Below are 144,179 nucleotides of genomic sequence, written 5' to 3' on the forward strand. Positions count from 1 at the left end.
AAGACAGGAGACAGGGAAATACCTAGCAGAAGAGGGCTACAAGGCTTGTATACTACAAAGCTATAGTAACCAAAACAGCATGGTACTGGCACCAAAACAGATATATAGACCGATGGAACAGAACAGAGGCCTCAGAAACAACACCATATGTCTACAAACATCAGATCTTTGACAAACCTGACAAAAACACGCAATGGGGAAAGGATTCCCTGTTTAATAAATGGTGCTGGGAAAACTGGCTAGCCATATGCAGAAAACTGACCCTGGACCCCTTCCTTACACCTTATACAAAAATTAACTCAAGATAGATTAAAGACTTAAATGGAAAACCTAAAACCATAAAAACCCTAGAAGAAAACCTAGGCAATACCATTCAGGACATAGGCATGGGCAAAGACTTCATGACTAAAACACCAAAGCAATGGCAACAAAAGCCAAAATTGACAAATGGGATCTAATTAAACTAAAGAGCTTCTGCACACCGAAAGAAACTAATATCAGAGTGAACAGGCAACCTACAGAATGGTAGAAAATTTTTGCAATCTATCCATCTGACAAAGGTCTAATATCCAGAATCTACAAGGAACTTAAACAAATTTAAAAGAAAAGAAAAAACAACCCCATCAAAAAGTGGGCAAAGGATATGAACAGATACTTCTCAAAAAAAGACATTTATGTGGTCAACAAACATATGAAAAAAAGTTCATCATCACTGGTCATTAGAGAAAAGCAAGTCAAAACCACAATGAGATACCATCTCACGCCAGTTAGAATGGTGACCATTAAAAAGTCAGGAAACAACAGATGCTGGACAGGATGTGGAGAAATAGGAACACTTTTACACTGTTGGTGGGAGTGTAAATTAGTTCAACCACTGTGGAAGACAGTGTGGCGACTCCTCAAGGATCTAGAACAAGAAATACCACTTGACCCAGCAATCCCATTACTGGGTATATACCCAAAGGATTATAAATCATTCTACTATAAAGACACATGCATACGTATGTTTACTGCAGCACTATTCACAATAGCAAAGGCTTGGAACCAACCCAAATGCCCATCAATGATAGACTGGATAATGAAAATGTAGCACATATACACCATGGAATACTATACAGCCATGAAAATGAATGAGTTCATGTCCTTTGCAGGGACATGGATGAAGCTGGAAACCATCATTCTCAGCAAACTAACATAGGAACAGAAAACCAAACACCGCATGTTCTCACTCATAAGTGGGAGTTGAACAATGAAAACACATGGACACAGGGAGGGGATCATCACACACCAGGGCCTGTTGAGGTGGGGGACTAGGGGAGGGAAAGCATTAGGACAAATACCTAATGCATGTGGGGCTTAAAACCTAGATGATGGGTTGATGGGTGCAGCAAACCACCATGGCACATGTATACCTATGTAACAAATGTGTTCCAGAACTTAAAGTATAATTTTAAAAAATGGTTAAGATGGAAAACTTAATGTTATGTGTTTTTTACAATATGAATAAATAAATAACTCATTTCAAGCAATCTTATTCTGATTTGGCCCTGATTCGTAAATCAATATCTACTACAGTTCTGCAGTTTTCATTTTTACACTACTCAACCTTTTTTCTAAATCAAGAAACTGAAAATTCCTCATTTCTGAGCTTCTGTGTCACCAAAGTTAGTTGACATTTTTGGTATCGTTGGGTTTTTCAAAATCTACATTTTACTGGAGCTCAGAGAAATTATCCTTTTGGAATCTAAACCACTTTCTTGTATACAGTTTCCCAGATATCTCCATCTTATTAATGAAGAGGGCAGGGCATTGAATTTTTAGCATTTATTAACTTCTATCTCTAAAAGAAATCCAAATTTGGAACTTTCTGGAATTTCTTAGAGACATGTTTTCCCAAGCCATAAATATTTTCTAAATCCTCTACTAGTTTCCTAATGCATTTGGCGGGTATCACAAAAATGTCAGATTCTAGTTTAATCTGCAAATGTTTTCCAAATGACTGCTCATTGAGTCTATCAGGAGGTATGCCTGGGAAATGCCCACTTAGCAGTGGGGCTGGGAGAGCTGGGTCAGGACCCTCTATCTCATTCTGAGGATTCTTCTAGAACAAAGATACCTAAGGCTGAAAATACACTCCAAGCAAGTGCATCTCCTGAGTAAAGGCGAAGGGTGCAGCGACAGCCAAGAGGTCCAGAAACCTCCCCCAACCACTGAGGCTGGCCAGCCAAGGGGGCCGAGAAGGAGCCAGGGGAGGAGTTCTCAACTCTCACTGGACAGCTGTGCCTCTGAATCACCTGAGAGCTTCTAAGAAAGAGATGCCTGAGCCCACTGGTCAACACCTTGTCAACTGGAACTGAGGTGTGTCCCTGTGTATTCAGAAAGCACACGGGGTGATTCTGATGCACAGAGTTAGCTGCACTAGGGCCTGTGGTCCTCTGTGGCACTTTTTGTAAAGGGATAAGGCAACATCCCAGCCTGCACTTCATGTCTGCCTAGGAAATCTACAAAAGTGTGGTTCTCCTCCATCAGCAGCACCACCACTGCCTGGGAGCATCACCACCACCCAGGAACACCACCACCCAGGAGCACCACCACCACCCAGGAGCACCACCACCACCCAGGACCACCACCACTACCAGAGAGCATCACCACCTCCCCAGAGCACCACGACCACCAAAGAGCACCACCACCACCCAGGTGCACCACCACCACCCAGGAACACCACCACCCGGGAGCACCACCACCTAGGAACACCACTGCCCAGGAGCACCACCACCACCTGGGAGCACCACCACCACCTGGGAGCACCACCACCACCCAGGAGCATCACCACCACCCAGTAACACCACCACCTGGGAGCACCACCACCACCAGGGAGCATCACCACCGCCCAGGAGCATCACCAGCACCAGGGAGTGTCACCACAGCCCAGGAGCACCACCACCACCACCTGGGAGCACCACCACCACCAAAGAGCACCACCACCACCTGGGAGCATCACCACCACCCAGGAACAGCACCGCCTGGGAGCACCACCACCACCACCCACGGAGCAACAACACCACCAGGGAGCATCACCATTGCCTGGGAGCACCACCACCACCAGAGAGCATCACCATCACCTGGGAGCACCACCACCACCAGGGAGCATCACCACCACCTGGGAGCACCACCACCACCAAAGAGCACCACCACCACCCGGGAGCACCCCCACCACCACCTGGGAGCATCACCACTGCCCAAGAGCACTACTGTGACCCAGGAGCTGGGTGGAAATGCAGAATCTTAGGCTCCAGCCACATCTTTTCAAGCTGCTTGGGTGATTCTTGTGAATGTTGAACCTTGAGAAGTGCTGAACTATGCCATTTTAATGTTATTTTTGTACTAGGAGTTCCTTTATTTGAAGCTTTCTAAAAATAAAGGACACTATTTGAAATATGTTTGCCTAATTTAGCTATGTTGGTCAAGGGATGCCACTCCCAGAAAAAAAGTAGTTTCCATCCGCATTTTCTGTTGCCAAACTGATAAAATACTGAAGTCAGGGAAAACTGTTTTCTCTAAACTTAAGTTTGTCCCTTGGCCCTGATGATCCTGGAGACTTCTAAGTTATTGCTAAAAAAAAAAAAAAAAAAAAAACCATAGAAACCCCACCCTAATACTGTCCCAAAAGCCAAGAAGATAGTTATTTGTACATGGGAATGTTGAAAGCATTACCCCGCCTCCTTAAAAATTTTATTTTCCTTTCACTTCCAGATATAGCCCAGGAAATAATTCATTTTGAAGTTTTTCAAAAGTTTCCAATTAAAAAATCTTGGAAAGTAGTTGACCTATATTTACTGTAACCATATTTTCCAAATAAAATTCCAGACACATGGTCTGATAAGTATGTGTGTACTTACCACACTGTTTAAAGTGCATTGCTTTTTTTCCTTCTTGAAAATGTAATCCATGTTCATTTTAGAGACTTTAAAAAGGTCAAAGAAGAAACTAAAAACATCTGCAGTCCCACTACCCAGAAATAACCATTATTAATATTTTCATTCATATTTCTTTTCCGTCTTTATCAGTAATAGAGGATAATTTTTATCCACTTGAGTATCACACTGTATATATAATTTTTCATCCCAAACTTTCCAATTAAAGCTATGTTACAAGGATTTTATCACATCATTAAATATTCTTTGTAGAGTTTCTTTTTAATGGCTGCATAATATTCTATCTCTGCATATACAGCAGAGATAGAATATATAATTATTTTTACCCACTACACATATCATCAAACGTGTAGTTACCATCTTTTTCTTACTATTATTAAAAATACTGTGGCAAACATTGTTATATATACATCTTTGTTCACAGTTTTGGAAATTTCCACAGTATGATCAAGAAGCAGAAATACTGCATAATAGGATAAAAACATTTTAAATCTCTTGATATGCATCACCAACTTAAAAAATAGAAATGTACTAATTTGTACTTCACACCTGTTTCTCAAGAAAATATTTTAGATTAGTACTGTTCCAGAAAATTTGGAAGGTTTAAAATATATATTCATAGAGTAATTATTACGTGCCAGCCACTGTGCTAAGTGCTTAATATGTATTGTGTCATTTACTCCTTACAAAACTGCCATGAGTAGGGACGAGGTGCTATTATAATTCCCATTTTAAACACAAAAAGTTAAGCAACAAGCCCAAGGTTGTACAGCCAATTCACTGTGAAGCTAAAAGCTGATGGCAGAGTGGATTCAGTGTAGGTCTTGTTTTTTCTGACTCCAATAGTTATGCTCTGCTCCGTCCACTCTGGATGGCTTCTGCAACAAGGGTCCCAGCTCAGAGTCTGCCACAAGGGTCAGGAACCCTCATGACAGAGCCTGTGCTGCCCGTCATGCCCCAGGACAGACAGTTGACCCTGGGGGCAGGAGCTCTGCACAAGAACCTAGAGGCACCCCTGGTTGATGACATGCTCTCAGTGATGCTGGCAAGCTTTGGAAGTGGCAAAGAAAAACGATGCCCTCGGGAGCCAGCAGGATCACTGTGGTCACTTGCAAACATGTGAGGTGCTGGGAGCCCTTTGTATAGAAGCAAGGGACTGTGTGGAAGCAGTGGGAGGTGGTGGGGATTCAGAAATGGAACTTGTGTGCTCAGAGGCTGTCGGCAATCCCACTGAAGCCAAAGCCACCGTGGCCTAGGGAAAAGTGACTTCCATCTTTCCTTTTTAGGTAAATTGATGTGGGGCTACTCAGGGCACCCCTGCCTCCAATTCCACACATTGTGTAGGCTGCTTATGGCCTCAGGCATGGATGGGGCTTACAGCCCAGCCCAAGCATTATTCGCCAAGCAGGGTGTCCGCAGAGCTGTCTCCACCTCCCATTGGGCCTTTGACCTCATACCCTCCCCTCCCTACCTGCTCCTGCAGCTCCAGCCACGCTGGCCCCCTTGCTACTCCTCCAACGATGAGGCTTACCCTGGATGCAGGGCCATTGCTCTGGCTCTTCTCTCTGCCTGGAAAGCTTGTTCCTATCTCCCAGGTCAAGTCCTTTTCCAATGCCTCCTTCTATAGATCATCCTGTGAACAATTACAATCCCAATCCTCCCACCCACTCCCCTTAGGGGAACAGTGATCTGTGTTTATTAATCTGTTCCAAGTACCTAGAACATTCCTGGAAAATAGTAGCTCTCAGTAAATGTGTTGCATTGAGAAAAATCACTAAATGGGTGAACAGTGGATTCAGTTTTACAATGGAAGAACCAAAGCTTGTGAGGCAAAGTGACTTTGGCCAAGATCACTTACAGATTTTCTTTCCCCTAAGTGCCCTAACTTCCATAGCTAGCCTTGAAGTCCTTCAGTTCAGCCCAAACAAAACTCTCCCCCAATAATGCTAATCTCAGATAGGTACAGATCTGGTAAAGCAACTGGAAAAAGGTAGGAATCACAAATAAGCATAACCCAGGGAGTAAGTTTTAGACACATGCAATGCAAGAGAAATAAAACAATCTCTTCTGAGCAGCATGCAGATTCATATACCTTCTCTTTCCCACCCTCCCAAGAACAACTATGCAAAAACAACAAAGCCACCAGGAGGCCAAGTCCCCAGAAACCACACGATTTAATAGCTCAGATCCATCTCTAACCCATCCCCTCCTCTCTGTAAACGGCCCCACACTGGCAGAGATCATTCCAAGCGATGAGACGAAGTGAGCTGCCCCAGGGAATGTTCGAAACCACAGCTTGTTAGGAATACCCAATATAGTAAACACCTCTCTGAAATATTTCCCTCCTTCACCAAGCATTTGCAGAGAACAAACAGACAATACATAATTTTGGAGCAGATTTATTTTTTCCATGATCTTTGCTCTCTTTTAACAAGCAATCTGTTGTGTATGTTAGCTTACAATAAAATCAAATCCTGGCAATGATTATCAAAATCTAGAACCCTAAGTATAAAAGCTATCTCTCAGTAAGCAGTATTCTGGGATTTCAAATACAAGGTCCATAGATCCTCAAGGGATCCTTGCATGGAATTCAGCGGTCTGTGGACCCTCTAAAATTGTATACAAACTTTTCTGGCTATATGAATATCCACACAGTTTTTGAAATTCAAAATTAGGTAGCACATTTTAATACCTTATCAAAATTTTTGATACCAAAACCTAATTTACAACATATGAAATTTTCTTTTATGGGGTGCTATTATCAAGACACAATATCCTAGCTAAATAAATATTTAGTTTGGTTAACCACAAACAGGGCATCATAAATTAATTTCCCAATTGCTATTCCATGCTGTTGACAAAATTATCAGTTTGGTCTTTAACTCTCTCTCTCTCTCCATCAGTTAGCCTTGTGCAAAACACTATTTTGCAAAGTGGATATTTTTAACCACACTTTGCAGATATGAAACCTGAGACCCAGAGAGGTAGTAACTTATTGGGGCCCTCCGCTGGTAAATAGAGGGACCAAGATCCTAAAACCAGCCTATTGGGTCCTGAAGCCTGTCTATTCAGTGAGGCAAAACACTATCTGCTGAAATTTATAGTTTGTTTCCTGAAATCAAGGATTTCAGTGCAAGATTTTCCTTTAGTGGTGGGATGGTTAAACAAGTATATTTCACACCAGCAATTACATTCGTGAAATATTTTTAAATGTTGGTGGTTCTGACATGGTAAAAGTCATTATAATGTATTTTTTCTAATTTTAGCTCTGAACAATCAATTAATGGCAGCCTAAAATGAGGCTGTAACCCAGTTTAGAACTTTCCAAGAATCCTCCCATTGGAGCCAGATGAAGCAGCCTAATGTAGCAAATGAGAACTTCTGAGTCCAGAGCGGGGCAAGCTCCCATCTGCCAAAAGCCTTGCCAAGAGAGCTGGAGGAAGTGGGGGAGTCATGTAACCGCCTACCTCCACTTTCCCAAAACAGGAGCTACATACTAACCTCTCAGCAGGGTGGGTTGGGGCCCCAAGACTTGGGGCCTACCTCTCCTCGGTGGCCAATGACATTTAAAGAAAACAGCTGACTGCATCTGTGAAGATGTCATAATGTGGAGATTCCCTGGGAGAAAATAATTTGGGAAGGGAGGGGGACATTATTGATATCTTTAAAACAGAGAGTGTTCAAAATGAGAGAACCACGTGCTTGTCTCCATACCACTGAGGTGGTTTTGGTGCCCGTCTTTGAGAACCACGTGCTTGTCTCCATACCACTGAGGTGGTTTTGGTGCCCCTCTTTGGTGTGCATTGTGGGTCTTTGGAGGCCTGTGGTAACAACTCATGATTCATCAACTACAACTTACCATCACAATTTCCAAGTCATTGGGAAGTATTTCATCCCCCAGAGCGGCAATTTTCTCCATCAGCAAGAGAATCAAAAGGAAGTGGGAACATCTGGCTCCATATGAAAGCCTGAGAGTCCCCCGACATACGCAGGCTCCGGAGAAGTCGGCCCTTGCAGATATTGGAAAGCAAAGCTCAGTCTACCTTCGCCAGCCACAGTTTCCAGCATCGCTTCCAAAAATCAATCTTGTATATTTTCTGGCAGATGCACTTCTAGGTGATTGGATTCTAGCACACTCCAATCAAGCATCAGCTTTGGTTCTTACGACGCAGTCACTAACATCACACAGGACCAAAACAGCAGGGCGCTCTCTCAAGTGTCCTCTTACTGTGCCATCCTGGGGAACAGTCTCATGTGAGTGCCGGCTTCCCTTAGCTGGGAAGGGAGGGAGATATTATTCATATCCCCTCCACAGTGCGCTCGCTTCTTCGTGCTCATGTAGAAATACAGACATGTGCCTGTGGCTAGAACTCTTATCCAGGTTGATTTAACCTAGAGAAATGACGCTTTAACGTCACCATCAAAAAGCTAACCAATAGTTCTTAATGGAGGGATACTGCCCCCTAGAGAGCATTTTGGAAATGTGTAGGGGCTTTATTTTACTTTATTTATTTATGTATTTATTTGAGAGGGAGTTTTGCTCTTTCGTCCAGGCTGGAGTGCAGTGGCGCGATCACGACTCACTGCAACCTCCGCCTTACGGTTTCAGGTGATTCTCCTGCCTCAGTCTCCCGAGTAGCTGGGATTACAGGCTTCCACCACCACCCCTGGCTAATTTTTGTATTTTCGGTAGAGACAGGGTTTCACCATGTTGGCCAGGCTGGTCTCGAACTCCTGACCTCGTGATCCACCCACTTCGGCCTCCCAAAGTGCTGGGATTACAGGCGTGAGCCACCGCACCTGGCCCTATTTTACTTTATTGATAGTCATGAAGATGGGGTGTCACCTCATTTAGTGGGTGGAGGCCTGGAATACTAGAGGTCCCACAATGCAGAAGACGATCTTGTGGAACTTTTCAATGTCCCACCAGACAGTTATGCAGGTGACAAACTTGTTTATAATTTTCTGAGCCTGGAACCCAACTCCACTTTTACATATAACTACAACGTATTTACAGTTAGGATCGAGAATCACTCTTCTAGCACATAATTAGGAGTTCTAGGAATGTCTGGTGTCAGCCAGGAAAGGGTACAAGCTCTGAAACGAAATCATCAGGCTTTGAAATTGGGCTCTTCCATTTACCCATCTGTGCCTCAGTTTCCTCCTCTATCAAATGGGGCTCACAACAGCACCTGCTTCATGAGATGTGAGAATTAAATTAATGCATATTAAGCCCTTAGAACAGTGCCAGTTGTTTCTCGCCTTGTGACAATGAAAGAAATATTAGAAAAATATTCAGTATAATCCCATTCCTCTGAAACAGCATTCAAATGTCACCTGTTAGTAACATTTCTAAGATGAGAGAATGTTCTCATTTAACACTGCTATTTTCCTTCAAGGTGGCAAACAATAAGCATTCACATTTTTACATCTTTTAGTAGAGTTCTTGATTTAGTAAAAATCAGACTTACTTAGGTCAAGTTTGACATTACTAAACTGCTGGCCACACTGCAAGGCCAGGTTAGAGCCGGAGTCAGTCTCAGAGAGAGACTGGAAGAAGAAAGTATCCCACACTCATTTTTAAGTAAATAAAAAGATTCTCAAGTATATTTCTCCATCTTTCAATATTTTGAGCATTTTTCCGACACTTAGAGAGTAGGAGCAAGAATATTTAATCTTTGTGTTAACAGAGGGGTTTAAAAACAATAAGATACTGCAGCAATCTGAGGACTGAGGGGCTTCAGGATGACTTTAAGAAGAGACTTCTGCAGAGCTCAGATGCTTGATACACAAAGGAAATCTGTCGGAGCGGCGTCCAGCTAGCTCCATGCGTGCACAGACACTTGAGCATTATTTTCCTGGCACTCAGCAATTCATTCCCCAGACCTGAGAACATCATCTAAATCTTAATTGATGCCGTAGCTGCACTTGACTGGGAGAGGAAGACGAGTCCAGGCTCCATATGTGTTTAAATCACATATTATAATTGGATCTGTAATTCTCATTCCCTTATTCACTTTTCCTAATTTAATTCACAATAATATATAGATATAAGGTATAGGTTATTGTAAATTAAATTAGATATATAATATGTGTGTTTAGATATAGAGAGACAGAGACAGTGTGTACCATTTTATAATCTGAGAGCTCTGCATCTTCTAAGACCTGAAGAAGGTCGTCCCAGCTTTCTGTCAGGAAAGGAAACAGCACTTCTCAAAAAATAGAAAGGTAATATGTTCACCCAGTGCTCCAGCACCTCATCCATTCTGGGGATGCTGTAGCTGCCATTTTTTTTTTTTATAATTGACCTCCCCCTATACTCAGTTATTTCTAGAATGGGACTCAGCAAACCCTTCCTTAGAAAGAGAGAAATAGTAAATATTTTAGGCTTTGTGGACTGTCTCTGTGTCTCTGTTTTCTTTCCTTTTTTTTTTTTTTTTTTTTTGAGATGGAGTCTCACTCTGTCGCCCAGGTTGGAGTGCAGTGGCGCGATCTCTGCTCACTGCAAGCTCCACCTGGCGGGTTCACGCTATTTTCCTGCCTCAGCCTCCCGAGTAGCTGGGACTACAGGTGCCTGTCACTACGCCTGGCTAATTTTTTTTTTTTTTTTTTGTATTTTTAGTAGAGACGGGGTTTCACCATCTTAGTCAGGATGGTCTCGATCTCCTGACCTCGTCATCCGCCCGCCTTGGCCTCCCAAAGTGCTGGAATTACAGATGTGAGCCACTGTGCCCGGCCTTTTTTTTTTTTTTTTTTTTTTTGCAGAGTCTTGCTCTGTCACCCAGGCTGGAGTGCAGTGGCACGATCTCGGCTCACTGCAACCCCCGCCTCCTGGGTTCAAGTGATTCTCCTGCCTCAGCCTCCTGAGTAGCTGGGATTACAGGTACACACCACCACACCCTGCTAAGTTTTGTATTTTTAATGGAGACTAGGTTTCACCTTGTTGGCCGGGGTGGTCTCAAACTCCTGACCACAAATGATCTGCCCGCCTTGGCCTCCCAAAGTGCTGGGAATACAGGTGTGAGCCACCGTGCCCGGCTTCTTCTTCTTCTTTTTTTTTTTTTTTTTTTTACAACCATTAAATTTTAAAAAATCATTTCTGCTAGATGTAGCTTGTGACATAGTTTAGCAACCCCAGCTTTAGAATGGGCCTAACAGTAGTGCCCAGGATGGACTCTGCTCATGCGAAGGCTTGCATTCTTTGGCAGAGCATGATATGGAGCTGGAGAGGAGGGGAGAGGAGAACAGAAGGCAAGATGGGAAAGGACACCTGGCAGAGACAACATCCGGATCCTGAACCTGGAGGAGAAATCCACTTATATCTCACTTTAGATTTGCCAGCTGCTTTTATTTTTATTTGGACTTACAGAAAGGTGAGGCTGTGGTGGCTCATGCCTGTAATCCCAGCACTTTGGGAGGTCGAGGCAGGTGGATCACGAGGTCAGGAGATGGAGACCATCCTGGCCTACATGGTGAAACCCCGTCTGTACTAAAATACAAAAAAAAATTAGCTGGGAGTGGTGGTGCACACCTGTAGTCCCAGCTACTTGGGAGGCTGAGGCAGGGGAATCACTTGAACTGGGAGGCAGAGATTGTAGTGAGCTGAGATCACGCCACTACACTCCAGCCTGGGCAACAGTGAGACTCTGTCTCAAAAAAAAAAAAAAAATAAATAAAAATAAAAATAAAAATAAAAGAAAGGAAGAAAGGTGAGAGGCAAGAGGATTGGAGAAGAATTCTCCATGTATAGTGACCAGCCTTGAAAGAAAGAATTAATACCTGCTGTTGGAGAAAAGGGCAGGCAAACTTACTGCCCATCATAAAAGATTTGGGTTCTCTGCGCTCAGGAATCTCCTCCTATAATGCAAGTCACTATGTGAATAAGTGTCATCTGGCCTTCTTCACACGCCCTACGGAAACTGGGGCTCAGGACAGGTATGAACAACTGCTGATAACTCTGCCTACTGCTATTGCTGTGAGTAGTAAAGTCTTACGTTTCTGACCCAGGCATCTCATGTCTGTCTACACCTGTGCCTTGAACAGAAAGAGTCTACAGAGAAAGGAACTAGGAGTCAAGGAAGCATCCCCCAAAACATTCTGTGCCATCTTCGGATTATTTTATGTTGATGAAACAATTTTATATAATTCTCAGGTTTTCCTCTTGAAACGATTCAGAAGGCTGTGAGACATTTGAGTGCAATGACTATATTTTGTTTACCTCTGAGTCTGGCTTGGAATCTAAAACAATACCTAGCATAATATGGATATTTAGTAAAGAAAGAGAGGAAAGAAGGAAGGAAAAAGAGAAAGGAAGGAAGGAGAGAAGGAGGGAAAAAGGAAGGAATGAAACGGGGAGGGAGGGAAGGAGGAAGGATATGGAGAGAGAGGGCGAAGAAAGGACAGAGGAAGTGCTTTCTTATGTAAATACTGTTATAAGAATTTTCTATGACTATTCAATTTTTCAAAACACAGAGAAAAATCAGATATTTATAGCTCTGTCACTTTAAAGCAGCAGATGAATTTATCTATGTATTTCTTTACCCACAGGTTGAGAAGAAAATCTGGGAGTGAACTATAGCAATAGAGGGTTTGTGGGTAATTTTAGTATTTTAATGTGGCTTCTAAAATGTGTACTACATGACTTAGGAAGGAATATTTAAGGAGCCCAACTGCACTAACATGGGTTGCTATTGTGTTATTACTAAAATAGTGAGAGAGACTCTCTGTGCAGTCACCCTAAGTGAGTTATTTTGAGTGAGATGCTATGGTGGTATGAGCTGTATGTATGACTAAACATATAAAAGAGCCAAAGGGGCCAGAAATGAAGTGTCAGCTATGAAGATGCTAGTGATAAAAGCCTACCCCAAAGCAATGACAGATACTTTGAAAATACTTTGGGCGAAGAAAGCACTCTTAGGGAACACAGGGTTTGAAGTAGGACTGTGTTGTTATTATTTAGTTATTTTCCAATAATTTTCAAGAGTCTGTCACAGCTTTGAGGCCAGTCTTTTATATCATTGCCCAGGCAGGGGCTCCATAGCTCAGGGGTTAGAGCACTGCTGTTGTAATATCATTGCCCTACACAAGTGAATTTGGGTAAAAGGGAAAACAGAAGGAACTTTAACAGGCAAGTATGGAGACTGAAGTTCCACAGTAGCCCCTAGCACCAAATAAAAGTACAACAGGTCTCAGTCATCACTTCCAGGCATTGAGAGAAGAAGTGCGATTTTTGAGTCTTGACTTTTGGAATCTGCAAGAGTAAGTAAATGGCTCTCTGTGTCTGTCTGGTGCCTAGGGCCAGCTCTCTCCTCTGACACTGTCCTCATTAGCATGCTAGGTGAACATGACAACTCCGCTAGTCAGATATCGCTACATCCTCAACTTCACAGAGGTGGTCTCTCATCTACCATATTTTCTGAACACCAATTCACAGTGCAGTACTGCGCAAGCTACATAAAAATTTCCTGCGAAGTTTGTAACATTTTTTTAAAGCTAAAAATTAGAGATTCTCATTCTGGCCTGAAACTTGGGAATGTGTATTTTTTAAAAGTTTCCCTAGTGATTTTCATGGGGAATTAGTTTAAAAAACACTGGTATAGACTTTCCACTTTGAAATTTAATCAGGTTGTGTTTTTTTAAATTTCACCTATTGCTGTGTTGGGGCTACTTATCAAGATGTGAGGGCTATATGACCCCACCACTATCAACAGCACTCCAAATACTGACCAATGAATGAATGAATGAATGAATGAATGAGGTTGCATTCGGAGTCAGAGGACCAAAAGGAAGAATGTCTTCTTCATGGTATGGTCCCCACATTACTTGGAAAAGAATTATAAATCCCTCTTTCTAAGGAAAGAAAAAAAGAGAAAGGCAGGCAGGCAGGCAAAAAGGAGCGAAGGAAGAAAGGGAGGGAGGGAGGGAAGAGAGAGAGAGGCAGGAGGGAAAGGAAAGAAGGACGAATTTCATGAATATTTACATAAAATCATCTTTGTTCCTGGGAGCTGAGCCATAAATCTCTGAAGAGACCACTGGATCAGTAAGGCCTGGGAGCTGTGAGTACAGTGATAGCTGTTAGCTCTGGCCCACTCTTGAGTGAGCTGAACATTTGAGCTATGAGGGCATCCTTCCCCCACAAAATTTCCCCAGTGAGGAGCTCGTGCACCCCATCTGTGCATCAGCCCCACTGACAAGCTTTCCTGTCCCCCATCCCTGGTCCATATGGCTCAACTGGGACTCCTCTCCTGGAAGTCACCATAGTACCCCCTTAAAAGTTTGAAGGCAGCTCAGATTCCATCTATCATGGTGAAAACTCTGTGTCTTGCTCAGGAATATCCTTCCTCATCAGCTGTAAGAAAAGAAACAAAAATTAATATTTAGGTCTACATGCTGTTTCTTTCCATCCACCCCCACCCTGAGTCACCTTTGGGCTTGACCTGCTGTGTGTGGAGTCGATGACTCTGCTATAAGCAGCCCTGCTCCCAGAGTGTGGCCCCTACCCAGCCTCTCCCCTGTAAGCACCAGTGCCCCATGCTCTGTGTGTCATACAGAAGTCTATCCCTGCTACCTAGCCACAGCATACTGGATCAGGAGTTAGTACCTGGGCAGAAAGTAGCTCATCTGGTCTTATGCTTGGGCAGCCAACCACCACCAAGGCAGCTTGGACCCAACTTTCTCCCCAAATGCTGGTTCTAAACTGACAGCAGCAAGTCAACCTGAAAGAGGGGGCTACCTGTAAGTTTTGCTTGAGAGAAAGAAAGAGATGAGGGAAGAGGAAGGGAGGGAAGAGGAATGGAAGCACTTCCACAGCAGAAGGGCTGGGCCCTGATAAATAAGTGTCTTTTCCTTTGGAATCATATGCGTTGCTGAGGCAGGCCCCCTGCCTCCATCCACACTGACAGTGTCTGTAAAGCCAGAGGCCCATATATACTGTATTAGTCCATTCTTGCATTGCTATAAAGAACTATCTCAGACTGAGTAATTTATAAAGAGAAGAGGTTTAACTGGCTCACAGTTCCACAGGCTCTACAGGAAGCATGGCTGGGGAGGCTTCAGGAAACTTACAATCACGGCAGAAGGTAAAGGAGAAGCAGGCATATCTTACATGGCCAGAGTAGGAGAAAGAAAGATGGTGGGAGGTGCCACCTACTTTTAAACAACCAGATCTCATAAGAATTCACTTGCTATACAGTACCAAGGAAGGATGGTGCTAAACCATTCATGAGAACTCCTTTCCATGACCTAATCACCTTCTACCAGGCCCCACCTCCAACAGTGGGGATTACAACTGAACATGAGATTTGGGTGGGGACACAGATCCAAACCATATCATTCGGCCCCTGGCCGCTCCCAAATTTCATGTCTTTCTCACATTTCAAAATACAATCATGCCTTCCCAGCAGTCCCTGAAAGCCTTAACTCATTCCAATATTAACTCAAAAGCCCACAGTCCAAAGTCATCTGAGACACAGCTAGTCTCTTCAACCTATCAGCCTGTAAAATAAAAAAACAGTTAGTTACTTCCAAGATACAATGATGTATAGGCATTGGGTAAATACTCCTATTCCAAAAGGGAGAAATGAGCCAAAAGAAAGGGGCTGCAGGCCCCACACAAGTCTGAAACCCAGCAGGGTAAGCATTAAATCTTAAAGCTCCAAAATAATCTCCTTTGACTCCATGTCTCACATCCAGGGCACACTAGTACAAGCAGTGGGCTCGCAAAACATTGAGCAGCACCACCCCTGTGGCTCTGCAAGGCTCAGCCACTGTGGATGCTCTCCAAGGACTGGTGTTGAATGCCTGCAGCTTTTACAGGTGCAGGGTGCAAACTGCTGGTGGATCTGCCATTTTGGGGTCTGAATGACAGTGGCCCTCTTCTCACACCTCCATTAGACAGTGCCCCAGTGGGGACTCCATGTGGGGACTCCAACCCCACATTTCCCCTTTGCACTACCATAAGAGCAGTTCTCCATAAGGGCTCTGCCCCTGAAGGAAGCTTCTGCCTTGACATCTAGGTATTTGCATACATCCTCTGAAATCCAGATGGAGGCTCCCAAGCCCCAACTCTTGCACTCTGTGCACCCAGAGGCTTAACACTACCTGGAAACTGCCAAGGCTTATGGTTTTCACCCTCTGAAACAGTGACCTCAGCTCTACCTGGGCCCCTTTGTGCCATGGCTGGAGCTGGAGCTGGAGCAACCAGAATGTGGGGACCAGTGTCCTGCAGCAGTGCAGGGCAGTGGGGCCCTAAGCCTGGCCCAAGAAACCACTCTTTCCTCCTAGGCCTTCGGGCCTGTGATGAGAGGGGCTGCCTTGGAGGTCTCTGAAATGCCTTTAAGGCCTTTCCCCATTGTCTTGGCTATTAGCATTTGCCATTCTTTTAGTTATGCAATTTTCTGCAGACTTTGAATTTCTCTCCTGAAAATGGGTTTTTCTTTTCTACCAATGGCCGGGCTTCAAATTTTCCAAAGTTTTATGTTCTGCTTCCTTTTTGAATATAAAGAACTGGTTCCTTTTTAAATGACCTGGAACTGGTTCCAGGTCATTTCTTTCCATGTGAATATAAGCCCAGGCTTTTAGAAGCAACCAGACAACATCTTGAATGCTTTGCTGCTTAGAGATTTCTTCTGCCAGACACCCTAAATCATCATTCTCAAGGTCAAAGTTCCAAAAGATCCAAAGATCCAAAAGGTCCAAAGTTCCAAAAAATCTTTAGTTCCAAAGATTCAAAGATCCTTAGAGCAGGGGCACAATGCTGCCAGTCTCTTTGCCAAAGCATAGCAAGAGTCACCTTTACTCCAGTTCCCAATAAGTTCCTCATCTCCATCTGAGACCTCCTCAGCCTGGACTTCATTGTCCATATCACTATCCACATTTTGGTCACGACCATTCAACAAATCTCTAGGAAGTTCCAAATTTTCCCTTATCTTCCTGTTTTCTTCTGAGCCCTTCAAACAGTTCCAATATCTGCCAGTTACCCAGTTCCAAAGCTGCTTCCACATTTTTCAGTATCTTTATAGCAATGTCCCACCCCTTGGTACCAATTTTCTGTATTAGTCCACTCTCACATTGCTATAAAGAACTATCTGAGACTGGATAATTTACAAAGAAAAGAGGTTTACTTGGCTCACAGTTCCACAGGCTGTACAGGAAGCATGACTGGTGAGGCCTCAGGAAACTTACAATCATTGTGGAAGACAAAAGGGAAGCAGGCACGTCTTACATGGCTGGATCAGGAGGAAGAGAGAGTGGGGGAAGGCGTCACACACATTTAAACAACTAGATCTCATGAGAATTAACTCACTATATAGTACCAAGGGGGGATGGTGCTAAACCATTCATGAGAACTCCACCCCCATGATCCAATCTTCTTCCATCAGGCTCCACCTCCAACACTGGGGATTATAATTGAACATGAGATTTGTGTGGGGACCCAGATCCAAATCATATCATGTACTTGGTGCATATGGCTATTTGTTGGTTTAGTTTAGTTTGTGAGAACACGAAGGAGGTGGGTTTTGTGCCAGATTCAATTCTGTGCAGATTAGAGATTGTTTGAGAGGAAACTGAGCCCCCTTGGGGATTCATAGGAAACTCAGGAGGGCTGGGAGATTCCAAAACCATGAGAGTTGAGGGTTGCAATCACTTCTACCAAGATCTACAGGAAGAGCAAGGCCACAGCCGACATCTGTATTTGTATACACATATTCATGTACTCACCCAAGTCTAGCAAGCAACAACAGGGAGGATTTCTGGATACAGAAAGATTGGCTGAAAACATTCTGCAGAAAGTGAATTTTGTAGGAGAGGATGAACATCACTGCTTAAAGAGTAGGAGTATTTCAAGATGGTAAGTGATATCTGTAAAGGCTCAGAGTCTGAAGCAGGAATGATGGATGAGGGCTAAAGCATAGCAGGTGTGACCAGCATTGCCACTGAAGGAGGATTCTCCTTGCTGCTTTAAGCAACAGGTACCTATTGTTTGTCAAGCACCCCCATTCTCCTAGGGAGTGTTTCCAACCACCCCACCTCCATCTCCAGGCTTTCCATGGATGACTGTTTTCCATGACCTACCCCTCTCCTGGTGCTGCAGTGGTTGAATGTGGAGTTCATGGTTCCTATGATGCAGATTCAGAGGCCCTGGCTTGCTGAGCACAGGAGAATGTTGCATGATGAGCAGGAAGGAGGAAGAGATTTTTTTTTGGTGGCTTCTAAGTTTCTGGGTTCCAGTTAGTTCTGAGATTCAGCCATTTTCCTGTTCTTAGGTTTTAGATAACCCACTTTCCTAAGTTAACCATTACTTGCAGCTAAGGAGTTCTATAAAGAACAGTCCATATGAGGCCCTGGAAAGGGAAGATGAAAGAGCCCAGGGGTGACAGGAAGCCTGACCAGGAAGGTCATATGAGTGGTCCAGGCTTGAGGAGACTGGAATCTTGGCCATAGCTGTGACAATGGGAATAAGCAGACCCAAATGGTGTTGGAGAGGACCAAGCTGTCGGAAGTGATGATGGAGTGGAGGGTTTCCCAGCATTTGGAGTGGCCACCACAGTTACATTTCCTTGTGACACCTTATTGGCTGCAGTGCTTTTATAGTAATGATGTATGGTATAACAGCCCAGTAGCTCCTGGGATGGGACCCAACAAGGAAACATGTCAGCCAAGGGCGTTAATTGAGACCCAGGGGGTCTAAAACTTTACCCAAAGAAGAGACCTTACCCAGCCTTTCCAAAAGGGAAATTAAGCAATTCAACTATCAATTCACCAGTAAGTCCTATTCTCTCCAAATGCAAATGCAGCTGCAAACCTCCACAAGAAGCACCGAGGGCAGCTCCCTAGTGGCCCTGGGCTTGAGTTGAAGCATATGGCATCCAGGGAAAGCTGATCAACTGGGAGCTAAGTCCTGGAGGAGCGCCATGACAATAGGAGCCAAGAATGTGTCCAAGTCAGAGAAACATTACCGCTCATTAGACAAGAGCCTGTGTTTTCTAACCACCTATACAAATACTTGTGGCTCCTTCCCATGTGATCTAGGCTGCTGGTAAGCTTTTGGGAAATTTATAAAGTAGTGATCTGGACAAAACTTTTCCTTGCACAGATCTTTCCTTTGACTAAGATCCCTGACATTAGTTATTACAAATGTAAGCAGGAGTTTCTCGGAACAATGATTCCCTCAGAGCCTTTCTTTAGATTAAGGAAAAGTTTATACAGAACTTTATCCTTCCTTATATTAGGGAATATAGTTTAATGATCCATCAGCAACTCCAATACCTCCAAAGAAAATGTCAGTGCCTAAGAAAAAAGAAAAATAATTAAATCGGCAAAAGAAGTAAATAAGTTAGTTCTTTGGCCTCCCAGCAATCGATTTCAAAGTATAGACATTGAAGTTCTTGCATCGTCAGGATGAGCAGCTATGTTATGCTGCAGTAACAAAAGACCCCCAAAACCTTAGTGGCTTACACAAAGGTTATTTCCCTGTTCGTGCTCCACATCTAATGCAGATCATCAAGGGGCTCCACTCACCATTGTCACTCAGTGACCTAGGCCAACAGAGCATCTCCAATTGGTTGCAGTGCCAGAGAAAAGAAGTGTGGTAACTCACATGGTCTCTTCCTTCCACCCAGAAATTACACATGTCAATTCCACTCACATTGCATGGTCAAAGCAATTCACAAGGCCACACCTCACTCCAGTGGGCAGTGGAGTGAAATCCCACCATGTGCCTGAGAATGAGTGAGAACCAGGAATTCTAGTTGAAAAGCACTAATGACTGTCACAGTATCTATCTTTAGAGACATCTAAACACTGAACCATGAGGTCCTAGCTATAAATGAAAAGAGAGTTTAGCAAAGAGCCTGAGATCATTGGGAAGATTTCATAGAAAAGCTAGATCAATGCTGTCCTTCAGGAAAGGGCAAGAATTAATCAGGCTGTGAGGAAGACATGAGTTACAAAATGGGGATGGCCTGGACAAAAACTCAGAGATGGACCTGAACATGGCATTGCAGAAGATAACGAAGAAACTGGCCCAGTGTGTTCATGCAACCAGGACTGTCAGCCCCTAGACATCTATTGGGTAGCCTTGGCATCCCTGCGGTACATAGTAATGTAAACAATATGATTGAATCTGACTTATAGAACACTAGAAAAATATTTCATTATGCTTCTCTGCATAATAAAAATGGGGAGGATGACTTTCAACATACATGGAACTCTGAACACGTTCCAACTTCCTCCCAGTTCTGCTCCATCACAGCAACGTATTATAAGTTGTTAGGACCCACAGTAGTCAGAACATTTATCAGGAGAACATTTATCATCTCCTTTAGGCCTTGCATAGAATAATGCAGTTTGCAGTTAGACAATCCTGGATGAACACCTCTAGAATGGTTAGAATCCCTGGGATTCCCTTTGGTAAGGGAATAGATTTAGGTGCCATAATTATTTCTAAGATTTTTACCAAAACCCAGCATAGACTCATCAAATAAATTAAAGTAGCAAATAGAAGAAAGACAAAGAATCCCATCTATAACTCTCTCCCTGTACCCTAATCATAACATGAAGCTACAGAGAGAAAATGGAGAAAATCACCAGAAGCCCCTATTTTTATTACAAGAAACAGCAAACTGTTGAAGAAGCTCTTATAAATCATTAAGGCTTTAACCTGGAGGAAAATATACAGTACAGAGGCAGAGGAGGATTTGAGATTAAGAAACTTTACCCCTTAAGTTGAGTGCTTAGTGTAGCTCATCCAAATTCTGTGTGAATGTCTACATTTTGGTCTTCCCAGTTTAGCACACAAAGTGCAGGTTTAAGAATAATAGAAAATGGCCAGGTGCAGTGGGTGGCTCACGCCTGTAATCCCGACACTTCGGGAGGCCAAGGCAGGCGGATCACCTGAAGTCAGGAGTTTGAGGCCAGCCTGGCCAACATGGTGAAACCCTGTCTCTACTAAAAATACAAAATTTGGCCAGGCATGGTGGTGTACGCCTGGAATCCCAGTTACTTGGGAGGCAGGAGAATCGCTTGAACCTGGGAGGCAGAGGTTGCAGTGAGCCGTGATCAGGCCACTGCACTCCAACATGGGTGACAAGAGTGAGACTCCATTGCAAAAAAATAATAATAATAAAATTATATATATATAAATATAAAGTAAGGTTAGATAAATAAGATGGGCCAGATTATGGCAATTCCCCAACATCTGACAAAAGAGTAGATGCTATATGAGAGGCAATAAAGAGCCAAGATAGATTTGGGAGCAGAAGAATGATGTAATGAAAATCCTGGTTTGAGAATGTTAATTTGAAAGCAACATGCAAGTCAATTGGAAAGGCAAGACCTGGAGTTAGAGAAGCCTTATAGAAAGATTCCATGTTTATCTGTAAATGAGCAATGGCTGGAGACCACAAATCAGAGATCCTCTTGTAAAGAAGTCTTGATAAAATAACAGATTTAGAGAATAAAAGCAAGTGAAAAATTACTCAAGGCTTCCCAACCCGAGAAGTTGGAAAGAAAAAACCATCAACAGAAATTATGACTATTATGGACTGAATGTTTGTGTCTCCCCAAAATGTATATGTTCAAATCCTAACTCCCAGTGTGACGGTAAGGAGGTGGGGCCTTTGGGGGGTAATTAGGTCATGAGAGTGGAGTCCTCAGGAACAGGATTAGTGTCCTTATCAAAGACACTCCAGAGAGCTCCGTTGCCTTCTTTCTGCCACGTGAAGACAAAAGGAGATGTCGGCAGCCTGCAACCTGGAAAAGCCCTGTCACCAGGACCCAGCCATACTGGCCTCTGATCTGGGAGTTCCAGCCTCCGTAACTGTGAGAAACAAATGTTTGTTTTTTAAACCACCCAGTTTATGGTGCTTCGTTACAGCCACCTGAGCTAAGACAGGTACTTAGTAAAGGGAGTAATCCAGGTAGGAGAATGTCTAAGGTCAAGTCCCAGATTTACATCTTCAGTTGCCCTGAGATCTATGGGAGTGTGTATGTTCCTAATCCAGGACAGCATATGACATTGAATAACGGTATTAACCCATCATTGACCAAAAGCATATTTCTTTAATTCTCTAGTACTGAGATATTAACATAAGAGCAGAGATTGAGCATTTCAATCAAGAAGAGAGACAGACCAAGTAAGCAGAGCACTCAGGCAGTTGTCAGATTCTACGCAGTCATCATGTGTAGTAGAAACTCAGAGGTGCTCCCTTCAACTAGTGATATCTTAATAACTATTCAAGACTCAATTCTAGCATTAGATCTTCCATGAAATGTTCTCTGACCCAAGTCTTAACTAAGCGCTTTTTCCTCTGTGCTTCCACCGCACACTATGTACTTAATTCTCTTATGGTTTTCCCATTGTATTGTTTGTATTTGTTTATGGGTCTGAAGTAGATGGTAGTTCTTAGTAACCAAAGACTTTGTTTTATCATCTTTATATCTATAATGGGAGTAAACACACATAGTAAACATATAATATGAATGAATGAATGATTGAATGAATGAATGAATGAAGAAAGACTCAGTTAACAAGATTCCTGACTCTGATTATGATTAACTAACTTGTAACAGACCAATCCCACCAATTATGGCTAGAAAGCTGAATAAGATATGATACAATGAAAACTCCAAGAAAAAGCATCTAGTTAAAGGCATTGGGGAAGCTACCAAGGCAGCCAGGACCTAGGGAACTAAGATGCTGGAGAGAAAAAAAAGAAAAAACTCACACTGATGAGGCTGACAGTCTGCACCACTTTTCCTTTGAAGAACTTGCTAATTTATAAACAATGTTGGCCAAATGTCTGAAAAAACAAAGAGAGAGGGAATGAGAAGGTGAGCAGATCTTATGGCTGTCTCACAAAACTGTAAAGCTAAAAATTAGAATCCAGGGTTGCCAAGGCACCTAGCACTTGAGGGGCCAGGGTCCCAGAGAGAAGGGGTATACAGAGAAGTAAATCTGATATTTGCCAAGTGTTTTCCTAAATCTTTTACAGATTTGTAATCAGTTCCCAAGAGACTGAAAAGTTACGTGCATCTTTCAGTGGTCTTATGGTGTTATGGAGATAAAAGTCAAGGCCCACCCAGGTTTTCCACTGGGACACCTAAACTGCTAAACTCTGGGATATGGGTCACCTGCAAATACACTAAGCCTCATGAAGACTGAAGCCAGTTTCTAATCAGTTCAATCCCAGACTAGAACTATTTTTAAATAATTTTATATAAATCATGTGAAGTCACATGGCTTTAGGTGACCTGCCCCTACTTTAACTGGTTGCCAAATACAAAAATTACTTCTCTCTGAAGGCAGATAACATTACCCAGAACCTCTGTAATTTTTCATAAATAATCATGGCATCTGATCAAAAATTATGATCCTAGAAAGGAAGATCAAGTGACTACAAATTAAGAGAAAAAATAGACTACAGAATGACACCCATAGGCAACCCAATATTGAAATTATCAGATATGTAATTTAGGATAACTCTGATTGGTATGTTAAGAAAATAGGTGACAAGATGGAAAATTTAACTAGAGAAGTTAAATCTGTTTTTTAAAAATAGAAATTCTACAACTGAAATATAGTAACGGAAATTAAATACTTATGACTTTAATGGCAAATTAGATCCAGGAGAAGAGAGGATTTGTGGACTGGAAGATAGTTCAGCAGAAAATATCCAGAGAAAAAAGAATGGAAAAAATACAGAAAAGGCCACAAGTTAATTGGGACATGGTGAAAAGAGCTAACATACGTGAGATTGGAGTCCTAAAAGGGAAAGAGAAAAAAATGAGGCCACAGCAATATCTGAAGATTTAGTGGCAAAGAATTTTCCAAAATTGATGCGAAAAACTTCAATCTCATATTCAGAAACCGAACAATTACAAAGTAGGATAAATTTGAAATGTCACACCATGCAAAACTCTTGAAAACAAATTAGTTGGTTGCCAAGTTGACAAATTTCATTCTTACAGTAGGCTTCTACTAAGTGAAGTTGAAAGCAATCTTCTAAAAATGAACCTTCTTAATTTTACCCTACCAAAATATGACTGACTAAAAATTTTTCAAATTTGCTCCTAAAAAAAAACCTCAAAATTTCTTGTTACATCAGAGCGTATGTTTTAAACACATGGATCACATCCAGCTTCACTCATCATTCATACTCAATCTTTTCCATTCATACCTCTGCAGCAACAGAAGGTCTATAAAATATTCAGCAGAGCACACAGTTGCTAAGTGAACATAATTTAAACAAGAGAACAAAAACGTAGGCTTTGAACATTTCCCAAGGTTGACCCAACAAGGTGAGATATATATACCTGCAAGAGAAGATGAAATGGCTAAAAGAGAGTTGAAAGTTGGTCTTGGAATATGTGTATGTTACACATACAATGAAACAGATACATACAATAAAATTGTATGCATTATATACATACAATAATAATTTTTTTGAGACAAAGTCTTGTTATATTGCCCAGGCTGGACTCTTAACTCCTGGGCTCAAGCAATCCTCCTGCCTCAGCCTCGTCTGTAGCTGGGACTACAGACTCATGCCCCTGCCCAGCTTACAGTAATAATTTAAAAAATAATAATAACAATAATTTAGTTCCAGGAGCATCAGCGCTAGAATTTAGGAAAAATGAAGATTTTTAAATAATTTTATATAAATCATCTGAAGTCACATAGCTTTAAAGGAAATGCAAAAAATTATTTCCATTTTAAACTAATCTAATGAATTGTTACCCCATCATTAGCTCTTATAAAGCAATTAATCATAAGAACTGAATTTTTGCTTCTCTAAGGCATCTATATTTTAGGTTTTGTTAAAAGAGCATTGATTCTGTTCCTCTACAATTTCATTATAGCTCTTCACTTTTATTCTTTTCAATCAAAAATGATAAACATAAATAAACCTGAGAGCTGACACGATATTACAGGTTTTCAAAATAGCTAGGCTTAATCCCCTCATCACGTCAGATCAGTAATTTAGAAGAGCACCATGACTACAGAGAAGACTGCTATGAAGGTGTGTGCATATACACAATTTTAAGTAATGTGACAGCTTTGTCACAAAATGTGTTTTTCTTGAGAAGATGAATAGAAATCTATGTTCTCATCTGCTCCAAAAAATGGGCCAGTTTGTACACGCAGTTGCCAATTAAATCTTAAGACTCTTTCAATTTTAGAGAAAAATAGAATGTTATAACTTAACCCTTTCCTTTTTCATCCCAAAAGAGAACATTCAGAAAGTACCAATGCTGAGTATTGCATGTTTTTGATATAATTTATCACGGTTCATAACACACGTCTTTTTTCCAGAAAATGAATTACTTCACCTATCCCCTATGAAAAGAAATTATGACTAATATGCTGAATACTTTCTCGAGCACATCAGTTACATTTATGGAATGTGAGAGCCAAAATAGAGTGACACAGAATGGAATGGGGCTTCAGGGCATGGGGACAGCAGAGGGCCCGCCACCCTTTTGACTGTAATGCTGAGAAAATATTCATCCCTAATCATGATCACAAGCCATGCAGGGGTGTTTCGTGAGCTCCCTCAGGAGGCTTGGCCTCCGACTAAGTACCTGGGTTTGCATCTCACAGAGCATGGAGTCCCTGCACTCAAGGACTCTACAGACGAGAAGAGAGAAAAGCCACAGAATATTAAATGTGAGACACAGAGCTATTTCTACTCCATCCACTCTGCACCGTGGGCAGACCCAGGTCTCTATGTGTGTCAGCCTCCTGTTGCAGGTCCATCTTCCTGAGGCCAGCTCTGCCTCTGACTTGCTATGTAATTGACTATAAAGTAATAAAACAAAAAAGGGACAGTGCTTGTATATCCAAACGCATCAAAGCCATCCAGTTGGGACGCTTCATGAAGCTGTGTACTTAGGATAGCGAGACTGGCGTCCCCGAAAGAGTCCAGCCATGGTGGTGGCCACAATGATGGCCTCAATGGTTACCACGATACACTGACACTTGCCCATGTGGGGTGGGCTTGCTGGGAGGGGAGGAAGCCCAGAGGGGTCAGTTCTGAGGCTACAGGAGAGACGGGGAATAGTGGAACAGAGTAGGGGGCAGCCCGCACCATGGGTGCCCAGGGCATGGGGAGCACAGGCCTACTGTCTCCTGTTTTGCCTCCTGGGTTCTTTCTCATCTTGTTAAAGAGTGGCGGGATTTATTGTTCCTCCCTAACTTTCACAGGCAATCTTCTACTCAGGTGTTTTTTTTTCTCCCTCTCTCTCTAAGACTCTTTTTTCAGGTAGTTCTGAAACTTTGCAAAAAGTGCCTACATGTGGGCTTTTTTTTTTTTTTTTTTTTTTTTTTTTGGTCATCATGCTGGATGACCAGAATACACTTTTTTTTCTAGCTGGTCACATTCAGTTCTGGAAATGTGTTCTTAATTTTTTAAATTTTTCAAAATTTGATTTGTTTCTCCCTTCCATTCCATCTTTCCTCTTTCTGAAATGTCTACAGTTTGGATGTTCTGATGTGATCCTTTATTTATCTCTCTTCTTCCCCCACTCACTTTTCCTCTCCTTGTCCTTCCATTTTTCTTTCTGGATATGTGTCAACTTCATCAGCTAATTTTTTTTTATTTTTGGCTTTCATATATTGGGATGTGTAAATCCCTTTTCTTGTTATGTTTGATTATTTTCTATAGCATCCTATATTTTTTCCCCATAGGTAGTATCTTCTCTTATCTCTCTGAAGTCATTTGTTACATTTATTTTCTTAATTTCATTTTGTACCTATGTTGTCTGTTTCCTGCGGTGTTTTTTTTTCTGTTCAAATCTCTGTTACTCAGTTAAAGGCTTTATATAGATGCATGGTTAGTCTTGGCTGTCTGTTCACATTTACAAATGAGACCCTGAGAAGAACATTGGATCCATTATAAGAGCAGGGCTTAGAGCCAGACACAGTGGTACATGCCTGTGGTCCCACCTCAGGAAGCTGAGGCAGGAAAATTGCTTGAGCCCAGGAGTTTGAGGCTGTAGTGCACTATGATGGCACTACACTCCAGCCTGGACAACATACCGAGAATCCAGCTCAAAAAAATAAAAATTAAAATTAAAATTAAAAAATAAAATAAAAAAGAAAAGAAAAGCAGGGCTTACAGACATGGCTTTACTATAGAATGATTTTCACTGAAGCCCTAAATGCCAGTATTGAAAATATTTCATCTTGGGCCAGTGTTCTGAAAGAGGAGTCTTTTGATCTCATATTTGGGGTTGTAAGCCCAACTATCAGTCTTGGGAGTTGAGGCGAACTGCAGATTCTATAATTTGGGATGTTTATTTCCACTTTATCCCTATTTTTCAGTATTAATTCCATATCCACACCCCTCAACTACACTTGATGTCTCCAAATCCAGAGCTTATTCAGTTCAAAGTGCCCAAAAAGTAAACCTCTCACCTTGTCTCAGAATGAGAAGTATGTGATTGTTTTGTTATATGAGGTGGAAGAAGCAATCTGAAGCCCCAATTCTCCAGAAAAACTTGCCCTCAATAGTTCTGTTTTCAACCCACCTACATCCTAACACAACCCTCTAATTCCTGAGTTTTTCCAGAATTCTATGACAAGAAAATTGTGTTTTCTACCCCGTCTCCCACCCCTCTCAACCTTCCATCTAGAGCTTAGGTAGCAGTCATTTCTGGGATTTAAGCCATTTATTTTTCTTCATTTTTCTTTCCAATTTTCGAAGTACTGACTTCTAGCTGCAGAAATTTTCCTCTTTTTCTTTTAATTATTGTGGGTTTGTGTTATTCCTTCACTATCATTTTAATGGGGCTTCAGAGGGGAGATAAAATAAATAGTGTGTTCAAACCTGGTTAACTGGAAGTCTGTTCTCACTTATTTTTAATATGCATTATATTAGGTAACAACTATATCTGGAACAAAGTGAAAAGAGAGAGAGAGAACAGGTGACAAGGGACAAAGAAGAGAGAAAATAGGGGGGAAAGGGAGGACAGGGGAAAGCATAAAAATAGACACAAAAATGGCTACAGGCCTGGCCAGGTCGGCATTGGCATTTACGGAAGACCAGGGTGGTGAGCAGGACCAGCACGGTGAGTGCAGCTGGCCACATCTCACTCACTGCTTTTGTGCTTAAAATAAATAGGACGTCTCATCCTAGATTGGTGGATTAGAAATCTAATTTTCAGTGTTAACATTCTGTAGTTAGTTCCAAAATGGAATATTTTTGAATTAAAACAGTTTGACCCCAGGGCAGTTGAAAATCTGCTCTAGAAGGCAGTAGGCACAAGATGAAGCACACACAGTGCCATACTATTTCTGGGCTGGGCTCACTGAAAGCTTTTCAAGTATTACTCTGTGACATTTACAGAGAAGTTTCAAGAATGCTTGATAGAACAGGCTTTCAAAGTGTCTTTCTTTTCTCATCTACATTTATGTATAACCAGGGTAGAATTATAGTTCACTACTGACCCAAAAAACATGACACTGGGGGTGAACTTACTCTATGGGCTCAACCAGGCTGAGCTACCCAGGGAAACAGTATTGGAAGACAGTAGGAGACAGGGAGGGCTGCATCAACAGCACTAAGAAGACCTCTCCCTCTACACAGCTAGATCCTGCTAAAATGCCTTTATTCTATTTTTAAAATATGGCTGAAAGGAAGTCTCTAAAAACAAAATGTTGTTTTAAAAAAGTCTTTGAGCTGAAATCCGAACAGGAAACCATGAGCTTTAAACAAAGGCATCAGCCATACTAATCTCTGGAGTAACATCCCCAGTTGAGTCTCTCAGGATTCCCACATATGAACTGCAAAAAAAAAATGAGCTCACAATCAAAGATTTAATTCACAAAGAAAAAATTACCATGATTATGTGTTTAAAGAGAGAAAAACAACATGAGAACTCCCCCATACAAGGTCTTCAGATATTAAAATCATCAGACAGATAACTCTGTAGAAAAATATTTGAAGGCATGAAATATAGAATCATAAACATTTAAAAATTCATCAAAAGACTGTTTAAAATGATGACAGATATTTTAGAAATGAAAAATATATTTGTTGTAAATAAGAAATTGTTAGAGTCCTCACAAAAATAACCAGGAAACCTGGTGTCAACAAAGCAAACTGAGTTTACTCACATTCTTTCCAGTAAGGAAGGATAAGTTCTCAAAAACAGCTTGAGAAACAAAGTCAAAGGGGAATTCTTACAGCACTGGGCCTGTGTTTAAGGTTAGAACTCAGGTGATTTGGGGGCAGGTTTTCAAAAGGAGATAAATAAATATTGGGTGCAACAGTCAAGTGGCAGTGACTTTTAGGTGTTCAGGAGCACAGAGAAGGGTCTTCCCAGCAAGTTGTTTAGTGGAGCATCCTATTGTCCTATCATTCCAGAGCAGGGTGTGGCTGTGGAGCTGCTTTGTAAATTTCCACTTCTTGGTTAATTCAATTCTTTTTTCTCAAACTCCTCATGGATTCTTCAGAAGACTGGACGAAGCTAAAATCAGAATTAATTAATTTAAAGATAAATTAAAAAAAACAACCTAGTCAGAATGCAATAAAGAGAGTCAAGGACAGAAAATATGAAAGGATGGAAGTGATGTTAGGAGACTTGCCAGACACCTAACCAGAATCCCAGGTGAGAAGACAGGGAATCCATGGCCAGGCAAGGTGGCTTAATCCTGTAATCCCAGCATTTTAGGTGGCTGAGACAGGAAGATTCCTTGAGCCCGGGAGTTCAAGACAAGCTTGGGCAACATGATGAGATGCCATCTCTACAAAAAATTTAAAAATTAGCCAGGTGTGGTGGTGCATGCCTATAGTCCCAGCTACTCAGGAGACTGAGGTGGGAGGATCATTTGAGCCCAGGAGGTGGAGGTTGCAGTGAGCCAAGATCACACTACTGCACTCCAGGCTTGATGACAGAGTGAGACCCTGTCTCAAAAAAAAAAAGACAGGGAATACAGATGAGGCAAAATCTGAAGATATGGCTGAGTTTTCCAGAACTGATACAGGACACAAACCCTAAGATGTAGGAGGCACAATTAACATAGCAAGATATATAATAAAAATTTCACACATAAACACCATGCAAGGAATGAGCCAAAGCAACAGTGAACAGAGATCAACAACAAAGAAAAGCAACTGGGCCGACAGACAACCCTTTAGCAGGAGTAATGGAAGCCTAAGGACAGTCAAAGATAGCTTCAGAGTAATGAAAAAATAAATTCACTCTCAATCTTGAATTAAATATTCAGCAAAATTACCTTTTAGGGACAAAGAAAAAATCAAAATGTATTCAGATAATTAAGGAGTTTGTATTCAACTCCTTATTTACTGCCAGCAAAACTTCACCAAAGTAGCTTCAAAAGTACATAGATCAGGACAAAGGAAGGTAACACCAGAAGAAAGGTCAGAGCAAAAAAGCCATTGAGCAAAACAATTATAAAACATGAGATAAAAGAACATCCAGGAAAGACATTTCATTCTGTTTCTTGTTTTCTTGAATGTTTATTTATTTATCTATTTTTTTCATTTTATTTTTTTTGAGATGAAGTCTTGCTCTGTCACCCAGGCTGGATTGCAGTGGTGTGATCTTGGCTCACTGCAAGCTCCGCCTCCCAGGTTCATGCCATTCTCCTGCCTCAGCCTCCTGAGTAGCTGGGACTACAGGTGGCCACCACCACGTCTGGCTAATTTTTTTTTTTTTTTTTTGTAATTTTAGTAGAGACGGGGTTTCACCATGTTAGCCAGGATGGTCTCGATCTCCTGACCTCGTGATCTGCCCACATCAGCCTTGAATGTTTATTTTAAATCAGTGTTACATTGTTATTAACAATGTTTCTGCATTTATTTAAATGATCTCTCTCCCTCCTCTCCTTTCTCTTACCATTGATATTTTGAACAAATAAATAATGGTCTTAATAAATAATGGTAATGCTTAAATTATGCAAAAAAATAGAACTCAAATAACGGGCAATAGCAGCATGCAAATTAGGAAGGGAAATTGGTTTTAAAGTCTTTGTATTGTTCAGCATGGTGGTTGCAAAAGTTTAAGATATTAATAAATTTTAAAATTTGTTAAGTATGCATGGCAAAAGTTCAAGGTTAACCACTAACAGAAAAATAAAACAGTTTATAACTTCCAAATAAGAGAGAAAAGACAGAATGAGGAAACAACAAACTCAATATATTCAAACAAAGGCAAGAAAAGATAAAAAAAATAAGAGAAGAAAATAAGAAAATATATAGACAATTTAAACAACACTATTAAAAGCTTTATTTAAAAGGCATATGTAGAACCCTATTATCAAAAATTAAAGAATAAGAAAAGAAGTGATTGAAGTGATGGATATCTCACTTCCCCTGATTTGACAATTATACATGTATCATGTCAAAATGTCATATGTAACCCAAAAATATATACAACTATAATATATCAGCCCTTTAAAAAATATTTTTTGTAACAATTAAAGAATGAATATGCATCCTTCTTAAGCACACACGGAATATTTTTTAAATTCCACATATTAATCTATAATGCAATCATCAGGAAAATTCAAAGAATTGGTAAAAATACAGACCATATTTTCTTACCATGTTGGAATTAAGTTAGAAGTCAATAATTTAAAAATAAATATTTTAAATCTCCAAACATTTGGAAATTTTGAAATATCTTCTAAATAAATCATAGTTCAAAAAAGTTATAATAAAAATTTTTCATATTTTTAACTAAATAATAATAAAAACACTATATATTGAGACTTGAGAGATATAGCAAAATTAGTGTTCTCAAGAAAAAGTATAGCTGTAATGTATATATTTGAAAATAAGGAAAATCAAAAATTAATAAACTAAGCATCCAACTAAAGGAGTTAATAAAGAATAATAGAATAAACCCAAAGAAAGTAAAAGGAAGGATACACCAAAAAAAATGACAAAATAAGGAAGCCAATGGAAAACAAATACACAATAGAGAAAATCAACAAAACCAGAGACTATTTTTTTAAAAGAATAATAAAATATACAAACTTCATAGGTGATGAATATGTCAATTAGCTTGATTTAATCATTTCAGATTGTACTCAGATATTATAACATTACATTGTACTCCATAAATATATACAATTATACTTTTTCAATAAATTTCTGAAAAGGAAAGAATGCACAAATAAGCAATTTAGGAATAAAAATGGAAATAAAGCTTTAGATTCAAGACAGAGTTAAAAGATAATAAGACACTTTTAAAAACTACTCCATGCCAATACGTTTGAAAACTTAGACAAAATTGACAAATTCCTAGAGAAACAAAACTTTTCAAAGCTGACTTGAGAGTAAGTGGAAGATCCATAGTCCTATACCCATTACAAAAATGGAATCTTCAGTTAAAAAAAAAATCTAACCCCCAATAAGATAACAGATCCAGAGAACTTATATCCATATTCTGCCAAGTCAAAGAATAAATCATTCCTGTTTTTGCTATTTCAGAGAAAGGAAACAGTAGTAATATTTCTCAATGCATTCTATGAACACAGGACATCTTGATACCAAAAGCAAATTAGGACAGGGCAAGAAAGAGAAAGGCCAGTGTTGCTCATTGTGTAGATATAAAAATCCTGGACAAAAAATAAGCAAATGAAATCCAACCATGTATAAGTAAGATTAAGACATCATGGGTTTTTCTCAGGAAATGAAGATGTGACTCAACACTAAAAACTCTGTAATTGACCACATTAAAATATCAATGGTAAGAGAAAGGAGAGGAGGGAGAGAAAGATCATCTAAATAAATGCAGAAACATTGTTGATAACAATGTAACACTGATTTAAAATAAACATTCAAGAAAACAAGAAATAGAATGGAACTTCTTTCCTGGATGTCTACTCCAAACCTATTATAGGAAACATAATTCTGAACAATGAAACATTCGAAGCATTCCCTTTAAACTCAGATACAAGACAAAGTGGCCACTATCATCACTTTAATGAATAAATATTGGAGATCCTAGCCAGTAAGAGAAGAAAAAGTGATGCCAGGTGTGTAAGCATTGGGAGTTATTTACTTCCACTGCACACCATATACTGTAGACTCTTGCCTAGTCATAGTCATGAGTCTAGTCATTCATACATTAGACTCTTGCCCAGTCTTCAAATATACCACATATTATCATAGCTCCACACTTTCATTTATTCTGCTTCCCCTGGCTGGGATGCCTTTCTTCTGTTCCTTCAAGATGTAGCCTAAATGTCAGCTCCTCTGTGAATCCTACTCCATCAAGGCAGAATAAACCAATCTCTTGTTAAAAATCTTCACAAAGATGATGGCGTAGGAGAGGCCTGGGATTCTCCCCAATAGATTGGTGGGCTTGGGGTTCATCTCATTGTCACCATCACCACTTCCACCTTCACTAATTGTTCTGGCCAAAATTTGCTCATCTCTGAAACTTTAAGTCTCTGCTACAAAAATGAGCTATGTAGCATCCTAATATGTAATATGCCCTTCAACCCAGTGTCAGCTGGACATCTGGGGCAGAGGACACATGGAAGTGCCCAGGCAATGTGACATGGGGTGCAAGTCCCAAGATTTGAATCAGTGTGGTCCCTGCTGAGAGTTGAGCAGGTGTTCCTCCCCTAGATTGCTTCACCAGCCACAGGGCTCGGGTTAGGGGACAAGATTGCACCAAATGTTGGCATTAAAAGTTTCCCTTCATCTCCCCTTTTCCTGAAGCTTATCATGACACACATGTTGAAGCCTGTAAGAGAGAGAAGCTTTGATGTATTGAGATGCAGACACAAACAGATCTCCCCGGAGGGGATTTATGACATAGGCAACTCGAACATGTCTCATAGTGGGGAGGGTTTTCATTCCCACATCTCTCTTCTGTTCCCACAGTGCTTTCCCACCTGTGAAACAAGGGCCTGGACGACCAGAGGTTGGTTTCCTCCTAGAAAGTTTACCTCTGAAAATTGGTCAGCTAGGTGGATGGGGAAAAAGGGAGTAGGTTCAATCATCAGTTTGCATTCCATTTTCCTGCACTAGAGCCCTGAGAAATGATGGTGGATCTTCACATAGAAAAGCTGACACCTTCAGGGAAAGTGTTCACCTGTAGCCTTAATGGCCTCTTGCCCACAAATCCAGCAGCCAGCTTCCTACATTGTCTTGGGGTCTCCATGTTCCAATTCTGGGAGAGGGAAAGCAATAAGAAGATGTCATTTATCCAAAATAATTTGTAGGGGACTTTTTTTTCCATCTAGCCATCAATGAAAATTATTGACAACCTACTTGTAACTGGCATTGTCCTGGACATCATGAAAAAGTTCAAAGAAGGGCACGGCCCTTCCCTTAGTAGGCTCAAGGACTATCTGGGAGGGTTGGCTGGTATATCAATCAAGGTTCAATCAGGAAAACACCATGTTTTAGGGATAAGGGATTTCACTAGAATTAAACCTCACATAAATGTGGAAGAAGCTAAAGAAGTGAAGACTTGGAAGGCAAAGTTGGAGGATCTAAGAAGAGTCACCAACTAGACCTCCTCATGCACTGGCACAGTAGAAAATATGAGCTTGCAGGGAAATCTGAGAAACCAAGGGCAGGCAGCCTCCCCTTGAGACCACAAACGGGGGCTTTTGGAGAGGGGTCAGAGAAGCTGTGCCTCAGTCACATCCACCTCTGTGGGTCCCCACTCTGGTGCTGGGCTTCGAACTGCTATTGGTTAGCAGGCCAGCGGTTTGGAAGAAAGGAATGAAAGCTAGCATACCTGGGAGGCCCAGGCAGCTCTGCATCTGTCACCAGACATGGTCACAATGGACTTCTGAGAGTAATGGTCACCACTTTAGCCCTGCCTTCCAAATTTCACATAGATCTCTGTTAGCCAAATCTAACCTGGGGAAGGGGATTCAAGGAATGGCGCAGCTCCCCAGTTTGACCAAGTTGAGCCAGAACAATCTCGCACTTTGACCCAGAAAAATCTTAAACAGCTGGCAATGGAGAACAGTTATTGAGTGAAGAGCAAGGCTTGAAGAACCCAGGAGAGAAGGCAGACAAGGTTCATGGAAGCTTCGTGAAGGAGATGCAGCTTTAACTGGGCCTCAGAGAAAGAATATGATTTAGGTCAATGGGGAGAGGAGAGAATGTGCAAGTATCTCCTGCTTAAACATGCTTCTTCCTGTACTTTGGTTTTGGTTTAGAAATGTATAAACCTTTCACAGGACACTAACAGGAACCAGGAGACCCTGAATCTGGGACAGAGACAAATGAAGAGGCTTCATCTCCTAGGTTTTGACTCTGTCCTTGGGAAAGACTGACCCCATCTCCTGCTGCTCAGACACATGGACTCACCCCAAGTGGAGCAACAGGTTTGTCCAACGGCCAAAGCTTTGCACGCCCGTTTGTTTCTGTGTATCCTCGGAGACTGTTTGGCATGCCTGCTCAAGAACAAAAGTCCACTTTAAGAAGAATGAATCCCGTCTGGTTGCTTCTTAAGGACAAATTTTAAAATCAAGACAGCTTTTAAAAGCAAGTAGAGCTTTGTTCTTCACTGACCTCAACATGATGTCTGTCAACACCTTTGCGTGGTTGCCTGGCTTAGCAGGTCTGATTAACAGTGGCACCTCACACAGAGAGATAAGTGTGGGGAAGGGACGTGGAACTGGTGAGCTTTTGTTGCGATAGGAGGAAAAGGGCCACCACCCAAGACATTCCAGCCAGGATCAGGGGCTGGGGTGGTGGCCATGTACCTGCCAGGAGGAGGAGCTGCATAAAGGAGGTTGGTGCTCAGAGGGAGCGGAGGTCAGAAAGGGAGGAAGTGGCAGCTGGTGAAGAAATGGACTCTCCAAAGGTGAACTACAACCCTTGACAAATAAAGTCAGCACTGTTGGGAAGTATCCCAATGCCTCGGGAGCCTTCAGGTTAGAAAGCTCTTCCAGGCATCTGTGTGGCTTAGGAGTATAGAAGAGCTTCCTCTTGTTCCTGTCTCCTTCTAAATTGCATCTCCTCATTCGTGGGAAAGTGAGGAGTTTCCCACAGGCGCAAAGAAACATCACAAGATTTCCTCTAAGCTATCTTTTTATTATTTTTAGGTCCTCTCCTGTAGATGGTCAATGTTTCAATAGCTGTGGAACACGAAACTAAGAGGAGAGGTTTCCCTTTGCTGACCCCACAGATCTTTACCTTGCAAAAGGCATTATATTTTAAGCTTGGTGCTATGTTGCTAACTAAAATGAGAAAATCAATGTTATCATGCTTTTTGAATGGTGCCATGGAATATTGAGGTGTTTTGTGTCCCATTAGGCCACTAACATCTGATTCATTTCCAGTTTCAGAGAGAGCCTCACCCCAGTTGCATCCTTGGAAAATCAGTCTTTCCTCCTGATGTCAATGATTTTGGACAAGCTTTCTCATTTTCTTCTTTTTTTAAAGGAAAATTGGGTTTTCATCAAATGGTTCTCCTGTTTTTTCATAAACAAGCAGTCTAAGTTGACTGTCAGACTAGCTGGCACATGGCTCTTTGGAGACACACATGGGTCCCCCCTACCGCGGGAGAAACGCAACCCCACAGAGTTCTGTATCTTGCCATTGGCAATGTTGGACCAGGGGCCAGTGTGAGAACCCCACAGATTCCAGCCTCTGGGATGGGGGCTTGTTTTAGTGCCAGGGTACATGCCCACACTGCCCCTGAGGACCCAGCCCATGTCATGTCTGCCTGGGGACCTGTCCTACGCCTGTGACCCCTGCTGCATCCAGGACCCACCTCACTCACAGGCAGAGTCCCTGCCTCAAATGTCATTTGAATTGTTAGAGGAATGAGAATGTGTCAATTTACATCTACTCGTTGAGTTCGCTCCTTCACCCACTACTGAAGTAAAGAAAAACACTCCTTGGAAAAGTAATTTGCTGAGGTCCTCTTCCAGAATGACTGACAGGCGGGCAGCCTGGGAGCATGGTGAGCACATGGGAGGGCACCGTGTCTGCTTCGTTCTATTCTCAACATCCACTTGGTTCCTCACCAGTCCCAGGCCATTCTCCATAAAGCAGCCAGAATTGTCTTTTGAAAATTCAAGTAGAGGCCAAGCACAGTGGCTTACGCCTGTAATCCCAGCAGTTTGGGAGGCTGAGGAGGGAGGATCAATTGAGGCCAAGAGTTAGAGGCTGCTATGAGCTGGCATCATGCCACTGCACTCCAGCCTGGGAAACAGAGTGAGACCTGGATTCAACAAAAAGAAAACTGTAAGCAGGATTATGTTATTCTCCTGCTAAAACCATCCTGTGATTTCCCTGTCCTTGGCATAAAAGAAGAGCTTGTTCCCAGGGCCCTCACGTGGCTATACGCCCCGGCCCCCAAGCCCACTACCAACCCCAGTCTCCCCCCATCACCTGCCACTGGAGCCTCCTTAACTTCCTTGGGTTCCTCCACCCCATCAAGGCATTTCTCCAGTCGGGCCTCACACATTCTGTCCCCTGCTGGGACCCACCCCTTCCCTTCTCCTGCCATTCTGGCTAATGCCACAGCCTTAGAGAGGCACCGCCTGACCCCTGAGCTTTCACCCCTGCCATCGCCAGTGGGGATGACCCCTGATCCCTTCCTATTCTCGCCCGTGGTGTTTCTTGCCTCTTTTTCATGGAATTTATGGCAACGCTCCATGACATTGGTCTGTGTTTGCCTAGGTATCCAGGCTCTGTCTCTCTCAGTAGAATGGAAGCTTCAAGTGACTAGACATTGTGTCTGTTTTGTCCACCAGGGTGACCTAGTGCCTAGTACAGCACCTGCCACCTAGGAAGTGCTCGGTAATTCTTCGTGGAGTGAATGAATAAAGGAAAGGACAAGGGGTACAGCCTGGATTCCAGCATCCTACTCCACCCATGCCATGAGGTGCCCTTGAAGGCCACACTCTTGGCATCTCCTTCCCAGACTCAGGCCTGGGGTGTGTGGTGATGTCAGCTTCTGTCTACCAGGCCAGAAACCTGCCCTCACCTCCCCCCACAAGGAGAAAGTGCAAGAAATCTGAACGTTTTGGAACAAGAAACTCCAACTTTATAAGAGAGCCGTATGTCATGCAGCCGAGGTGTTCTGGTGAGAACCACTGACATCGGGCCTGGAGGCCCCAGCAGCGTCTCCTCACCCACATCCCTACTGAGCGACCCAGGGATCCTCGGAAGCAAAAAGACCCTCACGGTCACGTGAAGATCACTGACAGTCCATTCTAGACTCCCAGGCTCCAGACCCCTGGAACTGTACACTCTGGGCAAGCTTCTCCGTCCCTCTCAGTCAGTCCCTCCCGTCCTGTTATTTGGGTCAGTGCTTCTGATCCCAGGAGAGATGTTATTTTTATTTTCCAAGCCATTATTCACAGTAAGCCCTGACTTCAGAATGACTTTTGAGACATAACAATTTAAGATTTAGAGCAATATTGATAGAGTCTATACAATGATTTTTCCAGGTCCCATTGTGGAAACAATGTTTCCACCATTTCCACTCTAAATATTTCATTTTTGGAACACCACTCCAACAAGAAAACATTAGGCTAGTTGTGTGAATAGGTGCGCCTGAACACACTTGGACGATCTGAGTATCTCTCCTCAGGGACTCCACAGGTCAACAGGGTGTGATTTGGGAAAGAAAGTCTCAAAGACCACTGAAAATAAATCAATGATTTGGCAGCTACAAAAGAAATGAGTAGAATTTTCTAGCAACAAGAGGTAAAATAAGGCAAACGAATTAATTTGTAAAATATGCATGGAAAAGGTGATTAGGACCCATTTTTAATAATAATATTGTTCAGAAACAAAAAGTATCTCACACAAGCAGACTAAAATATTTTCATATGCAAGAGCAAAAATGGAGATTATTGGCCCCTGGAGCTCCTTGGGGATTATTTCAGAGCAGCCTATGAAGAAACCTTTGGAACCGAGTCCAGCTAACAGAAAACATCTGTTTGGGCATCTCTCAATTATAATATATCACAGGGGGAAAACCTGGGATTTAGGAATACCAATTGACATGAAAACTGACCATTTCTGATTTAAACATTTTGTAGACTTCTTTGGCAAAAACAGCTATGACGATCCTTTAAATTTATCTCTTTGCCTAAAAATATTTGTCTCTTCATCTCCTTATGTGGTAAATAAAGTAACTAGACACATAAAGAAAGAATAATAGTGAGGCCAGGTTCAAAAACATGTCCGTATTAATATGGAATGAAAGGAGGAAATTGAGTGACCTGAACTGACATTGTTGGAAAATCTTAGTCATATAATGAGAGTCACTGACTAATTTTTCAGGTGGAAGAAGCAAGGAGGGAGCCAGGAAGTTGCATCTTCTCTCCTTTAGAACAACCTGAAATCCCACGTTGCCTTCCATTTGCCACACTCTGCCCTTCCTCCCAACACAGCTCAGCCCTCCTCCCAAGCACCCTAGCCCCCAGAGCTCCCTTTACGCACAGTCCATTGAAACTGGGCTATTTCTGATGTCACCAATGATGACCTGATTGCCAAATACAGTGCACATCACACCTCCCGCTATGACCTTCATACCGTTTGGAATTCCCTCCTTCTTAACAGGTGTTCCATCTTCTTCCCCCAAACCCCATTGCAGTTGGTCCTTCGACCTTTGCCCCATAAATAGTGGTGCTTTCCAGAGCTCAGCCATTTGCCCTCAGCTCCCTACCCACTCCATTCCTGATGTCATTGCCTTGGTTCAGGCCCTGATCCTTCTCACCTGGATGGCTGCAGCTGTCTCCCCACTGCCCTTCCCTACCCCACCTCATCTCCTAATTCTTCCCCAGATTGAAGCCAGGGCAATCATCCTAAAGGATAATTCTGTTGTGCCACCTCCTCTCCCCTACCTTACCACCTCCAGTGGTCCCCTTGGCTCTCAATGTAAAGCTCAAATTCCTCAGCCTACCCTCCCTGAACTGGACCCTGCTGGCCAACCCAGCCTCCCATCCTGCCATCCCCTACAGAGGCGATGCCCTTTACTACAGCAATTCTGGCAGTGAACAGACCCTGCCCTCAGCGCTGTCCCGGGTACGCGCTGCTGTCTGCCTGGGATGGCCCTTTCCCTTCATCACCCCCTAGCTCGCTCTTATTTAAACCACGTTGGATCTGTCCCCTTTGTTCATTCTCAAGACTGGGTATTTGTGCCTTCTTTCCGTTTTTATTCATCAGTTTTACCAATGATTTCTCTATTTTAGTTAGCTTCCCAAAAAACAATGTTTGGCTGTATTCTATGTGTGTTTTATTTCATTATTTTCTGACTTTGTTTTTATTATTTCCTTCCTTCTAATTTATTTGCATTTATTTTGGTGTTCTCTTTCTAGTTACTAAAAGATGCATACTTATTTCATTCAGTGTTTTTTTAATCCCAGATACTTTGAAAATATACATATATTTTCAAATATATATATAACATGTATATAATATAAAATTATATTTTAGAAATATGTATTTATAGAGATTTATATAGAGATAATGTATATATTAGAAAGTATATATATTTATATAGTTTTTTCTTTTTTTTTTTTTTTAGTTTTTAAACCTAGGGGGATTTTCCAGTTATATTTTTGTTATTGAACAGTGGTCACATCACATATGCTATTTTTAATCTTTTAAAATTGTTGAGACTTGCTTTGTAGCCCACTATATGGTAAATTTTTATGGCTTTTCACTGTATACTTGAAAAGTAAGTATATTTTCTTATTTTTTCTTGCTGTGTTTTATTTATAGGCATACGGCCAGTCCTCTATATTCTTGGGTTCCACATATGCAGATTCAACCAACTGCAAGTTGAAAATACTCAGAGATAAAAATTCCAAAGACCTTTTCTGATTAAAAAAAAATTTCACAAAGTTCCAAAAAGCAAAATTTGAGTCCATGCAGATGGAGTGATGTGTGGGCATTATATTATTTATTATAAGTAATCTAAAGGTGATTTAAAATATACAAGAGGATGTGCATAGGTTCTATGCAAATACTATGCCATTTTATATGAGACTTCAGCATTTTCAGATTTGGATGTAAGCAGGGGTTCTGGAACCAATCTTTCACAGATACCCAGGGAAAACTGTACATCCATTAGATCAGGAGGTTTTAAGTCATGTTTTTCAAATATTTTATAGGGTTACAGAATTTTTTTGTTGTCTGCTCATTTTATTATTGAGAGAGGGCCATTGCAAAATTCTAGCACAATTGTGAATTCATCCACATGTCCTTCCTATTCCATCATTCTTTCTTTAAATATTTTGTGGTCATAGTATTAGCTGCATACAAACTTTAAATTATTGTAGCACCTTGATGGGCTGAATTTATAATCAGCAAGAAGTGACTCTATCTCTGGTAATTTATTTTGCCTTAAGATCAATTTTCTCTGATGTTAATATAGCTTTACCAGTTTTCTTTTGGCTACTGGTTGTATAATTTTTCATAATTTTTTATTTTCAAACATTTTTAGTCTTACATTTTAATTTGTGTCTTGAAAACAGAATATCATTTGGTTTTATTTTTAATCAAGTCCAAACACTTTTGTTTTTTAATTAGAGCATTTAGTCTATTTATACTGATATAACTGCTGATATATTTGGCCATAAATGTACTATTTTATAATATGCTTTCTCTTTATTCTACCTGCTTGGTGTTCTTTTTCTCTCTTTTCTTGCCTTCTTTTGAACTGCTTACTTTTTTATCATTCCATTTTTCCTCTATCTTTATGTGGAAATGTTATATCTTTATTATGCTTTTAGTGGTTACTTTGGAAATTACAACATAATTCCTTCACTTATCAAAGTCTAGTAATAATGGGTACTTTTACCCTCTTCTTTGACAATACAAAGACCTTAGAATACTTAAAATCCTTTTGGCCTCCTCCCAACTTAAAGGATTTTGTTGTCATATGTCAAAAGATAAATAGAAAATAGCATGCAGACACACATCCCACAAGACAATAATTATTATTGTTTTATAAACTTGATGTTCAATGTGGCCAACAAGCATAAGAAAACATGTTCAATATCAATAATTGGTAGATAAATGAAAATCGAAACCACAGTAAGATACCATCTATCACCAGTCAGAATAGCTATTATTAAAAAGTCAAAAAGTAACAGATGCTGGCAAGGTTGCTGAGGAAAGGGAGTGCTTATACACTGCTGGTGGAAATGTAAATTAGTTCAGACATGTGGAAAGCAGTCTGGATATTTCTCAAAGGACTTAAAGTAGAACTACCATTCAATCCAGCAATCCCATTGCTGGGTACATACCCAAAGGAATAAAAATCAATCTATCATAAAGACACATGCACATGTATGTTCATCTCAGCACTATTCACAATAGCAAAGACATGGAATCAATCTAGATGCCCATCAACAGTGGACTTGAAAAAGAAAATGTGGTACATATATACTGTGGAATACTACCCAGCCATAAAAAAGAACAAAATCATGTCTTTTGCAACAACATGGCTGGAGCTACAGGCCATTATCCTCAGAGAATTAATGCAGGAACAGAAAACCAAATACTGCATGTCCTCACTTACAAGTGGAAGCTAAACACTGAGTACACGTGGACACAAAGAAGGGAACAATAGACACCAGAGCCTACTTGAGGGTGGAGAGTGAGAGGAGGGTGAGGACTGAAAAACTACCTATTGGGTACTATGCTGATTAAATGGGTGACAACATTATTTATATACCAAACCCCCACAACACACAACTTACCCATGTAACAAACCTGCACATGTATCCCCTAAACCTAAAATAAAAGTTGGAAAGGGAAAAATGTCAATAAATAAATAAACTCAATGTTCATTTAGATTTACTCATAGATTTATCCTTTTTTTGCCCTTCATTTCTTCTGCATCCCTAACCTTCCATCTTGGATTATTTTCTATCTGCTTGAAGACCTCACTTTAATATTTCCTTTACAGCAGGTCTGCTGGTAACAAACTTTCTCTGTTTTTGTTAGTCTGAAAATGTTTTTATTTCATCTTCATACTTGAAGGATATTTTTACTGGGAATGATGGCCTATGTTAGTTATTTTCTTTCAGTATATTGAAGAGATTCTACTATCTTCTGATTTTTATTATTACTCTTTATAACTCAGCTATCAGTATAATTATTATGCCTTTTTAAAGTAATCTTTCTTTCTCTCTCTCTGGTGTCTTTAAGGGTTTAATTGTCTACAATTTCACTATAATATATAGTTTTTATTTATCCTGACTAGAATTCCTTGGGCTTTTTAAATATAGAAATTGATGTTTTTTAGAAAATTTCTCAGACATTATTTTTATCACATATTGCTTATGCAACTCTTAGACTCAGCTCCTCCATAGCATTCAGTTGGACATATATTTAAAGCTTTTAATTACATCTTCTATGTGTCTTAGGTTTTCTTATTACCTTTTGCTTTTATATGTGTCATTTTTATATTTTCCTCCCAACAGTCTTCCAGTTTACTAATATTCTCTTCAACTATATCTAATCTACCATTTAATCTATACATTGAATTATTAATTGAGTTGTTATATTTTTAAATTCTAGAGTGCTCCTTGGTTCTTACTTAAGTCTACTATGTCACTTTTTGTAGTTTCCAATCTTCTGCCAAAAATTTCAAGCTTACTTTTTTTCTGCTTTAAAATAGTAAGTGCAATTGCTTTACCATCTCTTTCTGATAATTCCTATATTTGGTATACTTCTGATTGTGTTTCTGTTTTTTTTTCCCTTGGGTCTTTCTCAGGTACACCTTCATGTGTCTAATTTTATTTTGTTTTATTCTACTGTGTGCTTGACATTATATATTTTAAATTATTTGTTGAAGTAATTTACTTGTGGAAGCCTCAGATGATGTTATTTTCTCCAGATTTAATTTTCATTTGCTTCTACCAGGTCCTGAAGGCACTATCAATTCATTATTGTTTATTCCAGTTTCATTACTTGAGATATTCTTCATCACCCAGATGATATATAGCTGGGCCACACACAATTCATGGAAGACCTGTTTTATTTCCATTTCACCCTTATCTATAGGGTGCAGCTTTGCTTAATCTCAGATGAAAACATGGGAAGGTTATCTTGGTGAGTCCTGTGTTCCAACTTCATTTCTTTCCTATTTCAGAGGGCTAAAGAAAGTGCTGCTTACTCTCTTAACCATGTCTTTCAGATTTTCACTTTCCTTGTGGTTAAAAGCAATCCCAAATACCAAGGCCATCTCAGGACTTTTTGTTTGTTTGTTTGTTTTGAAACAGGGTCTCACTCTGTCCACCCAGGCTGGAGTGCAGTGATGAGTGGTATGATCATGGCTCACTGCAGCCTCAATATCCCAGGCTCAAGCGATCCTCCCACCTCAGCTTCTCAAGTAGCTGGAACCACAGGCATGTGCTATCACACCTGGCTAATTTTTTGTATCTTATATAGAGACGAGTTTTCATTATGTTGCCCCTGCTGATCTTGAACTCCTGGGCTCAAGCAATCTGCCCACCTCAGCCTTCCAAAATGCTGGGATTACAGATGTGAGCCACTGCTCCTGGCCAGGATTTTCATGTTCTGAATTTTAACCCAATAATTCCTCATCATCTTATTAGCTCTGCTACTCTTGAGGAATTTTTTAAGAGTTATTCAAATTTGGGATGGTTGTTTTCAATGGAATGAATGGTCTGAATTACCCAACCACCATTACCAAAAGAAAAATCTCTTTGACATTTTCAAGCAATATTCTTCATTTTTATATTATTGCTATTGCTATAAAGTAATAAGTACTGTGCTGGTCTGATGTATTGAAAGACTGTGGCAACATGGTGAGCTAAATGCAATAATTTGTTCAATATTGGATAAAAGTCTAGCAAAGGAAAAACATTCAGCTTCTGCCGATCAATTTGTGTCCCTCTCTCCTGGGTCTCATTTCCTTTTCTGTATCACTTGGCCCCTCATCAATGACGGATGAGCCACCCCTCACATTCCCTTTGCTCCCTTTTCTCTCTCCCCAGGGCTCCTCTAGTTATCCATGCCCTTAGAAAACCAATTCATCTTATAAATTGTTTTCAAAGCCAGTCTCATTTTTTCATGTTTTCCATCTTAAAAAGTCAAAAGTTGTTCTTTTCCTGTATGAATTCATATGACTCTTAATTTCTTTTCTCTCTCAAAAAATTAGCCCCTTTGCATTAAATCAGGAGAGACTTTGTAAAACAACATAAAATGAGTGATTCATCATGCTGATATTAACTGGGAGAACCTCTAAAGCACACAAAAGAGTAAATACCACTTAGAAAGATAATTTTTTATGTTTAAAGTCATAATAATCACATACTCAAGTACTATTTGTTGAGGCTTAAAGTGCCAGGCTGAAAGTATTAAGCTTTACACTGTTTATAATATGGGAATTTGTTCAGAACACTGCCATTTTTTGACTTTGCTTTGCTTTTGTGATTCTACAACCAGGACTGGTTCCATCATGTGAGAGGTGACGCTGCCTTGCAAGCATCTCCATCCCTCACCTCCTCACAGGCTCAGCCTCCCTCCTAGAGGAGCACCTATAAACATCATACTCAGAAAAGATTCCCATTTCAGAAAAACCCAGAGCCAAAGCCTGCAACATTGAGCTTACTACACTAAAGCTCAAAACAATCTCTACATTCCCCTTTTTAGGTATCTCCAAAAGCACCAACAGCCTTAAAGCCACAGACTACCACAATATTTCCTTTCCAATGAGAGCAACCATGCTTTAACTGATAAATCTTAGAGTCCATAGCAAGCAAGATGTCAGATTACTTCTTTGCAAAATAATAAAATACTTGTAAATGATGAGACAAAGCAATAAATTTCAAGAGACATTAATGCTCCTCCCCAGAAATTCCACCAGCATACCCCCCACCACCCACCACCCCACTTCACACTGCCTCCCCCAGCCAATAAACAACTTAAGTAAAACTAGATGTTTGTTTTGGAAATACAGCACACACACACACAGACACACACACACACACACACACACACACACACGGGGACAGAGAAAGAAAGAAAACAAATGTGGCAAAATGTTAACATTTAGGGGATCTAAGTAAAGGGTATATGGAAATTCTTTGTACTATTCTTGCAACTTTTCTGTAAATCTGAAAATCATTTCAAAATAAAAAAGTAAAAACAAAACCAAAGCAACACTGAAAAATCTTGAGGCTTCCATCTCTACTTCATATGCTATTAAATAAACACAAATGTCCATACTGTTCTACTCCTTTTTAAATAAATCACCACTAACAACATCATTTTCTGATAGGCAAGTTACAAAACCATCACCTGTGTTATCACCTTCTTTTAGGTCAACATTCGCAACCTGTCTTCCTGAAGCCATGTCTTGTTACAACGAGCAAACTTATGTGTTTTCCAAGTCTCTGTTGGTGATACATTAACAAATCACTTCTTTAGGTAGGAACCTTCTGCAGATGTCTAAGTTCATTCATTATGTTGACTTTTCTTAGTGACTTTTAGAGAATGACCTTCTGACTTTGTCTAAAATTTGAGAATCATCTCAGAGTAGGACCACATTATATGCTGACAATGCAGGCCTGAAAGTTTGAATGTCTTCTCTAAATTGAACAAAAACCCATAAATTACCAGATCCCAAAACACCACCTACATCAAGCTTTTACTTACAGGTGGTACAACCAAAGGAATGATTATTGATATCTCCTGCATGACACATACAACTTGTTGAAAGAATTTCTGGGAAGAAAGGATGATGCCTTAGAGATAAAAAATATATACATATGCTCTAGAAGATCAGCTCACAGAGCAACCAAATGCATCTGTGGTCCCTGCTTCCCACTTCTCTGCAGACCCATCAAGAACACAGCAACTTCTAAATTCTTCCAACAGAAGCAATAGTTCATATTTATGTAGATTTTAGAAGACAAAACTCTTTCAAACACATTATTAACTCTGTGATTGTCTGAACAGCTCTGTGTGTTGCTTTCTCCATTTGAAAAGTGGGTTCACATCTGCTCTTCATACAGTCCCAGAATACTAGGAAGATGAACACAACACTTGGAGGTGGGGTAAATTTAAAAATTGGGTTGGGGGAGACAGAGCAAACTTTGCATGTTTTCTCAAGTGCTTAAGACTTCAAGAAGCCCATAAAACCCCCACAAAAAGTATGAAAGATTTGTCAGTGTCAATCCCCAAATCTCAACCAAAAAGAAGAAAAAGTTGAGACCTAAGGACTGGAGGAAGTTATTTTGTAAGTGAGAAACCAAATCTAGTGATAGCCATTAGATGACAAAGTATGTGTTAGCCTCTAATTAATGTGTAGTGGACACAGGCCACAGGATTAAAAAAAACAAATGAAACACAGTTGCATACCAAAAATTACACAAAGCATACAGATACATCCATAGTGTGGTTTGGACACTGCCACCTCTGGCCTGATCTTGCTCAAGGTCGGGACCTTCTACCAAACTCCACATCCTGATTCTGTCTGTCCACGCTGGCCTGCTCACTTCCTGGCATCAGACCTCCCATCCCAACTTCAGACAGAGCTCAATTTCTTTATCTACAAATTCTCACCTTTCAGTCTTGAAACACAAAAATCTCTCGGCCTCAAGTACACAGTCTTCATCAACTTCCTTTTGCTCAAGTACTTTCTACTGTAAAAATGTATCAACTGCAAGAATTGCTGGAGGTGGAACCCTTTCCAGGTCAAACACACTCAGCAGAATGCCAGATGCTCACTAAGGCCTCTAGAGCTACGGATGGAGGGTTTAACTCTTCCTGGGTTTGGATAGGGAAAGTCGAGTCCTTCATGCTGAGGCTGGATGAAGTCCCTAATCCTCACCCTTCTTTTCCCCAGGTCCCATCCTGTCTTTCCTATGTCTGGGATTAAAACCCATCCACTTAGGCTGGGCGCAGTGGCTCATGCCTGTAATCCCAGCACTTTGAGAGACAAAGGCTGGCTGATCATCCAACGTCAAGAGTTTGAGACCAGCCTGGCCAACATGGCAAAACCTTGTCTCTACTAAAAATACAAAAAAAATTAGCCAGGCACATGCCTGGGCCCTCAGTGAGCTTGCCTTGTTGGACTCCAGACCTAGGCAGACATCGCCTCCTGAGCGAAACAGTCCAGGCTGAAAGCCCCCACATGGAACCCACACACAATGGTTTATGCCAGTGCCCTTGGCTGGAAGCTGCAGGGTCCACCTTAGAGCAATGGGAACAGAACACCAGGGCACCACATATGAGAGTGTCAGGGCAAAGACCCCCTCAGCCAGATGGAAGTCATGTTCCTGCCAGAGAATCCATAGCCCGGATTATTCGCTGGAAGACAGTGTCGCAGCCAAAACTGAACACCAAGCTTGTCTCCCACTGTGTCAGGGCCTGGGTGTGCGCTCCCCCAGCCAGCTCAGAGCTCTGCGAATGAGAAGTGAGGTGAGCAAATGAGTGGAGACTTCGAAGCTTTCATCCTGTAACAAAGGGCAACCGCCTCCCCGTCCGTGACGCAGGTGGCAGGAGACCCGGGATGGGTGAAGGTGCAGGATGACGGCAGGATAGAGTCTGCTTGAGGCAGCCCCTGATCCCTGCCTGGGTTGATGAGGCAGGCTGAGCTGCCTACAGTCCTCTCTTAGGGGACCTCCTTGGCCCCAGGCTGGAGAAGAGGGCGCACAGCCAGAGTTCCCAGTCAGAACGGGGCCTGTTAGAGACGTTCAGGAGGGCGCCAGGCTCGTTAGCATGATTCTTTTTCCTTTAGAAAAACAGACTCTCCTGGAACAACTAGGCCAACTCCAGCTCCTGCCCCACCCACCCGAGTCTGGCCAGGCAGCCCAAGCCCAGCGCCCAGAGCTCTCCTTGACAATGACCTCATCCCCAAACCCTTCAGTCTGGGTCCCTGCCCTCCACTGCATGAGGCAGGGACAGAAAGGAGAAGGGAAGGTCCCAGTTCAAATATCAGGGTGCCTGTCCTCTCCCCAAGACAACCTCCTTGTGCCACCCCTAGGGAGGGTCTCCCATGTCATGGACAACCACACAGCTCTGCTGAGCTGCCCCCCCACAGCAGTGGGCCCAGCCCTGGGCCTGGGGGAATTTTTCATAATACAGATGCCCAGCTATCCTGCCCCCACCTTGGGAATCCTCACCTCCAATTGGAGGGGAGGTGAAGCAGAAGGTACGGATCTTTTCAGAAGCTCCTTAGGTGGCTTTTAAAAGCTCCTGCATCTTTGTCGTCAGGGGCCTCTGCACTCTGCTGTATAAATTATGGGGACAGGGAAGACACGCCCCTGCCCTTACTGAACTCCCAGCCACTCTGGTGGCTCCTGTTCACACAGCCTCACATATATGAGGCCTCCTCAGAAGGCTCTAGGGCAATGAGGAAGATGGGGCTGGGGGTCAGCTCTGGTGAAGGGGTAGAGGGTGACCCAGGCTGGGTGTGCTCTGGAACTGATGGCCAAAAAGTTATAACCCTTGAGGTCAATTTTGCTGTGGGGGACTGTGCACCTCCCTGAGGCTTCTTTCAGGTTGGAACAGGGACCTAGAGGCCTCTGAGGAGTCAGGCTTCTGCTCCCCAGAGAAAGCCAACAGCTCTCCAGGATGTCAGGGCCCTAACCAGCCATCCACAGGTAAGTGAGGTCTCATTTTCAGTGAGGGCAGCAGGGAGCCTTGGAGAATGGGGACAATGTGCCAGGAGCTGCGAAAGGCTGCAGTGTGTCATGTTCGCCCTGGTCTGCAGCCAGGCCTCAGAGTGGAGGATCACCCACTCCACCTGGCCCAGCCGTGCTTCTCGCTCCCTGCTACCTCCCCCTGCCTCCACCTTCCAGGACTGGGCACTGTGGACACTGCCAATCACAGCCATGCCTCCTTTCCACCTCAGCAGTTAGAAGTTTGTGGAACTTAAAGTGGAAGAAGGGACTGCTGGGTGCTGCCTTTCCTTGGAACCATCTTCCTGCCCCTTCTTGTCATTATTAAAAGGCAAATCCAGGGCTGGGCGCAGTGGCTCAAGCCTGTAATCCCAGCACTTTGGGAGGCCGAGGCGGGTGGATCACGAGGTCAGGAGATCGAGACCATCCTAGCTAACACGGTGAAACCCCATCTCTACTAAAAAATACAAAAAATTAGCCGGGCATTGTGGTGGGCGCCTGTAATCCCAGCTACTTGGGAGGCTGAGGCAGGAGAATAGCGTGAACCCAGGAGGTGGAGCAGTCTGAGTCTTGGTTGTAACAATGCCTATAAAGTTCCACCTCTGATAACTGTTCTACTCTTTGCTTCTATGAGATCAATTTTTTTAGCCTCCACATATAAGTGAGAAGATATGGTATTTATCTTCCTATGCCTGACTCATTTCACTTAAAATAATGTCTCCAGGTTCATCCATTTTGCTGTGAATGACAGGATCTCATTCTTTTTGTGGCTGAATAGTATTCCACTATATATGCACACTGCATTTTCTTTATCTATTCACCTGTAAAAGGACACTAGAGGCTGGGAAGGGTAGCGGGGAGGCAGGACTAGGGAGAGATTGGTTAAATGATACAAAATTGCAGCTAGCTAGGAAGAATACGTTCTAGTATTCCATAGCACTGTAGGTTGACTATAGTTAACAATAATTTGATATATATATATATATATATATATATATATACACACATATTTGAGACAGAGTCTTGCTCTGTTGCCCAGCCTGGAGTGCAGTGGTGCAATCTTGGCTCACTGCAACCTCTGCTTCCCAGGTTCAAGTGATTCTCCCACCTCAGCCTCCCGAGTAGCTGGGATTACAGGTGTGTGCCACCACACTTGGCTAATTTTTTTTTTTGTATTTTTAGTAGAGATGGGGTTTCGCCATGTTGGCCAGGTTGATCTTAAACTCCTGGCCTCAAGAGATCCACCCACCTCAGCCCCCCAAAGCTCTGGGATTACAGGCATGAGCCACCGCGCCTAGCCTGTTATATATCTTCAAATAGCTAGAAAAGAGGACTTTGGCTATTCCCAACACAAAGAAATGATAAATGTTTGAGGTGATGGATATGCTAATTATTCTATTTCATCACTATACATTACATGTTTCAAAACATTACTATGTACTCCATAAATACAATTATTGTGTCAATTTTATAAATTAAAGAATTTTTTAAATTTCACCTCATAATACTGTTTTGAAAATTAAATAAGTAGGGGAGAGAAATGAACAGGTGGAGCAGCAGGGAGTTTTAGACCAGGAAAAGTATTCTGCACGATACTGTATTAATGCCATTGTCAAAACCCCTAGAACCATACAACACAGGGAATAAACACTCACATAAACTCGGACTTTTGTTAAAAGTAGTTTTCAAGCTTGGTTCATCACTTGTAACAAATATAGCACACTCATGCAGGGTGTTAATCTCAAGGAAAAGTGGGGGCAGGGGGTTTGGTATATGGGAGCTGCGTACTTTCTGATCAATTTTCCTGTAAATCTAAAACTGCTTTAAAAAATAAAGTCTATTTTTTTAATGACATGAGATAATATGCTTAATGCATTTGTGTACTTGTTTGGAATGTAATGCCAGACTTGTTTGCTGCTGTAGTTACCACCCTTTGCTTCAAGCCCGGGATTTGAGTTCGTTTTCTGTCATAGAACCTAGTGAAGCAGAACAGCCCCATTCAGACTTTACAGCCAACAAGGGTGTTTCCTTTGGTCCACTGTCCCCAGAGCAGCCCTCGCTTTAGATATTGCTGAAGGTATGTGTCTGCCACAGCCCCTGTGTCAGTCTGGGTTCTCCGGAGAAACAGAACGAATAAGACATTTATGTTAAGAGATTTATTTTAGGAAATTGGCTCCTGTGATTGCTGCAGCTGGCAAGCCTGAAACCTTAGGGCCAGCCAGCAGCTGGAAACTCAGGTAAGAGCTGATGTCACAACCTTGAGTCTGAAGTTTCTAGGGCAGTCTGGCAGGCTGGAAACACAGGCAGAATTCCTATGTTTCAGTCTTGAGCCAAAATTCCTTCTTCCCTGGAAATCTCAGTTTTTGCTCTTATGCCCTTCAACTGATCAAGTGAGGCCCACCCACGTGGTGGAGGGTCATCTCCTTTGGTTAAAGTCAACTTGTTATACATGTTAATCACATCTACAAAAATGCTTTTACTGCAACACCTAGACTAAGGACTAGGGTTTGACCAAACAACTGGGCACCACAGTCTAGTCAAGTTGATACGTACAATTTAACTATCACAACTACTTTCCTAAACAAACAAGAAGATGGAAAAGGATATGTTTGGAAAATGTTTGCATTTCAAATGTTCTTAAAGAGATGCACATCAGCGCATTCCCATCTGACTGCCAGGCTAGTCGGGGAGTGGGGTGCTCTCCTGTACCCCTCCTAGATGCCTCTGAAAAAAAGAACTTCTGCCCCTTAGGTGACCTGCAACATCATACCACACATGCTTGGGGATCTGGGAGCAGAGGACACAGCTCTTTGGTTTAAGAAGCTGCTCATTTGATGCAGAAATCCACTTGCCTGTATTCATTATTTTGGACACTCTTTGCAGCAACCAATCCAAGCTCTGTCCTCTTCTGTCAGTTGACTTAATACCAGAACTTCTTTCCAAACAGACTGAGAAGCTAAGTGCCCTTGCTTTTGAGCTGGGGAGAGCTAGGGGCCAGTCCTCGTATCATAGGGCCAGGAGTCACAATGCAAGGACATCATCATTTCCAATGAGCCCTTGGTCCTGGAATTCTCAGCACTAATCAAGTGGAACAAAGAAGGCCCCTTCCCTCTCAGTGCCTCCATGAGTGGAGACTTGTCTCTACAAAGTCCAAAGTGTGGAGAAATATGGGTAGGTCATTTTATTATGACGTTCTTTGTACTGTGCCCTTTCGGAAGGATGAGTGATTAGGAGTTGTTAGAACTTGGCCTGAGAGGTAGGTGGGATTAAGGGAGCCATCACTGTCCAAAAGTTTTGAGGACACTCAGCCAAGAAGGGACATTTTATCCTTAGGGCCACCCTCAGGTAGGCGTTGGGATGAAGAAATAAGGGAGTTTAGAAAGAGATTTTTCCCAGGGGTTCAGAACTCATCAGGGTTCTGCTACTAACTGAGGCCACTCACTCAACCTCAGACAGCCAAAGTCCCTTTCCACAACATGGCAGCTCACCCTGCAGAGGAAGGCTCGTCCGGGTGGCCCCCGAGGCCCCTCCATCAGAGGGTGGCTCTTTGAAGATGAATTGGTCTCCCTGGGTGGGTCCACCACTTAGGCTCCTGACCTACTGGGGGGTGGGAGTCCCCCTTGGTGAGTGCTCAGCCCACTGTGAATGCAAATCCCCACCCCTACACTGACATCTCAGAAAAGGCAAGAAACCCCAGACAGAAAAGCCCACATTGCTTGTGCTTCAAAGATTTGAAAAAGGGGGCTTGTGGGCCAGGTTGGCCAGAAAGATTGACCTTCCTGAGCCCATTTCCTCACCTCCCTGTCGACCTCACCATGATGTCTGGAGGGTCAGATGATAAAAACTGCACAGGAAGCCATGATGGGGAGACTAAATAGCGTGCAGGGGAGAAGCGTGAAACTCTAAATGCAGGCAATGCAGCAAGCAGGGTATTATTCTCTTAACTAGACAGGGTAGGTTCTAGGGCAGCTGGATAATTTGTTCCCTAAAAATTAATTAATTAACTAATTAATTAAATCCAGACAATCATCTGAGAACACAAAAGTGATCTGTGCTGATGGTTCCCGTGTATCTCACATATTCTAAGGGTCATTGACAGGGGTCTCAGACGTGGGTCTGACTGGCTCCTCCCAGCTCCTCCTCTGTGGGCACTATTTTGTAAGTTTCTTTCCTCTGTTAAACCAGATACCTCTCTGCCAGCTGCTTTTTCTGAAGATGTGTCTGAATACTGCTATCTCCACTCTGGCATTATTTGTACTTGAAAGTTCATAGATGTTTCCTGTCTTTTCAGAGGAGTTTCAGATGGAAAGGAGGATGAGTTCATGGAGCTCACCTGTCAGATTTAATTAAATATCACATTGGCATTTATAAGAGATTTCTGATTCCATAGTGTAGGCTTAATTATTCTTTGAATTTTGGGGGAATTTCTGCTGGGGACATGGTAGTGTTCTCAGAAAATATCAAGGAACCAAGACAGGAAAAATCTGCATTCTTTCACCCAGGAGAAGACACCTCCAGAAAGCTCCTGTTTCAAACAACACAGTGGAAAAAACCTTACCTCTAAGGCAAGGGAGCAGGGCTGCTGGGGAGCTAGAGGTGTTACGGGAAAGTGGTCCGGATCCAGACCCCAAGAGAGAGTTCTTGGATCTCACACAAGAAGGAATTCAGGGCAAGTCCATAGAGCAAAGTGAAAGCAAGTTTATTAGGAAAGTAAAGGAATGAAAGAATGGCTATGCCATAGGCAGAGCAGTCCCAACTGCTGCTGGTTGCCCATTTTATGGTTATTTCTTGATGATATGCTCAACAAGGGTGGATTATTCATGCCTCCCCTTTTTAGACCATGTAGGGGAACTTCCTGATGTTGCCATGGCATTTGTAAACTGTCATGATGCTGATGGGAGTGTAGCAGTGAGGACGACCAGAGGTCACTTTCATCACCATCTTGGTTTCGGTAGGTGTTAGCTGGCTTCTTTACGACAACTGTTTTATCAGCAAGGTCTTTATGACCTGTGTCTTGTGCTGACCTCCTATCTCATCCTGCAACTTAGAATGCCTTAACCATCTGGTAATGCAGCTCAGCACATCTAAGCCTTATTTTATCCAGCTCCTATTCAAGATGAGTCACTCTGGTTTGAATGCCTCTGACAGAGGGGCCCGGCACCTTCCATCCCCACTAATTCTCACCATGCACACACAATATATCCTCCCAGCACACATCAGTGCCTGGTCATTGGCCATCACCACTGGCTCAGACAAGTATTTTCCCCTGGAATCTCTTTTCCTCATTCACTGACTGTTCTATTTATTCAACTAACTTTTACCAAACACTTCCTACATGCCATGAATTGGACCACGGACCATAGACACAAAAATGAAGAAGTTGGGACATTTACCATCTTGGAACAAATATTCTAGCTGGAGAGACCAATATGTTAGCACAGAATGTTGTCATCGTGCAAGTATAATGCTTGGAAAGGTTATTTCTACCTGGAGTGGCTGAGGAAGCCTGCAAAGAGAAACATCCTTGAAGAATGCGACAGACTGCCTCAGACCCAGAAGGCAAAGGAATCATGTAGAGAGGCAGAAGTAGAAAAAAGCAAGGACCCCTGAAAGAAGTGACCCACATGAAGTTACTATTAGCTTTGTGTGAAATACAGTAAGTAGTTTGATAGGTCAGATCTGGTAAACAACAAGAGTACTAAAGACTTAAGAAGTAGAATATCTGCACGTCAATAAATATGATATGTAGAAACAGAAAACAGTAAGTGCTCTATTCTTTTCTTTTTCTTTTCTTCTCTTTTTTTTGGGGGGGAGAGAGTTTCCTTCCATCTCTCAGGCTGGTGTGCGGTGGTGTAATCACAGCTCATTGCAAAGTGCTATATTCTTATATTCAGCTTTGATTAAGAGTATAATTGATGGCAGAGGCCACAGTTTCAACACACTTTGAGAGAATGAGGAAATCTTAACACAAGTACCTTGAGAATACAAAGCACAGAGTTGGTGGTTTATACATCTTATTACAACGTTACAAAAGAAGGCGGAGAACATTAAGAAGTCAAACATCTCAGGGACACTTAAGGATATAAACACTAACCATTTTGACAAATTCTTATTCTGTATCTTGTCAAATTAAAAGGAGACTAATTTGTTTGCAAGAAGTTCTCCTGGGAGATTCATTTTTAAATTCTAAAAGACTTATTACATTCTGTTCGGGAATGTGACCCTTAATCTTTAGGTTACATTTGTTTTGTATTCTTGTTATGAAAAATTGCATTTCCTCACTATTTTGTTTGTTTTAGGAAACTGTATTTGTCATAAGATGTTTATTGCAGGACATTAGTTTACTCGTCTAAATTATAATGTACACACCAGCACTGTGGTAATTAACTGACTATCATGACCTCACTAATTTTATTCTGGAAAGTTCGTCTGTATATAAGTGACTTGACTTTACTTATGAGTCAGAAAGTATCAAGCATTTATCTTGGCTCTTGCCTTACAGGCTGGTTTGAGAAATAAAACTGGACAGTGATCAGATTCATTACTTTAAAAGCAATGCAAAAAGTGTTTTCCACAACAAAATACATAAGTTTAGATGAGTAATGCTAATAAGAAATTTCACAAGCAACTCTGAATTACGTGGCTTTCTTCCTAGGAGCTCCTTTTTGGACATCGTACAGCTTTGCTCACCTCCTGAGAGGTGCCTGGGCCATATCTGCATCAGGATTAGCGGTGGGGTATTGTTTCTGGGCATCTGTCCTCGCTTATCAGCAACTGCTAGACTAGAACAGAGAAAAGGAGCAGTTCTTAGCCTTGCTGGGCTGCACGCTCCATGGGGCTGGATCATATCCGCTGTGACCAGTGGATTCCCAACCTCTGTGGCAGCACCTGGTGCACCGAAGGCATGCAATGAATATCTGCTGAATGAACGAATCTGAACGAACTCATTCCAACCTTCACATCCTATGGCTTGTGTTGAGCTGTGGAATATATCTTGGTTTCTTTTTATTTTTTTTCAATGACATAAATAACCCCAGTCTACTATGTGGAAGAAAGCATTGTATAATGGAATTAACCACCTCAGTGGGGGACGTGGAAACTTATACAATCATGAAATGTCAAAGTTGTAACTAGTTATCACCCTCGTTTTACCAATAATGACACAGAACCCCAGAGAGAACACACAGTTGCCTCTGACTCTCTTTTTCCTCACTCATTCATTGGACGCTGCTGTGAACCAGACAGTGGGCCAAATGCTGGGGCTGCCCAGAGGGACAGACCAAAGCTCCTCAATCTGCCCACAGGGACAGATCAAAGCCTCAGGAAGCTCACTGTGCAGGGAGCGCCGAGGTTCCCAGAACTGCTGCTCAGACCAGCCAGGCTGGGGCTGCCAGAATCCCCTGAAAACCTTAATAAAAGTGGAGATTTTCCTTCAAGGAATGCCAAAGCCAATGGGTGCATGTCATCAGGATTCCAGGAGACTTATATCATCTCAACATCTTTCTTCAAGATACTTATTAATTACAAAGCAACTCATAAAATAGCTTTATGGTGGAGAAATCTGGCAGAGACCACCTTAACCAAATGATAAGAGATACCATTGCCAGTGATACAATGGATCAACAGCAGGAGCCTCCTGATTTGAGGCCCAGAGAAGGATGCACGTTCACTTCTGTTGTACAACTGCTCATAGTGCACGGCTTGAATGCAATCACAAGGAATCATCACACAAACCCAAATTGAAGGACATTTTGCAAAATCAGTGACCTGTACTCTTCAAAAGTGCCAATGTCATGAAATTTAAGCAAAGTCTCAGGAACCGTTCCAGATTAACAGAGGCTAACAAGACAGGGCAATGGAGTACAAGATTTTGAATGTACTTTTCCGATAAAGGCATTGTTGGACCACTGGCAAAATCCAATAAGGTTTTAAAATTAAATAATAATATTGCATTGATGTTAATTTCCTGATTTTGATAATCACACTGTGCATTATAAGATAATCCCTTAGTTTTATGAAACAAGGGTATTTAAGAGTAAAGAGGCATCATATCCGTAACTTTCTCCAAAATGGCTCAGAAAAAAGCTTATACACAAATATAAATATATACATATAATACGCATAGATATTATATATGTGCACATATAATGAATACATGAAGAGAGAAATAGTGCACGCACACAAATGTAGTAAAATGTTAACATTTCGGTCATCTAGGTAAGGTTATTCGTGAATTTTTTGCATGATTATTGCATGTTTTCTGTAACTTTTAAATTATGTACAAACTTTAAACATTTAAAAATTTAAATAGAGACACTTGGCTCTTCCCTGTGAAACCCAGATTCAGCAGACCTGGGATAGGTCCAAGCATTTTTATTTTTATTTTTCTTAACTTTTATTTTAGGTTTAGGGGTACATATGCAGGTTTGTTTTATAGGTAAACTCGTGCCATGAGGGTCTGTTGTACAGATTATTTTTGTCACCCAGATACTAAGCCTAGTACCCAATAGTTACTTTTCCTGATCCTCTCCTTCCTCCCACCCTCCACCCTCAAGGCAGCCCCGGTGTCTGTTATTCCTGTCTATGTGTCCATGTGTTCTCATGATTTAGATCCCACTTATAAGTTAGAACATGTGGTATTTGGTTTTCTATTCCTGTGTTAGTTTGCTAAGGATAATGGCCTCCAGATCCATCCATGCTCCTGCAAAGGACATGATCTCATTGTTTTTTATGGCATAGTACATGGTGTATATGCACATTTTTTTTATCCAATCTGCCATTGATGGGCATTTAGGTTGATTCCACATCCTGGCTATTTGAATAGTGCTGTAATGAACATTCGAGTGTCTGTGTCTTTATGGTAGAATGATTTATATTCCTTTGGGTATATACCCAGTAATGGGATTGCTGGGTTGAATCGTAGTTCTGTTTTTAGCTCTTTGAGGAATCGCCACACTGCTTTCTACAATGGTTGAACTAATTTACACTTTCACCAACAGTGTATAAGCATTTTTTTCTCCACAACTTCACCAGCATCCATTTTTTTTTTTTACTTTTTAGTAATAGCCATTCTGACTGGTGTGAGATGGCATCTCATTGTGGTTTTAATTTGCATTTCTCTAATGATTGGTGATATTGAGCTTTTTTCCATATGTTAGCCACATGTATGTCTTCTTTTGAAAAGTGTCTGTTCATGTTCTTTTCACACTTTTTAATGGGGTTGCTCTTTTCTTCTAAATTTGTTGAAGTTTCTTATAGATGTTGGAAATTAGACCTTTGTCAGATGCATAGTTTGCAAATATTTTCTCCCATTCTGTAGGTTGTCTGTTTACTCTGTTGATAGTTTCTTTTGATCTGCAGAAGATTTTAAGATTAATTAGATCCCATTTGTCACTTTTGCTTTTGTTACAATTGCTTTTGGTGTCTTCATTATGAAACCTTTGCCAGTTCCTTTGTCCAGAATGGTATTGTCTAGGTTGTCTTCCAGGGTTTTTGTAGTTTTGGGTTTATGTACAAACTTTAAACATTTAAAAATTTAAATAGAGATTTAAATAGACTTAAACATTTAAGTCTTTAATCCACCTTGATTTGATTTTTGTATATGGTGTAAGGAAGGGGTCCAATTTCAATCTTCTGGTTAGCCAGTTCTCCTAGCACTGTGTGTTGAATAGGAAGTCCTTTCCCCATTGCTTGTTTTTGTCAGCTTGGTCGAAGATCAGATGGTTATAGATGTGCAGCCTTATTTCTGGGCTCTCTATTCTGTTCCACTGGTCTATGTCTGTTTTTGTACCAGTACCACGGTGTTTTGGTTACTATAGCCCTGTAGTATAGTTTGAAATTGGGTAACATGATGCCTCCAGCTTTGGTGTTTTTTTGTTTGTTTTTTTGTTTTTTTGTTTTTTTTGCTTAGAACTGCATTTGCTATTTGGGTTTGTGTTGTTGTTGTTGTTCCATATGTATTTTAAAATAGTTTTTTTCTAGTTCTGTGAAGAATGTCATTGGTAGTTTGGTAGGATTAGCATTGGATCTGTAAATGGCTTTGGGCAATATGGCCATTTTAATGATATTAATTCTTTCTATCCATGAGCATGAAATGTTTGTCCATTTGTTTGTGTCATCTCTGATTTCTTTGAGCAGTGTTTTGTAATTCTCATTGTAGAGAATCACCTCCCTGATTAACTGTATTCCCAGACATTTTGTTCTTTTTCTGGCAATGGTGAATGGGATTTCATTCCTGATTTGGAACTTGGCTTGGCTGTTGTTGGTGTATAGGAATGTTAGTGGTTTTTGTACGATTATTTTGTATCCTGAAACTTTGCTGAAGTTGTTCATCAGCTGAAGGAGCTTTTGAGCCAAGACTATGAGGTTTTCTAGATATAGAATCATGTTGTCTACAAACAGGGATAGTTTGACTCCCTCTCTTTCTATTTGAATGCCTTTATTTCTCTTCTTTGCCTGATTTCTCTGGCCAGGACTTCCAATACTATGTTGACTATGAATGATGAGAGGGTATCCTTGCCTTATGCCAGTTTTCAAGGGGAATGCTTTCAGCTTTTGCCCATTCAGTATGATGTTGAGTGTGGGTTTGTCATAAATGGTTCTTATTATTTTGAGATATGTTCCTTCAGTACCTAGCATATTGAGAGTTTTTATTATGAAGGGATGTTGAATTTTATCAAAAGCCTTTTCTGCATCTATTGAGATAATCATGTGGTTTTTGTCTTTAGTTCTGTTTGTGTGATGAATCACATTTATTGATTTGCATATGTTGAAACAACCTTGTAGCCCAGGGATAAATCTTACTTGATCACAGTGAATTGGCTTTTTGATGTGCTACTGGATTTTGTTTGCAAGTATTTTGTTGAGGATTTTTGCATCAATGTTCATCACAGATATTGGCCTGAAGTTTTCTTTTTTTTGTGGTGTATCTGCCTGGTTTTGGTATCAGGATGATGCTGGTCTCATAGAATAAGTTGGTGAGGAATTTGTTCTCTGCAGTTTTTGGGAATAGTTTTAGTAGAAATGGTACCAGCTTTTCTTTGTACATCTGGTAGAATTCACCTGTGAATCCATCTGGTCCTGCATGGATTGGTAGGTAGGCTATTTATTACTGATTCAATTTTGGAGTTCATTATTGGTCTGTTTAGGGAACAAATTCTTCCTGGTTCAGTCTTGGGAGGGTGTCTGTGTCTAGGAATTTATCCACCTCTTCTGGGTTTTCTAGTTTGTGTGCATACAGGTGTTCTTAGTGGTCTATGATGGTTGTTTGTATTTCTGTAAAGTCAGTGGTAACATTCCCTTTGTCATTTCTAATTGTGTTTATTTGGATCTTCTCTCTTTTCTCGTTTATTAGTCTAGCTAGCAGCCTATCTTATTAATTTTTTCAAAAAGCAATTCCTAGATTCATTGATCTTTTGAATGGTTTTTTATATTTCAGTCTCCTTCAATTCAGCTCTGATTTTGGTTATTTCTTGTCTTCTGCTATCTTTGGGGTTGATTCACTCTTGCTTCTCTAGTTCTCTTAGTTGCAATGTTAGGTTGTTCATGTGAGATACTTCTAAGGTTTTGATGTGGGCATTTAATGCTAAAAATTTCCATCTTAACACTGCCTTAGCCATGTGCCAGAGATTCTAGTATGTTGCATTCTTATGAGTTTCAAATAACCCATGGATTTCTGCCTTAATTTCATTATTTACCCAAAAGTCATTTGGGAGGAGGTTGTTTAATTGCCATGTAATTGCATGGTTTTGAGTGACATGGAGAGTTCTGTAGAGGTCTATTAGATCCATTTGGTCCAATTTTGAGTTCAGGTCCTGAATATCTTTGTTAATTTTCTGCCTTGATCATATGTCTAATACTGCCAGTTGAGTGCTGAAGTCTCCCATTACTATTGTGTGGGAGTCTAAGTCTCTTTGTTGGTCTCTAAGAATTTGCTTTATGAATCTGGGTACTCCTGTGTTGGGGGCATATATATTTAGGATAGTTAGGTCTTCTTGTTGAATTGAACCCTTTACCATTATGTAATGCTCTTCTTTGTCTTTTTTTATCTTTGTTGATTCAAAGTCTGTTTTGTCTGAAATTAGGATTGCAACCCTTGCTTTTTTTCTGTTTTTCATTGGCTTGGTAGATTTTCCTCCATCTTTTGATTTTGAGCCTATGGGTGGCATTGCATGTGAGATGGGTCTCTTGAAGACAGCATACCATTGGGTCTTGCTTTTTAATCCTGCTTACCACTCTGTGCCTTTTAAATGGGTCATTTAGCCTACTTACTTTCAAGGTTAGTATTGATATGTGTGTATTTGATCCTATCATTGTGTTGCTAGATGGTTATTATGCCAGCTTGTTTGTGTGGTTGCTTTATTATGTTACTGGTCTGTGTGCTTAAGTGTGTTTATATTGACTGGTAATGGTCTTTTCTTTCCATATTTGGTGCTCCTTTCAAGATCTCTTGTAAGGTGGGTCTGGTGATAACAAAGTCCCTCAGCATTTGCTTATCTGAAAAGGATTTTATTTCTCCTTTGCTGAGGAAGCTGGATATGAAATTCTTTGCTTGATACAAAATTCTTGGTTGAAGATTTTTTTCTTTAATAACGTTGAATACAGCCCCTAATGTCTTCTGGCTTTTAGGGTTTCTGCTGAGAGGTCCACTGTTAGCCTGGTGAGGTTCCTTTTGTAGTTGACCTGCCCTTTCTCTTCAGCTGCCTTTAACACTTTTTGTTTCATTTTGACCTTGGAAAATCTGATGATTATGGGGATGATCGTGTGTAGAATCTTGCAGGGGTTCTCCATTATTTCCTGAATTTGACTGTTAGCCTTCCTAACAACATTGGGGAAGTTTTCATGGATGATATCCTAAAATATGTTTTCCAAGTTGTTTTCTTTCTCCCTGTCCGTTTCAGGGATGCCAGGGTTTCAGAGATTTGGCCTTTCCATAACCCCATATTTCTCGAAGGTTTTGTTTGATCCTTTTCATTCCTTTTTCATTATTTTTGTCTGAATGCCTTATTTCAGACAGCCAATCTTCAGGTTCTGAGATTCTTTCCTCAGCATGATCTATTTTGCTGTTAATACTTGTGATTGCATTGTTAAATTCTTGTAGTGTGTTTTTCAGCTCTATCAGAGCAGTTAGGTTCTTTTTTATACTGGCTGTTTCATCTTTCAGCTCTTGTATCATTTTATTGTGATTCTTAGTTTCCTCGAATTGGGTTTTGCCATTCTCTGGAAGATCTCGATGATCTTCATTCCTATCCATATTCTGAATTCTATTTCTGCCATTTCAGCCAACACAGCCTGGTTAAGAACCCTTCTTGGAGTACTAGTGTGATCATTTGGAAGACATAAGACACTCTGGCCATTTGAGTGCTGGAGTTCTTGCATTGGTTCTCTCTCATCTCTGCATGTGAGTGTTCCTTTAACTGCTGCGCTGCCTGTGATTAAAGTGGTCAGGGAGGGGCAGGGTGGTTGTGCTGGAGTCCCAGGTTTGGTGGCCCTGTCCAGTGAGGAAAAGTGAGGACCAGGGCCTGCATGGAGAACAGTCTGGACACTTTACCATTAGGTGGGTGCTCTGTGCTTGGGGTCTGGACCAGCCCCTGATCCCCATGGACTCTCCATAACCTGAACACAGCAAGGATGAGGGCTGCAAGACAGCAAAGATCGCAACCTGCTCTCCCACTGGGAGCTCTGTCCTACGGAGTTGCAAAGCTGCTACCAACTCATTAGCCCTGGTGGTGGGTGGCTGGAGACCCAGGCCCAGAGGACCCACCTTGTGAGGAGATATGGGATCAGGGACCCATGTAACAAACAGTCTGGCTACTTTTCTGCAGGGCTGCTGCAGTATGCTGGGGGTCCACTCCAGTTTCCAGTCACCTTGGATTTTCCAGCCCCTGAAGGTGTCAACAGGGAAGCCTACAAAATAGCAAAGACGGCAGCCTGCCCCCGCTCTGGGAGCTCCACTGAGGGAGGTATAGATGTGTTGCTGGTCCAAAAACACTGGCAGGGTGGTTGCAGACCCAGATCAGAAGATTCCATCCAGTGAAGAGAAATATGATCCAGTACCCACATGAAAAAGCAGTCTGGCTACTTCTCTGTAGAGCTGCTGTGCTGTGCCAGGGGATTGCTCCAGTCCCTAGGCACCTCAGACTTCCTAGAGCCCAAAGACAACAACAGCTAAGCCTATGAAACAGCAAAGTTGACAGCCCGTCACTCCCCTCCCACTGGGAGTTTTGTCCTAGGGAGGCTCGGAACTATTGCCAGCTGGAAAACAAAGGTGGCAAAGATGACTGGTGACCCCAGTCAAGATGTCCTGCCCAGTGAGGAAAAAATGGGGTCAGGGACCAGAATAAAAAAGGCAGTCTGACCACTTTTCCATAGGGCAGCTGCACTGAAGGCAACAACGGCTAAGGCTGTAAAACAGCAAAGATGGCGGCCTGCCCCTCTTTCTGGGAGCTCCATCTCAGGGAGGTGTAATGTTGCTCTCAGTGGCTGGCTGGAGTTCCCAGCCAATGGGTCTTATCTTGTGGGATGCTGTAGAAGCTGGGCCTGCAGACTATAACTGCTCAGCCCTCTGGATTCAAGCCCTTTCCTAGGGGTATGTATGGGGATCTAAACTCCTGCTTTGCCAGAGTTAAAGCTGCTTTTGCCAGGAAGCCTGGGTATCTAAAACTCCTGGGTCTCTGTGTGTGCCTGAGCAGCTGCTCTGCCAAAACTCCACGTAGCTCTGTGCACCAGACTGCAGGCCCTGGTGGAGTGGGTTTGCTAAGGGATCTCCTGACCGATGGTTGCAAAGATCCATGGGAGAAATGTGGGTCCCCAGGGTTGCTCACTCCCTCACTGCTTGCCTGGGCAGGGGAGGCTCTCCTGGCTCCATGTTGCTCCTAGGTGGGCACTCGTCCTGCCTTGGTTTTCTCCATTTTCATGGGTTGAATTGTTTACTTGATGAATCCCAATGCCTGTACCTGGATGTCTCAGTTGAAGGTGCTGTATTTACTTGCCCCTTCCATTTCTATCCCTGAGAGAGGCACACTCTAACTCCTTCTGATCGGCCATCTTGGCCAGACTTGCATTTTTATTTCTAATAAGCACCCCGAAGCAATTCTGATGCAACTTGTCCAGAGAAGGGCATTTGGGAAATGGTACAGACTGAAAATTGCCTAAGGTCACACAGCAAGCCAGTGAGCAAGAAAAGACCAGAACATCTCTTCCCTTCCCATCCAGGGTGGAGGAGGAAGAAGAGATGCAGGAGGAAAGAGAAAAATAATAAGGCAGAGAAGGCCCATGTGGGTCAAATCCACTCGATGTTAGTGCCAAAATTATACTTTCCATCTTGCACTAAGCCCAGAAAACCTGTTCCACTTTCTTGTGTTTGCTGCCTAGTCATCAATAGTATCATAGACCCACTCACCAGGGCCACAAACCTGGAAGAAACCAGAGCCTCCTACCTCTTAGTCAGTACCCCCCAAACAATTAATCCAAATCCTTCTGCCTTGAAAGCTCAAAATAGGTCTTCTCTCCCTACCTCAGGAAGAATTTTCCCTCAGAAAATTGTGAGAAAGAATCAAAAAGAAATGCTAGAAATAACTTTTGATGGGCTCATTAGCAGACTGGACACAGCTGGGGAAAGAATCTGAATTTGAGACTATGTCAATAGGAACTTCTAGGCTGGGTGCAGTGGTTCATGCCTGTAATCCTAGCACTTTGGGAGGCCAAGGTGGGAGGATCATTGAGTCTAGGAGTTCAAGATGAGCCTGGACAAACACAGAGAAACCCTATCTGCAGAGAAAATTTAAAAATTAGCCAGGCATGGTGGCATATGCCTATAGTCCCAGCTGATAAGGAGCCTGAGGTGGAAGGATTGCTTGAGCACAGGAGTTCAAGATCAGCCCTGGAAACATAGCAACATCCCATATCTACAAAATTTTTTAAAATTAGCTAGGCATGGTGGTGCACACCTGTGGCCCCAGATACTCAGGAGGCTGAGGTGGGAGAATTGTTTGGGCTGAGTAGGTCAAGGCAGGAGTGAGCTACAGTCATGCCATGGCACACCAGTCTGGACAACAGAGCAAGACCATGTCAAAAAAAAGAAAGAAAGAGAGAAAAGGAAAGAAAGAAAAAGGAAAAAAGAAAGAAAGAAAGGAAAGAGAAAGAGAGAAAGGGAGAAAGAGAGGAAGGAAAGAAAGAAAAGAGAGAAAAGAAAGAAAGAGAGAAAGAAAAAGAAAGAAAGAGAAAGAAGAAAGAAAAAGAAAGAAAGAGAAAGACAGAAAGAAAAGAAAAAGAGAAAGAAAGAGAGAAAGGGAGAAAGGGAGAAAGAAAGAAAGGAAGGAAAAGAAAGAAAGAAAGAGAAAGAAAGAAAAGAAAAGAAAGGAAGGAAAGGAGGGAGGAAGGAAGGAAGGAAAAAAGGAAAGAACAAAAAAGGGAAAGAAGGAATGAAGGAAGTCACAAAACTGAAAAGCAAAGGAAAAAAAGACTATGCAAAAAACAAAATAGAATATCGCCCAGTGGCTTCTCTCCCCCTCTTCTTCTCCTACTCCTCCACACACATTATTCATTGCAGCCTGATGAGAAATACGACTAATGAGAAAAGCAGTTGAAAAGATCAATGTACATTTTTGTTTTGCATTTTCTTGTACGTTCTCCCCCACCCCCGACCCCCTTAAGGTCATCTCTAAATTCAAGGTTTCTAAGCCATCTGGGGGAACATTTGTTGAGAGGGATAAAGAAGTCACCATTTGGAAACCTCTTCCTTATTTAAATCCTAGATTTCACTCTTTTGTTTTTTACCAAGCCCATGTTGTTCCTGAAATATTATATTGCTATGAAGTTGAAGTTTTGTTTTACAGGTAGCAAATGGTCAAAAGTACCTATTCTGGGTGTTCAAGGTTTTTCTTGTTGCTATTATTGTTATTATTGTAGTTTGCTTTGGTTTATTTTCAGGGAAAGAAATGTACACACCACAGATTTATATAGCTAGATAATTTTTTCTAAGCAATCAACAAGTACCTGGAATCCAGGTTTGAGGAAATTTTGACTAACTTTGCATTCCCATGTCTAGCATGAATCTAAAACTCAAGAAATCTAAAAGACTGGCCGGGCGCGGTGGCTCACGGCTGTAATCCCAGCACTCTGGGAGGCCGAGGCGGGCGGATCACGAGGTCAGGAGATCGAGACTTATCCTAGCTAACGCGGTGAAACCCCGTCTCTACCAAAAATACAAAAAATTAGCCGGGCGTGGTGGCGGGCGCCTGTAGTCCCAGCTACTCGGGAGGCTGAGGCAGGAGAATGGCGTGAACCCGGGAGGCGGAGCTTGCAGTGAGCCGAGATCTCACCACTGCAGTCCAGCCCGGGCAAAAGAGCAAGACTCCGTCTCAAAAAAAAAAAAAAAAAAGAAAAAGAAAAAAAAGAAATCTAAAAGACAACCAGAATATCAGACAAAGCACAAGGCTGGCAATCTGTAATCATCATCTATTAGCTTCATTGTTGCACATGTATTTTTTTAATGCTATGTTTCCAATAATTCTTTGACAATCCACAATTTCACCAATGCTTTTAGAACGTTTCAGAGATTCAGGTTTATGGAGTGAAAAAGGCACAGGATCCACCCTGCCTGCCATTTTCTCACCCTACAAAGCAGAGTCAAATTTGATCTTGTTTAAAAAACATTTTTGACGAATTATTGTTCCTATTGCCAAGAAAGAAGTTAGGTGAATGTATGATTAACTTCTTCCCCCATTGCTCTCCCCAGCAGCCGTTCGCCTCCACTCCAGTGTTGTTTCACAGCTCACTGATGCACTGTTCACTTTTTGGCCATACCTTTTCTCTTTGTGTTTCCTTTTGCTGTATCTTTAGGTTCATTGATTTTTTTTTCTTCTGCAGTGTCTAATCTGCTGTTAATCCCATCCAGCATATTTTTAATCTCAGACACTGTATGTTTTATCTTTGGAAGTTCAGCTGACTCTTTTGAATATCTTCCATGTCTCTACTAATAGAAAATATATTTTTCTTCTATCACCTTAAATATAAGGAATACGGTTATAAAAATTATTTTAATGTCCCTTTCTGCTAATTGGAGAGGCTCATCTGCCTCACTTCCAGATTTCTTTCTATTGTTTGACTTTTCTCCCATTATGAGTTGTTCTTTGCTGCTTCTTTGCAGGCCTGCTCATTTTTATGGATAACAGTGTAAATTTTGCCTTGTTGAATGCTAGGTATAATTAAATTCCCATAAATATTTTTGAGCTTCATTTTGGAAGGCAGTTAAATTACTCTGAAATCGTTTAATCATTTAGAGGCTTGCTTTTAAGCTTTTTAAAGGGGGACCACAGCAGCCTTTAGTCTAGGGCTAATTTCCCCTCATCACTCAGTCAAAGCTCTTCTGTGTCTTCCCAATGCCCCATGAATTACAAGGCTTTTCTTCTCAGGCTGTTGGAAAAACAAACCATCGCTGCCCATGTGTGAACCCCCCTCCTTTCCAGTGGTTTCCCAGCCTCTGGCAACTGACTCACCTGTGTATGCTTTCAAGGACTCACCCAAATTCTTCAGAGGGACCCTCAAGATCTCTGGAGTTTCTCTCTATGCAGCTCTCATTTCTAGTAATCTTCCCTCAAACTCTAGCCACCTTGACCTCCCTGTAATCTACACTCCCTCTCCCAAAGTCAGGGAGTCCACCAGCTCCCCCAGGACCCCTCCCTGCACTGTCTCAAGGCAGAAAGCTGCGGCATCACAGGACTCTGTCTGTTTCCCTCCCTCAGGGAGCCCTCCCAGATCGCTTCACTCCCTGGTGTATGATGTCTAAAACCATCATTTTCTACATTTGGTCTGTCTGGTCTGTTAGTTGCTTTTGGGAGGAAGGCAAATCTAGTCCTTCTTGCTCTGTCTTGGCTGAAGGTTATCACACCCTGCCACTGTCGATGTGTAGAAGTTTCTGCAAGACCCTCAGTAGGTTTTCCTAGTTTAGATAGTTTGAGGTTCACTTTTGATTGTGTGTTTTCAGAATAAACCAAAAGGTAAAATCACAAACGCTAGTTCCCAGATGGGGGATGAGCTCCAGGTCCACAGCACCTCCGAGAGCTGTCCCCTCCCTGGCCCTCTCTGCCTGCCTGATCCGGGGCTCCTGCCACTGCATTCTCCTTCCCACTGTTCTCTGAGCTAAGAATCACCATCTAGGCACACGGGCTCTAGCACCACAGCAGGAAGATGCAGTGCCTGGCTCTCTGGCTCAGAAACAGTTTATGTCTTGTTAGGTTCACAATGCAGGATGTGGGCCCACGGTGTGCTGGGCTGGCGCTGGGCTGCAAAAACCAACTGCACTTCTCTTTTCAGCTCTGTGTTCCGCAATTTCACATGACTAGTTGAAAGCAGCCTGGTGAGGGTGTTTACATACTGAATTCCGCAACGGCTACCAATCAGGGCTTTTTTTTTTTTTTTTCTAGAGAGCCATTTACCAGCACATTTCTACCTATGACCAAAATAGGATTTTTCTTTTATTTTTATTTATTTATTTTTTTTACAGCCCAGAGGTCCTTTATTTTTCTTTTTAACACCTATTATGCCATGAATTAATAGGAAATAGGTTCCAGCAGCTCAGGCTCCTTACCATTGGTTCTCACAAAGTGTGCTTCTCTGTCTGGAGCAGGCTGGCGCTTTAGTTGAACCCAGGTACCTTTCTCTTTGGCTTCTTTCTTTTTCTGATCATTTTCCTTCACGCGTTTCAGGAAGCTATCTCGGCTCTTAGAGTGCTTAATGTGCTCAATACACACATTAATTCTCTTGGCAAGAATCTTGCCCTTAACTTGTTTGTTTACAACAATGCCAATGGCATGCTGGGTAACATTGTAGACTCTTCCAGTTTTGCCATGGTAACACTTGTGGGGCATTCCTTTTTGAACAGTACCCATTCCCTTGATGTCTACATTATCACCTTTCTTATAGATTCGCATACACGTGGCCAAAGGAATATCACCTTTCTTATAGATTCGCATATACGTGGCCAAAGGAACAACTCCATGTTTTCTAAAAGGCCTAGAGAACATATATTGGGTGCCTCTCCTCTTTCCCTTTGTGTTCGTCATTTTGGCAAATTACTGGAAGATGGCGGTTCCGGCCAAAAGACCAAAATATGATTTTTTAATAAGCAGTATACATCTCCTCTGGGAAAAGAAAAGGGGACTTTTCTTGAGCACCTACACTATACCAGGTAGAGTGCTGGGTACTTCAGATACTAGTGTGATCAGATTTCCTATTTATTCTTGTCTTACACTTTCCAGCACAATAATGGCAAAATTCTGCTTTCATGTCTCCTATACACCTGTGTAGGAGACCTGAGAGTAGCCTAGGATTTTACTTTCCAGCTAGTATTGGGAAGTGTCTGAGAGTTCAGAGAGGAAGAAATGGCCAAACTCATGAAAAGTGTGGCCATTGTCAGCCTGATAAGTGGACTCTAAACCCTGGCTTCTTATTGTGTGCAACCTCTCTGTGCCTTTAACCCCCATACCGCCCACCAACATCTGAGGAGAAACAAGAGTTTTTGGAAACATCACTGAATTAAGAATCAGAATGCCTGGGCAGGGTGCAGTGGCTCACACCTGTAATTCTAGCACTTCGGGAGGCCAAGGTGGGAGGACCACTTGAGCCCAGGAGTTCAAAGCCAGCCTGGGCAACATAAGCAGACCCCGTTTCTACAAAAAAATTAAAAAATATATCAAGGCATAGCGGTGCACGCCTGCAATCCCAGCTACACAGGAGGCTGAGGTGGGAGGATTGCTTGCACTAAGGAGGTTGAGGTTGCAGTGAGCCATGATCACACCACTGTACTCCAGCCTGGGCAACAAAGTGAGACCCTGTCTAAGAAAAAAAAAAAAAAGAATGAGGCTGCCTGGATTTGATCTCTGCCATAATCACTGGCAAGTTATGTGACTGTGAGCAAGAGAAAAAGAAGTAATAATAGTCATCTCTCAGAGCACAGTAGTGTACCTGAAACCTCACTGTAAATGCAAAAGTGCTGTGCACGGGGGGAACCTTTTTCATGAAATCCTATGTCCAAACTTGATACATGGCCCCTCTTGCAGGGGACACATCAACTTCTTTCTAGCCAGGAGAGGGAGCCACTGCACACATGGGCCTGGGTCCTAAAGAGGATGGAGGAGCTTCCAGGGGGTCCTAAAGAGGATGGAGGAGCTTCCAGGGGGTCCTGAATGGCTGTCCTTCTTAGCCTACCCCAGGCTGTGGCTCCAGCCCCTACCTGCAGGTCCATCTGGGCTTAGAACAAGAGAGCAGAGGTAACAGGAGGCTTAAATGTGAATTGTTCTTAGACTCCCCCCATCCCATGTGTCTTCATTCCCTGCCAGTGTCTCCTGCCTTCCTTTGTCCTTGTTACTTAAGATCCACGTATCCTACCCAGACATACCCCCACCATCTATTCGTGCCTTCTTCCCTCATGCTCCTACCTCTGCAGGTATCAGTCAGCAAATATGATGCAGAGATCATGAGTGCATTTTACCAAGAATGATTTAGAAGGATGGACCTCCCCAAAATGGATGACTAATGGTGGAAATGCCAGACACTCAGCAGACCAATGCCCAAAAAATCAGATGCAGATGGAGCCTGGGTTACCTGTCAAATCCCAACATGAAGCAATGTCCGACTTCCCCCAAGGGCAGGGATGATCCTGGGTAAGCTAGCCCCTTGCGGTGTCATCATGCTAACCTGTTCCCTGCTACAGAGGGGGCAGAATTGGACAGCAAGAATTGTGTATCTATTTCTGATGGCTCACAGATGAGAGCTCTGTTGTGCTCTTCAGAATGCCTGGAGGTCAGAGCTCAGGCCATAGGGATGGCAAGGCCTGGCCACTGTCATGACTAGCAGACACTGAGCCTGGGGTCACATTACCCCTGACACACACCTATGAGGCCACACTTGCCCTGCCACAGTTTTTCTCCCAGAGATCTGTGGAGCAAACATGGTGTGTGTGTGTGTGTGTGTGTGTGTGTGTGTACACACATATGTGTACACCAGGAATCCTTGGATCCAGAAACATCACTAAATACTTGGCTTGTACTAATAGCAGCCCTACCAAATGCCTTGCCTGGGGACCCAAACTCTGGAGTTCACAATCCACTAAAAAAAGAGAGAAAGAAAAAAACGAGTCTTACCAACCCCATAAGGACTCTGGCTCCATCTATGTAAAATATGACTCAAAGATGATTAGAATCTTCAATTCTTACAATAGGAGGCTATTTCTGACAGAACCTGGCCTTAAAACCTCACCAATTTTTATAAACAGATAGAGCTGTTCTGGGAATTGATGAATTTCTCTGTCATAGGGTTGAGTAAAAGATGAATGTTCTAATATCAACCCTGGCCAACATGATCTCAAGCGCAACTTGCTGGAAAAAAACTTAAACTAGCCATAGATGGACTCACAGGATGTTTTCCTCACCCTAAAAACAAAAAGAAAGAAAGAAAAACATGATTGATTTTGAACTTGGGTATCCTAATCTATCTGTGTAGTAAGTTCCAGTATTTAGGCTCCTGGGTGAGTGATTTAAGCTCTGCGAGTCAATTCATGGCCAGTGATGACAAGCGATGGAAGAGGACAATGGCTGTTTGAAGAAGAAATGGAAGAAACAGAGCGTTCTGTGAGCAAGTGATTTCCCTTGGGGAAAAGGGAACACCATGGTGTAATGGGGAGTTGCTCCTTCTTCATGAGCAGAGACTTTCTTCTGGAGACCAGCAGAATCAGAAGAGCAGAGCCCAGCACCCTGACCTGTGGGAACAGGGGGAAGGTGCAGGGCACCTGTCCTTGGTCTGTGAGGTCAAGAAGAGAAAGCATTGTGCTTCTGGTGCAGGATGGAGATGGCACAACCACCAGATGTTTCCTGCAACTCTGTCTGCTCACCCTTGGTTCCAAATAACCCCTAATGCAGGGAAAGAGCAAAAGACACAGGTGCAAAACTTGCTAAAATGCCTGGGTTATAAATTTAATTGAGAAAACCACAGCTGGTAGTGCAGGCCTTGCAGAAAATGCAGGGAAAGCTGGGCCTGGTGGCTCATGCCTGGAATCTCAGCACTTTGGGGGTCCAAGGTGGGAGGATAGCTTGAGCCCAGGAGTTTAAGATCAGCCTGGGCAACAGAGCAAGACCGCATTTCTACAAAATATAAAAAATTAGCCAGGTGTGGTGGTACACACTTGTAGTCCCAGCTACTCGGGAGGCTAAGGCAGGAGGATTGTTTGAGCCCAGGAGCTTGAGTCTATAGTGAGCACTACTGCACTCCAGCCTGGGCAACAGAAAAAAAAAAGAAAGAAAAGAAAAGAAAGGAAAGGAAGAGAAAAGAAAAGAAAAGAACAAAGAAAATGCAGGGAATAAGATCTAGACAGGGCCAATGGCCCAACAGAGCAATGGCTACAGAAGGACAGGATGGGAAGGCCCCAGTCTTCAGTGATCTGCCACCGTGCCCAGTAGTGACTGGGACCCTACATTTGTGTGTGACCTGACTCTCAGGGCTTTGCAGGCCATCAGTGAAAAGATGGCCCCTCTCAGACACACACCCAAGGCCCTGCATGAAGTCATTGCTGTGTGCTATTATTTAGTTTTCAAAGGGAAAATTCTCTCTCGAGAGTGGGAATCTTTGCCAAATTGCTTAGTTACCAAGTGTTTGCAGTTATATTTACAAACTCAGTCCATCCCCTTTTCTGTTTTAATCACCAGAAATTGTCTTGGTTTATTTCCCGGGCCCTGGCTTTGAGATCAGGCTGCCAGAGGCTGACTAAAAATCCACTCCTGTTTGATCGCTGTGCTGTGAGGGCCACCCCTCCACCCGACATCTGCTTCAGTACTGAAGTCAGCTACTTCCAACTGTGCTTCTATCCTGTCGTTCCCCCCAGCTCTCCAGTGGACTTTCACCGAGCACCTACTATGTAGCAGACACTCCGCTATGCAGATGTCTATTACCAGACAACATGTAATAGCTCAGGTCCAATGTTTCTATATATTTCCATTTATTTAATCCTCACAATAACCCTATAGAGACTATGCTAATGATCCCATTCTACAGAGAGCAAACAGAGGCACAGAGCACTTTAAGTGATGTGACCGATGTCGCACTGTTACTAAATGTTGGAGCTAAGATTTAAACCCAGGCATTCTGGTCCCAAAGCTCATGTATGTATCAGACCTCACAACCCAGTAGTGAACTAGTGGGCTCACAAGTGCCGAGCAGCATGGGGGGAATGTTCTAGAGATGGACCGCAGGGAACCGTGGACACAGAGAGGGACAGACTTTACCTGGGGTCCGTGCACATTGAGCACACCATGTCCCCCAGTTTGTCTCACCACCTTTAAGCCCCCAGCACCATCATGGCAGCATCTCACAGGTGCCCAGGGACTCAAGACCAACTTTCAGAATAAAGTCGTGAATGAATGGAAAATGTTGTCCGCTCCGTGCTGCGGGGATGAGAGCTGATTCGGCTGCTGCCTTTGTGAGTTCCTTCTGCGCCTTCACAGTTTCCTTCCTGCCTCAGTGGTGGGGGACTCACTATCTTGGAGAGATGGTATTAACAGTCCCGGGCAGCTCAGTGCTTCTGAGGAGATTTTCAGGCTTGGCTCCCTCAAAATCCAGGACTCCTTCCCCTCAGTCTGCTGTTGAACCATTGCTCTGTGTCTCGCCCTTGCTGCACACCTGTCCTCGCCACTCCAGCACCTGCTGTGGACACACACAGGCACTCACTCAGTGCCCACCTAGCAGCACCCACTATGCCCCAGACCCTGGTCCATTCGGTGGCACTGCTGGCCCCATGGAGACAGTGGAGGGCAGCGATAAACAAAACAAAGAAGTGAGATACACCCCTTTGCTCTCTGAATTGGAGCCTACTCTCCAAATTGGAGCCCAGTTCCTAGGTTTGGAGAGCGAGAGTTGGCCCTAAAGAATGTCTGCATGAAAGGTGTTGGTGGTGACAAATGCTGTGCAGAGATGCAAAGCAGAGAGAGGGGAGAGGGATGCAACACGGGATGAGTGACCGTGAGTAAATAGTCTGAAAAGTCATCACTGAGAAGGGGACCTTAAGTAAAGGAGAGGGTGAGTCATCTCAATAACTAGGGGAAGAGGACTCCAGGCAGAGGGGACGGTCAGGGCAAAGGTCCAGGGGTAGGAGTGTGTCTGACATGCCCAATGTTCAAAGGATGCTGGAAGATGCTACAACTTTTCTCTGTGAGCAACAGATCCCAGAATTTGAGCTATGGGCTCTGGGGGCCTTTGCAATCAGACAGAACAGGGCCAGAACTGGGCCTGAGGTCTTGCTTTTCCACAGACCAATCACGCAAACTTGAACAAATGCCTTAATCTTTCTGAGGCCCTCCCCAGCCTGCCCAATGGAAAGTCGTAATATATAAAGCCAGCAGCACAGAGCTGGAGCAAAACAAATGGCAATTACGTGTGTGATGCAGGGAAAAGGAGAATCCCACTCTCTCTGGTGTGCCAGTTTCTGGCATGGTGATTTAGAAGCATGATTCTAGCCAAGCACCTGCTTCCCTTCTCCTGCTGCTGCTGCACATCTGACACACCTTCTGCCTGCGCCAATCAGAATGCCTAGAACACTACCTGATACCAGGAAGGGATCTGCAGGCCATGAGGCCATCTCACATACACTGTACACTGCGACATCTCAGCAGCCTTCTCAGATTCGCAGAGGAAAACTGTTACTGTCCTATTAACATAGAGAGATGAGTCAACTGACTTCACATGTCAGTGACGGAACTCGGAAATCGAGGCCCGAAGATGGGATTCATGTGGGGGTGCCCAGAGATCGTCGGCCCCTCTGCCTGTCATGGAGCCTGCTTTTGTGCTGTTCCTGCTTGGGCAAGAGCTGAGCTTGCTGTGAAAGGGGCAGCTTCCCACACTACCAAACCCCTAGCCATCGCCTCCCGATGGAGACCTCAGGTATTGGGCCTCCAAGAATCAGAGGGGCCTGCGTGCGAAGTGGGAGTGGCCCAAGGGCTGGGGTCCTGGCAGTCAGAGAGAGGGGGGCCATGAGAGCCCCATTGTCTGGGTTGGGGGGACTCGGGGTGACAGGGCTCCAACACACAGGATGGAAGGCAGATAAAATAAAACAAAATTAGGCCAGGTGCGGTGGCTCACGCCTGTAATCCCAGCACTTTGGGAGGCCGAGGAGGGCGGATCACAAGGTCAGGAGATCGAGCCCAACCTGGCTAACACGGTGAAACCCCGTCTCTACTAAAAATACAAAAAAAAAAAAAAAAAATTAGCCGGGCATGGTGGCGGGCGCCTGTAGTCCCAGCTACTCGGGAGGCTGAGGCAGGAGAATGGCGTGAACCCAGGAGGTGGAACTTGCAGTGAGCGAGATTGCACCACTGCACTCCAGCCTGGGCGACAGAGTGAGACTCTGTCTCAAAAAAAAAAAAATTACACAAAAATAAGACAACCTCTTTTCTAATTTAGCTGAAGGCTAACCCCCTGTGGTGAACTGAGCCACTTCTAATTTCATTAGCTTATCTTGTTTGAATTGTGTGTAATAGTTTATTTCTAGACTGCCTGAGGCACTGCAGTTCTAACCGTAGAGTTGCAGAATCACAGCATTTCCAAGTTGGAAACGATATTTGAGATCACACAGGCCAACTCCTCCATTGTACAGATGATGACACTAAGGCCTGGAGCTTTGAGGACAGTTCAAGGTCACTCTTCTCTCACGGTAGGGCAGGAATTAAAATACCTCTGCTGCCTTGCAGTCTAAATTACTTTCTACTTCCCAAAGATTCAGGAATCTGTGACCTAATGTCACTGCTATTTTTGTACTAAAGATAATACATGCCAGAGACAAATGTCTGAAAATTCCATATTTGGGTCAACAGTTTTCATTCAAATGTCCCCTTCTCCTCTGCCTACTTAATAATGGTTTTTCTATTTGCTTCCATGACCCATTCAGCCTTGGATATTTTTTACTGCCTTTTATTCTCATTCCATCATAAAACTATCTCCCATCCATTTCTCAATGTGTCTTCTGTCTCAATGTGTCTGACAGCATCTATTCCTGGCCATCCTGTGACCTGAGAGGCCCCAGTGCCTCCTCTAGACAGTAGCATGCACCAGGAGGGTATGTGACATCCACTTTTATAGTTATTTGACGGAAGGGCTGAGTTGAGAGGATAAGAATAACGATTACACATTCTTTATTAAGCTTTATTATTCGTTTACTAAGGACAACGTTGAAATAAAGTCTCCTAGGTTAGGAATTGCTCATGGTTGAACCCTTGGCCTCACCCTTTTGAAGGTTCTTTTTCCAGCATTCACAGATGGATTCAATTTTCCACCTCGGTGACTAATCATATACAATATGGGAAAGCAAGCACAGGCTAACTAAAGAGAGATCCGAGGGCTTGAAGCTCTAAAATCTTCCTTTGTTTGGCCCCTCTGCCAACAACTCCAAGGGGCTGGACCAACCCCTAGAGCCCCGTAAGAAGGACAGAGAGTATACTTCTGTCTCTGTAGGCAGGACCCTACCAGCAAGCTAGGCATTGCTTTGGATGATTCCTACATATCCCACAGCTGTGTCATTTTATTTGTTCTGAAGTTTCAAAGAAGGCACAATGAACTCAGCAAACAGAGTGAGGATGGTAGGAGTTAGAGTTGGGGTAGGAAAAGGGGCTTAAGAGAGAGTTCCAGAAGGAGCTGAGTCTTGAAAAAGGAACAGGCACTAGCCAGGCAGACAGGATTTGGGGCACTCCAGGCAGAAGCAGCCCAGTGGGCAGCCCTGGAAGCAGGAGACAGCCTGGGGGGATTAGGGTCCTGCACTTGGAGTGGTGGAGCTGAAACACAATGCATGAGGCTGGGAGTGAGGAGGATGAGGCTGGACTGGCAGGCGCAGGCTGGACCTGCAAGGTCTGTATCTACCACGTTAAGCAACTCAAGCTTGTAGGGCAGAAGGTCTTAACCCAGTGTCCAGAAGGGAGTTCTCTGAAGCCCTTGCAGTTGTCTTCAAAATATCTGTATATTTTTCATAAACTTTTCAAAGACATACATGACCCCCAACAACCTGCCAGAGAGGTTGAGAAGCCATTGTCTTCTCAGGCTGATCTCTGTAGTGACCATGTGGAGAGCAGGTTCCAGGGGAGAAAGACTGGGGGCAGGACACTGGCAGGGGAGAAGGGACAATGCTGGTGCAGAGGAGCTGGCAGGGCTGGAGAGCAGTGACGCAGATTCATGAGAGTTAGCAGGTTACGGTAGGAGAGTAGGGAGGTCGACTGGAGGGGAAAATGGGAGACAGGGAAGAATCTGGCCAGATCCCTGGATTTCTAGCCTGGAGAGGCACATGATGGTGCCACCCCATGAAGGAGAGATTGCGGGGAGCAGAAACAGCTCAGGAGGGATGGCCATGGATTTAGACACTTTGTTTCTAAGCTTCCTGTGGGAAAGATGCTCAGAGATGATTAAAAATGTGTCCGAAGATTGTGCAGTGATCAGGGGTAGAGACAGAAATAACCATTAACATGCATTTAGGTACAGGTTGAAATGAGGACCAAAATGAGATCATCTAGGAGGAAAATGTGGCAGGAGAGAGAAGGGTAGGAGACAGGAGCCTTAGATACACCAGCGATTAGTGTGGAAAGATGAGCTCGTGAGGAAGATGGAGGAAGAAATGGTTTGCGGGGTGGAAGGCAGACAACAAGGATGCGACATTGCTGAGTGTTGACAAGGAAAGAGTCATCATGTCAAATGCTGCCAGGAAATCAATCCAGTAAGATAAGGCTATAAACTCTTCACTGGACTTTGCACGTGGAAAGTGACAGGTTGCCTTAGCCAAAACAACTCTACCATCTTAATGCAGATGGAAGAAAGAGGGCGATGGGTTTAAAAGGGTTATAGAGTAATGAGGAAGAGACAGAGAGGTGGCCAGACATCATGCAGAATCCAGGAGACTTTTTGTGTTTTCTACCTAGAAGAGATGAGAGCATATTGTAGCCTGAGAGAGATGGTCCGAAGAGTGGGGAGGGGCAAATGCAGGAGAGAAGGGTAAAGGCTGAGGAGACAAAGCCTCTGAGGAGGAAGGTATGCTTGGAACATGGGTCAGTTTTCTATGGGAACTGGGGAGTTTTAGAACCAGATAGAGCTTTAAAAGAAAGCCATCCAAGCCCTGCAATTGAGGGATGGGTGGATGCAGCTAAGGTGCAGTAAAGACCTCGACTTCCCTACATCACGGAGAAGGGTGGTGGCAGAGAGAGCTCATCATCCTCCAGGAGAGAGCTGCTGTTCTGGTTCTCTTCCTTGCACTTTTGAAAATAAGCATCTGAGTTGCTGGTGGCGGGTTTCACGTGGACTGGGGCTGGCTGATAACCATATACTTCTGCATCCAACGCTGAGTTATCCATGGCTCATGATCAGCGCCCAGAGAACATGTCCAGCAATGTCTGCCAGAGGTCAGCCTCATAATTTGTGTGGTTTTATTTCTCTGTCATTGGCCTGGAACAGGCATGGAGGATCCCTGCAATTAGTGTGGTAGATGCTGCTGCATGAAGCAGGGGAGCGGGCACCTTGGGAAAGAGATTTGGAATTCAGGCACTTCAACGAATTAGACAAACTGTTCAAAGTGGGGCGAAAACATGAAATTCTCCATGAATGAGGTTTAAATTGTCATCGCATATGCACAGAGGATAAAGATTAAAAAGGTATAGCTCAGCAGGAAGAAATGCAACTATGAGAACACAGCTCTTTCAAAAGCCAAAAAATCATGTTTCCATTACCATCAATTTTGGTCTCATAATTCCTATAGTATTAAATCTAACTTAGATCTTCACATGTTTAAAAAGCTCCAAGAAAACAAGTCAGAAAAAAGAAAAAAGTGAGAGGGGATGTAAAATATATCCTACATAGAAAACATAAAGAATTATAGGAAAAAAGACTTGAGAACTAGTGTGACCATCCCAAATAATTTTAGAAAAAGGCATAGTGCAAATATATATATATATATTTTAAAATATGCTTAAAGTACTGTTTTACAGTTACTCAAAGAGTAAGTATTAATGCCATCTTTTTCTTCACTTTTTAAAAGAATCAATAAGAGAAAAAAAGCCAGGTAGAAGTTGGTTCATCTAGAAAGAAATATCTGGTGTTGGAATGTAGATCAGTGCCATCATTACGCAAAACAACATGGAAGCTCCCCCCAAAATTAAAAATAGAATGACTACATGACCCAGCAATCCACTTCTGTGTATATACTAAAAAAAATAAAATCAGCCCCCTCATAGAGCTATCTGCACACCATGTTCATTGCAGCATTATTCACTATAATAGTTAAGATATGTGTCTTAGTCTGTCTTGTGCTGCTGTAACAATACCTGAGACTGGGTAATTCACAAAGAACAGAGATTTATTTTCTCACAGTTCTAGAGGCTGGGAAGTCCAGGATCAAGGCACAAGCATCTGACAATGGCCTTCTTGCTGCATCATTATGTGGTGGAAGGCAGAAGGGCAAACAGAGAAGAGAAGGCAAAACTAGCCCTTTTATAATGATATTAATCACTTCTCAAAGGTCCCACCTCTTAATATTGCTACAGTGGCCATTAAATTTCAACATCAGTTTTGGAGGGAACAAGTACTCAGACCATAGCAGTGTTAAAATAACCAAAGGGTCTGTTGGTAGAGGAATGAATAAAGAAATTGTGGTATATACTCAAGGGAATATCACAATCTTTCAAAAGGAGACGCTGCCATTTGCAACAACATGGATGAAACTAGAGGGCATTATGTTCATTGAAATAAACCAGACGGAAAGAAAAACACTGCATAATTTCACATTTATGCTTAATTGAAAAAATCACATACAGTACGTGGAAACAGTTAATAAAAAATAGTTATCAGAGGCACAGGGAAATAGAATGGTGTAGGGCAAAAGGTACAAAGCTGCAGTTATGTGGGATGAATAAGTCTAAGAGATTCAGTGTATGATATGAAGCCTATACTTAATAATATAGTATTTTATACTGGTCATTTGCCAAGAGAGTAGTGTTTAGATACTCTTACCCCACACACACACACACACACACACACACACACAAAAGAGGGCCAGGCACGGTGGCTCATGCCTGTAATCTCAGCACTTTGGGAGGCCGAGGCGGGTGGATCACAAGGTCAGGAGATCAAGACCATTCTGGCTAACACGGTGAAACCCCATCTCTACTAAAAAATATATATAAAAAAATTAGCCAGGAGTGGCGGCGGGCACCTGTAGTCCCAGCTACTTGGGAGGCTGAGGCAGGAGAATGGCATGAACCCAGGAGGCAGAGCTTGCAGTGAGTGGAGATCACGCCACTGCACTCCAGCCTGGGTGACAGAGTGAGACTCCATCTCAAAAAAAAAAAAAAAAAAAAGAGAGAGAGAGAAAGGTAACTATATAAGATGATGGATATGCCAATTTGTTGACTACAGTAATAATGTCACTATGTAAATGTATATCAAAATAAGTATATCAGGCTGGGCATGGTGGTGCACACCTGTGATCCCCGTACTTTGGGAGACCAAGGGGGGCAGATCACTTTAGCCCAGGAGTCTAAGACCAGCCTGAGCAACATGGCAAAACCCCATCTCCACAAAAAAAATGCAAAAATTAGCTGGGCACAGTGGCATGTGCCTGTAGTCCCAGCTACTCAGAAGGCTGAGGTGGGAGGACCACTTGAGCCCAGGAGGTCAAGGCTGCAGTGTGCTGAGATCATGCCACTGCACTCTAGCCTGGGCAACAAAGTGAGACCTTGTCAAAAAGAAGGAAAGGAAAGGAAAGGACAGGAAAAAGGAAAGGAAAGGAAAGGGAAGAGAAGGGAAGGGAAGGGAAGGGAAAAAGAAAAGAAAGAAAGAGAGAAAGAGAGAAAGAAAGAAGAGAGAGAGAGAAAGAAAGAAAGAAGAGAGAGAGAAAGAAAGAAAGAAGAAAGAAAGAGAAAGAAAGAAAGAAAGAAAAAAAGGAAGAAAGAAAGAAAGGAGGGAAGGAGGGAGAGAGGGAGGGGAGAGGGAGAGGAAGGAAGGAAGGAGGGAGGGAGGAAGGAAGGAAGGAAAAAGAAAAAAGATATAACAAAATATCATGTTGTATACCATAAATATATACAATTTTTAAGGTACTTAATTTATTGAATGAAAAATAGTCTGATGGCTTTAATTTTTAGCGAAATCTAAAAAGGACTATCAAGAGAGGTTATAGAGCTTCTCTCCCTAGAAACTGTTAAAAATGAAAGTACTGCCGTAAATTCACAACTGAAGAACAATTTGATTATGTCTCAAAAGGTTTAAAAATATTCATATCCTTTAACCCAAAATTCCATTCATGGGATTTATCATAAAGCCTGAGATCTAATTTCAGCTTCTTTGTTTAATGGTTCTGTGGCATTGGATCTCTCTGAGCCTAATGGAATTCTTGATCCATTAAATAGGCTAGTAATATCAAATCACAAGTTATATTAAGAAGTAATCAAAATAATATATGCCATATGTTTAGCATAATAACTAAAAAATAATGAGTGCTTACCAAATAATAATTGTTTACACGGCTATGCTTGTAAGTGTTCATTTAATTATATAAAACTGGAAAATAATATTAGTACAACTACAAGTAACTAAATATCTATCAGTATATACAAACTATGATAACTGCTCAACTACTAAAATAATGTCAGAAAATATTTACAAAATAGGAAAAGTTTACAATATATTTTTCTGTGCATTCTAATACTATCCCTATATGTGTAAACTTATAATTTTATCTTAAAATACAACAAAATTTTCTCAAAAGTTATTTCAGAGGTAGATTAACAAGTGAATTTTTTATTTTTATATTTTTCTATATTTTCTTAATTATGTACAATAAATGTATCACTTTGATAATCAAAAATTATAAATTAAATGTTCCGTTTAAAATTTAAGCTTGGCAAATTATCTGGCTTTCATGGTATTATTAAATTAGCATAACTCTATTTGAAAATTCCCTAAATATTGTTCAAAATAATCTCTGGGAAGAGTCTCAAGTTAGCTTCAGAAAATGATTTCTGGAAGAGCTAGCCTCAGAAGCAGTTTATAAAGGTTGCAAATGAGCTCTATCTGCTGATAGAAAACTGGTAACAACAGTGTCTACATGTGTGTTACCAGCAGCCCTTCCCAGAGGCGTCACCCTTGGGGTGGGCGTGGTTATAGACCCCTGTGAGTTCCTCATGGAAAGCTCTGTATCCTCTTTCCAGAAAATACACATTGCCATATACACATAGAATGTGGGGATCTGTTTTGGAGGTTGCAAGGACCCCCTGCCATTAAGCCCTCCACTAGTATCTCTTAGGAGACATGCCGATGAGAAAGAGCTGCTTCCCTCTGACTTAAGAGTGAAGTGGAAAGTCCCTCCCTTTCTATTTCTGAGAAGCCAGGAGCTTGGTGTAAAGTCGCTAAATGAGCAGCCTCTTCTCTTCCTTTACCTTTGCATGACAGGGAGAAAGAACGAAGAGTCATAGCAGAGTGAGCTGAACCTCTTAGAGGACCTGTTACATTAAAAATACTGATTAAGATTAGCTTGAATAATCTAAGCATAGTGAATAAATCTCCTATCCCTGATTTGGGGGACAGGAGTCACAGGTAATTGCAGGTCCCATATCTATAGACTAAGACCAATTGAATTTTTGCTCTGAGGTCAAGTATTAGAGCAGTTTTAGATTCAGTTGCTTTAAATGAGTATTGGTTTTTAGTGAAAGCAATATAGAAGCTAGCAGTTTATTTCTAGTTTATTTCTTTTAAAAGCTTACTCCCTAAGATTACTACTTAACTTTGGATTTTTAAAATCCAAAGTATTTTAAATACGAAGTACAGTAGTTTTAAAAATACTGTAAATTTTTCAATACGTATAGTTTTAAATATGTGGGTTTCATGCAAGTAGGGGTTGGAAAATTCACTGCTGGATGTAAGTCTGAGGATATGCGTTCCTCTCGGTGTCGAACGCCCCAGGGGGCTTTGAGGGCTGCTGCCCCTGGACGTGAAGTTCCAGCACTGCAAGGAAAGGGCACCCATTGCGGGGACTCAGGGACTACAGCTTCAAGTTCCGAAGCGACACATTCAAAGTTAAGTGATGGCAGACGTGCCACATTGCTTTAGACATTCATCTTTATGAAGCTTTATGCGAGCCTACCGCATGTCCACGCTGTGCTCCTGACTGTATCTCTTCATCTTGGAGAGGTTCGTTCGCTGGCACATTTGTGCCTGCAGCCTGACGAGCAGCCAGCACAGCGGAGCCCCATCTAGATCATTCCATGAAAGAGACTGAAGGGAGACATTTCCAAGGAATGTGGTGGAAAAATGCCACACAACCAAGTTGCCAAAGAAATACTGAAACACAAGACAAAGACCAAAGAGGCAAGAAGTGGAGTGGATGATCCTCTGCTCTGGCTGTAAGTTCTCTCTGATTTTGCACCCACTGCCCACTTGACCTTACCCCCCTGCAGCTCCAGACACAGCTCCCGGTTTGCCTACCTCGAGGGCATCCTGATCTGAATTCATGACTTCACACACTGCCCATCCAAGATGAGGCATGAATGAGGTCTCTGGCCTCAGGCCTCCTTGGGTCAAGGGAGTTAACTAAAGGGCAGTAGAGGGTCCATTCCGAACCTGAACTAGGGAGCAGTGTGGCTGAGGTCCGTGATCAGAACCATGACCCCAGCCAATGGGAGGCCTGGAAGAGTTCAGTGGGAGGGCAGAGACGTGTAAGGACAGGCAGGCGAAGGCAAAGATGCCCACATCAAGGAAAATCAGAGGAAGTCCAGCAGCCCTGCTCAGGGTCAGAACTCAGTTGGCAGAGGGCTGGCACCCAGCCTGGTCAGGAGCGTTCCTCATAAGGAAATACTTCTTTCTATAGGGTGTACAATAAGGGCAATGATGACAGCTGCAGCATATTGCCTTCACAGCACACTTGGCAGATGGCAAGGATACTGTAAATCAATCCAGGACTCAAGGTGAAAATGGCTGGGCAGGCAGCCTTGCCTGCCAGACAAAGAGGAATAGAGCATCAAACGAGGTTGATCTGGAGTTGGCATTGAATGTGAAGAGTCCTCAGGACAACCCATAACAAAGCCTGAGAGAGAGGAATGGAAACATGGAAGGCTCTGGGGAACTCCTTGCCCAACCCTTTAACAATAATAATAGCTCCTATTTATTCAGGGTTTACTCTATGAGCTTTGCATGGATAATCTCATAATCCCCACAAGAAGAGAGGTTCATTGTGATTTCCATTTTGAAGATGAAGAAGCCAAGCCTCAGAGAGTAGTCTGCGATAACTTTTCTAGCAAGAGGAGGAATTGGTATTTGAACCCAGGCAGCCAGATTCTGGGACTGGATGCTTTGAATAACCACACCACCCCCTTTGTGGGTCCTCCCCATCACCTCCTCTCCATGTTCATCTCTTCTAAAGTGTGCTGCTTTCCTTGGAGAAGCAATGTCCAGTGTATGGTGAAACCTGGTGCCTGCTTCTCCACGCTTCCTGAACACTGACACTTGGGGCATCCCAGCCCCGGGGAGCTATCCTGTTTGCTCAGGCTGACATGAGAGGGCTGAGGAAGAGGTAAGCCACATATTATGACAGGCATCCAAAGAAGGGCAGAATTAGAGTCAATTTCTTTTTTTTTTTTTTTTTAAACGAAGAGCAGATAGAAGGGTGCATAATGGGAATACAGTGATTCTGAATCCATGCAAACTGAATGACCTTAACCTTACCTACAGCTCAGCATTTTCTAATGGGCCAATATCAGCTATTCTGATGGCTTGCTCTATCACCCAACAGTACAAAATCAGTGTTTCTGGTGGTTTTCTCTGTCGTGAGGGATGCTCAATAAGCCAAAGAAAGGCCTCTAGGCTACTTGCTTCGGACAACTCTTACAGTACTGAATCAGCACAATGTTGTATTACAGAACTGAATGATCAGTCCCACCATCTGGGGGTTCTGTTATGAGGATCATTGCAACACGAGATCAAAGCCACGCACTCATCACCCCCAGCAGTTCACGGCCTTCTGATGCCTCCTCTGGCCAGGTATGTCTGGCTTTTGCCTTCCTCTGAAGGTTCCCATTCTCACAGGACCACTCTGCAGAATCCAAGTTGTGATGGAGGAGATTGTCAAAGGACCTGGAAACTTCTGAAATGAACCAAAACAAAAATCATAGAACCCTCTCCTAATCCACTCAAAAGGGAGTAAGTGAGGCAAAGCAACTCAGGCAGAGAGAGAAATCAGTGCCATAGAAGAGCAAAGAAAAGGAAATTTGCTGTGGGTATTAATCTGTAGTAAGAGGACCTGAACATTTGTCATGGTTGTTTCAGGAAGATACAGAAAAGGAGGCTGTGTGGAAGGGATTGGCAGGGGATTTTTTTATGGTGTCTCTTTCGAGTCCACCCATGCATCAGGAGACAGAATCCAAGATGCCTGCCTTGGCTGTGGTGCTTATTCCTGCCTCTTAGCAGCAGATGAACCCCTTAGTCACTGAAGAAATAGACCAACCTCAGTGTTCACTCATGGACTAAACACAACATCAAACTAAGTAGGAACAATCCCATAGCTCAGGCTCCGCAAGACTGAATACACAAGTCACTTCAGACAATTTCAGTTGCACCAAATGCTCCTCTGCTTCAGAGCATTCACTCAGCGGTGTATCCCTCTTCAGCAAGGCAGGAATTGCCTATGTCTGCCACCTTCCAGACAAGTCTGAGGCAGTTGATGGAGCCCCTTGCTGAGACCCATTGCTGTGGTTCGGGTGTCTGGCCTCTCCAAATCTCACGTTGAAATGTGACCTGCAATGTTGGAGGTAAGGCCTGGCGGGAGGCATATGGATCACAGGTACAGATCCTTACTAAAGGTTCGGTGCTGTCCTCACGATAGTGAGTGAGTTCTAGTGAGATCTGGTTGTTAAAAGTGTGTGGCATCTCCCCACTCTCTCTCTTGCTCCTGCTCTTGCCATGTGATATACCCGCTCTCTCTTTGCCTTCTGCCGTGATTGTAAGCTTCCTGAGGTCCTCGCCAGAAGCAGATGCTGGAGCCTACAGAACTGTGAGACAATTAAACCTCTTTTCTTTATAAATTTCCCAGTCTCAGGTATTTCTTTCCAGCAACACAAGAACAGCCTAATACACCCATCCTCTCTCATCTTCCCAGAGCTTCTGCGCTTTCGTAATTACTTTGCTGACAATCAGCCAAAGACCCAGTAGGAAATGTAGGTTCCCACCTAACATGTCTAGAAGAACAGAACAGTCTTTTAAAAAGAACTTACTGTCATGAAACTACTTTCATGTTCTAAAAGAGTCCACACTGATTGGCAACCACTATGAAATTTGTGTTCCTTTAGAAGTGGAACTCTCAGCTACATACTATATGATTTCAATTATATTATATTTAGGAAAAGGCAAAACTATGGACACAGGAAAAAGATTAGTGTTTCCCAGAGGTTGAGGGCAGGGAGGAATGAATCGGTGGAGCACAGAGGAATTTTAGGGAAATGAAACTAGTCTGTATGACACTACAATGGTGGACGCATGTCATTAAACATTTGTCCAAACCCACAGGATGTACAACACCAAGAGTGAGCCCTAAAGCACACAATGGGCTTTGGGTAATAATGACATCAGTTTAGGCCATCGATTGTTACAAATGGGCCACTCTGGTGTGGGATGGAGATGGTGGGGAGGCTGTGCAGGGGTAGGGTCAGAAGGGATATGGGAATCTCTAAATCTTTCATAGCATTTTGCTTGCTAAGAATTTCAAAGTGCCCTAAAAAACAAAGTCTCTTAATTAGGAAAAAATAGAATTTTTCCTGGAATATGCAGTGTAGGGATGAATCTTCTCTATGAGAAAGATCATAAATGAAGCATAGTAAGGACTGGACTTCCAGGTGTGCCACGTGTGTACTCTTGTTGAGCAAATAGCTCATGCCTTCGTTTCTTTATTTACTAAATAAAGTTGTTATCACCTCACCAGCTCATTGCTGTTTCTTCTTATAGGCAAAAAATAAAAAATAAAAAAGATTGTTATAGCTTTGTAGAAAGTAATTTGTGTTGAAAATCTCAGAAGTAAGTAGTATGTAAAAAGATACTGTTACCCTGACACATGCAGCCAGATTTAGCTTGTTTTAAGGTCAGAACCATGGACACTATCAAAGAAAATGACTATGACCCAACCAAAATTGCCTTTGGACCCCGCATTACCCGTATAAAAGGGCACAGACTCATAGCTTCCATTCTGAAAAGTTACAATTTCACACAATGATTTGCCTAAGGAAACCCCATGGATGGGATAGAGGAAATATAATTAGGTAAACTAATGCATCCTGCCATATAGATACCAGGTAAACCCCACGGGTACAGATATGGGGTATCATGGCCACCACACAATTCCCTCTTGGCACCTGCCACTGGCTGCATTTAGCTGCTTGTGTTCCGATTAATCTCGTTTCTGTATTAGCCCTTGAATTATCCACCTACGCTTTCTCCTTTGCTCTTCTTGGTCAAGCAGATCTGCTCTAAGCTACTTTTGACTTGCTCTTGCCCTTCAGAGTGTAGGAGTTTCCATTCTTTCATGTGAATAGGAAAAGTCAGACCCTCTCACCCACCAGAATTCTCCCTCACTTCACTCTGAACCTCGTGGGCGCCCCATGTGAATGAACTGATTTCCTGAAGATGAACAGACTCTCAGCAGAAAATGCTGCCCCTGAAATTTGTTATAAAAAGCAGTTGTTAGGCTTGATCTTCATCAACATTTTGTTCATGGAAAATGGTTTTCTTCTGTGAAAGAATACGAACAATAATCAAAACATATGCAAGCACTTAAGCACAGTTTACAGACAAGAAATCTTCGCATGCACGGAATAGCCAATTAAAGGTAAACATGAGATGATATCTCAGTTTAGCAGCATCAATTAATAACCTGAATAGGGAGTTCTCTGAACCTCAGCTGGTTCTGAGACATGCCCTATAGAAAGAAAAATGAAATTCAATTAAAATAACTTGATTGTTAGAATTCCATTTATGCTCTTATTGTCCACTTTCACAGTTTGCATGAAATAACCATTTTTTTTTCCCTAAGAGATGAGGACTCAATCTGTCTCCCAAGCTCAAGTGCAGTGGCTCAATCATAGCTCACTGCAGTGTCAGACTCCCAGGCTCAAGTAATCCTCCCACCTCAGCCTCCTGAGTAGCTGGGACTACAGATGCATACCACCATGCTCAGCTAATTTTTTTTAAATTTTTTGTAGAATCAGAATCTCGCTGTGTGGCCTAGGCTGATCTCAAACTCCTGGCCTCAAGCGATCTTTCCACCTCGGCCTCCCAGAGTGCTGAGATTACAGTTGTGAGCAACCACACCTGGCCAAAATAAGCTTTACTATTCTATTGTACTCCTTATAAACTCCTTCAAGGAAGCTTTCTATTCTCCACAGAGTCTAGCACAAATCTTTGCAAATAGTATAAAATGAATAAATTTGATAAACGTATTAATCAATATCAGTGCAATCAGGAAATCCTTTTGGCAGTAGTAATTTTATGAGATAACAAAGGAACATGTATTCACTTACACTAACAACTTACCATGGCACTAAAGTAGACCTCCATTTCACCAATTTGCTAGTAGTTGTGTCTTTTACATATGTCAGAGACTCCAATGTCTAGCAAGAATATATTTATAACATTCCTAGGAATTATTTGATAAGTTGTAAGACATGGAGCTGATTTCAACACTAGTTGGGTCATAATTATACATACATGGTCTGGCAGAGAATTATAAGTGACCCCCAGTCTCCATGGCCCTCTTCTTCCTGAGAAGTAAGAACCCCATATTTTAGTTGGGATCATTGATTCTCCAGCCTTTGTAGAAGGTAAAGGTGGGCATGTGACTAAGTTTCAGTCAGTGAATCAAAAATGCCGTGTGTGACTTCTAGAAAACATCTTTACTAGGAAGGCAAGCCCATCTCCTTCCACCTTCCTGCCATGTAGAAGAAGGTTTAGGGGCTGGAACTAGTGGGATGGGACCACAAAGTCACCTTGAAAATGAAAACCACACGTGGTAAAGCAACAGTATGGAAGGCACCAGGATTGTGGACACCTTGCTGCCACCAAAGTCCAAAAGGCCCTGGACTTCTTTTACATGAGATATCAAATAATCTCATTGAACCTACTTCAACTCCTATGAGGGGGAAGGAGTTCCTTACATTCCTTATTAATGTCAGGGTGAGTTGCTTGGATTAGGCTTGTCTGGGAAGTAAGATAAGCCTAATCCAAGCAAGTCACCCTGACATTAATAGCCCTACAGGTATAGTCTTTTTTTCTTTCTTAAAATTTGTGTGTGTACACAGTGTATGTGGGGTACATGAGGTATTCTGATACAGGCATGCAGTGTGTAATTATCACATCAGGATAAATGGGGTATCCATCACCTCCAGCATTTATCATTTCTTTGTGTCAGAAACATTCCAATTATGCTCTTTTAATTATTTTTAAATGTAAAATATTGTTGACTGTAATTACCCTGTTGTGCTATCAAATACTAGTTCTATTATTTATTCTAATTATATTTTTGTACCTATTGACCATCCCCACTACCATTCCCAGCCTCTGGTAACCATCATTCTACTATCTCCATGAGTTCGATTATTTTAATTTTCAGTTCCCACAAATGAATTAGAAGACAAGTTTGTCTTTCTGTGCCTGGCCTATTTCACTTAACATAATATCCTCCAGTTCCATCCATATTGTTGCAAATGACTACTCTTTTTTATGGTTGAATAGTACTCCATTGTGTATAGGTACCACATTTTTTAAATCCATTCATCTGTTTATGGACACTCAGGTTGAGGTTGCTTCCAAATCTTGGTTATTGTAAATAGTGCTGCAACAAACATGGGAGTGCAGATATCTCTTCAATATACTGATCTTATTTCCTTCGGATAAATACCCAGTAGTAGGATTGCTGGATCAGATGGGTAGTTCTAGCTTTAGTTTTTTTGAGGAACCTCCATACTCTTCTCTATAATGGCTATACTAATTTAATTCCCACCAACAGTGTATAAGAGTTCCCTTTTCTCCACATCCTCACCAGCATTCATTAGTGCCTGTTTTTTGGATAAAAGCCATTTTTATTGGGATGGGATAATATCTGATTGTAGTTTTGATATGTATTTCTCTGATGATCAGTGATATTGAGAGCCTTTTCATATAACTTGTTTGCCATTTGTATGTCTTCTTTTGAGAAATGTCTGTTCAAATTTGTTGCCCATTTTTAAATTGGATTACTAGATTTTTTCCTATTGAGTTGTTTGAACTCTTTATATATTCTGGTTATGCATCTCTTGACAGATGGATAGTTTGCAAATATTTTCTCCCATTCTGTGGGTTGTCTCTCAACTCTGTTGATTGTTTCCTTTGCTGTGCAGAAGCTTTTAAACTTGATGTGATCCCATTTGTCTATTTTTTACTTTGGTTGTCTGTGTTTGTAGGGTATTACCCAAAAAATCTTTGCCCCAACCAATGTTCTGGAGAATTTCCCCAATGTTTTCTTTTAGTAGTTTCATAGTTTGAGGTCTTAGATTTAAGTCTTTAATCCATTTTGATTTGACTTTTGAATATGATGAGAGATAAGAGTCTAGTTTCATTCTTTGTTCAGCATATACATATCCAGTTTTCCCAGCACCGTATATTGAAGAGATTCTCCTTTCCTCCAATGTATGTTCTTGGCACCTTTGCTGAAAATGAGCTCACTGTAGGTGTATGGATTTATTTCTGGGTTTTATATTCTATTCTATTGGTCTATGTATCTGTTTATGTACATAAACATGGTCTATGTACCACGCTGTTTAGTTACGTAGCTCTGTAGTATAGAGTTATAGTAATGCGATTCCTCCAGTTTTGTTCTTTTTGCTCAGGAAAGTTTTGACTATTCTGTCTTTTGTGGTTCCATATAAATTTTTGGACTATTTTTTCTATTTCTGTGAAGAATGTCATTGGTATTTGTATTTTTATATGGATTGCACTGAATCTGTAAATTGTTTGGGATAGTATGGACATTTTAACAATACTAATTCTTCCAATCCGTGAACAGAAAATATCTCCATGTCTGTGTACGTTCTCTTCAATTTCTTGCACAAATGTTTATAATTTTCATTGTAGAGATCTTTCACTTCCTTGGTTAAGTTAATTAACCAAGAATGTCATTGGTATTTGTATTTTTATATGGATTGCACTGAATCTGTAAATTGTTTGGGATAGTATGGACATTTTAACAATACTAATTCTTCCAATCCGTGAACAGAAAATATCTCCATGTCTGTGTACGTTCTCTTCAATTTCTTGCACAAATGTTTATAATTTTCATTGTAGAGATCTTTCACTTCCTTGGTTAAGTTAATTTCTAGGTATTTTATTTTATTGCTAACTATTGTAAATGTATTTTCTTGACTTCTTTTTTAGATTGTTTGCTGTTGGCATATAGATATGCTACTGATTTTCATGTGTTGACTTTGTATCCTGCAAGTTTACCAAATTTGTTTATCTGCTCTAATGGTTTTTTGGTGTACTCTTCAGAGTGCATCAATATTAATCAAGGATATTGGTCTGTAGGTTTTCTTTCTTTCTTTCTTATGTGTCTTTGTCTGGTTTTGGTATCTGGTTTTGGTATACTGGCCTCATAGAATGAATTTGGTAGTCCCTCCTCCTCTATTTTTCAGAATAGTTTGAGTAGGATTGGTATTAGTTCTTCTTTAAATGTTTGGTAGAATTCAGCAGTGAAGCCATCAGATCCCAAGGTTTTCTTTGCTGTGAGACTTTTTATTACAGCTTCAATCTCATTACTTGTTACTGGTCTATTCATGTTTTGGATTTCTTCATGGTTCAATCTTGGTAGTTTGTATGTGTCTAGGAATTTATCCATTTCTTCTAGGTTTTCCAATTTTTTTGGCATATAGGTGCTCATAGTAGTCTCTAATAATTCTCTGAATTTTTGCAGTATCAGTTGTAATGTCTCCTTTTTCATCTCTGATTTTATTTGAGTCTTCTCTTTTTTCTTAGTTAATCTGGCTAAAATTTGTTTGTTGATTTTGTTTCTCTTTTCAAAAAAACAACTTTCTGTTGCACTGATCTTTTGTATAGTTTTTGTTTCAATTTCATTTATTTCTGCTCTGATCTTTATTATTTTCTTCTGCCAATTCTGGGTTTGGTTTGCTCTTGCTTTTCTAGTTCTTTAAGATGCATCATTAGGTTATTGAAGTTTTTCTATGTTTTTATATAGGCACTTATTGCTATAAACCTTCCTCTTAATATTTCTTTCACTGTATCCCATAGGTTTTGGTATGTTGTGTTTCCATTTTCATTTGTTTTATTAAATTTTTTAATTTCTTTGCTAATTTCTTCATTGACTCACTGGTCATTGAGGAGCATATTCCAGGTATTTGTATAGTCTCCAAAGTTCCTCTTGTTATTTATTTCTAGTTTTATTCTATTGTGGTCAGAGAAGATATGCAATATTATTTCAATATATTTTGAATTTTTAAACACTTGATTTGTGGCCTAACATATTGCCTATCCTTGAGAATGAGCCAAGTGCTGAGGAAAAGAATGTTTATTCTGTAGCCATGAATTGAAATGTTCTATAAATATCTATTAGGTCCATTTGGTCTATAGCGCGGGTTAAATCCAATGTTTCTTTGTTGATTTTCTGTCTAGATGATCTGTCCAATGCTGAAAGTGGGGTGCTAAAGTCTTTAGCTATTATCATGTTGGGGTCTATCTCTCTCTTTAGCTTTAATAATATTTGCTTTATATATCTGGATGCTCCACGGTTGGGTGAATATATATTTACCGTTGTTATATTCTCTTGCTGAATTGACCCTTTTATCATTATACAATGACCTTGTCTCTTTTTATAGTTCTTGTCTTGAAACTGATTTTTTCTGACATAAGTATAATTGCTCTTGTTCTTTTTTGGTTTTTGTTTGCATGGAATATTTTTCCATATCTTTATTTTCAGTCTATTTGTGCCTTCATATGTGAAGTGTGTTTCTTGTATACAACAGGTCATTAGGTCTTGTTTTTTATCCATTCAGCCATGTAGATCATTTGATTGGAAAATTTAGTCCATTTACTCTCAATGTTGTTATTGATAAATAAGAACTTAATCCTACCATTTTGTTAATTGTTTTCTGGTTGTTTTGTGGTCTTCTCTTCCTTTCTTCTTTCCTTCTTGTTTTCCTTTTAGTGAAGGTGATTTTCTATCAGTTTAGGCAGTAAAAGAGAACTCAAGTCCACAGAGTCTAGCCCCAGGTAGAAATAATTTCTAGTATGCTTTTATGGCATATACCATAAACTGACTCAATGCAATGTTAAGCAAATTCCCATGTCAAAACTCCCCTCCCTTTTTATAAGAGGCCACATTTCTTCTGCTACTGGGTGAAATAGGCAGCCTCTAGAAATTCCTGTAGGTAGCCCCGGGCTGCCCTGCATCCCTGCCCATTTTCCAAGTGGAACGATGAAGGAAAGACACTGAACAAAATCACTCCAACCTGCAGGTCCTGCACAGGAACAGCTCCTTTCTTTGGAGTCTTCACCAGGGACTTGCTCCCTGCCCTTTCCAGCAACCCTCATCACCACAGGTTGCCTGAAAGGGAATAAATAAATGAATAGTTTATATCTGAATTATCAAATGATCACAAGGACCAGGCAGAAATCTTTTGCTGAGATTGAGTGAGAGAAAAAAACTGACAATGAATCCCCAACATTCCTTAGACCCTCTTATACCTGGTACATTCTCAGAGCATCCAGGCTCATGCCCTTTAGAAAACAGGGCTGAGCTACCTGGAATCACTGGCCAAATATTTTTGTCCAAAACACTTTAGGACCCATTTATGCGCAGCAACAAAGCTCCTAGTTTCTTCTTTCAAAAAAAATCAGAAACTTCACTCTGAACAGTTGTTTTGCTTTTGTCAAGCCATTCAGACTAACAACTGATACATACAAAATATTTTGAGGATATTGTGTAGTTGTCAGGGTGCTTGAAAGCATACCCCAGCCCCTGACCTCCTTCCCAAGTCCTACTGAAATAAGAAAGTTCTAACCAATTAGACAAACTTTACTCCCAGGCAGTGTCTGCCTGAGTCCTTACTTCCCTCAAACAATTCTCTGCACCTTCCTTGACCTCCCATCACTTTGATGGTTCTATTTGCTTTCCTCTACAAGTCTCCAACTGTTCAATCCAAGAGCTACCTACTTTTCCCCCATCTCCTTCCTCTGAGCATCCCTGGAATGTCTATATAAGATGTGGCTGTATGAGCAGACTGTGTCAAAGAAATGGGAAGATCTTACTTGTATTAGGCATTTACTATCCGCACACGGCACATTTTGTGTACATTTTCAAATTTTTTTTAGAGATAAGGTCTCGATCTGTCACCCAGGCTGAAGTACAGTGGCGCAATCGCAGCTCACTGTAACCTCAAATTCCTGAGCTCAAGTGATCTTCCCACCTTAACCTCCTAAGTAGCTGGAACTACAGGCGCATGCCACCATTCCCAGCTAATTTTGTTAAATTTTTTGTAGAGCTGGGAATCTTGCTACGTTGCCCAGGCTGGCCTTGAACTCCTGGCCTCAAGGGATCCTCTTGCCTCATCTTCCCACAGTGCTGGAATTATAGGTGCCACCATACCCAGCCACATTTTCTCATTTAATTCTCCCAGTCGATCAGAGTGATTTGTATCGATATTCCCATTTTAAAGATGAGAAAACTGAGGCTTTGAGTAGATAAGAAACTTCACCAGGATCATAGCATATACTAGAATTGGCACTTAAATCCAGGCTTATTTTATTTCAAAGCTAAGTAAGTAGCACACTTCCTACAACAACATTAGAGATTATTAATATTTGATAGTTATCTAAAAACACAATACAATTTATCTTACTCTGGATCCTTGGAATTAGGACAGTGAGGGAAGCACTTTGTCTGATTTGGAAAAGATAAAGAAGTTAGTTTGTTTTGTTGTTGCTCTTTTGGTTTATTTCATTCTAAAGTTCCTTAAGAAAGTAGCACACCAATTTTTATGACCAAGCCAAGAAATAAACATTTAAATCCTAATTCCATTTTTTTTTTTTAGAAATTAAGAGTTTCATGAAAGCCAAAACGGAGCTTAAGACACAGAGTCCAAAGTTTAGCCATCTTGCATTTTAGGTAGAAACAACACAACCAAAAAGAGTTTAAGTAAGAATATGGATAATTTGAGGAAACATTTTATACGTGATTATAAATTAAAGCTTTGCAACAGAAAGTCCCCATTTCAAATTTATGATGTCAGCATTGCCCTAACCACATCAGTTTGAACTCATACTTCACTTTCTGGAGCAGCCCGTTTTCTCTAATACCAACACTTAAGGGAAAGAAAAGAAGTGCTTGCTTTCTAATATGTGCCTTCTTTGTTTAAAAGAAACGAAAGGAGGAGGGTTAACCTAGGTGAACATTTCTAAGATGCCTAATATGTAGAAAATAGGCCAAAACTGTCAAGGAACTGATTTTTAAAACTGGGAGGTCTGCAGACAGGAATGACTGCAGATATTCTCAGCAGTTGAAGTCACTGGTTTATCTTTTTTTCAATAAATTTTTAATCTTCAGCTTTCAGCACTGTTGCCAAATTCCATGAGAATATACTCAAAGATATGTCACTGGGAGCAAAGGGCCTCGTTGTTTGAAAGCAATCTCCCCAATCTCCTTCCCCATAACCCCCAAGGCCTTCAACAGACACATGAAATACATCATGTCCATTTCCGCATGTGGCATGGAATGCATACTGTCATCACTCTGTTGTGTCTGCTGCAAACATTTGTGTTCTGGAAAAGTAACAACTTACAGTCTCCTCAGAGGCACTGGAGACCCATGGTCTGTAGTCTCTTCCCATGAGTGTTATTATCACCTCCGTTTCCTTCTACCTTGAGAAGTGGTAGGGTTGCAGAAAGCCCGCAAGTGAACAGGTCTCTACTGTACCAGGGATGCAACCGAAAAATGCATCTCCAAGCTGCTTACAGTTCGTATCATGAAAGCACGAGAAGTGCTTCAGCACAATTGCCCTTATTCAGGAGGTGATTAGCCAGTCGAGAGCTAGTTTAATCCCAGTGTCAGCGTGAGTAAGAAGTGTATTGAAGTTCTGATGGGCAAACAGTACATCCAACACAGTCATGTGTCGGTGGATGAATACAGCTACGTCATGGCATGTCACTCTTCTCCAGTGTGCGAGATCACTGCCATCACCATTTGATGTGTTTCTGTGGGAAAAAGCAGCCCTGAGCCTCCATAATTTGATCATTTGGCAGCCCCTATTTTCTGCTGTTTACATCTCCAGTGCCACATCATGAGCCTCAAAGAAAATGCCTAGAGATGTTTCAAGCTCATGTCATTATGACATTTCTTAAAGCTTTATTAAAAGAATGAATGACATATTGCTGAAGTGTGGAAATTTGGTTGGGTTCCATGCTTTTTCTTCCATTCATGTTTGCAGTTGATGTGTGTGTGTGCATGCATGCGTGTGTGTGTTTTAATGTATCTTAAAGGACATAAAACAAAATAACTTAAATATTGTTAATATGATATATAACCTAATAATTGTGTCTAGATTAAAATGACAAGCATGATATTGCCACTTGTCAAATAAAAACAAAGAAAAAAATGTGGATTTTTTTTACATTATTATTTTGCATTTGTAGAAATCTACCTGATAAATAGTTCAAAAAATCTCTCTTTAAACATCCTTAAAAGTAGAATGGTTGGTGAAGAATGACTCATTTCACATCTGTTTGGCAGGTAAAAAAAAAATTCACAGATGTTATAAGAATTTTCCTTCTAACTATTGCACCTATAGTTGGTCTGATGGGATTAATGCCTGGCACCACAGTCACCAAATAACTGATGGGTGAAGTGAAGGGAGCATGAGGACAGGCATCCAGGCCATGTGTGCACTAAACCTTTTCCATCTTCTGAGGCCACACTTTCTAGAAGATACCGGACAGGAAGAGATGGGAGAATAGATGGAGAAAGTTAAGGAGAGGGATCAAGATTAAAAACAGAACTGAAATACTTCAGCTATCTTTGAAAATGACCAGAAATCTAAAAGCATAAAATGTTTTCAAGCTTGCAAATGAAATGGGAAAAAAAAAGGGATAGTGATGAGTGAAAGCATGCCAAGTCTTACCTAAGCCTGTCCTGGGTGTCCTCCTGAAAGAGCACTGCAAGTCCCTGTGCTGAGAAAAGTCCCATCTGGACACTTTGGAGATGTTTCTCCTGACCTCGTGCTCTTTCACTGAGCTCATTCTGGATGGCTTCATGGATGCGCAAATCATGTTTGCTGTGCTGCTTTTAATTTCTGCCCTTGTTTTATGACTTCTCGTTGTATAATCTCCAGAGCGGCTTCATCCCAGACTTCCCTGAAAGACTATTTCCAGGGCACTCTGATTTTGCCATTCTGATTGTTCATCAATAGACCCAGCAGAAGTCACTTCTTTTGAGGACTTTTGCCATGTAATATCCCTCTTGCCATGTAATATGTCCTCCTGGGGACACAGCCAGCCTCCCTTGCTGTTGGGTGCACCTGTTTGCCTGAGTTCTAGCCAAAAGAATGTGGGCAGAACTATGCCTGCCATTTTCAGGCTGGCCCATTAAACCCTCCTGCAATGTGGGGATGAGTTTTGCTTTGGGCATGTTAAGTTTGATGTGCCAGTGATACACCCAGCTGTGTGGGTTTGGAGCTCATGAGAGAAGTCTGAACTTGAGATAGAATCATTGATAGAGACGTGACTGCCCAGAGAGACTGGAGAATATGAAAACAACCGAGGATGGATTCATGAAGACCACTAGCACTTAACAAGCAGGACTGCACCAAGAAGCTAGAGATGTATCTAAGAAGGAAGAGAAATAGGAAAGCAGAGTGACATTTTCATAAAAATTAAGGGAGGAGAGAGTTTTCAAGAGGCAATAACCAATAGTGACAGCTGTCACTAAAAGTTCTATAAGGCGAGGAATGAAAAACCTTCCTGCCAAGGCTACCGACACCATCTGCCAGCTTCTAGTGAGGGGCCGAGAGTGTGGGCGTGTAGAACACAGTTTTCAAGAGCCTGAGGACCAAATGAGATGGAGGAAGTGTAGACAGGAAGTGTAGATTTTAAAGTTTTTGAGGGAAAGGAAGACCCTGCAAGGACAGAAGGAACACAGCAACAGAGAAAGATGTTTCCATGGGAAAACAAAGTAAATGAGAAATAGATCTACATTACCATCCTGATGCAGGACAGGCAAGCCCCCAAAATTGAGGCTTAGCCCAGGAAGGTTCTTGGCATTGCCCAGAACAGAATTCAAAGGCGAGCTAGTGGTGCTGACAGAGCCATTTTTTGCAATGGACAAGGAGGAATTGTTGCAGTTTTCTTTAAGCCCACCAGCTATAGAAGGGTCCAGCTTGTCTCCATATGAGGCCGCCACACTAAGGTAGATTCTAAATGCTCATCTGTTATAGACAAATTTAATCTAACAGAAAGATAAATAATGGCATAAGGAAAGAAGATGGTATTCATCAAAAACATCTTTCAAGACCAGGGAAAAATACAAGCCGTTTAAGAAACGCAAAGACTGAGAGAGTTTATAGCAGCAGAGCCTCACTAAAGGAAATTCTTAAGGATGTACTTCAGGAAAAAGGGATATTATCCCAGATGGAAAGAATGAGATACAAAAAGAAATGAAAGCAAAGAAAAGGGGAAATATGTGGATAAATCAGAAAAACATTGACATATAAAATGAAAAGAAGGATGAGATAATATGAATAATAATAATGTTCTTTGAGAGTCATAAGAAACAAAACAATTAAAGTAAATAAGAGCACAATCTTAGATGGGAGTAATGGGCATAAGCACGTTAAGGACTTCACATATTGCTGAGAGGGTTTAGATATTGATGAACATTCTTCTTTGATGAATTAACTATGCACGTTAAATTCCATGGCGGTCATGGAAAGACTAGAAGTGAAGTGCATAACTTTAAACTACTACAGAAAAAGATGAGGAAAACCAGCCAATCAGCCTAAAAGAAGAAAGAGGAGAGAAAGGAATGGGGAAATGGTAAGACAAGTAGAAACCACAACGTAATCAATACTGTGGGGGCTGGAAACCCAGACATATCAATAATTGTATCATACGTATCATAAATGTATACAGATTTAATTATCTGATTAAAAGACAATGATTAATAGACATTTTTGAAGATACACATAAAAAATATATGAAAACAGAAACATTAAAAGAAAAAGGATAAACATATATGTACAGGTTAATACTAGTCAAAAGAAAACCTTGTAGTTATAGTACTTTAGGAAAAAAAAATGGACTTTAAAGCAAAAAGCGTTGCTAAAGGTAAAGAGAATCACTATATGATGATAAAAGGTTTAATTTGCCAGCAAATTTAAATAATTGTAAACTATTATACACCTAATCACAAAGCCTCAAAATAGAAAAACATGTAAAAATAGATAAATCTACCATAATGGTAACAGATTTTCATGTAATACTCTCAAAAGTTGAGAGCCCAGGCATTCAAAAAGATCATTCAAGACAGAGACGATTTGAAAACAAAATAATTAGAACGCTTGACCTAACGGGCAGATAGAACATTGCACCCAATAACTACTCAGAATATACATTAAAAACTGACCATAAGCTGGGCCATAAAGCAAGTTTCAACACATTTAAAATAATTGGTATCATACAGAACACATTTTATAATATTATTCATATAAGTCAATAACAAAAATAACTAAAATCACCATATGTTAAAAGACAGTGGTAATTTTAGTTAAATCACTATTTAAAATTTTTCTGAAATTAAGAAACACTTCTAAATAATGTATAAATTGGAAAATTCAAATTGGGAATTGAAAATATTTTAACAGAATAATGATGAAAAGACTATGTATCAAAACATTCTGGATGCAGATAAAGTAGAACTTAAATGAAAATTCATGGCCTTAAACAGTTAGATTAGTAAAGAAGAAACACTGAAAATGCATTATGTAAGCATACATCTCCAGAAGTTAGAAAAAGAACTGCAAAATAAACTTCAATTCAGTGGAAAAGGGAAACTGTAATGAAGCAGGATATTTCCCTGACCCCTTCGTGGGCAGGAACTGGAGTATGAGAGTAGCACTGGACTCAGCCAGCTGCTCAGTTCCAGCAGGGGCAGACTCCACCCATTCGAACCTGCTGCGTTCCACCCCTTGCTGGGGGGAACATGTAGGTGAGTGGGTGCCAGAGCTGGGGCCAGTGCTTTTGGGCACCAGCAGGAGCGAACTCCATACTGGCCACACAGCAGTGTCTGTGTGGGGGTGCCCATGATCCCTGAAGCCCCAGAAAAAAAGTGTTACGTGATCTTTTTTGTTTTTTTTTAAATTATTATTGTTTGTTTGTTTGTTTTTTGTGAGACAGAGTCTCACTCTGCCACCCTGGAGTGCAATGGCGCAATCTCGGCTCACTGCAACCTCTGCCTCCAGGGTTCAAGCAATTCTCCTGCCTCAGCCTCCTGAGTAGCTAGGATTACAGGTGTGCGCCACCACGCCCAGCTAATTTTTGTATTTTTAGTAGAGATGGGGTTTCGCCATGTTGGTCAGGCTGGTCTCGAATTCCTGACCTCATGATCCACGAGCTCAGCCTCCCAAAGTGCTGGGATTACAGGCAGCCACCATGCCCGGCCTACAGTGCTCTTTTAACCCAGTCGTCTGTGGATGGCTTAAGTGTTAACAGCTCAGTGGACCATCTGCCTTTTTGTGTGATGCAGCTGCCTTCCACCAGTGAAGGTGAAAGGTCGGTGTGACAGCCTTTTGCACCTGCACTCATGGCACCTGAGTTCGTGTCCAGCATCCAAGAGAAATGAGGTCACATGAACAAGTTGAAGGCAGTAAATGTGGGAGATTTTACTGCCGAGGAAAGTGGCTCCCAGCAGGAAAGGGAGCTGAAAAGGGGACAGAGTGGTAAGGTAATCTTCCCCTGAAGTCCAGCTGTCCCCGGCCAGACTCCTCTCTGAAGCTACACCATCAAGTTGTCCCTCTGAAGTCAAGCTGCTTCTCTCTAACGTCCAACCATAGTCTCCAATGTCCAACTGCTTCTCCTCTCTCTGCTGGCTGAGCCTGGAGTTTTAATAGGCACAGGAAGAAGAGCAGGGCAGGCCATGGGTGGTTTTGGGAAAGGCAACATTTGAGCAGGAAAATAGGGATGTAAGTTCTCACTTTGGGCCATGGTATCAGGCTTTTTGGCTTGTGGGTGGGGCCCTCACTGGGGACCCGCCCTCTTCTGCCCGGAGTTTCCCTGCTTCCTGTCTCTATCAGTAAGATATGAAGAAAAAGTGACAAAACTAAAAGAAGCATACAATATAAAGGGACAGAGACTAATAAAACGGCAAACTTGTAAATATGATTGATAAAGAGAAAAAGAAAAATTACAAACACAATTAGGGATATAGCTTCCAGTGAGGCCAATATTTAAAAAACACAAGAGAATATTAGGAACAGCCTTGTACAAATAAAACTTATAACATAGAAGATTGGTCAGATTCTTAGAGAAAATATAACTTACCAAAGCTGAGTTAAGAAGAAATGGAAAACCTTAAAAATCCAATGACCATTAAAGAAATTGAATCAATAGCTCACTCAAGGCACAGATAGTTATATTTTTGTACAAACTATACCAGAGTACAGAAAATGAGGAAATGCCTCCCAACCCAATGTTTGAGGTCAGTATAACACAGGTAGGTAAAAAGCAGAGGAAGAATAGAGCAAGAGTGAGGATAACAGCATATTGTATGGTTAAGAATGAGGAGTCTGATTATTTGCAGTTTTTTGCTGTTGAGTGGCATGAGTTCCTTCCATATATTGTATATTAACCCTTTATCAGATACATGTTCTGCAAATATCTTCTCCCACTCTGTAGGTTTCCTTTTCAATATGTTGATTTTTTTCCTTTGCTGTGCAGAGCTTTCTAGTTTGATGCAATCTGGCTTGTCTATTTTTGCTTTTGTTGCCTGTGCTTTTGGAGTCATGACCAAAAAACTGTTGCTAAAACCAATGTCAGGAAAACTTTTCCCTATGTTTTTTCTTTTAGTTTTACAGTTTGGGGTCTTAGATTTAAGTGTTTAATCCATTTTGAGCTGATTTTTGTATATTGTGTGAGATAAAGGTCCAGGTTTCATTCTTCTGCATAGGGATATCCAGCTTTCCCAACACCATTTATTGAAGAGACCATCCTTTCCCTATGTGGAGGTCTTGGCACCCTTGTCAAAAATCAGTTAACAGCAAATGTGTGGCAAGGACATGGAGAAAAAGAAACCCTTGTGCACCATTGAAGGGACTGTAAATTGATATGGCCATAATGGAAAACAGCATGGAGATCCCTCAAAAAATTAAAAATAGGACTATGACATAATCCAGCAATCCCTCTGAATAATATATATACAAAGGAAGTAAGTCTGCATCTCAAAAAGATAGCTGCCCTTCTGTGTTCACTGCAACATTATTCAAATAGCCAAGATACGGAAACAATCTAAATGTCTGTCAACTGATGAATGGATAAAGAAAATGTTACACACATACACACATATGCACATGCATGCATGCACACACACACACACACACACACAGAGGAATATTATTCAGCCTTTAAAAAGAAGATCCTGCCATTTGCAATGACACAGATGAACCTGAAGGACATTTATGTCAAGTGAAATAAGCCAGACACAGAAAGACAAATACTGCATGATCTCTCTTACGTGTGGAATTTAAAATACTCAAAATCAGAGAAGCAGAGAGTAGAATGGTGGTTTCGCAAGGCTAGGAATTGGGAGAAATGGGAAGATATTTGTCAAAGAGTACAAAGGTTCAGTATGCAGCATGAATGAGTTCTGGAAGTCCAATGTGCCAATTGGTGACTACAGTTGACAATACTGTATTATACACTTGAGATTTGCTAAGAGGGCAGATCTTAAGAGCTTTCACTTGGAAAACAAAAACAAAAAGAAACAGGTTGGGCACACTGATGCCTATAATCCTAGCATTTTGGGAGGCCAAATCAGGAGGATCACTTGAGCCCAGAAGTTTGAGACCAGCCTGGGCAACATAGCAACACCCCACGTCTACAAAAATATTTAAAAATTACCCACGCATGGTTGCTCGTGCCTATAGTCCCAGCCACTTGGGAGTATAGGTGAGGAGAGATCCTCCCTGAGGTGGGAGGGTCACCCAACTCTGGAAATTCAAGACTGCAGTGAGATATGATCATGCCATTGCACTCTACCCTGGACAATAGAGCAAGATCCTGTCTCTAATAATAATAAAATTTAAAATAAAAAAATGAAGAAAATTGCGATGATGGGTTGAATGGCTAATTAGCTTGCTTGTGCTGACTGATTTACGTTGTGTAAAGTATGTATTTAGGAACAACATACATCATAGATTTTTTTAAAGGATGAAATGAGCGGTCAAAAGGACTTAGGAAAATAAGTATTCAACAATGTATAGCCATTATTATTAGTACTAGTAGTTATTGATACCAAAACCTGACAAGAACTGTATGAGAAAGAGAAATTACAGGTCAATGCAAATCATGAAAATTGATGCAAATAATACAAACAAAATATTATCAAAAGGGAAACAGGTGTGTATAAATAATAATATCATAATCTAATTGGGCTTATTCTAAAAATTCAAGGTTGATTTACCATTAGTACATCAATCAATGCCACTCTCCACATGAACAACTTAAAGGGAAAAAATTATACATTTATCTTAATAATGATACAAAAACCATCTGACAATAATCAATATCCTTTCATGATTTGAAAAAGCTCTCAGCAAACTTGGAACAGAGAACTTCCTTCTTCTGCTAAAGAGTGCCTAAAACAAAATCAATGATAACCTAATTTTTGATGATGAAACACTGGAATTTCTTTAAGATCAAAAATGAAGTCCTGGGCTGGGCGCGGTGGCTCACGCCTGTAATCTCAGCACTTTGGGGGGCCAAGGTAGGCAGATCACCTGAGGTCAGGAGTTTGAGACAAACCTGGCCAACATGGCAAAACCCCCTCTCCACTAAAAATACAAAAATTAGCCTGGCGTGATGGTGGGCACCTATAATCCCAGCTACTTGGGAGGCCGAGGCAGGAAAATCGCTTGAATCCAGGAGGCAAAGGTTTCAGTGAGCCGAGATCGCACCACTGCACTCCAGCCTGGGCAACAGAGAGAGACTTCGTCTCAAAAAAAAAAAAAAAAGTCCTAAGTCCTAGGTCTACTGGGCAAAACAGTCCTTCTGAGAAACTGACCACTGACTCCCCCATGTTGCAGTTAATGCTCAGGCCTGGGCCAAGCTTCCTTCCCCCTGGTGGGCAGGCAGGTGTGGAACCAGACTCCAGGACGGTGGGAGAAGACTGGAAGGTATAAAACCTAGGTGTGGGTGGAACAGGAGCTTCTTGGAGGACCTTGACAGTCTCTTTCCCCTGCCCCACAGGCAGGATTAGCTATAGCTGGGGCCTTCTGGGGACAGGAAGACCTGGGAAGCTTCTGCTTGTTCTCTGCTGCTCTCTCGTTTCTACTATCCCATTGCGAGTGTTTGCCTTAATGTAAGAAAGCACATCACCAGGACCTAACAGTACTTTACTTACTCAGTTGCTAAGATGAAAAACGGCTTAGTCTTTGTTGAAAGGAAACTTGTATATTTACAGCTAATGAAGTAAACAGAATCTTGGCGGGCTGACTAATCCACTGAAGGAAGGTCTGGAGGAAGATCAAACTTGTCCGTGTCCTGTTCTCTCTCACAAGTGAAGAGGATTTTGTTTTTCTCTATTGTATTTTCCTCTCTTGTTAAATTATTCTCCTATAAGATATTGTGTTTACCCATCTGAAATATAAACTGCTTATATTTGGTTTCTGTTGTTGTTTTGAGTTTTTGGTTTTTTTTTTTTTTTTTTTGGTGTTTTGTTTATTTTTGCAGACGGGGTCACACTCTGTTGCCCAGGCTGTAGAACAGTGGCATGATCATAGCTCATTGCAGCCTCTAACTCCCCAGCTCAAGGGATCCTCCCACCTCAGCCTCTCGAGTAGGTAGGACCACAGGCATGTGCCACTCTGCCTGGCTAATCTTTCTTCAATTTTTTTTGTAGCAACGGGGTCTCACTATATTGCTCAAGCTAGTCTCAAACTCCTGGCCTCAAGGGATCCACCTGCCTTGGCCCCACAAAGCGGTGGGATGACAGGTATGAGCCACCATGCCTGGCCCAAACTATTTATATTTGAATAGATATCCAGGCTGGAGAAGCTTATTTGAAATAATTCTGTGAAGTCAAAAACAGAGTAAGAAATAGAGGTAGCTTATAAACCGAGCTTGTTGAACAGTCTCAAAGAGTATTTGAAACTGCCGCCTGGCCCCTGCGTTCCCCAGCGGTGATTCAGTAAGAGCATTTCTGAAATTGTCAAGCCCTAAAGTTGAGTACAAATCCCGGCAATTCCGGGGGTCAGTACATAGTTGGAGGGCTCCTCTGTTCCACATACATTATCTCTGAGACATGTTTTCCCTCTGCCTATGGCCCCTCTGCTCTTTTGTGTCACATTTGAGATTCAGTCGTTTTGTTAATGAGGCTCAGGATATGAGTCTTGCCACATCACAAGACCATCCAGCTGTCAGAAACTCAAAGATCTCTCCCTGCTTTTATTCCAAGGCAATACCTGCTCCTGTTGCTCCGAAATAAACTACTTCTTACTGCAAACCTTTTCTTCCCTCTTGTTCTTGCCACAGCAGATATTAACAGCCTATCAAATCTAGAGTCTCAATCATTAGCTACCCAAAAATAAGTTGCTTTATCCTCAAGGGCACAGAGGATTTAATTTCTTAAATTCTCCATGAGGTATAGAGAAATACTTTGCATTCCATCCTTCTAGTACATCAAAGAATGAACAAAAAAGCAAAACTGTTTTATTTCCTATTAAAACAGTCTGAGCATTCATTTGCTATCACATGATGGGTGTGAACAGTCACTTAAATCCATGGTGTGGGGACCATGGGGCAACCATTGGCTCTGCAATCCATGATGGAGTGACTTGAGCCAGGGTACAGTGACCACATGCTGGAGTCCTACACTTCCATCGTGGGACTGGCGCTGGAAGGAAAGCAGGGAGAGGCAGGCAGGCAAAGGGGAGATTTTTATGAAGAGCATACTAAACTGAGTTTTGTAAACCTTTTTCACTTAAAAATACATTCTTACATTTTCTCATCATTAAATAAGCTTCAACATTACTTTTTTTTTTTTTTGAGACAGAGTTTTGCTCTGTCACCCAGGCTGGAGTGCAATGACATTATCCTGGCTCACTGCAACCTCCACCTCCTAGGTTTCAGCGATTCTCATGCCTCAGCCTCCCGAGTAGCTGGGATTATAGGCACGTGCCACCACATCCGGCTAATTTTTGTATTTTTAGTGGAGATGGAGTTTCACCATGTTGCCCAAGCTGGTCTTGAACTCCTGGCCTCAAGTGATCTACCCACCTTGGCCTCCCAAAGTGCTGGGGTTCAGACATGAGCCATCATGCCCAGTCTGCTTAATTATAAATGTGGAGAACTTCATTTTTCATCCAAAATGTCCCTTATTGTAAGATATGTTCTTTTTTTTTTATTTCTGGCTATTATATGTGATGCCTCAATGATCATCCTTGTAAACAAATATAGCTTGCACCCTTGATTATTTCATTTGAACGCAGTCCTAGAAGTAAAATTGCTAGGCCAAAGGATGTAAGCTTTTTCAAGAAAAACTGCTAAACGTTACCAAAATGCCCTTCAAAGAGTTTGTGACAATGTACGTTCTCTCTCTCAATACAGAGTGCTGGACCGTAACTCTCAAAAGGCAGTGTCTTTTTGCTCATGAACTCAATCCTCAGACTAATGGGATTTTCTTTGCAAGCATCTCTTAAGTCAGCTTTAACCACAACTTTTCATGCTTTCAAATGCTAGTGGTTTCTTCTTTTCAACATTAAAATACTCTGCTTATGCAATTTGTGGATTTTATAAATGCTAATAAACTGATATATATTATGAAATTTTTATTCAAATGAGTAAGAGCTAACCTGTGTCAAATACTTTGTACCAGGCCTGATTCTTTTTTTTTTTCAGACAGAGTCTCGCTCTGTCGCCCAGACAGGAGTGCAGTGGCGTGATCTCGGCTCACTGCAAGCTCTGCCTCCCGGCTTCCTGCCATTCTCCTGCCTCAGCCTCCCAAGCAGCTGGGACTACAGGCGCCTGCAACCACGCCCGGCTAATATTTTGTATTGTTAGTAGAGACAGGGTTTCACTGTGTTAGCCAGGATGGTCTCGATCTACTGACCTCGTGATCCGCCCGCCTCGGCCTCCCAAAGTGCTGGGATTACAGGAGTGAGCCACCGTGCCCGGCTGTACCACGCTTTATTCTAAGCACTATGTATGCACATATATAAATGTTCACAACTTAATGAAGTAGGTTCTGTTATTTTTTACAGAGGAATCATAGACACAAAGGGGTTAAATGGCTGAGCTGAGATTAAAAGGCAGGCATTCTGGCTCCATAATCCATCTGTAGTGAGTCTAATCACTAACAGTATTATACTATGTCTCTGACACCAAAATTAGCTATAAATTGGCCTCATAGAAATAACACAAATAACCTTTTTGACTGCTTGTTTTCTAGACATTAAGGGTACAAAAATTTATCCAAAATTGAAGTATTAATATGCCATTTAGATTCCTAGTCCAAAAAGCTCTTTCAGCCAATGAACTCACAGCCTAACATCAGTCCAGATTTAAGTTCATTGCTCTAAAACTTTGATTTTAATATATGCTCTGTCTGGGATGGCTGTAAATCTTAAGAACCACATGAAATCTTGCCCCTTCCCCCAAGTGTTCTAATAATTTCTAGTGTGGTTAATATATATTGGGTAAGTTAAGGAAATTGAAGGGTAATCCCAATTTGCTCTAGAGTATGATTGGCCCAGTCCCTATTATATCCCTAGAGGGTCTTTCTCTGCATAACTGAGACAAGATAGTATCTGGAAAAGGCAGAGAGTCCTTCTCTATGGTATTGATTCCAGAGGAAGTATAAATAATCAGCATCCAATAAAGGCACATTGATCAGGACCCAGCAGGTTTGGAGGGTCTGGTAGGAAGCAGGGACTCACCCTGGGACAGGTCTTGTAACAGTGGACTTGGAGACTACTTGAAAAAATAAACAAGCTCCACAATAAGCACCACATAACCTTAAAGGAATGCCCTAAGCCCTGGAAAGACAAAAGACTTGTGCCCAGAAGAATCACGTGCCACTAAAAGTGAGTAGCATGGGCTAATCAATCTTGATGCTGGTGCACAAACTGCTGCCAGGGACTGTTGGCCTTCCCAGGAGGTCAACCGACCATGTCCCAAAAGCAGCAAGAAAAGCTTAGTCTTGGGGCAGCCTCTGTCCCCACTTCCATGGTTATCATCCCTGGCCCTGCATGGGTACTGTAACCAGAAGGGAGAAGGGCAAGCGCTCCATGGCAATTCCACATTAGTGGCCAAGAAAAGAAATAAGACCCTGAGCACCATCTGATAGAGTGGGGCTCCTGAAATTGTGGCTAGGACTTGAGTGAAAGTGACAGTGATTTGTACTTGATATTATCCAGGAACAAAGACTTTAGACCATATGTTCCATGTCATGCCAGTTGTTCAGGTATCCTAACAGTTAGAACCCTTTTTCACTCCCAGAGTTTCTCAGTTTGGCTGATAAATTATGCGATCAGACTTCCCATTCCAGTCAAGACGGAGCAGCCCAATTTCTTACTAGTCTTTCCTCTTACAACTTAAAAACACTGAACGTAATACAACAAACATAGGAAAATTGAAAGATGGAAAGAAGGAGAGCCTTCTAGGGACATCAGGACTTGAGGAACAACACAGAGGTGAGTTCCCTGGGTTTTCTTTTATCCTCTCATGTATCCCAGACTGGACAATAGAGAAGCCTGCAACCCGAAACTGCCAATAGGTACAGGTAAAGAAACGTGTCCCTATAATCAAAGGACCAGAAAAAGGACACAAGAAGAACCTTTTTGATAATGCTTCCCGCCCAAAACACCAAAGGAAAAACTGTCCATACCCACCACCACCAGGTGTCAGTGGGGCTAAGCAGAGAGCTGAGTGTCCACCCACATGTGGTGGCAACAAGCTGGGGATGTAAATGGGCCTTCTGCTTTTGCAGGAATAATGTCAGCCAGGCCCATCAGAGAACTCAACTTCCACTATCACACAACAGCAGAGAGGCCAAATGAGACAGTGCAAGGGACTCTTATCAACATTTCCCTTCCCCTCTGTGCTCATGCCAACTGGTACTCTGCAATACAACTCTTGCACAAACCAGGAGAGTTCATGCAGATCCCAAAAGTTAAAGGGATCTCAACAAGACTGCTGTCACTTCAGATGCCAGCTGCACCTCAGTGGTCCCCAGGTCAATCACACTTAGGACCAAGTGTCTACAAATTCTAGAGGTCCCACAATCCTCTGATGTTTCATAATTCAATAGAAGGACTCACAGAACTCAGTAAAGCACCTTACTTATGGTTACAGTTTTATTATGCAGGATAAAAATCAGGACCAGCCAAGTGGAGAGACACATAGGTGAATTCTGGAGGGTCCTAAGTGTAGAGTTACCATGCCCTCTACCCATGAAATCAGAGTAGGTCAAATCAATGTGTTTACCAGCCAGGTAACTCCACTGAGCTTCAGTGTCCAGAGTTTTTATTGAGGTTTCATGACATAGGCATGGTTGAGTAAATCATTGGTCACATGACTTAACTCAATCTCCATCCCCCCTACTCTCCCCAAGGTCAGGCTGGCTCAAAACCCCACCCCCTCTCATCTCAACATAAACTAAGGTGCAATCCAAGGGGCTCATGAAAAACAAAGACACTCCTCTTACTTGGGAATTTCCAAAGACTTAGAGTCTCCTTCTCAGGAGCCAGGGACAAAGTCAAATCCTTTATTACACAACAACACCATCCCTTTTCCCCCTCCCCACCCCTGGTATCAACAGTCCAAGCAAGACTTCCACCCCCACCCATTAGCTACAAGGCAGAATGAGGCAAAGCAAAGCAGGGTCAGCTGGCACTCCACTCTGGCTGGGCTGATATCAGTGGAGCCCAGTGAGAGCTGAACATCCACTCCCATCTGGACCCACACAGTACACTTCAACAGGGTGACTGCCCGCAAAAAAGAAGAGTAAATAGGATCAGGAGTCTCACAATATGATACCCAAAGTGTCCAGAATATGACTGAAAATCACCTGTCATACCAAGAACAAGGGAAATCTCCACTTAAATGAGAATGGACCATTGACAGAAACCGATACCAAGGTGACTCGTATGTAGGAAGGTATTTAAGTTGCATGATTGACCCAACTATGAATGTAATGCAGATCAATCTCATACTGGAGAAAAGTGTAATTCTGGAAGCAAGATCTTTGTGAGGAATGGTTTTCAAGAGGTGGCAATGTCAGCTTTAGAGTTTTCTAGAATCAGAGTCAAGTTGAGAGAGGCAGAGGAAAGCAAAAAGCAAACAACTGGGACAGAGCTAAGACCCTTCTTGACCAGGTAGAGTCCAGCCGGTCTTGCAATCAGGCCAAGGGGAATGAGTGACCTTCAGCTTAATTCTGCACAGGTCGGTCTCCAAGGCATCATCAATGTGAGGAAGCAAGTGAGGGTTCAGATGTGGGGCCCAGGGAGTGCTCAAGGATGGTCCAGAGCAGGCAAGATGGTCCAGACCAGGCAGACCTGGAGAAGATGGCTCATTAGGGGTGATGAGAGATGAGGAGACTAGTCCAAACCCAAAAGGCCACTCACTTGGAGGAGAGGGGGATCTTTGGCAGTCAGCTACTTGTGGAGGTTTTCCTGTCAGCTAGAATACAAAAATATTTGTTCTCAGTATTATCCAACCTGGTGTGTGTGTGTGTGTGTGTGTGTGTGTGTGTAATTTATAGTGCAGTGTATGCTAAAGGCTCTGGAAGGAAAACAGAGGTCAATGAAGACAAGCATGGCAATCCTAGTACTGGGAATGATGTGGGAAGCAAACCTCTGTTGCCCACAGACTTTGGATTTGAGGTTGATATTGGAAGCGGAGAGTTGCTTTCCAGGCAGAGTTTGGGATGATGCTGAGGATGATCTCAGTGTGGGAGAGCAGGTGATGATAGCCATGCCATGGCTTGGTCACAGGAGCTTGAAATGGAACTTGTTCCATTGAGACACACAAACCACTGATTCTACAAGCTTAACATTAAAGGGTCAGGTCATGAATCCTTCCTCTGTGCTCTCCCAGCTCATCACAACTGCTTTGAACCATATGTATTTGTGTGTGTGTTGTGGCCGGTAAATTGTGAGACACCAAGGAGACACTGTGAGCTTGAATATTGATCCCTGTATCAACCCCTTTGTCCATAAACTATAAAATCTGAACACATACACCAGCTTGGATCATGCTGAGAACAAAGACATTTGCATTCTAGCTCATAGAAAAACTTTCCAAACTAGCTGACTGCCAAACACCCCCTCTGCTCCATGTGAGTGGCTTCTGAGTTTGGGCTGGGCTCCTCATCTCCCTTCACCCCTAATGAACCCTCTTTTCCATGTAGTCGCCTGGTCTGCACTGTCCCTAAGCACTGCCTGGGCCCCATATCCGAACCCTCACTTGCTTCCTAACATTAGTGATGGCTTGGAGACCAACCTGTGCAGAATTGTGTTGGAGGTCACTCACAGCCTTTGGCCTGGTTACATGACCTGCTGGTCTCTACCTGGTCAATGAAGGGGTCTTAGCTCTGCTCCAATTATTTGCATTTTGCGTTCCTCTGCCTCTCTCAACTTTATCCTGATTCAGAAAACTCTAAGGTTGACACTGCCACCTCTTGAAAACCATTCCTTTCTTGCTTTCATAACTAAGCTCTTCTTTAGTAAAGTCCTTCTGAGTTGGTTTCAGTGTCTGCCATCTTGGTGTTGGTACCTGTTGGTTGTCTCTTCACACTCGAGTGGAGATTTTCCTGGTCTTGGTGGGGTGAGTGGACACTCTGGATCTCATGTTGCCAAGAGCATCGGATCTTGGAAACACCTGAAGGCGCTAAGCAGCTCTCATGCCACACCCAGATAAAAAATTCCTTCCAGATCTGTATTGGTTTACTAATCACTCTCAGGGCCAGACATACCAATCTTCTCAGGGGATCTTCAAAGTGGGAAGGACACAAAATTAGGATAATATGTTCTTCCCCTCCAAAGGGTGTCAAATATCATAAGGAAAAAAACTAAGAAAACACAACTTGAAATTCCCCCAAGCTTCCCAAGTTTGAAAAACACATTTCTCAGAGGAAAGCCTCTGGTTTCCATACCTCCAACCTATAAAACAGAGAAAACACGAAGTCTGGCAGGCCCTGTGCTAAAGAGCTATTTATTATGGTACAGCCAGTTGTCACTGTCCACATGAAGTCATCTGGGCCTGAGCATGTGAGGCGGTTGGCTTGGAACGCCGTGACATTCCTTGAGCTATGGAATATTGTTTTGGCAAAATACTGCAAGTGGCTGTATGTTGTCACCCTCAGGAAACCATCCAATGCCTCCCTCATCCAGTTCCTCATGAGCCCGCCATTCCCCTCAGACACAGTCCCCTCTCCCTGGGTGTCCTCTGTGGACACACTCTGTGTGCTGGGAGGGACACCACACCTCCCAACAAAACAGAAAGGTGTCAAGGCAACCTGACCAGGGCCCTGAAGAAGGAGCCTCTATCTGCGCAGCAAGACACAGTACGGACTCAGCCACAGCCAGCATTCCCTCAGAAGAGCTGATGGGGGAAGTGAGGAATAGGAGGTATTCTTGGCAGGGGACCAGGACTCCGAAGCCTTCCTCAAGCAGAAGGGCCTCAGTGCTGCTTGCCAGCTCGTATTTTTTCATCTGACTAGATGTGAGAGAAAACTTTCCAGAGAAAATGGAAAAACATGTCTTAGAAATAAACCAGTGCCAGTCCAAGTTTCTGTTGTATTGCTGTGCCTCGTGGCCTGCCCCGGCCCATGGTCATGTTGAGATGGCTTGCAGTGGCATGCCGTCCCAGCTCCGAGATGAGGCGTGTTTCCGAGAGCTCACTTTCACCTGGGGGAGCCGTTATAAAATCGTCCCCTTTTAGAGAATTGGGATTTTAGAGCTGGAAGGAACCTTAGAAATCAACTAGGCCAGGCATGGTGGCTCACACTTGTAGTCCCGACACTTTGAGAGACCGAGGTGGGTGGTCGAGCTGAGGTCAGGAGTTCGAGACCAGCCTGGCCAACATGGTAAAACCCCGTCTGTACTAAAAATACAAAAATTAGCCAGATGTGGTGGTGCACGCCTGTAGTCCCAGCTACTTGAGAGGCTGAGGCGGGGGAATCAGTTGAACCTGTGAGGTGGAAGTTGCAGTGAGCTGAGATCGCGCCATTGTACTCCAGCCTAGGTGACAGAGTGAGACTTCAACACACACACACACAAAAAATCAACTATTCTAACACTTACTTTCACTGATGAAAAGATGAGGGTCGCAGATATTAAGTAACTTATACCAACTGTTTACACAGCAATCCAGTTGCAGACCCAGGAATGGTGCTGAGGTCACCAGAGGATGCAGAACTCTTTCTATCTCAACCATAGACTCTCTACAGTTTTTATTTGAGCCTGATTTCCAAATTGACCCTAAATTAAAATATTTTGTTTTAAAATCAAAATATTTTAAATGGAGATACTGAAAAACAATTCAAACCTTTAGATACCTTTCTAAATTTCTGTGATTCTTTGGAGCAAATAATACATTATTTTATTTATTTATTTATTATTTTTGTGATGGAGTTTTGCTCATGTCACCCAGGCTGGAGTGCAGTGGTATGATCTCGGCTCACTGCAACCTCCACCTCCCGGGGTCAAGCAATTCTCCTGCCTCAGCCTCCCAAAGTGCTGGGATTACAGGTGTGAGCCACCATGCCCAGCCTCGATTTTAGAATTTAAGCCATCAAAATGTGAAGTGCCCAATGTAACCCTATTCAACTGAATCAAATGATTTCAGACTTCGAGATGTTTAGAATGGCATTTTAAGTCAACCTCTGGTTTAGGGCCAGTGCCATAAGTAAACATGCCAGGCTTGCTATGTCCTTTGATTTATTTGGAGCCTTTAATTTAGCCATGACCTAGTCACCTAGCACTTCATCTTTTTTTTTTTTTTTTTTTTTTTTTTTTTTGAGACGGAGTCTCGCTCTGTTCACAAGCTGGAGTGCAGTGGTGTGATCTCAGCTCACTATAACCTCCAACTCCCTGGTTCAAGCAATTCTCCTGCCTCAGCCTCCAGAGTAGCTGGGATTACAAGCACCCACCACCATGCCCAGCTAATTTTTGTCTTTTTAGTAGAGACGGGGTTTCACCATGTTGGCCAGGCTGGTCTCAATCTCCTGACCTTGTGATCCACCTGCTTCAGCCTCCCAAAGTGCTGGGACCACAGGCGTGACCCACTGTGCCCAGCCAAACCTCATCTTTATTACAGGAATCAAATCATCATAGTAAGAATGGGATTGAAGCAAGATAGGTAGTCAAGGAAGTGATCGTGTCCTCAAGACACAGCAACCTTGGTGACCATACTATCAACAAAAATGAGTTTCAGCATTCGCATTGTAATTGAGCTCATTCCAGCAAAGCTATCGTCAGTTGAGAATTTCCCCCATAGAGGGCATGTGCCCTTTGATTTTACCTGTCCTCAAACTGACTCTTTGCTCATTTTAATAGTAAAAAACATAGCCCGGGTAGAGATATAAGATGCTAGTGAGACCTGAGTTGTATGAACAAGCATGTACAGCTACTGTGTGAGTGTGCCCAGAGGACCACCTAGAACATGCTTACCAGTAACACCTCTTCCCACCTCCTTATGAATAATCATGTAGGGCTCCCATAAAGGGAGCCTCCCTAGTGTCAGTCTCTGCTGTCTCATCCTGAATCCAATCTCTCTCAGGGTATACTGCCATTCTGCCCCTAACTTTCTACATATTCTTTTTCTTTTGCAATAAATTACTCTGCTATACCTTCTTTGCAGTGTGCCTCTTATTTAAATTATTTTAAACTAAGAAGACAGGAACTGAGGTATCCCAACAGCTGTCAACAGGGTTAGTATGTCAGACATGCTGATGACATTCCTGGCCAATAACACAAAGCCAAGAAAGTGGATACTAGGTAGGACATATGTTTAACCTAATGTAGAATATTCACAAACAATACACAGGCAGTTCTGAGGTTTGTATGTTTTCCATAAAGCAATCATTGGTGAATACCTGTACTGACAAGAAGATAGGGTTCATTTTCCTTACAGAATATGTTATTTAGATAAATGCCAACTGCTCATTGAACAAAGTCTTTAATGAGTCTATATTTTGGAGACACTACCCCTCCCAGACTTGTTCTCAGAGGCATCAGTATCTCCAGGTGGTTGCTGATGGCCCCCAAAAGCTATGTCCACCCAGGACCTGTGAATGTAAACTTCTTTGGAAAAAGGATCTTTGAAGATGGAATTAACTTAAGGATTTCAAGATGAAATCACTTTTGATTATCTGGATGGGCTCCAAATCCAATGATTTGTCTTATTTATTTATTTATTTATTTATTTATTTATTTATTTATTGAGACAGAGTCTCACTCTGTCACTCAGGCTGGAGTGTAGTGGTGTGATCTCCACTCACTGCAACCTCCATCTCCTGGGTTCAAGCGATTCTCCTGCCTCAGCCTCCCAAGTAGCTGGGATTACAGGCGCCCACCACCACACCTGGCTAATTTTTGTATTTTCAGTAGAGACGAGGTTTCACCATGTTGGCCAGGCTGGTCTCCAACTCCTGACCTCAGGTGATCCACCCACATCAGCCTCCCAAAGTGCTGGGATGACAGATGTGAGCCACCCTTGCCCAGCCATGATGTGTCTTTATAAGGAGAGAAGATAACACAGACATACAGGAGAAGACACAGAGAAGCCCATGGGAAGGTGGAGGCAAAGATTGGAGTTGGAGAGGTTGGGGCTGCAGCAAGTCAAGGAACGCCCAGAGTCACCAGAAACTGGAAGAGGAAGGATTCTCCCTGCAGCTTCAAAGGGAAGGTGGCCCTGCAGACACCTTGATTTGGGCCCAGTGAGACTGATTTCAGACTTCTGGCTTCCAGAACTATGAGAGAATAAAGTTCCTTGGCTATGGCCATATCACTGCAGTTTCTGCCTCCAAGGTCACATCGTCTTGTCCGCTGTGTGACTAATCTCCCTCTGCCTCTGTCTTATAATGACACTGTGATGGCATTTAGGGCTCACCCAGATTACCAAGGATAATCTCACCTCAAGATCCTTAACTTAATTATTCCTGCAAAGTATTGGATCCTTTTTCCAAATAAAGTTACTTTTACAGGTTCCAGGGATTAGGACCTAAGATATTTGGGGAGCCATTATTCTGCGTACCACAACTTCCAAATCACGCTGGCTTTAACATAGTTTAAGACCAACATGGGTGGTGGCGGCCCTCCTCCATCTTGTGGTGTGCCATCTGGAACACTTGGCCACCGGGGTCACAGCAACAAAGAAAGAAGAGAGATGGGAAAGAACTCGAGGCTCTTACCTACCTTTGCCTGAAATTGACTAACATCAATTCTGCTCACAGCTCATCGGCCAGAAGTAATCATGCGAACCTGACCTAACCGCAAAGAAGGCCAACATATGTAAGGAGGCAAGAGGGCATTTGGTGAACACTGACTATCTCTGCAACATGCTGAGGGAGGTCATCAAATTAGGTGGGGTCTATGCCATGGCAGACAACTACTGCTCTCTCACCCAGCACCATCCCCTCTTCCTCCACTACAGCATCTCCCTCCTTTGCAGAACTGCTCCTCCCCACACAAGTTAGTTCCAGTCTCAAAGTTGGCAGCATGACCCTGTCTGTCCAAAGTGTTACCATGGAGCTTTCCATTTGGATGTTAAGAGGAAAAGATATCTCTTCCTTTGCCAAGCTGGTGCAATGCAGTTCTGACTCTCACTACCCAGTGCCCTGTGTTAAGGGCACAGTCCTCCATGGACTGCCCTCACTTCCAACACCAGCTGCAAGTTCAGAGGTCCCAGGGCTACCCATGCTCCTGACCAACTGCTATAAATTTAACGTTTCCCAACAATTATCAAGAATAATCAGGTTAGATAATTCACTGGAATAACTCACAGAACTTAAGAAAACACTATACTCAATATCCCAGATTTATTATAGCACAAAGATACAAAAGAGGACCACACAAATGAAGAGACACATGGGCTGATGTCAGGGAGGGCTCCAAACATGAAGTTCCCATGTCCTCGGGAGGCATTACTCTCCAGTGCACAGATTTATGATCATCACAGTTTTTACTGGGGTTTCCTTCTGTAGGTCTGATTGCCTGAGTCATCAGCCATGTGATTGAACTCAGCCTCCACTACCCTACCCTCTCAGGAGGTTGGCTGATATCTCTGGCTCACAGCCCCAGCTCTCTAAAGGTTGGTTTTTCTGGCTGACCAGCCTCCATCCTGAAACTATCTAGGGGCTGATCATGAGTCACCTCTTTGGTATAAATCAGGTGTGGTCTAAGCGGCCCACAATGAATAACAATGGCACTCCTATGACTCAGGAAATTCCAAGAGTTTAGAGGCTTCTTCCCAGGAACCAGGGACAAAGGCCAGGCAGATTCTTTAAACAACAGCTGGGTGATAAAATTCTGTAGCCGTTTGCAGCCAGGTCCACTCACTCCTCTGCCCACCCCACCACCTACCATCTAGAGGAAACCATCTATAATAAGAGAGAAGAAAACCAACACAGAAGGAGAACTGGAGATGAGACAGGCAGAATGGGAACAAGCCCCGGCAAACATAATCGGATTCCTTTGAGGCATCCCTGCCTTTCCCACTTACAGTCAGTAAAGCTTCACTCTTGCTTAAGCCACATGCAGTTGGATTTCTGTCACTTGAAACCAAAAGAAACGAATATCCCGGCCCTTCAGTAGCATACTCTCTCACTGAGGGCTGAGACATGAAAATGAGAAATTAATTAACAGTTGGTAGGCAAACATTTAAGGATAAACACACAGCCATTTATGAGTAAGGACCAAAACAGGAGGACAAAACTTTTCCCTGCGAAGGCTTGAGAGCTATGAAACTCACTTTTGTTCCAGTTCTCTCTTTATTCTATAAAATGCCAGTGTGTGAAATGACAGGACAAACTCTCTGAAACCTACCTAAGAGTTGGCAGAAAGAACACAAGGAAGAGAGGAATCCCCGCAATAATCCACCTTTACTGCACCATCTTTACTGCAGGATGTTTTTCGTTATCTCCAAGAGAGTGGAGTAGGTTAGAAGGAGAAGCAGAATCACAAAATTCTAAAAATACATATTGATGTTAAAAGGAAACGTCCATTAAGTTTCATTTGGTTTTAAAAAATATTAATTTACATTCACCAAAATAAACAGAAAGGTGTATTTCAGTAAATCAAAGGTGGGGAGTGGTGATGACAAACCACACAAGTGACGATGTTTTCCTCCTTATGAAGTACTGGAAATCACTGCTTTATACAATAGGTGCGTTTTGAGAATCTCTCAGACACTGGATGACTCGAAGCCTAGTTTACCACTGATTTCCAAGATGATTTCAGCAACGCAGTCTGCTCCATTCAACCTGGCAATCAGCTCTGTGCAGGCGATGGCTCCACCTGCCCCTGCTGGACCCATAAGTGAAGCAAAAACAAGTGCTGAGCAGGCATCACTTCTCTGAGAAGTATGTTTCACGGCACCAGCAGAACCTTAAATCTGCTATGAGTGTGCTGGGTGGAGACAGGCAGGCAGAGCTCCAGTCTGGGTGTCTCTCACTAATGTCCTACAGAAAGCTCCCTTCCTCAGAGGTGAAGTTGTCAGCTTCAGGGTGAGCTAGTGGGTCCCCAAGGGCAGGTTCCACCTCCAACATCAGTTCATAGACCTTTGTCCAGGAGCTTCAGTGTCCATAAACCTGAGGACACTGGATAGGGCTGGTAAGAGTGTGATTATTGGCCAGGTGCGGTGGCTCACCCCTGTAATCCCAGCACTTTGGGAGGCTGAGGTGGGTGGATCATGAGGTCAGGAGATCGAGACCATCCTGGTTAACACGGTGAAACCCCGTCTCTACTGAAAATACAAAAATTTAGCCGGGTGTGGTGGCAGGTGCCTGTAGTCCCAGCTACTCAGGAGGCTGAGGCAGGAGAATGGCGTGAACCCAGAAGGCGGAGCTTGCAGTGAGTGGAGATCGCCCCACTGCACTCCAGCCTGGGTAACAGTGCAAGACTCTGTCTCAAAAAAAAAGAGTGTGATTATCGACAATCCACAGGCTCAGGAACTGGTAGATAGCATTTGGCAAAATGGTCTGCTGAATGAGCACCTCCAACTACATGCTGAGATGTCCTTTTGTAGTGCAAAGCATGTCTCTGCTAACATAACATCACACTCACAGACCTGTAATTTTGGTAAATTTTGAACCCTAAGATAATAGATAATATACCTCACCTTACCCAGTAGGTGTATCAATAAGCCAAAAATGAGTTTCCATGATAACCAACTGCTTCCAAGACTGTGGTTTAGAAAATGGGAGCTTCAGAATATAACAACAGCACCTAGGAAACCAGTATGAACCATCTGCCCAGCAGCAGGGCCAGCTGAGACTTGAGAATTGAGGAAAATAAGGACCATTTATTTGTGTTCCCTATGTGCCAGGTGCAGTATTAAGAATTGTATACATATTTTCATTAATTCTCACAGTAATCCAACATGATAGATATTATAATCCCCATCTTCCAGATGAGGAAACAGGCTGAGAGATGTCCAATAGGTGGTGGAACCAGGATGCAAATGCCCGTCCAGCTCCAAAACCCACATTGCAAACTCCTGCTCCTGTGCAGCCAGCACTGCTGATTGCCTTCCACCTGCCGTGGCCTGCCTCTTCAACACTTGCAGAATCCCAGTTTTATGCTAGCAAGTAATCTCGCCCAATTATCCAAGTAGAATATTAGTACTCTAAGCCAGCACTGTCCAAAAGAAACAGAATGTGAGCCACAAATGCGAGCTACATGTGCAATTTCAAATTTTGTTGTGGGCAAAACTGAAAAATAAACATAAAAGAAAAAATTTTTATAATCTATTTCATTATTTGTTTCATTAAACCCAAAGTATCCAAAACATTATCATTTCAACATGTAATCAATCTTTTTATATCAGAAATGAAATATGATTAGATTATAACTAGATAAGTATAGTAAAGTACAGAAGGCAATGGGGGAGGAAGGTACTATTTTCACTGGACTGGTTTGCACAGACTTTGAGCAGACACAAGAACAAGTGAGGAGTGAGCCATGAGAACCGAGAGCACCTGGGAGGCAGCCTCAGCTGGGGGAAGGCAGTGCAAAGGCCTGAGCAGGGACTTCCAGGCAGGCGTGGGGGTCTGAGGAATGCCAAGGAGTGTCAACCTGCTTGAAGGAGGTGAAGCGAAGAAGGAGGGGCCTGATGTCAGAGAAGCAGGGTCTAAGGCCAGAAAGGACTCCCAGGCTACTGCAAGGACTCTGGCTTTTAACCTGAGCCAGGTGAGCAGCACGGAGGGTTTTCAGGAGGCTTTACCATACTCACTCCCGAAGTGGGCAAGACTGGAGGGGGCAAGTGGGATCCTGGAGGCAAGTCCAGAGGCTGCAGCAAGGCTCCAGGTGAGACGTGGCAGCGCTTTGAACTAGAGTGGCAAGGAGCTGTCAGAATCTGGATATAATTCAAAGATTTGCTGGTGCTTGGGAAATGTCAGGGAAAAAGGAGTCAAGGATCCCTTCAAGATTTGAGGATGGAGAAAACAAAAGAATGGGGTTGCCACTTACTGCGATGGGGACATCTGGAGGAACAACAGGCTTGGAGCAGAGAATAAATCAAGAGCTCAGTTCTGATGTGTTAAGTTTAAGACACCAATTAGACATTTCATAGGCAAGTTGAATCTGTGGATTTCTAAGGCGGATTTGTGAGTCTGGAGTTTGGTAGTGAGGTCCAAGTGGAAGGTCTAGATTTGAGAGACATCAGCATATAAACGACATTTGAAGCCAAGAGATAGGATGAGACCGCCCAAGAGAGAGAATGTGAACAGAGGACTGGCCCACTGGTACTTCCATGGTTGAAGTACAGAAAATCAGAAGGATCCCACAAAGAGACAGAAAAGGAATCTGTGTGCTGTAGGAGGGGAACAGGAAAGGCCACAGAGGGAGTGAGCAACTACGCCAAGGACTGCCTATAAGTCGAGCAAGAAGCATTAGCCACTGGGCTTGTCAATGCATCTGGGACCTTGATAGGTGTAGTTTCAGCAGAGTATGGGGCACGAAAGCCTGACTGGAGATGATGAGAAAAAAGCTGAAAGGAACAGAGGGAGAGTTGGCAAGGGAGGGCAACTACTTGGAAGAGTTTTGCTATAAAGGAAATAAAAGAAGTTGTGCTTTCACATGTATGTTCATCGCAGCACTATTCACAATAACAAAGACATGGAATCAACCTAAATGCTCATCACTGGCAGACTGGATAAAGAAAACATGGTACATATACACCATGGAATACTACGCAGCCATAAAAAGGAATGAGATCACGTCCTTTGCAGGAACATGAATGCAGCTGGAGGCTATTATCCTTACCAGGCTAACGCAGGAACAGAAAACCAAATACCACATGTTCTCACTTGTAAGTGGGAGCTAAATGATAAGAATACATGGACGCAAAGAGGGGAACAACAGACACTCGGGTCTACCTGAGGGTAGAGGGTGGAAGGAGGGAGAGAATCAGAAAAAATGACTATTGGGCACTACACTTAGAACCTGAGTGATGAAATAGTTTGTACAACAAACCTCCCTGACACGAATTTACCTGTTTGACAAACCTGTACATGTACCCCTGAACCTAAAATAAAAATTTAAAAAATAAAAAAGTAAATAAATAAATAAGAAGTTGTTTTTTCAGGTTGGGAGATGTTTCAGGGTTTTTGTGTGTGCCATCTTGCTTATGTATAACATTATTCAGCAGAATGGAAACTGGATTTTGAAGAAGGGAAGGTGATAATGGAACAAATGAAATGTTTAGGTAGGCAAGGTTGGAGCACAGAGGTGCACAGTCCGGAGGAGTGAGAGTTAGATAGGAACACAAACAGCTCACCCATCGTGCTCCAAATAACACTCCAAATAATAATCTGAATTAACAAGTACAAAGCTAACAGTGAAGATTTGAGGTACTTTCCAAAAAAGATTATTGCTGTAAAATATAAGTTTGAAACCTCTTGTTATGCGAGGTGATCAATCTTACTGCATAAGCCATTTCATTTGGGTTTTCTGCTGTCTACAACCAAAACAACAGCCTAACAGAAATACTTCACTAAACCTTACAAAAGTTTAACAAGTGATTTGCACTATCAGTCAAGGTGTGGGTTTTGAAAACAAAGAGACCAACAGGCAAAGCAGAGATTCTGGAACTTCAGAAAAAAAGATACTCGGCTGTCTTCTGAGGCCGCCAGACAGAAGTTTGAACCAAGAGAATTCCAAATGTTCTAAGTCTTTATAATTTCACTCTTATCCCTTTGTTCTAGCCCAATGACCCTCTCAATGAAAACAAAGGCCGACTGTCTCCCAGCACACTTGTCCTGTTCTGAGGTAATTTCCCTGGAGTGACCCACTCCTCTGTCGGAAGTGGAGGTGTTGTCTGGCAGGAGACAGCAAGAATCAGCAGAAGGCCCTGGACGCCTCCTACGACTGAGGGATTTCCAGCATCCATAGATGCATGTCATTCTTAGTCACACCTTCATTTTAAAGATGGATGAATGGGTGGCAGGAGGGAAATCTGTTACATATTAGTTTCCAGCCACTTACTCCTGTGGAGCCATCCTAAGCATCAAGGGTAGAAAGAGCGCCTGTGAAAAACTGTGGTCTTGAGAACAAAAGGGTAGTGGAAGGGGAACTCATTAAAGGACCAGCTTTAGCATCTACAGTCTTTCCACAGAATTTAGCCCTGAACTTTCCAGTTAATGACAATAATTAGATTCATCTCCTTGGCTACAGTGCAAATTCTTATTAGGGACCGTTGTCTCCTGCCTCTCTGTTCCTCTAATGCCACTAACTGATTGACTGATTGGTTGATTGATTGACTTATTGGCTGCCTTTGTTGGGAGACTGGTTGGTTGCTAGAAGGAAGACCTTTTCTATCAAATAACACAAAAGAAAAGTTGAAACATGCCTGTATTTTAAGAAATTTGTACAGAAAACGGAAAGTGATTTTGACACTACACAGATGGAAGGTGGAGCCAGGCAAAGAGGTGATCAAAACTTTCACCTGTAAGGTGGAACTGTTATCTTTTTTCAAGTGGAAAAGAGAAAATCATCTGACAAAAGGTGAAATTAGGCCAGGCACCTGTAATCCCAGCACTTTGGGAGGCCAAGGCAGCTGGATCACCTGAAGTCAGGTTTTCAAGACCAGCCTGAACAACATGGTGAAACACTGTCTCCACTAAAAATACAAAAAATTAGCCAGGTGTGGTGGTGCGTGCCTATAATCCCAGCTACTATGGAGGCTAAATCAGGAGAATCACTTGAACCCGGGAGGCAGAGGTTGCAGTGAGCTGAGATTGTGCCAATGCACTCTAGCCTGCGCGACAGAGCAAGACTCCCATCTCAAAAAAAAAAAAGTGAAATTAGGTAAATTGATCTGTTTTTGCCTTAATAATAAAAAGTGACTCTCAAAGTTAACTTATGGAACAGATATTATTATTCTGAAGTAGCAATAGTACTCCAAATAGTAATCTGAATTAACAAGTACAAAGCTAACAGTGAAGATTTGAGGTACTTTCCAAAATAGATTATTGCTGTAAAATATAAGTTTGAAAACTAGATAAAGACAGTTAATCATGGAAATTGTAAGGTTTTAGTTTTAAACATTTTATATGGAGAATTTCAATAGTATAATAATATATAATTTCAATAGCAAAAGAGTATATAATTCAAATAGTGTAATAGTATATCATTTCAATGGTATAATAGTATATAATTTCAATCATATAATTACAATAATATAATGAACCCATCCCCCAGCATCAAGAATTGTCAACACATGACAATCTTCTTCCACATGCCATCCCCACTTTACCTCATTCCAGCCACATTGGAGCAAACCCGGATACCCTATCATTTCATCCAAATATCTCAGTATGTGTTTCAAAAAGATCAGGAGTTTGCTGAGGGTTTGTGGTTTGACATAACCACAACACTGCTCCCACATCTAAAAATTAATCATTCTTTAATATCACAGTCACTGTTTGAATTGAGAAGGAATCTTTTGAGAGAGCTCCCTGTAAGTAATTGAATATGTTTTACTTTAACATATTTTTAAGTTAAAATTAATATAAACATTATGCACAAGCATAAATATATAATAAAGTAAAATGTAAACTGTGTATAAACTTTTTTGGTTTGTTTTACTTTCTAAAAATTTCTTCAAACGTACATACATAGAATTTAACATAAATATATAAGTGTGGTAATACATATGCTGTTTGGGTTGAGGGGGGAATTTTTTTTCTTGGACTGTTTTTACCCATTTGTCCATATAATAGTAATCCATCAATTTAGTTGCTGCCTTTGTGATTTTTTCTCCAACTTTACACTTCTCACTTCTCTTCTACACATTGAGGATACTGTGGTGAACAATAAACAAAGTATCTTGTTGCTTGAGCTTACTTTCTAGTGTTACAGGTATTTATGAATGTAAACATAGACGACACATAGAAAGAGTGATACTTAACTGTAAACATATTAAACATCATTTTCTGAATCTTGCTTTTCTTACTCAACACCGTCAAATCAACTGGTTTAGTTCTATTTATCCTTTTTGATGCTTGCATAATAAGTTAATATATCCCATCAATTGTTTGGCCATTTTCCTAATAATAAATCTGCCCTTTGTCTACAGGTTTTTTGCAGGTGGGCCACTAGAGGCAACGTGACTCTAGTGTCATTTACTTCTGGTGTTTTTTTGTTTTCTTTTCCTTGTGGATTAGATTCCAAGAAGTACAATTTCCAGGCAACAGATATTTATATTTTTAATGTATAAAGATCTGGGTTTTTTTTTTTTAAAAGAACATGTTGAAGGAGAGATACGAAGAGACTGGCAGGCAGGAACAAAGGGAAAGAATTTTCCAGGAGGTTGACGATCGCCTGCGTCAAATATGAAGTCCAGGACCTGGGAGGCTCTTCTCATTCTTTCTGCCCAAAAACATTTAAGATTTTTCTCTTTCCACCACAAAAAGATGATAAGTATGTGATGAAATACATATGTTAATAAGCTCAATTTACAATGTAGACATATTTCAAAACACGTTGTACAAAATAAACATATACAATTTTATTTGTCAATTTAAAAAATGAATAAATAAATGAGATTTTTCCCTTAACATAGTTAATTCTTTCTAAAAGGTAGGCTCTCAAGAGAATGAGAAGACAAGCCACAAACTGGGAAAAAATATTTGCAAATGACACATCCGAGAAAGGACTGTAATCCAAAATATACAAAGAACTCTTAAAACTCAACAATGAGAAAATGAATAACCCAATTTAAAAATGGGCCAAAGACCAAAACAGACACATCAGCAAAGAAGATATACAGATGATAAACAAGTATACGAAAAGATGGGTCCACGTCGCACATCAGTAGAGAATTGTAAACCGAAACAATGAGATACCACTACCCATCTATTAGAATGGTGACAATTCACGATGCTGATGATGCTGAATGCTGGGGGGATGTGGAGCAACCAGAGCTCTCATTCGCTGCTGGTGGGAATATGCAAAATAGCACAGCTACTTCAGAAGACAGTTTGGCATTTTCTTATAAAACTGAACATGCTCTTAAAATATAATCCAGCAACTACAGTCCTTAACATTTTCACAAATGAATTGAAAAACTATATCTACACAAAAACCTGCACATGGATGTTTATAGCAGCTTTACTCATAATAGCCAAAACCTGGAAGCAACCAAGATGTCCTTCAGTGGGTGGAAGGATAAATGAACTGTGGTATATCTAGACAGTGGAGTAGTATTCAGCACTAAAAAAGAAATAAGCCATCAAGGCACCAAAAAGATGTAGAGGAACCTTAAATGCACATTACTAAGTGAAAGAAGCCAATCTGAAAAGGCTACATGCTGAATGATCCCACCTATATGACACTCTGGAAAAGGCAAAGCTATAGAGATGGTGAAAAGATCAGTGTTTTCCAGGGACCTGGGGAGGAAGGGCTGAGTAGGTGGAGGACAGGGGATTTTTAGGGCAGTGAAACTACTCTGTATGATACTATAATGGTGGATACATTCCTTAGAACCCAGATAGAATGTACAACAACAAGAGGGAACCCTGGGTAAAGAAACTTTGATAATGATGTGTTAATGTAGGCTCATCGATTATAACAAATGTATCGTGCTGGTGAGAAATGTTGATAGTTCAGGAAGCTATGGAGGGTGGGAAGGAGAATGGGTACATGGGAACTCTTTATTTTCTGCTTGATTTTGTTGTGAATCTAAAACTTCTCTAAAAAATAGTGTATTAAATTTGAAAAAAAAAGCAGAGACTCAGGTTTGCTTCAGTTCAGGGAAGTTTTCTTCTATTGTTAGTATCATGGTCACCTCTCCTCCGCTGGTTCTATTTTTTCCTCTTTCTGCAAGTCAAGGTTTCTCTATTCACAAGTCAAGGTTTTAGGATCCACCCCACATTCCTTACCCATTTCTACTTGCTTCCCATCTCTTTCTACATTTGCTCTATACCACCCTTTTCATCAAGGGGTCTGTCTGCCCTTTGACCCTCCAGGAGAGCCGACCAGATCTCCATGGTGATCTTCCTCTTTTTCAGTTAATCTACTGAACGGTATTTAGTTAGGAAATTATGATTTTTAGCTCCAGAAAGTCTTTTTGTGCCATATTTGAATCTCCTTCCGTGCTCTGATTTTGAAATTTCACACTGTCTTGTGTCTCCTACACCAGCTCTGCCTGAGCTGCCTCACCGTTCTCTCCCTGGAGCAAGGCCCGTCCAAGAGGCTGTTGCTTTTCTTTGTTGGCTCCTGGTAGACGTGCTCCCAAAGGCAACTGTCTCAAAGGTGGTAGGAGGCAGCGCACTTGCCAATGTGGCTTGGATTATGAAAGCACAGGCTTTCAGTCCTCTGCTGAGGATCCTGGACAAAGCCTCCACTTCCAGCTTCAGGGCCAGGAAAGACTCAGCCCACACACCCAGTTGCCTCTTGATGCATTCAGGGCCAGAGAGAGCAGGTCCACTCACTCAGGACTTATGAAGGCCTTCTCCCCAGGACTCCATCAGAGCGCCAGCTCTCCTTGAACCCAGCTCCTCACTGAGCCCAGCAGTAGCCTCCCTTAGAAGAGGGGAAGAGAGACGAGAGCCTGAGCAGAGGGTAGGTGAGCTAGGTTCACTGGGGGAGCGCCAGCATGAACCCTCAATCATGACTTCCAACCAAAGTCCAAGCAGGGGCAGCTTCAGGAAACACCCCAGCCTTCTGGTGGTCCACATTGTTCTTCCTTACTGTTGATGGTATTTTGGTGGAAACAGTGGAGAAAAACTGAACCACTGAAAGCTGAAAGAACAGGGAAGTGAGAATGACCAGGTACACTGAAAACAGATGCTTAGAAACATGATGGTCTTTAAAAGGAGTTCTTAGAGCAGGACTACCTGGTTCACCTGCACTTAGCCAGTCATACAGATTAATATGTGTTGCAGCTAAATGTCTGTAGCAGGCAAACCCCCAAATCTCAATGGCTTAACCTTATAGAAGGTTATTTCCACCTACATAAAATCCAGTTGGAGAGATGGTATACTTCATGAAGTCACTCAGGGGCCCAGGCTGACAGAGCCTCTGCCTTCTTCAACAGCAGATACTCAAGTCTATTCAAGAGTCGATATGTAGTCAGCAGACATGAGGAAAAATCAAGACTTTTTCCTGGGAGGTGTTTCTGTGCCCATCATGGAGGTTACCCACATTAACTCCATTCATATTCCATTGGCCAGAATTCCATTACATGATCTTACCTAGCTGCAGGGGAGGCTGGGAAATGCAGTCGCAGGAAGAAAGGAAATCAGGTCTGTTGAGTGTGTGGTACATCTTCCCAGAAAGCCCGATTCATGAAGATATACTGTGCTTATAACCCACTAAGATCCTCTATTTCCAAACCGTATTAATTACCTAGACCTCCAAAACTAACATAATTATTCAGATTTGAGCTTTTGACAAATCACTTGTTTTGTAAGTTTCCTCATTGTTGTCAACTTCAAGGGAATTCTGCATTTATCCAAGTGATCTAATGAAAATCCTAAACAGTAAATGTTTTCAATAAGTAGGATATTACTTATGAAATGTATTAAAAGCTTAATAATATAAATGGAACTCCAGGTATATTGCATTACTAGGTTACAAAGAAAAAGAAATTTCAACCAAATGTAGCAGCAGTCAGAGCGGCCAGCTTTCTCAGTCAAGTGCAGCAGGACCCGCCTGGCCAGAGGATGCCAGACCAGAGGTCACCCAGTCAGCAACCTTGTTGTCTTTTGACCCAAGATGCAAAAATGATAGCATAGAAGAGCCATGTTCTGGTAAATAAACCAGTAGGTCCACAAACAAGAACCACACCCCCCTCCCCAGGGAGATATCCCTTGAATCATCCTTCTCTGTGGGATCCAGTAGGGTGTCCTAATCCACATCCCTGAACTCTAGGGTATGCGTTTAGATTTTATCCTTGAAATAGCTCTCAAGTTCATCCACCTCTCCCCATCTCTACCTTTGTCATCTTAATTCAAGCCACCGTCATCTCATCTCTCACCTGGACCATGCATGGCCTTCTAAATAATCCCCTACATTCATTCTGTCTCCTTCCAATCCATTCTGTCCTGTGGTTAAAACAACAGAACAGTTTCTCATTGCTCTTAAAATGCAAGAATCCAAACATGGCCTATGAGAGCCCGCACAGCTCCTTCCAGCACCTGCAACCCCATCTCCCACCACACTACACACTTTGGGCCCAGGCTCCTGCTCTTTACACACATACCTGGTCTTCCCTTCGCTCACAGTACTTCTCCATCCACTCCACCTCCTGATCTCTGCTTGAACCTCATTTTCCAGCCAAACTTTCCTAACATCCTTGAGTAGGCTATATCTCCACCATGCGCTCTCCTTACCTAGTGCACATCTCCTGCACAGCATACAGGGACCCGCTTAAGATCCACAACTCCTATAGAGAGTAAGGTCCAAGGAGGCATTGTACCAGCACAGCCAGACAAGTCACCTGGCACAGAACAGGTAATTAGTAAATATGTGTTGAATAAACAAAATAAAAATGGAAGTGCATGCGAATAGTTCTCGGCAGCTCACAAAGTCCTTTTGCACACATTATGGCATGTGTCCCTCACACCTTTACTTTGAGGTCAATACTATCCCCTCCTTTCTATAGATGAGAAAACTGGGAGTACTCAGATTTAGTTCAGTGTTAGTTCCCTGTGGCTTTTTAAAATTCTGTTTTGTTACTCCTGCTCTTATCATTATTACTTCTGTCCCTGTCTTTTTTGGGTCTGCACTGTTGCTTTTTTCCTTACTTCTTTCTATTTGTTTTTATTTTGAGACAGAGTCTCACTCTGTTGCCCAGGCTGGAGTGCAGTGGTGCAATCTTGGCTCACTGCAACCTCCGCTTCCTGGGTTCAGGCCATTCTCCTGCCTCAGCCTCCTGAGTAGCTGGAACTACAGGTGCCTACCACCACACCCGGCTAATTTCTTGTATTTTTAGTAGAGACGGGGTTTCACTGTGTTAACCAGGATGGTCTCGATCTCCTGACCTCATGATCTGCCCGCCTTTCCTTACTTCTTAAATTGAAACTCAGCTCGCTGTTTTATTAAACATTTAAAGTCAAAAATCTCCCTCATATATTACTTTAACTACATCCCACAATTTTTGATAGTGTTTTTACAGTTATTTAGTTCAAAATATTTAAATTCACTATTATGATATTTTCTTTGATTTATAAATTATTTAGAATTATTTATTCAGCTTTTGAAACACTGATAAAACACATGATCTTTTTGGCTATCTTTTTAGTTGTTGCTCTTAAATTCTGTGCTATTTCAGTCAGACTTGTGTTATTAACAACATTAAATTATTTGATTTTGTTGAGATTTCCTTTATCGTCAAGTACATCATCAAGTATTTTTAAATGTCCCATGAGTGCTTGAAAGACTGAAAGTTACATTTGGTGGCCCATCTTGGGTTAGGGGCTGCTGGACTTAAAGCTACCTGCTATTTCTGAGGAGAAACATAGGTTATAAAGTCTTTGTTTCCATTTTAATAACACTGCAATAAAATAGTAATATTTCTGCTGATGTACATTTTTGGGCCATTTTTCTCATTTGCTGTGTTAATTGCTTTACAAACATAACCTTAGTTAATTTTTACAATATCTTTAGAGAGTAGTGTTCCCAGTTAACAGACGAGCATATGTGGCTTATAAAGGTTAATCAACTTTCCCAAGGCAGCTGTGTGGTAGAGCTGGTTTCAATCTGGATTTGTATGACTCCAAGGTCCATACCTGTGAGTACAACATGCTGGACTGTCCACGGCAGTGAGCTGCCAGGTCTGAGTGGAGCTGGAGCCATGGGAAGTAGATAATCCCTCTTCCCTCCAACTCAAGGAATGTGGGCTCTGTAGGTTATGGGCATCCCAGATAAAAGAAACACATGGTTCCAGCAGGGACTGTTTCCCCTGCTTGATCTTACAACAGCAAATTATTTTCTCCTAATTGTTTCCAGTAGGGAATGAATCAAGTCTCAGCTGCTTATCAAAACCAGAAGCATCATGTATTTTGGAACGAGAAAGATTGGGCAAGAGGGCCTTAGAGCGCCAGGCCAGGAGCTGCCCACCACCATCAGGGGCAACTCACTTCCCCTCACGCGCAAGGAGGATTCTTCCTCCCTGGACTATCAAAGCAGTCAAGTGGAGCTTCTCTGCTTTAAAATGTATCCAACTTAAGGCCAGGCACTGTGGCTGACACCTGTAATCTTAGCACTTTGGGTGGCCGAGGCAGGTGGATCACTTGAGCTCAGGAGTTTGAGACCATCCTGGGCAACATATGTAACTTACCTGCACGTTGCGCACATGTACCATAGAGCCTAAAGTATAGTAATAATAATAATAATAAAAAAAAGAAAAAAAAATTAGCTGGGTGTGGTGGTGTGCTCCTGTAGTCCCAGCTACTCAGGAGGCTGAGGTGGGAAGATCATCTGACACCAGGAGGAGGTTGCAGTGAGCCGGGATCACGCCACTGCATTCCAGTCTGGGTGACAGAGGGTGACAGAGCCAGACCCTGTCTAAAATAAATAAATATATTTTAAAAAATAATAAATAAATGTATTCAACCCAGGGTTGCATGTATTGAGATATAGATATAATAATACCATTAAGACTGAAACAGGGTTGAGCACAATGGCTCATGCCTGTAATTCCAGCGCTTCGGGAGGTTGAAGCCAGTGGATCATTTGAGCCCAGAAGTTCAAAACCAGCCTGAGCAGCATGGTAAAACCCTGTCTCTACAAAAACTGCAAAAATTAGCCAGGTGTGGTGGTGCACACCTGTAGTCCCAGCTACAAAAAAAAAAAAAAAAAGACTGAAGCAGAATATATGTGAAAGGAGAAATAAATACACCAAAAAATCTGTTAATACAGTTACTTTAACTGAGCATTCAAATACACTGTGAGCTTTCTGGTCACTCTGGCAAAAAAGGAAAAGTGGTGGGTTCTGTAATTTGAAATACCTGAGGAAAGAATGCAAACTCATTCAACAAGAGAGACTTTTTTTTTTGGTAGGAGATCTCTAAAATCCATCTGCCTGTAGGTTTTATAAGAACTCAAAGCACATGAAATTAATTTATCTCGCTTGTTTAAACTTCTTCATATTGCTCACTGTTATTGACTACAAATTTCACCTAACGCGAATATTAAACCAACCCATGTGGAAATAACAATGAGCTTTAGCAATAACTAAGAAACTAGTGAAGCAACTCTAAGCCACCACTGCATAGTGTAGGGTACTGGTTAAAATTTTGGACTTTGTAGTCAGAAAGATTGGAATTGCTGTGAATACTAAATACATCTATAAAGGTTACCATAAAGCCTGGCAACTGGTCAGTTCTCAATAAACTATGATTTCTACATAATGGGGGACTTGCATTTGACTTTGGCATGCCATAACACTCAACCATCCGACCATCTGTCTAAACGTAAATGTCACCAGTTACAACCTAACCATCCCATCATCTCTCTAAGCCAGGGGCTGAGCATACTCTAGGTCTTAACTGCCTGGGAAGTCTTGGCTCTGCCTCTTACCAGCCATGTGTCCTTGGGCAAGTCTCTTAACCTCTCTGGGCCTCAATTTCCTTGTGTATAAAATGAGAATGATAATGGTACCCACCCAATAGAATTGCTATGATGATTAAATAAATGAATATATGTAAAGCGCTTAGGGCAGTGCCTGGTGCTTCATAAGGGCTGTATAAATATTAGGTATTGGCCGGGCACAGTGCCTCACGCCTGTAATCCCAGCACTTTGGGAGGCCGAGGCGGGCAGGTCACTTGCGGTCAGGAGTTCAAGACCAGCCTGGCCAACACAACGAAACCCCATCTCTACTAAAAATACAAAAGTTAGCTGGGCACATACAGAAGGAGAAACACAGAGTCAGAAAGATTAAGAAACTTGCTGAAGGTTGTGGGGGTGCACATCTGTAATCCCAGCTACTTGGGAGGCTGAGGCAGGAAAACTGTTCGAACCCAGAAGGCAGAGGTTGCAGTGAGCCAAGATCATGCCACTGCACTCTAGCCTGGGAGACAGAACAAGACTCTGTCTCAAAACATTACATAAATAAATAAATAAATAAATAAATACTAGCTACTGTTACAGTTATTTCCCAACAGAAGAGAAACTAGGCTAACAAATGAAATATATGCCCAATATACATATTTTGGAAGCTCTTTACCACCAGAAAACACACCAGGAATTGAAATGGGAACTTGAGTTTTGTTTTTTGCTTGTTTGTTTGTTCGTTTGCTTGAGATAGGGTCTTGCTCTGGGTCTCGCTCTGTCACCCAGGCTGAAGTGCAGTGGCATGACCATAGTTCTCTGCAGCTTTTAACTCCCAGGCTCAAGCGATCCTCCCACCTCAGCCTCCTGAATAACTGGGACTAAAGGTGTGGAAACTTGAGTGATTTTTGTGTTTGTGTTTTCACTGGAGTTTTGTGGAAGGCCAGATAAGATGTCTATATTCCAAATGCTGAGAGGTTGTATTCTGTAGCTGAAACTCCTAGTTCCATATTTGAATAATTCTTGAAGCAAATTTGGATCCTATGTGAACATACACAGCTATTTTTCAGTCATTAATTAACAGAGACTTACTGTGGTCATGTGGAAATGGACTCCATTTTCTTTTCCAAAGAATTTATCTACCACAATTTCATCTGGAAACTGGCCAGCTGGATGAGTTTCATGTGGTTAGTGCTTAATCAGCAGGAATTAACCAGGGACTTTCACTAGAGTGGATCTACCCCAGTTTGGAGACCACTGGAACACAATACAATCTTCAGCAAGTTTCTTAATCTTTCTGACTCTGTGTTTCTCCTTCTATATAATTAAAACAACCATCTCTGCCTCACAGGGTCATTCACATGATGAAATAAGATGACACATGAATAAGACACCTCCTAGCTCAGTGCCTGGCCAACAGCAGACACTTGCTAACTATGCTTTTCATCTATTTTCTTTCCTAACAGATGTGGCCTCTGCCCGGAAGTGAACCTTGAGGTGGCTGACCCTTCTTAATCAAGCAGGGAGCTGTGGTTCAGGGCAGGAGCCCAGGGAGCAGGGGTGATGCAGGGTGTGACTGAGCTCAGACCTCCTGAGTTTGTGGAGTCCAGGAAGCCCCAAGTTGGCAGCGGCCACATGGGCAATTGTCTGAGCAAGGGGAAGAGGTTTCTGGGCCACTGTCAGTACAAACAGGGGCTTCCTCAAGGGCATCAGCTGCAGGCCGAGGAACGGGAGAACGGGATGAGGCAGCGAGGGTCTTTGGAGGAGTTCTGAAAGCTTGTCTGGGGTCCCGCTTCGTCTTTATTATTGTTACAAATTAGTTCCATGAATCAGTCAGGTCGTTGAGGTTACTCTGAAAGGAAGCATTTGAGAAGTGGGAGGATTTCTTCTTTCATTGTTGGGTGACTAATACAACAATCTTTATTTATATATTAGTCATGGGATTCTGTGAGTATTTTAGGAAAGAATAGGGACCTTTCATTCAACACCCAAAGTCTCTGTTTTTAAACTCTTCAGTAGGCCCTGGGAGGAAAACACCTACCCAGCTATCTTTTCCACCCAAGTAAGAAAACAAATGATGCTGAGAACAGCTTCCACATAAAATAGAGATGCTGAATTCATCCTTGGTTTGTAAAGCATTCACTGAGAAATTCTCAGAAAATGAAGCAAATGGTGTAGTGTTCATCCACAGACACTGGAAGAAACAGAAAAGGAACATTCTCTAGTGAAATGAAATCCTTTGAGTTCTGGGTGCTTCACAGTATTTGGGGGCCCCCCTTGCGGCGGAAGCTGCAGTAGGAGCTACCGGAATTCAAGAGACAGCAGGAAATCACCAGTCAGGGGAAAACTAGGCAGAGAGGAGGGCAAAGTACCAAATACACCCTCACCAGGCTGGGTGGACTTTCAAAAGCTGAGTAATGACTGTGGCATTGTTGCCTGAGTGCCCAGATTTTACTCACCCTCATGTTTGGGTATACAAAACATTATTTGCGGATCTGGAAGGAGATATACCCTCAGGTCATGGTGAGAGTTAAGTTTAATCCTTCAGAGATACAATAACCCAGTGATTTCTAAAAACAGAGCTCACATCAAATGAGCCCCCTGCTGTAGAAATCACGATCTTCTGACTGAAAGATTTCTTTCTTTTCTTTTTTTTTTTTTTTGAGGCAGAGTCTCTCTCTCTCTCACCCAGGCTGGAGTGCAGTGGCATGATCTCAGTTCACTGCAACCTCCTCCTCCCAGGTTCAAGCAATCCTGCCTTAGCCTCTCGAGTAGCTGGGACTACAGGCGTGTGCTGCCACACCTGGCTAATTTTTATATTTTTAATAGAGACAAGGTTTCTCCGTGTTGGCCAGGCTGGTCTTGAACTCCTGACCTCAGGTGACCTACCTGCCTCAGCCTCCCAAAGTGCTGGGATTACAGGCGTGAGCCACCACGCCCCACTTAAGATTTTTAATTGTCAGTTTCTAATGTATCATTACTTCTTCCCCAAATCACTTAAATCAGACACTTGATTTCAACCAATCAGTAGCTTCTACAGGAAGTGTGGCCTTAATCCTTTGCTTATTTTCCAAAATGTGCCTATGACACACCCAATGTGTAATCAATACATATTGTTGCCTGTGTCTACCATACCCTGGAGAGTGAGTCAAGAACAGAGTGATATAAACAAAACATAAACATACAACAAGTTAAATAACAACCCCAAACAATGAACACTGAAGGTACAACAGAAAATCTATGTTTAATTTGCAAATAACACTAGAGAAGATGAAACACCAAGTTCCATGCAGAGAACTCTGTGGTCCACAGTGGGCCGGAAGTCTTAGGGGAGAGACAGATGAGTCTTGACATAAACCTTAAAATATAAGTAGAAGTTGAAAAAACATGAGAGGCCAAGAGAAGACATTCCAGGGCAGAAAAAAAAAAAAAAAAAAAAAATATATATATATATATGTGTGTGTGTGTGTGTGTGTGTGTGTGTACGAATAAAGGCAAGAAGTCTGAACAATGTTGGTAAAGTTTCTTAAAGGGAAGCTTTATCGCCTGAGACCAGGACCAACCAGCAAAGAAAGTAGTAAGTAGAAGAGCTAATCTGATCTCTACCTCTTTAATGAAAATGCAGAGCCCCAGCTGAGGGCACAAAGGGAATCTCTGCTTCCCATGGGCCCTCAGCCCCAACCCCTGGGGAGTGGGCGGCCCCAAGGGATTGCAATCTCAGCTCTTGGAAGTGCCCAGTACCTAGACCAGGAGCAGGCAAGAGGCCCCAAAGTTGCTCACCATCCCAGAGCAGGCCGAGGCACTTAGGGCCCATGCTGCACCCAACTCCTCTGCACACAGGGGTAGAGAGTGACAGGAGGCCACGGACCTCCCCACCAACACCCCTAGGCAGAGAGAGACAGGGCGCTGGAGCAGAGTGCAAAGGGAAGCTGGGCAGGGCCAGGTACCCCAGGAGGCTGGGTGCATGTGACTGAGAGCAAGTCCCAGAGAGGCAGTGGGAATACCTGGTGCACCCCTCCCATCGGACTTCACTTAGCAAAATGCAAATTCTAGCCAGGCACAGTGGCTCACGCTTGTAATCCCAGCAATTTCAGAGGCCGTGACAGGCAGATCATTTGAGGTCAGGAGTTTGAGACCAGTTTGGCCAATATGGTGAAACCCCATCTCTACTAAAAATACAAAAATTAGCTGGGTGTAGTGGTGCATGCCTGTAATCCCAGCTCCTCAGGAGGTTGAGGCAGCAAAATTGCTTGAACCTGGGAGGCAGAGGTTGCAGTGAGCCGAGATCACACCACTTCACTCTAGCCTGGGTGACAGAGGGAGACTCCATCTCAAAAATATAAATAAATAAAACGCAAATTCCAATAAGATTAAGAATCTCAGGATGACAAACACAGAGCCTTAAGCCCCAAGCACAAAGCCCTTTCAGAGCTTGCAGCCCTGAGTGACTGCACAGGTCTCCATTCATGAGAGACCTGCCGGTGTTCCACGCGGGCTGCCCTTCCTGCCCCAGGAACTCCATCTACTCCCCACCCAACTTTACATTATGACCACTTTCTAAACAAGTCTGAAAAGCTGCTCTGCTAATGGTTTACCAGCACCACCGGTGGTGCATATGCTGTGCTCACCATGGGAGTCAGTCCCTGGTGGATCTGGATCTGGGAGCAAAGGTGGCCCTGTGTCTTCCCTGGAAAGAATGAAGAACCTGCCGGGAAGGTGCCCTTTCCCAGTGAGCTCGTGCTCACTCTGCAGCGATGCAGAGCCCAGAGAGAAGGACCTAGGGCTCACGGCAGCATCTTACGAGTCAAGGCCTCAGATGTCAGCGAAGGCTCGGGCTGTTTATTCTTGCACAAACCACAGTCAGCCTTGGAGACACGGAGAAAGAGTCAGGGACACTGAAAGGAGCTGGAGTTTCAACAGTTCACTTGTCTTTACCAGAGTTAGAAAAATACCATTTATGGTGAAAACTATTAACTTATTCTCACTTCTTTGGTTCATGTGTCCAAAGTTCCTGGAATTCTTTTAGCTAACACATTTGCCATTTAATAAGGGCCTTCTAGAGACAAAAGCTTCCTAACACAAAGAGGTGACCATTTGCAAGAACTTGAGGCATTGCTGCATGTTGGTAAAAAGGATCTTTTTAAAAACAAGCCTTTACGGCTGGGCGCGGTGGCTCACGCCTGTAATCCCAGCACTTTGGGAGGCCGAGGCGGGTGGATCACGAGGTCAGGAGATCGAGACCATCCTGGCTAACACGGTGAAACCCCGTCTCTACTAAAAATACAAAAAATTAGCCAGGCATGGTGGCAGGCACCTGTAGTCCCAGCTACTCGGGAGGCTGAGGCAGGAGAATGGCGTGAACCCAGAAGGCGGAGCTTGCAGTGAGCCGAGATCGCACCACTGCGCTCCAGCCTGGGCGACTGAGCAAGACTCCGTCTCAAAAAAAGAAAAAACAAACCAAAAAAACAAGCCTTTAGGCTGGGCTCAGTGGCTCATGCCTGTAATCCCAGCCTGGGAGGCTGAGGCCAGCAGATCACTTGAGGCCAGGATTTTGAGACCAGCCTGACCAACACGGTGAAACTCTATCTCTACTAAAAACACAAAAATTAGCCAGGCATGGGGGTGGGCACCTGTAATCCCAGCTACTTGAGAGGCTGAGGCAGGAGAATTGCTTGGACCCCGGAGGCTGACCTCGGCAGTAAGCCAAGATTGCACCACTGCACTCCAGCCTAGGCAACAAAGTGAGACTCCATCTCAAAATAAAATAAAATGAAAATAAGCCTTTATATTGCATCAAAGGATAACAGAAGAGCCCTCCTATCCCAAGAACATGGATGCTGTTCAAGTCTCTGTATGACACAAGAGACTCATCACTGCCCGAGTGCAATTTCTCTCTGCCTCATAGACAAGGGGAACAAACTCTGGCAGAGCCAAGCAAGGGTGGGACGGGCCAGGTGTATTTCCATGGCGCATTGTCGGCAGCCATGCAAACAGGTTCTGGTTATTTATTCCTCATCATTCCAGAGGCAGCAGGGACAGTGACTCCCATAGCCTGGCATATCACATCTTGTCACTCTGTCAGGGAAAACTGTCTACATAAGAAATGAAGGACAGAATCAAACCCTTTTCATCATCACCAACTGACTCAATTTGCAAAACCCAAAATAATAATAAAGTTACACAAAGTCAGAGTATATGTAACTTTAAGAATTTTCCCATTTTTGTACCTCTCCTTTTTTTAGCCTACCAGGATCAAAGGCCAAATATCCTATCTGGAATAAGAAATCCTTAAGAAAAATGAGTATGGCTCTTTTTGGGGTACATCTATTATATCCTTCCATATTTCATATCTTCCCAGAGAAATAGTGTTTGTTTTTATTCCCCACACCTGAGAGAATTCTAGAATCGCAGTCTATTTCAGTTGTCCAGAGAGGAGAACCAGAGGCCCAATAGCTTCCTAAGAATGGGTCCCGGCTTAAACACAAACAAGGCTCAGCTCTCATGAACTTTATCACAGAGCAGGAGGGGGGCAAATAATAAACTAGGATTTTTTAGTTTATTTATCTGATAGGATTATCAGATCAAGGTAAGTGCTCTGGAGGAAACAGGGTAATACTGCGGGGATGGGGAGTGACTCCAGCTGATTCCTCTGGGGGCCACAGGAACAGTGAATACAAAGACCCCAAGGCAGCCAGTCACATCATCCTTATTCAGTGGGCCACTGATGCTGAGGATAAGGAACAAAGCTGAGAAAACTATGGGATGAGATCAGAGATAGCCAGAACAGGTACATGAGGCCTTGTTGGTGCTGGTGAAGAGTCTGGTTTTTATTTTAAGTTCAGAGAAAAATTGACAGAGGTTTTGATGCAGGAGGAGGAACACCCTCTGCATTAAGTTTGAAAAGGTCCCTCTGGCTACTGTGTGAAAAAGTGGTTGTAGGGCCTGTTTTTTGCTAGAGCTGCTGTACCAAAGTACCACTATCTGAGTGGGTTGAAACAACAGATACTTATTTTCTCACTGTTCTGGAGGATTGGACTTCAAAATCAAGGTGTTATCAAGACCATGCTCTCTCTGAAGCCTCTAGGGGACGATCCTTCCTTTCCTCTTCCTACCTTCTAATAGTCCCAGGCAGTCCCTGGCCTGTGACAGCATCACTCCGATCTGCCCCATTGCCATGCGGCCATCTTTCCTGTGTATCTTTGTCCGTTCTCCTCTTGTTGTGAAGACACCAGTCCGATCGGATTTGGCCCCACCCTCATAACTTTGTTTCACCTTGATTGTATCTGCAAAGGTCCTATTTCTATAAACAAGATTACATTCAAAATCACCTGAGAGTTAGGACTTGAAGATAGCCTTTGGGGGACATCATTCAACCAATAACAGGGCCACAGGAGCAGAGGCAGGGGCTTTTAGGAGGGAAGGAAGAGGTGAGATTCTAAACACATTAAATCTTGACTATATTTCATAACTCTACCCACAAGACTTGTGGAGTGCGAAAGAAAGAGGACAATTGAGAGTGACTTCTAGAATTTTGGATAATGCAACTGGGAAGATGGTGATGCCACTTACTGAGATGCAAGAGTAGGGGGTAGGTCAAACTTGGAGGGCAAATCAACAGCTCTATTTGGGACATGTTAAATTTGAGATCCCTTCTAAACACCCAAACAGAACTATGAAGAACACGCTTGGGAGTAATGTCTAGACCTCAGGTGAGGGTCTGGACTGAAAATGTAAATTTGGAAATTAGTAACATGCAGATCTTCATTTTGATTTGAATTTCATCATAAGACCGTTGAGATTTTGAATAATGAAATAATATTAAAACAAATGATAAGAACTATTTTCATCATCTCATATGTTTCCCAAGAAAGTCATTACTTTAAACTTCCAAGCGAAAAGAGAATATCATGAGGCCAGAATATTTTTTAAGGTGAGTAGATGCCTTGGTTTATGTTGTGTGTTTGAAAAAGTGATTGAACCCTGTGTTGCTGGCTTTGTTACGCAAGAACTTCTGAATTCCTGGATTTGGTTATCTGTCAAGGATAGGTCTATCTTGTCTGGCACCAATTTTTTTCATATTTTGAACAAATATTTATAAATCTAAAATAAGCTGTAACAAAGAGTCTGGCTCCATGGATTGGTGGGGCTTTTAAGCCTCACCCATCCCTCTCCGGCTCCCACATCTGAGCAGGCTGATAGGAAGCCTAGGTGTTCCCTCTTTGGCACCAGCAGAACATGCAAGCCGTGCAAGCCCCTTCCCATGCACTGGAACCCTCACCCCACCCCCACCCATGGCCATAATAAAAACCTCAAGCCAGTCTCCTTTCCCTGCTCTCACAAGACATTTTCAGACCAACCTGGGAAGCTTGCCTTGCTCTCCCCAAAAGCCTGGTCGTGTATGTAATAAACCTTTTTACAGTATCTTTGTATGTGTGTGGCGTCATCAGTCTCAACATCCAAATTTTGGGTGCAAGTCCATCCTGCTTCTTCAAAGCTAACCTCCCAGAAATCAGGGATGAAGCATTGTCTAGGAAAGAAAAGACATGCTTAGCATTACAATATAAAAGAAAAAAGCAGCTTGGGGCCTGATGAAACAGCTGGATCCATGAGAAAGGAATCTCATGAGCCTGGGGTCACTCAATAAGACCCCCACGTCCTTAGCCTGGCTTTTCCATGAGGCTGTAAGACCCTCCCAACTAGCCACCGCTACAAAAGCCATCAGAGGGAGCCATTCTCCACGGAGCAGCAGCAGCAAAGCATGGGTGGAAAGAGGACTGGGGGCTGGCTGGCCTTCCTTGGGGAATTCTTTTCCAATACAAATCAAAATCTACTTTGCAAGCGAAGTGTTTGTAAATTGTAGAAATTCACCTCATGGTATAGGGGCCAGAGGATGAGTAGGGGAGGAAAAGAAATGGAGAAAGGATTATGAAGCCCTGGCCAGAATGAGAGGGCCAAAATGACACCCTCTAGCCGGTCGGAATAAGACAAAGGATCGAATTACCTGGAAAGCATATGCGTCTTTGGAGTGAATATTCTTTCCTCTAAACCACTCAGAGCTTTCCTGGGAAGCCCTCGGAGAATCAGTAACCTCTAAACACATTACATCTTGACTATGCACCTGTTTCGTACTTGTTTGCAGGAAATGTGCACTAAATTACAGGAACACACAGCCAGGAAAGAGGGGTCGGGGTCTGGGCGCAAGTGGCAGATGTAGGGGCAACGTGGACAAAACCCATGGAGGTCGCAAAAGACACAAGAAAACACACTCTTTGGTCTGGTTCAGAAGGAAGCAGGAAGGAGCACACGGGGACCTTTGGGTGCTATAGAAAAAGGACGAGACAGCTGGGACTGCACCCTAACAGATGGGAAACTCATTGAACAACTCTCTTCCTTGATTTCTCTTCTATAAAATAATGAGGTTAAATTGGATGATCTCTAAGGTCTGAAATCACTACCTTTCCATAATTCATGGTCCCTAAATCAAAAGCATCAGGCTTAACAATCCCAAAGGAGGCAGGGAGGGAATATGATCGGATTCAGTTCCCTTCCAGCAGATCTTTATGATTAGTTTTTTCTTTAACCTGTGAGTCCATCTGAACAAGATGCCAACCCTCAGACCCCAGGAGTAAAGTAAGATCCCCCACTAAGTCCCGGGGACCCGGGAATCCACTGCCTTCCCTGGGACTGGAGCGCTGGGTGCCAGTCTCCCCAGTCTCCACCACACTCCTCTTTTGACCCCACCGCCAGTCACGAGGCCGCTGGGAAATAACTCAATCCCTTCAGCTCCTGGCGATAACTTATACAGGGTTTCTCCACAGGAACTGCCAAAAACATCTAAGCTCCTTCCCGCAGTTGGGAATCGCTGCCCCGCAAATGAAAAAGGAGACTAAACAAGAGCAGGGAGGCGGTGCAGGCCCCCGACAGCGCAGAAGCCGCTGGACCTGCAGCCGACTGAAGCCCACAAAATGCGCACCAGGAAAAGGCTGGTTTCCGCTCCGTTTTTAAAGCATGAGAGAAGCTACTGAGAACTGAAAAGTAAAGTCAGAATGCTTTGAAGGATATGTATGTTAATGTTTTTACATTATGCTTTTGGCCAGCAAACCACCAGAACATCTGTTTCTAGCTAGGAAACTGCTCTCGGGAAACACTTTGGCAAATGTTCCCCTCCTACCTCAGCCGCCCCACCCTTAGGCCAACCCCTCCTCACCACCAGCTCCACGTAAAAAGCAAGAACAAGGGGCACGAAGTCCAGGAAGTCTGTGGTCCCGGCTGCTGGAGCCCGCGCCTGGCTCTCGGTGCTCAGCGCTGAGTTTCCATGAGGCTCCCCAGGTGAGGACCAGCCAGAGCACAGCAATGCGGCATGGGCAGGCACCTCCAGGCCCGGCTGGCAGCGCACTGGGAGTGGTCCCCCGGTACCTCTGAGGCAGAAAGAGGATAACAACAGGCTTCCTATCTGAGGGCTCACCCCTAGGTCGATGTACCAGGTCTCCAGCTGCTATTTTAACTGCCTCCATCTCTGCTGTGACACACATCTCTGCTGTGTGATTCCTGGAGCCCCTGTCCTTCACTGCCAGCCCTGGAAACTTCCCAGTGAAAGATACAAGAAACAGGGAGAGGCGGCCGGCTTAGTCCGATTTGTGCTGCTCTAACAGAATACCTGAAACTGGGTAATTTATAAAGGAACAGATATTTATTTCTTACAGTTCTGGAGACTGGGAAGTCCAAGATCAAGGGCCTGCATCTGGTAAGCACCTTCTTGCGGTGTTATCCCATGGAGGAAGGTAGAAGAGCAAGAAAGGAAGGAGGCCGAATTTATCCTCTTGTCAGGATCCCATCCTCAATAATGAGCCCACTCCCTCAGGAACAGCATTCATCCCCTCACTACAGCAGAGCCCTCATCTCCTAATCACCTCTCTTAAAAGTCCCGCCTCTCAACACAATTGTGTTGGGGATTGAGCTTCCAACACATGAACTTTGGGGACACGTTCAAACCATGACAATGGCTGTCCTCATGTTGAGTATTAACTAAGATAAAGTCTATCTACTAGACTTGAAGACCCTGCAAGAATTACCACTAATTCATATGTCTAAACTGCAATAAATTATAGCAGGAAATAAAATGGAATTTCCAGGAGCTAAATGAGAAGATCTTACAAACACAAAGAAGAAAG

The 144,179-nt window shown here is 42.3% G+C and overlaps 1 protein-coding gene across 1 annotated transcript; it reads right to left on the reverse strand.

The window, feature by feature from the left end:
* Positions 1-69,059: 69,059 nt before the first annotated feature.
* Positions 69,060-69,599, reverse strand: LOC134739666 (large ribosomal subunit protein eL21-like). The gene has a single exon (XM_063665709.1). It carries the CDS (start codon positions 69,570-69,572, stop codon positions 69,060-69,062), a length of 513 nt encoding a protein of 170 aa, XP_063521779.1. The 5' UTR covers positions 69,573-69,599.
* Between the last annotated feature and the right edge of the window lie 74,580 nt (positions 69,600-144,179).

The sequence above is a fragment of the Pongo pygmaeus genome, chromosome 5 (genome assembly GCF_028885625.2).
Source record: "Pongo pygmaeus isolate AG05252 chromosome 5, NHGRI_mPonPyg2-v2.0_pri, whole genome shotgun sequence".
NCBI classification, from domain to species: Eukaryota; Metazoa; Chordata; class Mammalia; order Primates; family Hominidae; genus Pongo; species Pongo pygmaeus.

Coding starts and splice junctions, on each gene's coding strand:
- LOC134739666 (XM_063665709.1), bottom strand. CDS start 69,572: ATGACGAACACAAAGGGAAAGAGGAGAGGCACCCAATATATGTTCTCT.